The sequence below is a fragment of the Xenopus laevis genome, chromosome 1L (genome assembly GCF_017654675.1).
Source record: "Xenopus laevis strain J_2021 chromosome 1L, Xenopus_laevis_v10.1, whole genome shotgun sequence".
NCBI lineage: Eukaryota > Metazoa > Chordata > Amphibia > Anura > Pipidae > Xenopus > Xenopus laevis.
Genome location: NC_054371.1, coordinates 9,548,611 through 9,692,789, shown reverse-complemented (window position 1 = coordinate 9,692,789; position 144,179 = coordinate 9,548,611). Strand labels below are relative to the sequence as shown.

The window sequence follows — 144,179 nt, the reverse complement described above, 5'->3', positions numbered from 1 at the left end:
TTTGTGCCCTGGGTACCCCTGGAAACTATAGCAGGGTGACTGTTACCCCAATGTTTCTATATATCTGTAACCTTGTTATGAGCTAAGGGGACCCAGTCTGAAGGTCAGTTAGGGGGAGATTTGGGGTGAGTGCTTATTTGTACCCTGGGTACCCCTGGAACTATAGCAGGGTGACACCCCAATGTTTCTATATATCTGTAACCTTGTTATGAGCTAAGGGGGCCCAGTCTGAAGGTCAGTTAGATGGAGATTTGGGGTGAGTGATTATTTGTGCCCTGGGTACCCCTGGAACTATAGCAGGGTGACTGTTACCCCAATGTTTCTATATATCTGTAACCTTGTTATGAGCTAAGGGGACCCAGTCTGAAGGTCAGTTAGGGGGAGATTTGGGGTGAGTGCTTATTTGTACCCTGGGTACCCCTGGAACTATAGCAGGGTGACACCCCAATGTTTCTATATATCTGTAACCTTGTTATGAGCTAAGGGGGCCCAGTCTGAAGGTCAGTTAGATGGAGATTTGGGGTGAGTGATTATTTGTGCCCTGGGTACCCCTGGAACTATAGCAGGGTGACTGTTACCCCAATGTTTCTATATATCTGTAACCTTGTTATGAGCTAAGGGGCCCAGTCTGAAGGTCAGTTAGGGGGAGATTTGGGGTGAGTGCTTATTTGTGCCCTGGGTACCCCTGGAATTATAACTATTGTAATTTATATTGTTCTGCATGTTGGGAGCTCCTGAAGTTAACAAGGCTGACAATCACTGTGCTAATTGTAATATCAGTAGTAACATTTTAATTGATTGAGACCTGGGGTTTCAGTGTTAATTGTTTGGGACTTTAGAATAAACTAGTTGAGAATCCCTGGTATAAAGATCTTGTAGCTCAGGGGTGCCAATACTTATACTAATGTGAGGTCTACTTATAGTGATGTTGTCCCAATATGATTTACATCTATAAAAGCATTGTTAGAATTCTGTTCCTGGAAAATATTACTTAAATACTGTTGAACGGTAAAATGTATATTGTTATATTTAACAAACAACTATTTCTTATGTGACCTTAACACAATAAATATCTGAATGAAAAACATAAAACAGGAGGGTGATATAGACAAGCTGTTTGTTAAGTGTCTTGGGATCTACTGATCACCAGATAAAGGTCTAATGGTAGATCCCAATCTTTTGGGCACCCCTGTAATGTAGCCCAAAAGCATGAGCAATGTTTCCATAGAAATAAATGAGGCGAGAGTAGATAATACTGAATAACAGCAATACAGTCGTGATGGGCAAAAATCAGCCGCAACAAATAAAATTTGTTGTGCGTCAAAATAGTCATATGCATAAAATTGTTGCACGTCAAAATTATTGAGACGCCCATTGACTTCAATGAGTTTCGCTAATTTTTCTAGCGATGGGTGAATCTGTCCCGTTTCACTTCCCCAACAATTTGCAAAACGTCAGTAAATACATGAAATGCATTGGAGTCTATGGGCATTTTTTTCCGCCAAAATGTTGTGAAGAATTAAAAAGACATTTAGAGAAATGGGACAAATGTTAGTACTTTATTACATGTTTATATGGATGCCTATATATTATTATTATATATATATTAACAGTATAAATTACAATAGTTATAGTTCCAGGGGTACCCAGGGTACAAATAATCACTCACCCCAAATCTCCCCCTAACTGACCTTCAGGCTGGGCCCCCTTAGCTCATAACAAGGTTACAGATATATAGAAACATTGGGGTGTCACCCTGCTATAGTTCCAGGGGTACCCAGGGTACAAATAAACACTCACCCCAAATCTCCCCCTAACTGACCTTCAGACTGGGCCCCCTTAGCTCATAACAAGGTTACAGATATATAGAAACATTGGGGTAACAGTCACCCTGTTATAGTTCCAGGGGTACCCAGGGTACAAATAAGCACTCACCCCAAATCTCCCCCCTAACTGACCTTCAGACTGGGCCCCCTTAGCTCATAACAAGGTTACAGATATATAGAAACATTGGGGGTAACAGTCACCCTGCTATAGTTCCAGGGGTACCCAGGGTACAAATAATCACTCACCCCAAATCTCCCCCTAACTGGCCTTCAGAAAGCAAATGCATAGAAATAAAATACAACAATTAGAAGAGCAGATTTCTCAGGACACTCAGACATTAATGTAACAAATTCAAGGTGGTGCCCCACTGCATCTCATTGATCCCCCAATATCTTTTAAAGGCAGATTTTCTGCTAATCTTCTGGAGCATTAAGGATACAGAATAAAGCAAAATAACTTACCTTTTTCCTGACACTTTGCTCCAGCAGCTCTAGTGATGTGCAGTTGTTCTTTGCAGAACCGACCCAGTCATACCTAATCCGTCCCACAAAACCCACGGCAGGAAATACGTTTAGGTTTTTCTTACACTTGCTTTGCACGAAATCATATATCTGTAACCTTGTTATGAGCTAAGGGAGCCCAGTCTGAAGGTCAGTTAGGGGGAGATTTGGGGTCAGTGATTATTTGTACCCTGGGTACCCCTGGAACTATAGCAGGGTGACTGTTACCCCAATGTTTCTATATATCTGTAACCTTGTTATGAGCTAAGGGAGCCCAGTCTGAAGGTCAGTTAGGGGGAGATTTGGGGTCAGTGATTATTTGTACCCTGGGTACCCCTGGAACTATAGCAGGGTGACTGTTACCCCAATGTTTCTATATATCTGTAACCTTGTTATGAGCTAAGGGGGCCCAGTCTGAAGGTCAGTTAGGGGGAGATTTGGGGTGAGTGCTTATTTGTACCCTGGGTACCCCTAGAACTATAGCAGGGTGACACCCCAATGTTTCTATATATCTGTAACCTTGTTATGAGCTAAGGGAGCCCAGTCTGAAGGTCAGTTAGGGGGAGATTTGGGGTGAGTGCTTATTTGTACCCTGGGTACCCCTGGAACTATAGCAGGGTGACTGTTACCCCAATGTTTCTATATATCTGTAACCTTGTTATGAGCTAAGGGGGCCCAGCCTGAAGGTCAGTTAGGGGGAGATTTGGGGTGAGTGATTATTTGTACCCTGGGTACCCCTGGAACTATAGCAGGGTGACACCCCAATGTTTCTATATATCTGTAACCTTGTTATGAGCTAAGGGGGCCCAGTCTGAAGGTCAGTTAGGGGGAGATTTGGGGTGAGTGTTTATTTGTACCCTGGGTACCCCTGGAACTATAGCAGGGTGACACCCCAATGTTTCTATATATCTGTAACCTTGTTATGAGCTAAGGGGGCCCAGTCTGAAGGCCAGTTAGGGGGAGATTTGGGGTGAGTGTTTATTTGTACCCTGGGTACCCCTGGAACTATAGCAGGGTGACACACCAATGTTTCTATATATCTGTAACCTTGTTATGAGCTAAGGGGGCCCAGCCTGAAGGTCAGTTAGGGGGAGATTTGGGGTGAGTGATTATTTGTACCCTGGGTACCCCTGGAACTATAGCAGGGTGACACCCCAATGTTTCTATATATCTGTAACCTTGTTATGAGCTAAGGGGGCCCAGTCTGAAGGCCAGTTAGGGGGAGATTTGGGGTGAGTGTTTATTTGTACCCTGGGTACCCCTGGAACTATAGCAGGGTGACACCCCAATGTTTCTATATATCTGTAACCTTGTTATGAGCTAAGGGGGCCCAGTCTGAAGGTCAGTTAGGGGGAGATTTGGGGTGAGGGCTTATTTGTACCCTGGGTACAACTGGAACTATAGCAGGGTGACACCCCAATGTTTCTATATATCTGTAACCTTGTTATGAGCTAAGGGGGCCCAGTCTGAAGGTCAGTTAGGGGGAGATTTGGGGTGAGTGCTTATTTGTACCCTGGGTACCCCTGGAACTATAACAGGGTGACACCCCAATGTTTCTATATATCTGTAACCTTGTTATGAGCTAAGGGGGCCCAGTCTGAGGGCCAGTTAGGGGGAGATTTGGGGTGAGTGCTTATTTGTACCCTGGGTACCCCTGGAACTATAGCAGGGTGACTGTTACCCCAATGTTTCTATATATCTGTAACCTTGTTATGAGCTAAGGGGGCCCAGTCTGAAGGTCAGTTAGGGGGAGATTTGGGGTGAGTGCTTATTTGTACCCTGGGTACCCCTGGAACTATAGCAGGGTGACACCCCAATGTTTCTATATATCTGTAACCTTGTTATGAGCTAAGGGGGCCCAGTCTGAAGGTCAGTTAGGGGGAGATTTGGGGTGAGTGCTTATTTGTACCCTGGGTACCCCTGGAACTATAACAGGGTGACACCCCAATGTTTCTATATATCTGTAACCTTGTTATGAGCTAAGGGGGCCCAGTCTGAGGGCCAGTTAGGGGGAGATTTGGGGTGAGTGCTTATTTGTACCCTGGGTACCCCTGGAACTATAGCAGGGTGACTGTTACCCCAATGTTTCTATATATCTGTAACCTTGTTATGAGCTAAGGGGGCCCAGTCTGAAGGCCTCTTAGGGGGAGATTTGGGGTGAGTGCTTATTTGTGCCCTGGGTACCCCTGGAACTATAGCAGGGGGACACCCCAATGTTTCTATATATCTGTAACCTTGTTATGAGCTAAGGGGTCCCAGTCTGAAGGTCAGTTAGGGGGAGATTTGGGGTGAGTGATTATTTGTACCCTGGGTACCCCTGGAACTATAGCAGGGTGACACCCCAATGTTTCTATATATCTGTAACCTTGTTATAAGCTAAGGGGGCCCAGTCTGAGGGCCAGTTAGGGAGAGATTTGGGGTGAGTGTTTATTTGTACCCTGGGTACCCCTGGAACTATAGCAGGGTGACTGTTACCCCAATGTTTCTCTATATCTGTAACCTTGTTATGAGCTAAGGGGGCCCAGTCTGAAGGTCAGTTAGGGGGAGATTTGGGGTGAGTGATTATTTGTGCCCTGGGTACCCCTGGAACTATAGCAGGGTGACTGTTACCCCAATGTTTCTATATATCTGTAACCTTGTTATGAGCTAAGGGGGCCCAGTCTGTGGGCCAGTTAGGGGGAGATTTGGGGTGAGTGCTTATTTGTGCCCTGGGTACCCCTGGAACTATAGCAGGGTGACACCCCAATGTTTCTATATATCTGTAGCCTTGTTATGAGCTAAGGGGGCCCAGTCTGAGGGCCAGTTAGGGGGAGATTTGGGGTGAGTGCATATTTGTACCCTGGGTACCCCTGGAACTATAGCAGGGTGACTGTTACCCCAATGTTTCTATATATCTGTAACCTTGTTATGAGCTAAGGGGGCCCAGCCTGAAGGTCAGTTAGGGAGAGATTTGGGGTGAGTGTTTATTTGTACCCTGGGTTCCTCTTGAACTATAGCAGGGTGACACCCCAATGTTTCTATATATCTGTAACCTTGTTTTGAGCTAAGGGGGCCCAGTCTGAAGGTCAGTTAGGGGGAGATTTGGGTTGAGTGCTTATTTGTACCCTGGGTACCCCTGGAACTATACCAGGGTGACACCCCAATGTTTCTATATATCTGTAACCTTGTTATGAGCTAAGGGGGCCCAGTCTGAAGGTCAGTTAGGGGGAGATTTGGGGTGAGTGCTTATTTGTACCCTGGGTACCCCTGGAACTATACCAGGGTGACACCCCAATGTTTCTATATATCTGTAACCTTGTTATGAGCTAAGGGGGCCCAGTCTGAAGGTCAGTTAGGGGGAGATTTGGGGTGAGAGCTTATTTGTACCCTGGGTACCCCTGGAACTATAGCAGGGTGACTGTTACCCCAATGTTTCTATATATCTGTAACCTTGTTATGAGCTAAGGGGGCCCAGTCTGAAGGTCAGTTAGGGGGAGATTTGGGGTGAGTGATTATTTGTACCCTGGGTACCCCTGGAACTATAGCAGGGTGACAGCCCAATGTTTCTATATATCTGTAACCTTGTTATGAGCTAAGGGGGCCCAGTCTGAAGGTCAGTTAGGGGGAGATTTGAGGTGAGTGCTTATTTGTACCCTGGGTACCCCTGGAACTATAGCAGGGTGACTGTTACCCCAATGTTTCTATATATCTGTAACCTTGTTGTGGACATGGCGGACCTAAGTCTTTTTTTACCTCCACTGATTCTACACACAATCTTCCCATTACTGACAATAGGAATCTGTTTTTGGGCAAATTTCACAAGAAACCATAGTCATACGGAAACTTTAATCATATGTCCTTTAATTGTAATGTGTTGTTCTATATCTACATCTAGTAATTTTTACCCTTTTCTCACTAAACACAAGGTTTCTGTGCAGCTATGGGATGGGGGGACAGAGTGCAGCAGACACTGGTGGAAGAAGGAGGTTCTGTTCTCCTGGGAGAAAGAAGTGACTTCGATAAGGAAAGGATGATAACTGATCTGTCCTTTGGAGATCAATGGTTGGCTTCGTATCATGATGGACTTGACTTTGCTGATCAATACAAGGGTCGCCTCATCTTCTATCCTAAGAATGGCAGCTTCTTGCTGAGGGACCTGACTCAAGGTGACAGTGGAAATTACACTTACTCCGTCCATCAGGCCATAAATGGGAAGAGAAATAAGACTCAGGTCCACATTCATTTGACTGTAAGAGGTGAGTCACTTTTATTATATAATGGACCTAAATACTAAATATCAGTGCTGCTCAAAGTTCTCCATGTGGTGGGCTGATTCTTTATTACTACATTTCGGGGGCTGGGATCTGTGGGGCATCTACAGTTAATACATTCCAAAAAAGTTCATTGAGTATCTTATGTGTAGGGCTGGTGCACCAATGTGGAGGTATAGGAGCTCTCTGACAGTGAAGATCTGTCCTTCTCAGGTTGTATCCTAGGGTTTTATGGAACCTTGAGTGTGGCCTCCACTTGTTACATCACTGAACAAGCACAATACTAAATTGTATGACTTACCATATTATAATGCTGATTGCCAATATAAGTATGTATATATATCGAATATACAGCATTTAAAATAAAAACACCAAGACGGTTCTTCTTGTTGAACATCATACCACCATCTTCTGCTCCTCTGGGTGTCCCCTTTGGTTTCAGTTTTTTTGAATGTATTAATGATTGGTTCTGATTCGACTAATTGCCTGAACGCTGGTGAATGCCACTTATAAATAAATCTGTTTTATAGAACAAAAGGCAGTGATGGTGGATCCAAGAGGAGTGTCTCCTGGCCATCGAGACACCACATCAGACACTAAGTCCCTGTCAGACAATGCTGGTAAGTTGGACTTAAATAGCAAATAAAATCATGCTATAATGTTGTGTAACACAGAAGTGGGCAGGGTAGGGGCTAAACTTCAGTGTTTTGAGCAGCTGAAAACCATTCTGCTCTATTAGGCGTTAAAGCTCAACAGCAGAGCTTGAACACCCCTCTGGATCTTTAATCCAGATACAAATTTCAAGGCGAGGGGGATTAACGGGAACAACAAACTTTTTTATATCACCATGGAAAAGAAGCTTGGTAAATCTGGAAGCCTCAGTAATAAACGGCAGAGTGTTATGCTGCACTCAGATTATGAATACTAGCAGCTGTGTCTGTGTGACTATCTAACCAACTAACTTATGTAATCATAAATTTGGAAACCCTATGCCTTGAAAGTGGTAGAGACATTTCTTTTAGTACAATTGATGGCACGTTGTTTCCTCCAGGAGGTATAAAAAGTAGGGGTCATGTTCGTTTCCTTGGACTTTCCTTATGGAGGAACGTGGATGATACCAGGATACTTAGTAGGGAAGACCATAGTGCTGAGAGAGCTCTAGTGTATGACAGTACTTCAGTAGAAAAGAGAACCCATAAATGAGTACTTGTTCTTAGGTTTACAAGCAGCAAAATATAGTGAGAGGTAATCAGTATATGAGGCTAAAGCTCCACCAAGGAGTGCAGAAAGATAATAGGCTTGGTGCATTCCATCAATATAATTACTTATGTCTATAGGACATTGGACAATGACTTGATGTTCACCTCGGAGGGCCTTGTAGGTTGTGGCTGAAGTCTTAGTGTGACTTCCACCTCTCCCACTCCTTAAAGGGATACTGTCATGGGAAAATTTTTTTTTTCAAAATGAATCAGTTAATAGTGTTGCTCCAGCAGAATTCTGCACTGAAATCCATTTCTAAAGAGCAAACAGATTTTTTTATATTCAATTTTGAAATCTGACATGGGGCTAGACATTTTGTCAATTTCCCAGCTGCCCCCAGTCATTTGTTAATGAAATATTATTTGCTTCCAAAAAGGAGTCCTTCAGACCCAATAAAGCAAAATGTGGATTTAATACAATATCTGACTTAATAGACTTTTTAATAAAGAAGGTAACATATTCCCAAAACTGTTTAATAAATGGGCACGACCATATATAATGAAAAAAATCCACATTTTGCTCTCTACACTTAGGACAATAGGAGACCTTTTGAGAGTCAATAGAGTTCTGGAATAGTATTCCATATCCAAGATGAGTAAGCCGATAATGTTGATCTCTCCATCCCTCAGAGTTTACATATTTCCTAAAATTTTGGAATTTTCAGATGTTGTATTAGTTTCCAGAAAGGAAGTCCATTTGGCTGATGAATTGATATATGGATCATTGACCCTGGAAAGTTTACTAAGTAAATGCGATGATATCAAAGGAATACTATTAAGATACTATCAGATAATTGCAATGTTGAATCGTAGAACTGATTATATCTCAATTGTGGGGTCCTCACTCCTGGATGAAGATATGAAAATATTACTGCAGCTACATATCCCTCACTGTCTTTTCTTTCTATTTCAGGGACTCTGGCCATGATGGTTTGGGTTCTTCTAGGAGACGTTCTTATCTCACTGGGATAAATATCTAACATTTAAATGCTCAATGTAAGTGGATCTGAGGACAACTGATTACAGTTACTAACCAAAATCCTACACAGCCTAAAGCTGCCTGATCAGGGCCGCCATCAGGGGGGGGACAGGGGGGACTGTTGTCCCGGGCCCAGATGTTTTGGGGAGTCAAAGGGGGCCCGGCCGTGCTGCACTTACTTGCACTTACTTGCACAGCCGGGCCCCTGCATCCGAGCTCCGATGACTTCTTCTTGTGTTCTGATTCGCCAGTGAAATGTAAGTCCCGGTAAAGCCACATGCGGATTGGTTGGGAGAAGTTTGAACCTCCCCTCTACTTTATCCAATCACCATGCGCCTTTACCGGGACTTACATTTCACTGGCGAATCAGAGCGCAAGAAACTGAAGATACCGGCATCTGAACTCCTTGGCTCAGGTACGTGCAGTTTTTTTTTCTTTTAACTTGTGGGAGCCCTGACCAATTGTTTTTTTAAATGTGTGGGGGCCCTTTGCTAGTTTTTTTTTTAAAGATGTGTGGGGGCCCTGGCTAATAGTTTTTTTAAAAAAAAATGTGTGGAGGCCCTGGCTAATTGTCTTTTTTGTAAATGTGTGGGGTCCCTTTGCTATTTTTTTTTTAAGATGTGTGGGGGCCCTGGCTAATCGTTTTTTTCAAAAAAAAATGTGTGGGGGCCCTGGCTAATTGTTTTTTATTTTTTAAAGATGCGTGGGGGCCCTGGCTAATTGTTTTTTTTAAAAAAATGTGTGGGGGCCCTGGCTAATTTTTTTTTTTTTAATGTGTGGGGGCCCTGGCTAATTGTTTTTTTTTTTTTAAATGTGTGGGGGCCCTTTGCTATTTTTTTTAAGATGCGTGGGGGCCCTGGCTAATAGTTTTTTTAAAAAAAAAATGTGTGGGGGCCCTGGCTAATTGATTTTTATTTTTTAAAGATGCGTAGGGGCCCTGGCTAATTGTTTTTTTTTTTTTAAATGTGTGGGGCCCTGGCCACCAATGTTTTTTTTCTTTAACCACTACCTGACCACCAAAACTTGTTGGAGGGGTCTGGGCACCAAAGTTATTTTTTTAACTTGTAGGGGGGCACTTCATGTTTTAATGCCTGTGTCTTGTGTGGCCTTCATACTGAGGGAGGGGTGGCGAGGGGGGCCCAGAAAATTTTGTTGTGCGGGCCCCGTGATTTCTGATGGCAGCCCTGTGCCTGATGTTTAACTTTTGCTGCATTTTATGTATGGATCTTGTTCTACCAGCCCAGAGGTTCAGCAGCCCCATAACAGTAATGATCTTGTTCCGCCATCTTTTGTGTGTCAGCGACACTGCACATGCTCTGTGTGCTCTGGGCCGCTGTTCAAACTACAAAAAATGGCAAAAACATAGGCAATACCTTCACTGAATTCTATAGTCGTTTCTATCATATAAAAAAGGACTCTGCCAGAAGATTAATAGACCTGACATAAATAACAGGGTCCGGTCACATTATAAGAAAATTGGTGGCCAGGGCCCCTTAAACGTCCATACCTTCCCGAAGTCAGCAGCTCTCAGAAAGATGGGGCCCCGGCTAATCAAGTAAGTGTGGAGTGACAGGGCCCCCCTTACCCTCGGGCCCCCTACAACTCTCCCCCCTGTCCCCCCCTGATGGCTGCCCTGGCTTGGCCACTGCAAGACTGAAGAAGTGGGTGTTTGGTGGACATTTGTAAAGAATAGACAATAATGTTTAATTACAAGTGCAAGTGCTATAATGGATGCACAATTATGTTTGTACTGAAGCCATTCACTCACACTATGCCCACTCTGATAATACTAGCCACGACTTGTGCCCAATCAAAGCCCACCCATGAAGCAGTGCATGTTCTGGTGCAATGCGCATAACTGTGGTGGGTACAACGAGGTGCACAACTGCAATGACACTAGAATTGGGGCTGATTTGCATCTGAAAACCGAACTTTGTTCACTGCGCTGCAGTCGCACACGAGGCTTAATGGGGGTTATTTACAAACACCGGGCAAATTTACACCTGGGCAATAACCCATGGCAACCAATCAGATCATTGTTTTAAGTGTTCAACCTGCAGCTGGCTGAAAAAAGGCTAATCACTGATTGGTTGCTATGGGTTACTGCTCAGGGGCAAATTTGTCCAGTTTTTATAAATGACCCCCGTTATATATTTCTGGAAACAGGGCGCACTACAGATGGGGTTACGGACAGAAATGAATCAAGTTTCTTCCTTCTATTTTCTCTTCCAGTCTTAGATCTCTTGACATTTGAATTTAGGTGTCTACTTTGGCCAGTTTTCCTAGTTGTACTCCTGTATAAAAACACAAATAGTTTATATCGCAACAAAACAAAATGATGCTCTCAAATAATTGTCTTTGTGGGAATAAAGTTATTTACATTCTTCCTTTATGTTTATGTGCTTTATGTTGGGCCGGCAAACAGGCCTGTTGGCAAACGATGACTTGGCCAGACTTACCTCTGGAAAGTGTAACCTCAATCTGAACATACAACATATTTATTCTCACCTGGTTGGTTTGTAAAGAGTTAATAATGTTATTTTGTATTGTCTAGTTGTTATAACAAGTTCAGATCAGTAGGTGGCAGTTAGTAGGGATACAGTATCAGGGGGAAGGATTAGGTAGGTCCTTGAGCTGCATAACGTCTTTCTTGCCCCTTCATTTCGCTAGTGCCCAGTCGATTGCTCTCCCTTATGCTCCCTTCTATTTACTGCTCCCTCTTGTATCATTGTAAGTGTAGGGGACTGGTAAATTAGTCTCCCATTATTATTTGGTCTTCTAGTGTTATAGACTCCTAAACTGGGTCCTAAAATACAGTTAGGAGGGGACCTGTTTCCTGCGCCTGCTTTGAGTTAAGTCCCCCTGTAGTTCAACCAGTGTCCAGTAGATCTAATGTATATAAGGGGTGATATGATGACTATGTATAAATATATAAGGGGATCATATAATAATCTCTCTAATGATTTATTTACCAGTAGGTCTTTCCAGCTGACACAAGGTCACCCATTCCGATTAGAAGAAAAGAGGTTCCGCCTAAATATTGGGAAGGAGTTTGTTACAGGGAGAGCTGTGAAGATGTGGAATTGTCTCCCTGAATCGGTGGTAGAGGCTGATACATTAGATAGGTACAAGGAAGGGTCGGATGCTTTATTCACCAGTAGCTCCTCCCAGCAGACAGGAGGGAGCCAATGAGATTAGAGGAGGGAAAGGGGTGTTACAGGGAGAGCTGGGAAGTGAATCAGGGGTACAGGCTGATACATTAGATAGGTATAAGAAGGGGTTGGATGGTGTTTAGCAAGTGAGGGAATACAGGGATATGGGAGATAGCTCATAGTACAAGTTGATCCAGGGACTAGTCCCATTGCCATTTTGGAGTCTGGAAGGAATTTTTCCCCCTCTAAGGCAAATTGGAGAGGCTTCAGATGGGTTTTTTGCCTTCCTCTGGATCAAATGACGGATAGGTAGTTAATAGAAAAAAAAAAAAAAAGGTTGAACTCGATGGACATGTGTCTTTTTTCAACCTTACTTACTATGTTACTATGTATATACAGTATGGGCAGCCATGTGCTCAGGGTTCATTTTGTGTTTGCTCTGGCCTGAGCAGACAGGCAGGTTAAAGTGGAACCTAGACAGGTCAGGTCTAGTCAGGATAGGCTACTCACCTTAAGAGGTCACTCTAGGAATGACAGTCAGGCTATTTAGCTGAGCAGCCTGAGTGGGATTAAGATCCCGGGTACTAATTGCCCAGAGTAGGGACTAAGTGTACAGACCTAGTGATATAGAAATTCCCCTTAGGTTCCCCTTAGGGGAAAGGCTGAAAGCTGGGTGTACCTTCATTGCTACTGTGTATGTTCTCTTCCCTGCAGGGACTGATACTGATCATTAGTGCTGTGAGTATATGTCTATCCACTGTCGCTGTGAGTATATCCAGCCTATCCACTGTCGCTCTATGTTCCTTCTTGATCTTTATGTAAACTCCTTTGTGGATTATTCTGTTCAATAAACACATTCTCTGGTTAAGTTACAAGAACCACTGGCACCCAATTATTGTGCACTGCTCATATTTACAGTTGTACTATACTCTGCTTCCACACTGTTGAGAGAGCTCAACCCCTGAGAATCAAGGTCTCATCCAGAGCAAAGTATTGGGGTAAAGCTCATAGTTACATAGTTACATAGTTACATAGTTAAATCAGGTTGAAAAAAGACAAAGTCCATCAAGTTCAACCCCTCCAAATGAAAACCCAGCCCCATACACACACCCCTCCCTACTGTCACATACATTATATATACCCATATCTATACTAACTATAGAGTTTAGTATCACAATAGCCTTTGTATTATGTCTGTCCAAGAAATCATCCAAGTCCCTCTTATAGTCATTAACTGAATCAGCATCACAACATCACCCGGCAGTGCATTCCCCAACCTCACTGTCCTCACTTTGATGAACCCCCTACTCTGTTCCTTTAAATGAAACTTCTTTTCCTCTAGTCTGAAGGGGAGGCCTCTGGTACGTGATTCTCTTTATGGGTAAAAAGGTCCCCTGCTATTTGTCTATAATGTCCTCTAATGTACTTGTAAAGTGTAACATGTCCTCCAACCTTGACAGTCTCCCCTCATAATTTAACTCTTCCCTCCCTCTAACCAGTTTAGTTGCACTTAGTCTCTGCACTTTTAGCCAGTTCTCTATCCAGGTACAAATACTATGTTCCAGGCCAACATTCCTTCATTTAACCAGTAACCTTTTGTGTGGCACTGTATCAAATGCTTTAGCAAAGTCTAAGTAAATCACATCCACTGCCATCCCAGAATCAAGGTCTCTACTTACATTCTCATAAAAAGAAATTAAGTTAGTCTGGCAAGATCTATTACACATAAAACCATGCTGGCACAAACTCATAGTATTATGATTTGCTATGAAGTCCAGTATCTTATCCTGTATTAACCCTTCGAAAAGCTTTCCTACCACTGACGTCAGACTAACTGGCCTATAGTTTTGAGGCTGAGAACGGGATCCTTTTTTGAATAGAGGCACCACATTAGCAATTCGCCAGTCTCTCGGCACTATGCCTGATCTCAATGAATCCTGAAAAATTAAGTAAAGAGGTTTGCCAATCACAGAGCTAAGGTTGCTAAGTACCCTGGGATGAATACCATCTGGCCCTGGACCTTTGTTAATCTTAACATGTTCTAGTCTCTTTTGAAGTTCCTCATGTGTGAACCATGCATCATTAGTTGTATTACTAGAATTGGGACTGTTAAGAAGGAAACCTTCAATAACTGGTTCCTCATTTGTGTAGACAGACGAAAAATATGAGTTCAGAATCTGCGCTTTTATTTTGTTTTCATCAACCAGCTGACACCCCACTGATACTAAAGGTCCCACCCCTTCCTGCTTAATATTTCTACTATTAAATTTTTTTTATTTTAACTGCGTGCTGCAATATCCTTTTCTATATCAATTTTAGCTTGCCTTATAGCTTCTTTGCATGATTTATTGGCCTCCTTGTACCTTATAAATGATTCGGCTGTCCCAGCTAACTTGAAAGCCTTAAAAGCAGGTCTTTTCTTACCAACGTCAACACCATCACTTCTATTGAACCAAAAAGGTTTTGCTTTGCAACGACATTCCTTGCTTACAAGTGGAATATAATGACAAGTATATTTATTAATCAGAATTTTATAGACTTCCCATTTTTGTTCTGTGTTTACACAGTGTTACGTAAGCCTCCTGTTTGCTTTGATAAACACTGTCATTTCCCCATAAAACCAGATTTTACTTTTGCTTGTGTGTCGCCAGTGCAAAGTACAAAGGGCTGCTGTACACACATCACTGCTGTACAGGAGAGTGAAGCAGAAACAGTGATTAGTATGGGGCTGAATATACAGACATGTGGGTCTCACAGAGGCAGAATAAGGGAGACAATTATCATTAGCTTCTTCCATAAATGTGTCTTGGGTCTCCTCAGTACCTAACCTAGCTGGGCCTGGGGTCTCATTAGCTTCGACCTTAGCTGCGCTTTAGGACCCCATTGACTGCTCAATATTAGCTCACTTGTCATATTCCCAAAAACGTTATCTGCTTTAATAAGATGGTTCTCTGCTGTTTTGTTTCTGCAGATAAAGAACTGGGGGTAAGTTTTCCCTGGGACTCTGCACTCCTACAATTAGCCCCATAATCCCATGTTTCATTGTAAAGGTTCTGAAATTAGGGAGTCAAAATAGGAATGAATGCACCCATAGAAGGGCCGTTGGTAGGTAGGAAATGTGTGAAATAATTTGCATAGTAGAGTTTTTATGATGTTTATTAAAAAGTTTTACAAAATAGGATAACATGGTGATTGGTGACAATAAAAAAAGATGGACATGGTAGAGTAAGATTCCAACAGCAGGACAAGATGGAGAGAAAGATACAGAATGTGGGACAAGACTGAGATATTAGGGTGAAATGGAGAAAGAGTGACATAATGGAGAGAGTAGGGCAAGATGGAGACAGTAGGGCAAGATGGAGACAGTAGGACAAGATGGAGACAGTAGCGCAAGATGGAGACAGTAGGGCAAGATGGAGACATTAGGGCAAGATGGAGACAGTAGGACAAGATAGAGACAGTAGGACAAGATGGAGACATTAGTGCAAGATGGAGACAGTAGGAAAAGATGGAGACACTAGGGCAAGATGGAGACAGTAGGGCAAGATACAGAATTTGAGACAAGACAGAGATATCAGGGTCAAATGGAGAAAGTAGGACATAATAGAGAGAGTAAGATAAGATGGAGTAAGGAAGGCAAGAGGAGACGGTAGGAAAATATGGAGACAGAAGGACAAGATGGAGACATTAGAGCAAGATGGAGACAGTAAGACAAGATGGAGCCAGTAGGGCAAGATGGAGACAGTTGGTCAAGATGGCGACAGTAGGGTAAGATGGAGACAGTAGGGCAAGATGGAGACAGTAAGACAAGATGGAGACAATAGGGCAAGATGGAGACAGTGGGACAAGATGGAGACTGTAGGAAAATATAGAGACAGAAGGATAGGATAGAGACAACAGGGCAATATTGTAAAAGTAGGGCAAGATGGCTACACCAATAGCCAGCTATAGGTTACACATCCACCCCAGTGCAATTAATTAAGGGAACAGTAACACCATAAAATGAACGTGTTTCAAAGTAGTTAAAATATAATGTACTGTTGCCCTGCTCTGGTGCAACTGGTGTGTTTGCATCAGAAACTCTGCTATGGTTTATAAAAACAAGCTTCTGTGTAGCCATGGGGGCAGCCGTTCAAGCACAGGATACACAGTAGATAACAGATACGTACTACTATAGTTTATATAAACAAGCTGCTGTGTAGTCATGGGGGCAGCCATTCAAGCACAGGATACACAGTAGATAACAGATAAGTACTACTATAGTTTATATAAACAAGCTGCTGTGTAGTCATGGGGGCAGCCATTCAAGCACAGGATACACAGTAGATAACAGATAAGTACTACTATAGTTTATATAAACAAGCTGCTGTGTAGTCATGGGGGCAGCCATTCAAGCACAGGATACACAGTAGATAACAGATAAGTACTACTATAGTTTATATAAACAAGCTGCTGTGTAGTCATGGGGGCAGCCATTCAAGCACAGGATACACAGTAGATAACAGATAAGTACTACTATAGTTTATATAAACAAGCTTCTGTGTAGCCATAGGGACAGCCATTCAAGCACAGGATACACAGTAGATAACAGATAAGTACTACTATAGTTTATATAAACAAGCTGCTGTGTAGCCATGGGGGCAGCCATTCAAGCACAGGATACATAGTAGATAACAGATAAGTACTACTATAGTTTATATAAACAAGCTGCTGTGTAGTCATGGGGGCAGCCATTCAAGCACAGGATACACAGTAGATAACAGATAAGTACTACTATAGTTTATATAAACAAGCTGCTGTGTAGTCATGGGGGCAGCCATTCAAGCACAGGATACACAGTAGATAACAGATAAGTACTACTATAGTTTATATAAACAAGCTTCTGTGTAGCCATAGGGACAGCCATTCAAGCACAGGATACACAGTAGATAACAGATAAGTACTACTATAGTTTATATAAACAAGCTGCTGTGTAGACATGGGGGCAGCCATTCAAGCACAGGATACACAGTAGATAACAGATAAGTACTACTATAGTTTATATAAACAAGCTGCTGTGTAGCCATGGGGACAGCCATTCAAGCACAGGATACACAGTAGATAACAGATAAGTACTACTATAGTTTATATAAACAAGCTGCTGTGTAGCCATGGGGGCAGTCATTCAAGCACAGGATACACAGTAGATAACAGATAAGTACTACTATAGTTTATATAAACAAGCTGCTGTGTAGCCATGGGGGCAGCCATTCAAGCACAGGATACACAGTAGATAACAGATAAGTACTACTATAGTTTATATAAACAAGCTGCTGTGTAGCCATGGGGACAGCCATTCAAGCACAGGATACACAGTAGATAACAGATAAGTACTACTATAGTTTATATAAACAAACTGCTGTGTAGCCATGGGGGCAGCCATTCAAGCACAGGATACACAGTAGATAACAGATAAGTACTACTATAGTTTATATAAACAAGCTGCTGTGTAGCCATGGGGGCAGCCATTCAAGCACAGGATACACAGTAGATAACAGATAAGTACTACTATAGTTTATATAAACAAGCTGCTGTGTAGCCATGGGGGCAGCCATTCAAGCACAGGATACACAGTAGATAACAGATAAGTACTACTATAGTTTATATAAACAAGCTGCTGTGTAGCCATGGTGGCAATAGCTTTATGTTCATGGATCCGCACACACAAATTTTTTTGCAGTGGGGAAAGCACCCCTTCTTTTTATTTGTTTACACCACCAACAATATCATACCAACGTTTCAGGGGGTAGAACCTCCTTGTTTTATGTTACTGTTCCTTTAAAGAAAAACTATATCCCAAGCAGGTCTGGACTGAGAATTTAAACAGGCCCTGGCATTTCAGGTACACAGAGGCCTGATCCCAAGAATGAATACTTAAGCAGCAAATAGTTTATGTCACATGAAGTGGCCTATTAAAGAATCTTTCCAAACCAGAATACATATATCAGTAAATATTGCCCTTTTACATCTCTTACCATGAGCCGCCATTTTTTGATATTCCCCATGCTGCCCCAGAGATCACCTGACCACAAATACTGGAGCTCTAACAGGAAGTAGTATGCGCGTGAAACAGAAAACTATCCCCGTTCATTGGCTCATGTGACCTAACATGTTTGTGTGCACTGTGAATCGTAGGAACCCAGGGGCGGCCCTTGGTATATAAAATGGCAATTTTCTATTTAGGATTATCCACATTCTGCTAGGAAAGTATATCTTTATGAAAATAATTTAATTAGATGAAGAAGGGTTTTACATATGGGCTATTTTATGCAATATATTTTTATAGAGACTTACATTGTTTGGGGGTATCGTTTTCCCATAATGCAAATTCCATAGCAAACAAACATTAGCCTTTTAGTATAATTTTCTAATATCTTAACAAACAGACTCATCCTGTATCCCAGGGCTATGCCTTTAAAGTAAATATATCTGTATGGCTCTCACCTTCCTCATTTCTGTAGCCCCGGGTTCTCTTGTTGTAGTTTTATGAGGTTGCGAAGCAAAAGCAAAGGCTGTAAGTGTTGAAGGGAATGGGGTGCAGAGAGACACACAGGGAATGGGGTGCAGAGAGACGCACAGGGAATGGGGTGCAGACAGACACACAGGGAATGGGGTACAGAGAGACACACAGGGAATGGGGTGCAGAGAGACACACAGGGAATGGGGTGCAGAGAGACGCACAGGGAATGGGGTGCAGACAGACACACAGGGAATGGGGTACAGAGAGACACACAGGGAATGGGGTGCAGAGAGACACACAGGGAATGGGGTGCAGAGAGACGCACAGGGAATGGGGTGCAGACAGACACACAGGGAATGAGGTGCAGAGAGACACACAGGGAATGGGGTACAGAAAGACGCACAGGGAATGGGGTGCAGAGAGACACACAGGGAATGGGGTACAGAGAGACACACAGGGAATGGGGTACAGAGAGACACACAGGGAATGGGGTGCAGAGAGACACACAGGGAATGGGGTGCAGACAGACACACAGGGAATGAGGTGCAGAGAGACACACAGGGAATGGGGTACAGAAAGACGCACAGGGAATGGGGTGCAGAGAGACACACAGAGAATGGGGTGCAGATAGACACACAGGGAATGGGGTGCAGAGAGACACAGAGAATGGGGTGCAGACAGACACACAGGGAATGGGGTACAGAGAGACACATAGAATGGGGTGCAGAGAGACACACAGAGAATGGGGTGCAGACAGACACACAGGGAATGGGGTGCAGACAGACACATAGGGAATGGGGTGCAGACAGACACACAGGGAATGAGGTGCAGAGAGACACACAGGGAATGGGGTACAGACAGACACACAGGGAATGGGGTACAGACAGACACACAGGGAATGGGGTGCAGACAGACACACAGGGAATGGGGTACAGACAGACACACAGGGAATGGGGTGCAGAGAGACACACAGGGAATGGGGTGCAGAGAGACACACAGGGAATGGGGTGCAGAGAGACACACAGGGAATGGGGTGCAGAGAGACACACAGGGAATGGGGTGCAGAGAGACACACAGGGAATGGGGTGCAGAGAGACACACAGGGAATGGGGTGCAGAGAGACACACAGGGAATGGGGTGCAGAGAGACACACAGGGAATGGGGTACAGACAGACACACAGAGAATGGGGTGCAGATAAACACACAGGGAATGGGGTGCAGACAGACACACAGGGAATGGGGTGCAGACAGACACACAGGGAATGGGGTGCAGACAGACACACAGGGAATGGGGTGCAGAGAGACGCACAGGGAATGGGGTGCAGACAGACACACAGGGAATGGGGTGCAGACAGACACACAGGGAATGGGGTACAGAAAGACGCACAGGGAATGGGGTGCAGAGAGACACACAGGGAATGGGGTGCAGACAGACACACAGGGAATGAGGTGCAGAGAGACACACAGGGAATGGGGTGCAGAGAGACACACAGGGAATGGGGTGCAGACAGACACACAGGGAATGAGGTGCAGAGAGACACACAGGGAATGGGGTGCAGACAGACACACAGGGAATGAGGTGCAGAGAGACACACAGGGAATGGGGTGCAGAGAGACACACAGGGAATGGGGTACAGAAAGACGCACAGGGAATGGGGTGCAGAGAGACACACAGGGAATGGGGTAAATCCACTCATGTGGCAATATCACGTCATTCCCAGTTCCTCATATAAAGGGTAAGTGTATAAGTATCAGGTAAGTTGTGTCTGTGCCACACAATTCAGGCTTCCAGCAAACTGTCCCCAGTGTTTCCCGGGTGCTCCCCCCCCAGTCCCCATTTGCTCCAGGTTGATGACTTTGTGATTCATTTATTGTTTTTATCAAAATAAAAGGGTTTTAGTTAAGCATTAAATGAATAATATCTCCATTGTGATTGGCTGAGGGATTGATTAAGGGTAACAGCCGCCCATGTTACAGGAGTCCGATGGCAATTTCTCAGATTCTGATCCTGTAGCAGAAAACTGATTGATAATAACAGTCTCTCCGCTCAAGGGCCCGAGTCTTGCTCCCCTATTCCAGGGGTCAGTTAGTGGCACATTCCAAGGCCGTCCCGAATCCTGGCAGTGACTACAATGGGAAAATGGGATTGAGACAAACAGAACTGGTCCAACAAAAATGGGGCAAACCAAAACGAATGGATGGCACTTCTGGACAAGCAGAAAGCTGTACAATGCCTAATGTGATTCGAGAATGTATCCCTATGATTAAGGCTAATGCTAATAAAGCCTTGTCCAGAAGTGCCATCCATTCGTTTTCCCAATGTTACAGTAACGGACACTGAGGACTGAGCACCTGCTCGGGGGAATAGCGATGAGTTGGAACAGTCTCTCTCTTTTGGTTTATTCACTGAGAGCAACAGAAATAGTCTGGCAGGTGTCACCTGGGAAAGCTCCCCCCAAACATTATTAAAATCCCAATGTTAAAATATAATTGGGCCCCTAGTAACCAGACTGCTGACATTACAAACTGGAGAGCTGCTGAATATAAATCTAAATAACTCACAAATAATAAAAATGAAAACCAATTGCAAATTGTCTCAGAATATCCCTCTCTACATCAGGAGTCCCCAACCTTTGTTACCCGTGAGCAACACAAGCACGAAAAATGTTCCTGGGGTGACAAATAATGGCTGTGATTGGCTATTGGTAGCCCCTATGTGAATTGTCAGCCTACAGGAGACTCTGTTTGACAGTAAATCTGTTTATTATACAACCAAAACTTGCCTCCAAGCCTGGAATCCAAAAATAAGCACCTGCTTTGAGACCACTGAGAGCAACATCCAAGGGGTTGGAGAGCAACATGTTACTCACGAGCTACTGGTTGGGGATCACTGATCTATATCATAGTAACAGTTAATTTATAGGGAACTACCCCTTTAAGGTATGGGGACCATAATTATCTATATCTGTTTATGTATTCACCAGTAACAATCTCACTACTTATTCAGTCACCACTACATCTGTTTTTAAATAATGTTTCTATACAGTCTATAAAATTGTGATATAAAAATATAATAAACACATATCACACATCAGATCTGCATTGGGATTCAGGAAATGGTGGTGGATATTTTTCACATATTTAATCAATTTGCTGTTCTTAACACATCAGTTAATAGTGCTGCTCCAGCAGAATTCTGCACTGAAATCCATTTCTCAAAAGAGCAAACAGATTTTTTTTATATTCAATTTTGAAATCTGACATGGGGCTAGACATATTGTCAGTTTCCCAGCTGCCCCCAGTCATGTGACTTGTGCCTGCACTTTAGGATGGAACTGCTTTCTGGCAGGCTGTTGTTTCTCCTACTCAATGTAACTAAATGTGTCTCAGTGGGACCTGGATTGTACTATTGAGTGTTGTTCTTAGACCTACCAGGCAGCTGTTATCTTGTGTTAGGGAGCTGTTATCTGGTTACCTTCCCATTGTTCTTTTGTTTGGCTGCTGGGGGGGGAGGGTGATATCACTCCAACTTGCAGTACAGCAGTAAAGAGTGACTGAAGTTTATCAGAGCACAAGTCACATGACTGGGGGCAGCTGGGAAACTGACAATACGCTAGACCCATGTCAGATTTCAAAATTGAATATAAAAAAATCTGTTTGCTCTTTTGAAAAATGGATTTTAGTACATAATACTACTGGAGCAGCACTATTAACTGATGGGTTTTTAAAAAAACGTGTTTTCCCATGACAGTATCCCTTTAATAAAATATTTCTTTAAATGAACCAAATGAAAGTATATAATATATGGGAGCCATTAAACATAAATTTTATGAGTTTTTTTCAGTTACATATAAAGAAATGAAGCAATATACTTGCTGCTAAATATCATATTTTAAATACAGGGAAATAATATTATAATATAATAAGATTAATAATAACACACCCCTTTTTCAGTAAATACCTCCCATCTCTTAACGAGGTTTGTTATACAGCTTCAGTTTGGGTGCGTTTTTGCAGTAGTGAGGGGGTTTATTTACGGAAACTTTTACAAATTTTTTTAAAAACAAACTTAACCAAACTCCCATTTATGAAGTAACACATATATCAAAAAATCAGCTTGAAAAGGTTGGTGTGAAAAATGGACTATTATTTTGAATCATGCAAGTGTCGCTCTGAAAACTTAACTTTATCGAATTTTCGCCGCAACAACAAATTTATCGAATTATTGAACGAAAACCAGCGCAAGTCACGATGTCCGAAGAAGCATCTTCAGGGACATCTGCCATTGAATTCTACATGACCTCGTCAGGTTTGACATGGAGTATTTTCGGATTTGGATTTTTAGCAGCTTTGGGGTTTTTTTTCCTCCAAAATTTGAGTTTTCCCCTTTAAAAACTCGACCAGAAAAATTTGAGGTTTAATAAATAGGCCCCTAAGTGTAAGTGTGGGCCATCAAAGAAAATGTAATCCCAAGCAATCTTTTCAATTCAGACTAACTTTTAGGGGCAGATTTACTAAGCTCAAGTGAATTTTCGAAGTTAAAAAAGTTTGAATTTTCGAAGCAATTTTTTGAATACTTCGACCATCGAATAGGATACTACGACTTTGAATTTACTTGTTCGAATATTCTTCCATTCGATAATCGAAGTACTGTCTTTTAAAAAAAACCTTCGACTTCATACTTCGCCAAATTAAAGCTACCAAACTGCAATGTTAGCCTATGGGGACCTTCCACAGCACTTTTCTAAGGTTTTTTTGATTGAATAGAAATCCTTCGATCAATCGCTAAAAATCATTCAAATAATTCGATTAGAACTATTTAATCTTTTGATCGAACGATTTCTATTTGATCGTTCGTTCGATCGATCGAATACGCTAAAAATCCTTCAACTTCGATATTCGAAGTCAAAGGATTTCAATTCGAGGGTCGAATTTCAAAGTTTTTTTAACTTCGAAATTCGACCCTTAGTAAATCTGCCCCTTAAATCTGCTTTTTCCTACAATTCAATCCCTTCACAGCAAGTTGAGTTTTACTCAACTGTGCTTGTGATCAAATGAAGATAACTCAAATTAAAATTTTCTGCAGCTAAGTCAAATAGTAGTTTCAATATTAAATCAATTTTCAAATTGAAAATCAATAATAGAATGTGATTTTAGTGTGACTGAGTTTTTTTGTGCAATTTAATGCAATCAAGTTTTTCTGATTCTGTTGTTCTCTTTTGTAAATATGTACGTAATCGAGAAAAAACTGTTATTGAGTCAGATTTTCATAAAAAAATCACTCAATTAAACTCAATAGCACTTATCATATTTATGAAACCTTCAGAGATAGTTAAAAATCTGTGATAGTTCAATGAAAAACATGATTACAAATTACAAATTACAAAAAAAACCTCAAAAAGCAATTAACGGTTTTGAAAGCATACAAAACACTTCCATAGGTAAAAAACAAGCTTCCATAGGAGGTCTGCAGGAGTTGAGTGAGATTTTTATTTTTAATTTTTTTTACATTTGCAATGACTTTGGAAAGTATTGGCAAAAAATGATTGTGTTATTTTTGCTAAACATTTCACAAATATGGATAAAAATCAAAATTGGTGTATTAAATAAATAAAGCCTTCTAACTACACCACTGAGTTTATGCCTACACCTTTAATTTGGAGTAGCTGCGGAATTACATTGGTATTACAGGGTGGGGGCTCAAAGATAAAACCTCTAGTTACTGTTATTGCTACTTTTTATTACTCCTCTTTCTATTCAGGCCTCTCCTATTCATATTCCAGTCTCTTATTCAAATCAATGCATGGTTGCTAGGGGAATTTGGACCCTAGCAACCAGATGGCTGAAAGTGCAAACTGGAGACCTGCTGAATAAAAAGCTAAATAACTCAAAAACCACAAATAATAAAAAATGAAAACCAATTGCAAATTGTCTCACAATATCCTTCTCTACATCATACTAAAATTAAACTCAAAGGTGAACAACCCCTTTAAAAAACATTGCCTGCAGCAATGGTGTCTGTGGAACCCGATTCCGGAAAAGCCTGTGCTATAAAATGGATGACTCACGTGATGGGATCATGACTAATTGCAATTTTTTCAGATTTTTTTAATGAAAAAAGTCCAACCAAACTAGAATCCATGATTGGATCTTATTTAAAAAAAGCATGAGAAAATTGAGCGAAAATCTGAATCTTTGGTTTTTTTTTGGCTTTTTCCCAAAAACCTCAAATTTTTCTGATTTTTGCCTGAAAAGTCCGAAATTCCAGAGCAGACCACAGAAATTTTCAAATAGGATAGGGATCTCTCCCATTGACAATACAACCTCGGTCGTTCTGAGATGCCAGATTTTCAGATTCAGACTTTTTCCATCCTCGGGGTATAATGCATGTCACAAAAAAATTAAAGTTTATGTTTTCCACTAAAAATTCAGATTTTATATTAAAAAAAACAACGTGGATTTTTTCGCATTCTGTGGATGGAATGTTGTATAATGAATATGTTCCCCAGAGTAACTATTGTGGCAGATCCAGTTAAGGATCAAGCACAATAGTATATCCTATAGCAATGTGTTTCACTAAACATTTATGGGGACAATGATCACCCATATTTTCACTTAAGGTACCCATCCAGACTGACCCCATTTCAGGATGACCATTGCAAAAGTTCCCATCCAATTTCCAAGACCATGGTCTCCAGTGTATACGGCTTATATAAAAACCCTGCATGATTGCTTCATTGATACGTCTAATATGTTGTTCTTTCATTATCCATCCAGTTAGTTACAAGGGGGTCCCTAAAAGCTATACCAGAGGTTGTATAGCTTCTAGGGACCCCCCTATATAATATAATCCATAATATAACCCATAGACATGTGTTTCACTAAACATTTATAAAATATGGCAAGGGATCATGGTCACCCTAGTCATTCTTTATACTATTATATATTATTCTGCTGCCCCAGCCTAGTAAACACTAATATAAAAAAGTGTAAATATAAAAAAACATCCAAAACATAAATATCCAGTAGAAAGTAAATATAGATAAGACACGGGCCACTGTATTGGAATGCACATATTGGATCAGGAAATGACTCATCACAAACGACATAAAAGTATTTCTGACACGCGCATTGAGACACACGTTGAGGCAGTCACCTGAACGGTCACCGGCTTCCCTGGCAAAGCCCTGCAGGACTATGAAGACCTTCTACTTCTTCCTACTGCTGCTCCTGCTAACAAGTAAGTGATAGTGAGGGAGGTTGTACATGTGTGAGTTTTATTAACACTTGAGTCGGGATGGGGAGCAGTCACTTTCCTCACTCGGGGCAGCCATTTACTGGCAATGGCTCTGTCCACCTGCATTTTTTTTTAAAAATGAGGACCAAAGCTCTGCCTAAATTGTAAGCAATTATTTATGCAGAATCAAAGATATATATTTAGTCTTTAATTGCCCCATGGGTAGTTCAAGATAAGATCTGATTTGGGGCCGGGGAACAGCAGGCAGTAAGGAATGTGTCAAGTGCAGAGATAAAGTGCCATGTGCTGAGAAACACGAGGTGCTGAGAATGAGGCCCTGTGCCACACAGCTTGCAATCTAAGTGAAATAAATTACATACATAAGGGATATATTTATAATGGTGTGTGTTTTGGCCTTAATTTGTATAATATCATTGCATGCTCAGTGGAACAGGAATTTCTGGGTTGAGTCAGCAAGAAAAGCTCGGCCTTTCAGATCCATAATGACGCCCAATTATCTGGAGGGAGTGATTACAGACTGTAGGGGGAGTATTGCTCTCATGGTGTTTGTGAGCCGAGGAGATTTGTTCTTTTCTTGTCCAAGTGCTTCCTCTCACTTTGCTTTATTTCAGGCTTTTGGTGTTTTTTTCCTTCTGTTCTTCCATCCAGTGATTAACTCAGTTGACTATCGCTTAAACTAATATAAAAAGTCAGAGTTTTCACCCTGAGCCCCATTTTTCCATATCCCCCCCTGTAATCCTTCAGTACAGTCCGTATGGATTTACCCCCCCCCACCTCCCTCCAAAAACCTGAGAAATGTTCCAAGGTAAGTGCCATGAAATGGCCCCAATATTCACTGATCTATGAACAAACTCATGTCTTCAGTGAATTCTCTGATAGATCCTCAGTTCTCCTGTGTTGGCCAATAAAATCCATTCAGCTCAGCTTAGTGGGGGGCAGAATTCCAGCTTCTTCTCTGTAGTTCCTTCTCACGGGGCCCCTGATGTGGCTCCTGTCTGTCCAAACACAAACTGTCCAATGTGCTTCTAAATCGCTCCCATGCTGTCTGACCATTGCTGAGACAGAAAAGCAGGAGGTCCTTTGCTTCACAAAATTCCCAGGATTCCCAGAAATTTCATTAGCCATAAGACTGAGAAAATGAGCCGAAATGACCTACCTTTTAGCTTGAGTTTCTGTACAAATCCTCCTTGTTGCTCACAACATTGCGCTTTGTATTACTCTGTGGGACACTTCCTTGTAACTTGTTCTGTTTTTCTAAGGTGTGGCCTGAATTGCCTGATAAACGCTATCTACAATGGTTTTCCTATCAGTGACTGACAGTTACAAACACTCACACCAACTGCCAAGCAATTTTCAGACACTTTGTGCTTTTTCAATCTAAGTTATAAAGGTCCGTCTCTCCTGATCACACCAATACCATAAATCAGGGCTGTCCAACTGGCGGCCCGCGGGCCGACCCCCCTCATGTGGCCCTCGACATCAAAGTCTGCCTGCTGTGTCTCTTTACCATATGTAACATTTAAAAGGTATCACTACAGAGATTAACTGGCCCCTGCATTGTCTAAACCTCAAATTCAGACTAATCCCCCGAATTGTTCACACTTGTGACACCTCTATTGTTTATATCCTAAAGCCCCTGTACTGTTCTACCTGAGACCCCTCTATTGTTTATACCCTAAAGCCCCTGTACTGTTCTACCTGAGACCCCTCTATTGTTTATATCCTAAAACCCCTGTACTGTTCTACCTGAGACCCCTCTATTGTTTATATCCTAAAGCCCCTGTACTGTTCTACCTGAGACCCCTCTATTGTTTATATCCTAAAGCCCCTGTACTGTTCTACCTGAGACCCCTCTATTGTTTATACCCTAAAGCCCCTGTACTGTTCTACCTGAGACACCTCTATTGTTTATATCCTAAAGCCCCTGTACTGTTCTACCTGAGACCCCTCTATTGTTTATATCCTAAAGCCCCTGTACTGTTCTACCTGAGACCCCTCTATTGTTTATATCCTAAAGCCCCTGTACTGTTCTACCTGAGACCCCTCTATTGTTTATACCCTAAAGCCCCTGTACTGTTCTACCTGAGACCCCTCTATTGTTTATATCCTAAAGCCCCTGTACTGTTCTACCTGAGACACCTCTATTGTTTATATCCTAAAGCCCCTGTACTGTTCTACCTGAGACCCCTCTATTGTTTATATCCTAAAGCCCCTGTACTGTTCTACCTGAGACCCCTCTATTGTTTATACCCTAAAGCCCCTGTACTGTTCTACCTGAGACCCCTCTATTGTTTATATCCTAAAGCCCCTGTACTGTTCTACCTGAGACACCTCTATTGTTTATATCCTAAAGCCCCTGTACTGTTCTACCTGAGACCCCTCTATTGTTTCTATCCTAAAGCCCCTGTACTGTTCTACCTGAGACCCCTCTATTGTTTCTATCCTAAAGCCCCTGTACTGTTCTACCTGAGACCCCTCTATTGTTTATATCCTAAAGCCCCTGTACTGTTCTACCTGAGACCCCTCTATTGTTTATATCCTAAAGCCCCTGTACTGTTCTACCTGAGACCCCTCTATTGTTTATACCCTAAAGCCCCTGTACTGTTCTACCTGAGACCCCTCTATTGTTTATATCCTAAAGCCCCTGTACTGTTCTACCTGAGACCCCTCTATTGTTTATACCCTAAAGCCCCTGTACTGTTCTACCTGAGACCCCTCTATTGTTTATATCCTAAAGCCCCTGTACTGTTCTACCTGAGACACCTCTATTGTTTCTATCCTAAAGCCCCTGTACTGTTCTACCTGAGACCCCTCTATTGTTTCTATCCTAAAGCCCCTGTACTGTTCTACCTGAGACCCCTCTATTGTTTATACCCTAAAGCCCCTGTACTGTTCTACCTGAGACCCCTCTATTGTTTCTATCCTAAAGCCCCTGTACTGTTCTACCTGAGACCCCTCTATTGTTTATATCCTAAAGCCCCTGTACTGTTCTACCTGAGACCCCTCTATTGTTTATACCCTAAAGCCCCTGTACTGTTCTACCTGAGACCCCTCTATTGTTTATATCCTAAAGCCCCTGTACTGTTCTACCTGAGACCCCTCTATTGTTTATATCCTAAAGCCCCTGTACTGTTCTACCTGAGACCCCTCTATTGTTTATATCCTAAAGCCCCTGTACTGTTCTACCTGAGACCCCTCTATTGTTTCTATCCTAAAGCCCCTGTACTGTTCTACCTGAGACCCCTCTATTGTTTATATCCTAAAGCCCCTGTACTGTTCTACCTGAGACCCCTCTATTGTTTATACCCTAAAGCCCCTGTACTGTTCTACCTGAGACCCCTCTATTGTTTATATCCTAAAGCCCCTGTACTGTTCTACCTGAGACCCCTCTATTGTTTATACCCTAAAGCCCCTGTACTGTTCTACCTGAGACCCCTCTATTGTTTATATCCTAAAGCCCCTGTACTGTTCTACCTGAGACCCCTCTATTGTTTATATCCTAAAGCCCCTGTACTGTTCTACCTGAGACCCAGACTGAAACTGCCACATTGTTCTCCTGTTCACACTTTATACAAAATGCTAATGGGGCCCCAGCCCTGTGTCACTGTATGTAGTACATATTAGAGCTTTCCCTGTCTCCTGCTCTGTCTTCCCTCCCTGTGTGTCTCATACTTTGTATTTGTTCTGGGGGTTTGTTAGCAATTCAAAATTATTGTTAGTGGCCCCTAAGGTGTTTAATCATATGCTGGGGTTCTGTATTATACACAGGGGAGGAGGCATATGGATTTATGTCTTATATGACTTCGCTTTTTTCCCATATGAGTGACATCCCTGCCAGGACAGACACAAGGTAGTTTGGCCCCTAGACAAGAGCTTCACTCAGTGCCCCCCTGTCCTGCATTACCATTTCCCTCCTTACCATGATGGTTGTTAAATAAAGAGAGCAAGAAGGTGTACAACACTTTTTTATTTATATTACTGCCCCCTGTACCTGTACCAGCAAGCTCAGCAGCCCTCCATCATACAGCCCTCCAGCAGCCATCATATTGCCCCCAATCTTTACCTGTGTCAGCAGCAGCCAAAAATAAATCTGATCCCATCATATTGCCCCCAAGTATTTATGTACCTGTGCCAGCGCCCAGCAGCAACAGCAAATATATGGCCCCAAATCTGTACGTGGCTGTGCCAGCAGGAAGCTTCACACTTTACAGTAATAGAAAGAAAGTCTTGAGTTCAGTGTAACTGTGCAAGTCTGAGAGCAGTGAGAGTCACACCAAGCAGCCCCCCAGCTCTCTGCCTCTCTCTGTCACCCAACACATCAGTGATGTCATTGACGCGTGTATTCACGTCGCGCTGCGCCGCACAGAAGGAGATGTTACTTGCCGGCAAGAGGGAGAAGGGGAAGGAGATGGATTCCACCCAACTGGGTGACCATGATTACTGAAACTAATTATTAAATAAACGCTTGAAAAAAGTGCGCCCATCAATGATGGCGCCCTAGGCCCTAGACAGCCGAAAAAGTTTTTTTGCCGCACACCACTTACTTTCTTGCTGGGTGCATCCGTATCCCTGGCTGCTTCCACGCCAATTGTTACAGCAAATGTATATCCAAAGTGGGAAAGAGCACACCAGAATATGCAGGCAATGCCTTAGGTCATTTGCAGATTTATTGAGTGCACAAGCTTTCGGGGACACAACCCCTTCCTCAGGTGCAATACAGAAACAATGAACATAGTGCAATTTAAACATTCAACCCCCAGACGGAAACAAGCAATTAATCCATCATGTGACTTATTAACCCTTTCAGTATTTATCCAAAACAAAAAGTCCCAAGAGATAGTGGTCAATCTGTGTGTAAATTATACGGATCAAATATCACAGTCTGCTTTCTTATCTGAAAAAGTATAACGTTACAAAACATATTAAAAACAATGTTACAAAAGTCATATACAATATATATAAAAAGATCTATAAAAAGCATCTAAGGCCAAAACTTTCATTAAGTCCCCTAGGGGAAAGCGAATCTATTTTGTTAATCCAAAAGGCCTCCCTCTGAAGTAGTTGTTTGTTAACATTGCCCCCTCTTGGCAACTTGATCTGTTCTAATATAGTCCATCTTATTTGGGCAACAGTATGCTTAGCATAATAAAAATGTTTGGCCACGGATAACTCTGTTGTAAATTTACTTGAGTCTCCATTTTTTGATTTTTCTTTTTCGGGATTATAATTTCTTATATTGCTTTTGTGCTCATTCAGGCGAGTTTTTATACACCTTGACGTTTGCCCGACATAGGGAAGCCCACATGGGCATTTAATTAGGTATATTACATTAGAACTATTACAAGTGAAGTGGCCTTTAATCTTAATCGGGGTTCCTTTGGTGGGATGTGCTATACTATCACCCTTCATAATGCCCGTGCAATGTGCACATTTAATGCACTCAAAGGTGCCCATTCTCAAGGGTGCTAGCAGGCCAGTTGTTTTTGGTTTTTCTAAAATTTTTTTGGAGACAGTTTGGCCTATTGATTTCCCTCGCCTGTAGGAAAATTGTGGCGTATCTCTAAAGATTTTCCCTACTTCTTTGTCATTCCTCAAGATTTTCCAATTTTTTAGTATACTTCTCTTCACGTATGGGGTTAGAGTACCAAAACTCGTCACAAATGTCACTCTATTATTTGTGGTTTTTTTTGTTTGTTTTCCTTTTCTGGTAAGTAGATCTTCACGTTTGATTTTTTTAATTTCCTGACTGATTGTTTGTATGTTACCTCCACTATAGCCCCGTTGTACAAACTTTCTAACCATTTTTTCCGATTCCAGATCGTACAGCTTATCATTAGAGGTAATTCTTCTAACCCTCTTAAATTGACCATAGGGTAAACTTTTGAATACCCCTGGGGGGTGGCAACTGCTAGGCAGTAAAGTGGTATTACAATCAGTTGGTTTGTAATGCATAGTGGTGGTTAAACTGTTATCCACAATTGAAACATTGACATCTAAGAAGGCTAGCGTTTGTTCTGAATATTCAGATGTAAACTTAATTGTCTGATGTGCCTTGTTTAATTCTTTTGTCATTGTTTCAAATTGTTCCACATTACCATCCCACACTAAAAAGATGTCATCCACATAGCGCCAATAGTGCAGAATACGTTCTTTCCACTTTGGATTATTTAATATATGTTTAGTTTCAAATTCGTACATGAACGTATTCGTATATATAGGCGCCATGTTAGCCCCCATTGCACAGCCCATTCCTTGGACAAAGAATTGTTCTAGGAAAACAAAATAGTTTCGTGTTAAAACTAAATCCAAAGCATCACATGCAAAATTGATTTCATATGTCTTTAGGGGCAAAAGTGACAGAAATTTTCGTATGCATTCGATGCCTTCTGTGTGTGGGATGGTTGAGTAAAGGTCACATACATCCAGTGAACACAACAAGACCTTTCTGTTAGGTAATTGTATCTGTAATAATTTATTCAGAAAGTCGGTTGTGTCCAACAAACACGTATGTAACAATTCAAACAATGGCTGACAGATTACATCAAGATATATTGCCAGAGGCTGTAGTACAGAACCGCATCCAGACACAATCGGTCTGCCAGGTGGTTTAGAAGTGGATTTGTGGATTTTTGGGAGAAAGTATATATAAGGAACTTGTGGCCATTGTACGGTTAAAGTGGTAAATATATCTTGAGTAATGATGCCGTCCCTGAGTGCTCCTTCAAGGAAAAAATCTATTTCCCGTTTGTAGGTTTCCGTAGGATTAAAAGTAAGTTTTTTATATCGAGATACATCATTCAGCTGACGAAAGGCTTCAGTAATGTACGCGTGCCGGTCGAGGACAACCACCGCACCACCTTTATCGGCAGCATGAATGATGATATCGGTATATGCATTCAAATCTCTCAATGCTTGTCTTTCCTCTTTAGTTAGATTAGAATTGGACCCAACCCAAGCCCTAGACAGCCGCCTACTCTGCCAACCCCTAGTTCCGGCCCTGATCCCTGCAGTGAGCACCAAGCATTTGGTTTTTTGGTGTGCTATTAATGTGGACATGGTCTTGCGGTAACATGGGTGTGGTTTAAAGTGGGTGTGGTCTAAAAACAGGGAGTGGCTAACACTGGCTTCCGTTATCGGCCCTCCACCATGTAGATTGGAAAAATTCCGGCCCTCGGTACCATAGAAGTTGGACAGCACTGCCATAAATGTATATTTTTTATGGAGACTCCTAACTTGTGCGGCAGAACAAGGGCACCTTTTCAAAGAACCACACCAGAAATCAGCATATTGTAAATTGGAAGATAAAAAGGCCCCACAAAGTAAGGTGACCCAAGAAGACCATATGTTTTTGTAAAATACACATTTGTGACATTTAAATTAAGTAAATAAGCCATTCTGCTTCAGACTACTAAAATGAAGTACGTTTATAAAATATTTGCTTTGTTCACAAAATTCCCAAACATGAGCCCCGCCCTAAGCAGTAAGTCGATCCCAGAAAACCCACAACACAACAATGCTAAATTGGCTTAAAGGACCACGAAATTAAAAAAACGATCACTTAGGCTGCAAAACACGACTTTGTTTCTCGAAAGCAAGACAATTATTTTTATTTAGTTTCTACCTATTTCGTTTGCAATGGCATTTAGAGACAGTTCAACAACATCAATGAGCCTGACAGATAAAAGATGGCTGCTGTTTGCTTTTAAATAGGTGACCAGTAAATACTTCCTGCTGATTGGTTGCTATGCGTTACTGCTCCTGGGTAACCTTAGTGCCTTTTATTGCATAACCCCATTATGTTGCAACCCCAATAGTGTGTCATGGCACTTATACTAACATTACATCTTCAGCCCTTAATTTGGGTTCACCCTGTAGTTCTGAACGTTGAGCTTGGAAACCCTGGAGGAAACCCTTTTTCCTAATTCAGTTTCAGATTTTTCCATTGATTAGAACTGAGTTTTCACTTGATAAACCTTCAGATTGAGGCTTGAGGTGAGGCTTTTCTCATTGAATTGAATATGGCCTTTCATTCATTTGTGCAGTTCAGACTTTCATACTGCCCCTAACTATACTGAATCCCACCTAAAACTGACCTGATCTGATTTCACTTAAACCTGCTATAACTACTGATTCTCATTCTATGGACTCTACAGACTCAGCAAACTTGGGGTAATCTTTGGTTCTTCTGTCTCCTTCATAATTAAATAGGACTGTATTTATATTTATATAATACACAAAAGCCATGAATATCTTGTAAATTATATCCTTATAAACGGTGAGTTCTGATGTCATCAGTTATAAACGGTGAGTTCTGATGTCATTTCTGTCACATGACTCACTGAAATTTGTGTATTATAATAAATAAAGTACCCCCAGTTGTAAAATATGAGGATATTAGAAGTTACCTTGGAGTTCCATGACCTGTATAACTCGGCCTTCGGCCTCGTGTTTTTATATGGTCATGAAACTCCTCGGTAACTTATAATATCCTTATATTTTACAAGAGGGGGTACTTTATTCACTATATAATACACAAAAGCCATGAATATCCTGTAAATTATATCCTTATAAACAGTGAGTTCTGATGTCATTTCTGTCACATGACTCACTGAAATTTGTGTATTATAATAAATAAAGTACCCCCAGTTGTAAAATATGAGGATATTAGAAATTACCTCGGAGTTCCATGACCTGTATGAAAACACTCGGCCTTCAGCCTCGTATATGGTCATGAAACTCCTCGGTAACTTGTAATATCCTTATAATTTACAAGAGGGGGTACTTTATTCACTATATAGTACCCTGTCTTCCACTATGTCATAATGTACAGACTGTACTGGTCCTTCTCATGATGGCTCTGCACCTCCATGCAATCATGGCCAACTCCACTGCAGGGCCAGGCCACCCACTTCCACAGCTCTATCCCACCATTAAACTTTCTCTCTTGCTGCTTTTCCCTGAATTTCTCCAATGAGAATTCTCCATTGATCTCTTCCGAACTAAACTCAAAGCCTGGCTGTTAGATCTCAGGCAGAACAAGTGACCCAGTCTCAGAATTTATGAGGCAGTGCCACACAGTCATAATTCCCTTCTAGTTTGTGTCTCCCACGTAATGATTGCAAGCTCTACAGGCCAGGGACCTCTTTCCTCTTGGTCTAGTATAGTTGGCACTTAATATTCAATTAAATTATATACTCTATATACTCGAGTATAAGCCGTCCCAAGTATAAGCCGAGGTACCTAATTTTACCTCCAAAAACTGGGAAAAAGCTTATTGACTCGAGTATAAGCCTAGGGTGAGAAATGAAGCAGCTTCTGGTAAGTTTCAATCAAAAAATTGAGGGTTTCTGCTCCCATTGGAGGTGCCGGCGTCTCGTTTTTGGATGCCGGCGACCATTCTTGGACGCCGGCAAATATTCTTGGACGCCGGCGACTATTCTTGGATGCCGGCGACTATTCTTGGATGCCGGTGACTATTCTTAGGTGCCGGCGAATATTCTTAGACGCCGGCGACCATTTTTGCGCTTGACCCGAGTATAAGCCGAGGTAGAGTTTTTCAGCATATTTTGGGGGCTGATAAACTCGGCTTATGCTCGAGTATATACGGTACCAATGGTGTAGGTGTGCATTAAGCAATTTAGCTTTATTATCATCTACTGCCTTGACAACCAGTCATAGGTATTATTCCCACAGAGGCCTGCCTGAACCTGCTGGAGGGTGTGGAGGCTAGATATTCATTAACACATTGGCTTTGCTTGGACAGTTATTTTAACCGCTTGAAGTCTGGTTTTAGATCTGAGATGAGGATATGGTGTCCAACCCAGATCTGTATCGATACTATCACTTAAGCTTAGTGAATAAAGCAGTTTGGAGCCTTAAAAATCAGTTGCAGGGCTGTGGGCCTCCAGTTGGACTGCTAGTATTTACCTCAATATGTGTTTAAAGGGAAGGCATACCTATCAGCAGTTATTCTGCATAGTTATATATATATATATGTATATAGATACCTGTGTCTATGTATAGTGATATTGCCTTCTTTTCACTAAACACAAGGTTTCTTTGCAGCTATGGGACGGGGGGACAGAGTGCAGGAGACACTGGTGGAAGAAGGAGGTTCTGTTCTCCTGGGAGAAAGAAGTGACTTTGATAAGGAAAGGATGATAACTGATCTGTCCTTTGGGGATCAATGGTTGGCTTCGTATCATGATGGACTTGACTTTGCTGATCACTACAAGGGTCGCCTCATCTTCTATCCTGAGAATGGCAGCTTCTTGCTGAGGGACCTGACTCAAGGTGACAGTGGAAATTACACTTACTCTGTCCATCAAGCCATAAATGGGAAGAGAAATAAGACTCAGGTCCTCATTCATCTGATTGTAAGAGGTGAGTGATCCCATTGCTGATTACACAATGGACCATATGCTCAGGGCAGGACTAGAATAAAAATATAATTTCGCCCGAGGCCCTCTGGTTGGACAGTCCTGCTGTATAGCAACGTTCTCTCTCTACAGCTTCTACATAATCACAATGGATATATAGAGATATAGATACATAACGCAGGGTTCAACAGACACACAGGAGGGCAGAAGAACTCCATGCAGCCCTTTGATTGGACCCCAGAGCTGACAATCATTACTACTAGCCACTATGCTGCCATTTCCATTGGTGGAATAACAATTACTAAAACAGCCAATAGCATTCATCCCAAACTGATCTTCAGACTGGACAAGCCCCAGTCACCGCCCCAAACTGATTCTTTAGTAACTATAAAGTTACAACAATAGATATTTACAGTGGAAAAAAGCCCAACAGGAATCCTATTGTCATATATAGATCTGCACAATCACTGCATGAACTTAAATGACTTAATTAACTTTATTTCCAATAAAAATATTTGCATTTGCTTTTTAGAAAAAAATTCAGTGACTGTGGAGCCAAGAGGGACCTCTCCCGGCCATGAGGAAACCCTCCAAATCTCTTCATATTCCGCCAGTAAGTTGGATCAGCTGTAAACTCATATGATAATAACCAGATCTACTGATACAGAGAGAACCTGCCCCTAATGTTCTAAGTCACACAGGGTGGTACCTGGTACTTTGACATTTAGGCACCTACAAACTCTCCTGCCTCCCTTTCAGTTAACACGTCTGTACTGAATCCCAATGCTCTACCAAGTTTTATTTAAAATGACCAATTAGTAAATCAGTTTTACCCTCCCCCCCATTCATCCACTTCTCTTTTTATAGAGACCCGTTATACAAACATCTGTGAAAGGGAACTGGTTCTGAATTGCATCATCCACAGTTTCCTGTTCCAAAATGTATTTTTATTAACCATGGTCATGTAGGAGACTCTCCCTGGGTAAGTGAATCCAATTCTTCCCACTTTCTGCTCCTGGGCTGTTCTCTTTCCTATTGTGGGACAAGAATCTCCCCCAGTTCAATTAATTGAATCCCCTACTATCAGTACTAAGGCAGGTTTAAGCTACGTCCGGCCCCTGGGCTGCTCTCTTCCCCATGTTCAGGTAGTAGGGTGAGGTTTAGATTAAACAGATTCTTGCAGTTATCAGTTGCATTGGCCAGGAGAGGCAGTATAAACCAGTCTCTATCCAGTGACTCAAGTTCTATCAGTAGGTCTTAATTTTCTAATAAAAATCATAGAGATCAAGGAAATGGGTCAATCTTCTGAAAGTACTGGGGGAGACTGAATTCACTTACTCAGGGAGAGGTTCCTGTCTGACCATGGGAAAGAGAACAGCCCAGGAGCAGGAAGTACAGAGAATCAGAGCTCTGTATCTGGGTAAGTACTGGGGGAGATTGGATTCACTTACCCAGGGGGAGGTTCCTGTCTGACCATGGGAAAGAGAACAGCCCAGGAGCAGGAAATAGAGAGAATCAGAGCTCTGTACCTGAGGAAGTACTGGGGGAGACTGAATTCACTTACCCAAGGGGAGGGTCTTGTCTGACCATGGGAAAGAGAACATCCCAGGAGCAGGAAGTACAGAGAATCAGAGCTCTGTTCTTGGGTAAGTACTGGGGGAGATTGGATTCACTTACCCAGGGGGAGGTTCCTGTCTGACCATGGGAAAGAGAACAGCCCAGGAGCAGGAAGTACAGAGAATCAGATCTCTGTATCTGGGTAAGTACTGAGGGAGATTGGATTCACTTACCCAGGGGGGGGTTCCTGTCTGCCCATGGGAAAGAGAGCAGCCCAGGAGCAGGAAGTACAGAGAATCAGATCTCTGTTCTTGGGTAAGTACTGGGGGAGATTGGATTCACTTACCCAGGGGGGGGGGTTCCTGTCTGACCATGTTACAGAGAATCAGAGCTCTGTTCTTGGGTAAGTACTGGGGGAGATTGGATTCACTTACCCAGGGGGGGGTTCCTGTCTGACCATGGGAAAGAGAGCAGCCCAGGAGCAGGAAGTACAGAGAATCAGAGCTCTGTTCTTGGGTAAGTACTGAGGGAGATTGGATTCACTTACCCAGGGGGAGGTTTCTGTTTGACCATGGGAAAGAGAGCAGCTCAGCAATGAAACTGTATCACAGCCCTGTACATGGTTAAGTACTGGGGGGAGACTGGATTCACTTTCCTAGATACCAAGTTAGGATAATAGAAATATGTCCATGTTTTATCTGAAGAGCCTCTTCTCTGCTAAAGGGATATGCCCGCGCTTTATAGATTTACTGATAAATAGCTCTCATGCTTTTTGTGTCTGATTGGGGGCAGCTGGGGGGCATGTTATTTATTAAAGGTCCCGGGACCACTGACCCCCCTCAGGCTGATAAATCCAAATGCTCATTATATCTCCCTGAATCCCAGGCCAATCCCTGTGAACCTGTGCTCTGACTCCAATGTAATGAAACTTTCCCTTCTTATATTCCAGGGGACATTATGTGGCAGTTGTCTGTCTGTCTTGCTGTTCTGTCACTTGTACAGCCGCTCCTGTGTCTCAGCAGTGCCCTCTGGAGATGCTGTCAAGGGGGTAAGTGTGGCTCTGGGTGCAAAGCCAAATATGTGGGTGCTGTGGCTCAGGGGGGTGTCTCACTAGGCAGTTGCTTTGTATTTAGTGATTTACTGCAGATTTGGGAGGCTGGCCGACCACTAAAGGAAATAGAATATTTAATACATTGCATATTGCTGCATGAGTGAGGATAGAAGAGCAGCTTGTGAAGTGGAATAAGAATCATAAAGAGACCCATGAAAAGTAGAGTGTTTTGATCAGTAGCAAACCCATTATGAGTTGTTAATTGGTTACCTAGGAGCAATTAGTGTCCGTCTCACCCAATCATTTAGTTCAGGATCTATTCAACTTAATATAAACATAATGGATCTAATTTATTGGGGCACTCATGAGACCTTTGATTTCATTCTAAGTCAGGTCATTTACCAGGGCCAATAAGTGATTGAGCACCTGACAACAAACAAGCCAATAACTCTCAACTTGGCCAGCGGTGATACCATTGGGCAGTCCAAGTCACCCCATTTCTGGCAGTAGACTAATCAAAGCTGATCACTCATTGGTTGCTATGAGTTACTGATCTGGTGCAATTAGGCCTAGATTCCTCCATTGCCTGTGGTCTCTTTTCTCTAATGGGACACTCCCTCCACTGCCCAATAAATGACTTTGTTGCAGAATAAACACACAGAGTCCAGAGGTGCATCTCCTTCAATGTTTAGGGGTGCTGAAAAGCCTCATACAGACACCAGACTATGTCCCCATGTCACACATAATTTAACTGCAATGGGGAACTTTTTTATTCAAACCACCAGGGCACCATCAGTGTTATTGGGGCAGTCCCAACCGTTGAAGGCCCCCTACCTCGACTTATACAGTTGTGCTGAGTACCAAGTCAGAACTATCCTCATATTAAACCTCTGCCCTGTTTTCTAACCTTGTTTTATCATCCACAGGCCAGACAAAGTTTCTTAATGGCGTTTCATTCTCAAGCATCTCAAAAACTTCTTTAGATTTATCAGCCACTTTCGGGTCCTCTCCATCTTCTACCAGTCAAAACACAGGTTAGACCTTCTCCCTGTAGAACCTGCTACATTCTCAGAGCTCCCAATAGTTCATAATAATATTAAATTATAGGCTACTGGTTAGAGTGATAGGGGGCTGATTTAGCTTTTGTCCTGGCACTGAAAAAAGTACCTTTACCTGTTGGCTATAGTTACCCTTTAATAAAAGCCTAAAGCTCTTGCACCAGAAATGTGCTGTGTCCTCTGTACAATAACTGACTATACGGCCTCTCCTTCTCTAGCAGGTGGAGGGACCCCATTATGTTGCACTCAGTGTATGAAGATCAGCGGCTGCGTGTCTTTGGGGTGTGTGTGGCTCAGCTTCTTATTCTTCTGCCTCTATACTTGTAAGTAATGAATTGTCCCAAAGCCAGATATGTAATTAGTAACATTTATTCTATTCCGTGCTGTTAGTTATCATTAGTCTTTATGTGTGTGCTGCTAATACCAGAACTTTATAAGAATGTGGTTGTGATAAAAGTCAGGTCCCAGAGGTCCAGGCAATTGCCATTGTCACAGCAAACACTTGTTGCTCCACCTTCTCTTGGGCCATGGAGACAGTTGGTTCCTAAACTTGGGGCTTAGGACAGTGGCTGGGGGGGGCTCACTCTCCCCAAACAACAGTCCTGACCAAAGGATGGACCTTACAGGGCAACTTCAACTAAGTAAGTCTGGCCACCATTGCTCTAGAACTGGCCATACATGGAGCAACATTAGCTATGAACATGGGCAACCTAGTCAGGAGGTAACAGGGCCAAAATGATGACCTTCATCTGTCTGGGATAAGTCTGATATCTATTGAGAAGGTTTAAAAACCCAACGGGGTGAGAACTGCACTGAGCCAACTGTTTAGGAGTCCAACTGTCAGATTAGGCAGATCTGACCAACTAATGGATCAGACACCTGCCTGTTTGGTGACCTCTCCAGTGAGCAGTTCATTTGGGCAAAATGTTGCACTTGTTGGTTGTATCTGTTTCCAGTCTGTCTGTCTCAGGGAATCTGCACCATTGACTCGCCTCTCTTTTTTTCCTTTCAGGGGATCTCAGGGCAATGGTTTGGGTTCTTCTCACAGTTGCCATTATCCTTACTTCGATAAACATCGCCCCTCTAGTTAAATGCTTCGGAATTCCCGGTGAGTGGATATTAACCCAACTATAACTCTTAGCTGTAAGCCTAAACCTCTCTACGCTTTAAACTTTAAAGGGCAACTAATGGCATTTTTGCAAATACATATGAAATATTGTTGCGGTGCATGTTTATACATTATTTCGTAAGTCTCTCTTGCATTAGGCTGGCAGCTATTTCCATTAATACCTTCAGTTGGGCCCACTAATAAGGCAAATGCAATGGAGCAGCTAATTAGCTAAATATGCTGTTTTTAGATTTGGCCACTAGAGGTCTCACTGTTTAAGCCAGTGTAACATTTAGTAACATATATCTGTATATAAACTGTGTCCTTATAGAAAACATCCTGTTTTATAGTCTCTACACGTAACAATATCTTTACCCAGCTACAGAGCTCTGATCTTGTGTACTTCTTGCTCCTGGGCTGCTCTCTTTCCTATGGTCAGGGAAGAAGAGTTTAATGTACGGAGCAGACAGACGGTCTGATGAAAAGATGTTGTATACTAGATTGATATGAAAAGAGGAGCTCAGTGGTTAATATGAGAGTCTTCATATAGGAATAAGGATTATTATGGTCTGTTCTGTTCTGCAGATGAATCAGGAGTTTCTCTGTTTCCCTATGGAAGTTTGTGGCACAGCAGCGGGGAGGGATCCTGTACCATTAGGTTCCTCGGGTTCCTCAGCCTGGCGCTGGTTCTGGTATTCGCACTTGGCCTTTTCCTTGGTGGCTGTAAGTATATGGAACAGTCGGGATTACACAGCATGCTGGGACTTGTAGTTCTACATTAAGACTATGTAACAATATAATTTGTACGAGTAGCACTAAATTAAACTTGGCCCTGCAAAGCCATCATTGCCCTGACAGTTGCCCCACAGTTCATATCTCTGAACCCTGGTTCCCAAAGTACCGGGGGGGGGGAATAAATGCAGGGATTCAGGAATGGCGAGGCAGCTTTGCTATTGGTCATTATTTGTCTTCCTATTCTGCCTCTTTGTAGCGCTGGGGTTAAATCCAGAGGAGGAACCATTTTATGGTGGAACCAGACCGAAGTGACCCTTATCCCCCTATCTCTGTCTCTCACAGGAGGAAGAAAGAGCCGAAGAGACAGATTGAATCTGATTCATTATTTCCTGTTTTGTAAAGAACTGCTGAAAATAATGATCCCATCCTTGTGTCTGACTGTGGAAGCAAAGCCACCACAAATATATATATATCTGTATTTATAGTATTTACTGTGAATAGCACACACATTTCTGTAGGACCCTTGTCTCCATGAAAACACTCCCCCATGTTCTCTGTGCTTCCTGCTCCTGGGCTGCTCTCTTTCCCATGGTCAACCCAAGAGGAGAGAATCAGAGTGCAGGGGAGAACAAATCCAGCTAGCTAGGGTGCAGTTAATAGGCTTTATTTTATGTGAACTTACCCTTACCTTTTCTGTTCTTCCATTCTATCCTCTGCCTTCCTCTAAGGTAGTCAAATAAATTATTTAGTTTATTATATAATTTTCTACCAGTGGAAGGAAAGGACTTCAGTATTAGGAATAATATTATTATAATGGGGCAGATAATATTACTGACATGGTGCAGCACAGCCAATACCACAGTGTTTAATTCATTTATTTACCATTTCACTCCTTTTATGTGAGCTGGTGAAGTTTTCGGCGAAACGCCCCAAATTCGCCCATCACTAGCAACAAGCTCCGCCCTATTTTGTATCTGACATACCTCCCAACATTTTGGAAATAGAGAACAAAAAGATTTGGCAGGTGAAAATTTTTTGACCACGTCCTGTTTTTGTGGCCACACCTCCTAATTACCATGTTCATGTTGCAAAATGTGGCAGTTTATGAAAGTTTGAACAAATTTCTGTGGTTTTTATGTGTTATTAAAGTTTTGCTAATGAAGTTCTCCCAAGAGACCTGTTTATCTTAAATTGTTACAATTGTTTCTTTGCTTATCTTAAATTGTTACAATTGTTTCTTTGCTTATCTTAAATTGTTACAATTGTTTCTGTGCTTATCTTAAATTGTTACAAGTGTATCTGAGTGCACCTGTTCAGTGCAGGGGATCAAAGAGAAATTTCGGGACATTTCAGTAACAGTCATAATCGGGACTGCCCCATGAAAAACAGGACATTTGGTGACAATGCAACACACAAAGCTCAAAGTGTTAAAGAAAAAAAAAGCTGCAATGAACAATACGTTACTGTATTAGTGAGCGGCAGTTACTACACCCATAACCAGTCTCCTGGCAGCACTCGGTATTTACACACAGTATTTACCTGCTCAGATTTCTAATACAAATCTCTGGGCTGTGCCACTCTGTGCCATGATTTACTGCACCCTCAGCCCAAGTGTCAGCTCCATTTCTGCACCTGTATATGGGGCTTATTATTTATGGGGCACAATAAGATCTTGCACAGTCCTTACTATGAGCTTGCACATCCGCAGTGAAAACAATTGCATTGCTGTGGGCTGTAAAGCACAACATTTAACGCAGTAGAACTGTGGGTGTAGAGTCCATGTGTGTCCAGCGTGAGGTGCTGCAGCGTAACGTGGGTGTTGGTTTACTGAGTGAGTGTGATGGCTGCTTGGAATTCAGTACAGTCTGCAGTGTATAGCAGCCAGTGTAGGCTTGTGTAACAAGATACAATATGTAGTAAGTATGTGAAGCTTGCGTCATGCCTGGGGCACAATGAGTGTGAAAGTGAAAGGCACAAGATGTGAATGAGTAACACTCATGTGCTGTGTCATTGATTCCCCGAATATTTCTCTCCCATTCATGGGGGAATTCCATCACGTCATCACAATTTATTGCTCAGCAAAACAGAAACAATTAACCAAAAGCAACAATGTGACATTCCCTATTTATTTCCCTCAAGTCTTTTCCTTGTGGCAATGTTGTACCCCCACCCCAGGCCCCACGGTATGACAACGACATATTTCCCTCGATATTAAGGACCGTGGCACCACAGGCTGGGTTGCTACTGTACCTTTAATTCCTATAATAAGACTTATTAGCACTGATATTAGATGCCTTATGGCTACACATAAATCAGCGTGTTCAGTATATTCAATGTGTAAATTCAATGTGTATATTTAATGATATTTAGCCTTTTAATAGGAATGATGTACAACTCTATGCATGGTATAACTGTAAATGTAAATTAAAGAGTTATAAAAAAGAAAACACGTGTCGTGTCATGTGTATTAGTTTAGCAACAACGTGTATTTGCTTTCCTACATTGCCAGAAGCGTCTACGCTAACTTCAACACTGGACCTCTGTATTAACTCCAGCCCTGAGCCCCAGCTTTATATCCAGCCCTCAGCCCCTGCACTAACTCCAGCACTGGGCCCCTGCATTAATTTCAGCACTGGCCCCTTGCACTAACTCCAGCTCTGGGCCCCTGCTTTATATCCAGCTCTGAGCCCCTGCACTAACTCCAGCACTGGGCCCCTGCTTTATATCCAGCCCATGACCACTGCACTAACTCCAGCATTACCCCCCTGCACTAGCCCAGGGATCCTAACTAACTCCAGCCCTGGGCCCCTGCACTAACTCCAGCATTACCCCCCTGCACTAGCCCAGGGATCCTAACTAACTCCAGCACTGGGCCCCTGCACTAACTCCAGCCCTGCGCCCCTGCACTAACTCCAGCACTGGGCCCCTACATTAATTTCAGCACTGGCCCCTTGCACTAACTCCAGGTCTGGGCCCCTGCTTTATATCCAGCCCATGACCACTGCACTAAGTCCATCATTGGCCCCCTGCACTAGCCCAGGGATCCTAACTAACTCCAGCACTGGGTCCCTGCACTAACTCCAGCACTGGCCCCTGCACTAACTACAGCTCTGGGCCTCTGCTTTATATCCAGCCCATGACCACTGCACTAACTCCAGCATTGGCCCCCTGCACTAGCCCAGGGATCCTAACTAACTCCAGCACTGGCCCCTTGCACTAACTCCAGCACTGGCCCCTGCACTAACTACAGCACTGGCCCCTGCACTAACTCCAGCCTTGAGCTCCTGCACTAACTCCAGCCCTGAGCCCCTGCTTTATATCCAGCCCAAATCCCTGGCACTAACTCCAGCCCTGAACCCCTGCTTTATATCCAGCCCAAATCCCTGGCACTAACTCCAGCCCTGAGCCCCTGCTTTATATCCAGCCCTGAGCCCCTGCACTAATTTCAGCACTGGCACATTGCACTAACTCCAGCTCTGGGCCCCTGCTTTATATCCAGCCCATGACCACTGCACTAACTCCAGCATTGGCCCCCTGCACTAGCCCAGGGATCCTAACTAACTCCAGCACTGGGTCCCTGCACTAACTCCAGCACTGGGCCCCTGCACTAACTCCAGCCCTGGCCCCTGCACTAACTCCAGCACTGGCTCCTTGCACTAACTCCAGCCCTGGCCCCTGCATTAACTACAGCACTGGCCCCTGCACTAACTCCAGCCCTGGGCCCCCGCACTAGCCCAAAAATCCTAAACTATCTCCAGCCCTGGCCCCTGCAGTACCTCCAGCTTTGAACTCCACACTACCTCCAGCCTTGGGCCCTGCATCAGAATTAATTAATAATCAGCTATGTAGCATGAACCTCTAGATGTGTCTTCACTGTCTGCTATTTCCAGTGACCCCTAAACTCAGCTTTTCAGCAGCAGCTCAGAACACACTGAGCATGTGCAGTGCCACTGACACACAAAAGATGCCTAACAAGATTAGAAGATGGGGGCCACTATGGTCAGTTTTGTAGGCCTGGATCATTATCATTATAGGGCTAATGAGCCTCTGGGCTGGTGCAGTAAGTTCAGTATATAAAATACAGCATTTCTATCCATAATATCATTAGGCTTTAATTCTCCTTTAAAGAGGCAGTATACCCCCTTCCTCAACATGAGTGCAAAGAATGAAAGAATATTGATTTAATCATGAAAAATATGTGTTTTTTATTATTTCTTGAGTTAAACAGGTCAAACAACCTGTGCACTGAGATAATTACATTCCTAGTGCAAATAATACCCCCTCTATAATGGACTCCTGCTAACAAAACAGACACAACAAAGGGGGCAAGGCGTGTTCTGTATCAGTCCCTGCCCCAGTGGAGCTTACAGTCTAAACTCCCTGTCACAGTCACAGGTCAGTTCTATCAGGAGCCAATTACCTGTTTGATTATGAAGAGTGGGAGGAAAGTAGAGAACACGGAGGAAACAAACTGTATTTACTGTATATATTGTCAGTCTCTCAAGTAACTGACAGCAACACATTCTATTCTTTGAATCAACATCAAGAGAGAAAGGAATTTCCCTGTTCAGCAGCAGCTCCTCACTCGTTGGCATTATCAGAAAACATGTGACAGAGCCAAGAATGAATAAAATCAGTGACGGGGACTTATCTCAGTCTTTTTGGGGCTGTCGGAGGCAGAAGACACATGTGGCTCCTCTGATCCTGACCCAGAGCTGCTGAACATGAGCCGGGCCCTCCTGCTGCTCCTCTGCTCCCTGCTCTATGGTAAGGAATAGGCAACCGTCTCCTAGTTCTTCTGCTGTATCTGCACAAAACTCATTCTCCCACACACAGACCAGGAGCTCAAGGAATATTGTTGCTCCATGGGAATAATAATGTTAATAATAATATCTCATTTGTGTTTGTTCTGTGTGGAGTCTGGTGTTATGTAATGCAGTTCCTCTCACTGTATATAATGTACTTGGGGTGCCACTGTCTCTCACTGTATATAATGTATTTGGGGTGCCACTGTCTCTCACTGTATATAATGTACTTGGGGTGCCACTGTCTCTCACTGTATATAATGTACTTGGGGTGCCACTGTCTCTCACTGTATATAATGTACTTGGGGTGCCACTGTCTCTCACTGTATATAATGTACTTGGGGTGCCACTGTCTCTCACTGTATATAATGTACTTGGGGTGCCACTGTCTCTCACTGTATATAATGTACTTGTGGTGCCACTGCCTCTCACTGTATATAATGTACTTGGGGTGCCACTGTCTCTCACTGTATATAATGTACTTGGGGTACCACTGTCTCTCACTGTATATAATGTACTTGGGGTGCCAGATGCAGCATTCCCTTACATAGGTGTGTCGAGTCACATGTTCCCTATAGTTGACACATCAGATTTTCCCATTGAATTTAAGCCCATGTAACTACATCTGACTTGTAGGATCTGATCAGTTGATTGGACACAATCCTACAGAATCTCCTGCAGTTTAACACTAAATGATCACTTCTCATTTAGTGTTAAACTGCAGGAGATTCTGTAGGATGGTGTCCAATCAACGGATCAGATCCTACAAGTCAGTTGATTTACAGGGTCAAAATGTTGTTTACATATTTATTTATATTATGGGGTTGTATAGAAATACCTTAGTAATACATTAACAACATTAATCCCTGTAAAAGGAAGTCTCATGAGCATCCCAGACTAAGGAATTCCCAGCTCATATTATAACTCATATCTAGTGACATGACCTGACCAGCAAGCTGGTTTATTTTAGAGAGAATTGGTCTCCACCCTCCCCCTTCTCTCTCTTCCTTGTTGCTTTTATTTCTATTTGCTCTGTTATGAGATGGAGACAAAATGGTGATAGTAGAGTGAGATAGAGACAGTAACACAAGATGGTGATAGTAGAGTGAGATGGAGACAGTAGCACAATGATGGAGACAGTAGGGCAAGATGGCGACAGTTCGGTGATATGGTTAAAGTAGGATGAAACAGAGACAGTAGGGAAAGATGTAAACAGTAGGGTGAGATGGAGACAACATAGATGTAGACAGTAGGACAAGATGGAGACTTTGAGGTGAGGTGGAGGCAGTAGGAAAAGAAGGAGGCAGTAGTGCAAGATAGACAAGACAAGATGGAGACACTAGGACATAAAGGAGACCGTAGAATGAGATGGAGACAGTGGGGCAAGTTGGATACAGCAGGATAGGAAGGAGACAGTAGGTAAAGATGGAGACAGTAGGGTAAGATGGAGAATGTAGGGTGAGATGAGATCTGACCAGCAAGCTGGTTTATTTTAGAGAAAATTGTTCTCCACCCTCCCACTTCTCTCTCTTCCTTGTTGCTTTTATTTCTGTTATTTGTTCTGTTACATATGAAATGGAGACAGTAACACATGAGAAACAGAGACAGTAGGGAAAGATGGAGACAGTAGAGTATGATGAAGACTGTAGGATGAGATGGAGACAACATAGATGGAGACAGTAGGACATAAAAGAGACAGTAGGACAAGAAGGAGACAGTGGGACAAGATGGAGAAAATAGGATAAGAAGGAGACAGGAGGGTGAGATGGAGACAGTAGGGTGAGATGGATACAATATAGATGAGACAGTAGGACAAGATGGAGACTGTAGGGTGAGATGGAGACTGTAGGGTGAAATGGAGACAGTAGGGTAAGATGGAGACAACAGGATATGAAGGAGACAGTAGAGCAAGATAGAGACAGTAGGACAAGATGGAGACAGAAAGAAAAGATGGAGACAGTAGGACATAAAGGAGAGAGTAGGGCAAGATAGAGACTGTAGGGCAACATGGAGACTGTAGGGTGAGATGGAGACTGTAGGGTGAGATGGAGACAGTAGGGTGAGATGGAGACAATATAGATGGAGACAGTTGGACGAGATTGAGACAGTAGGACGAGATGGAGACTGTAGGGTGAGATGAAGACTGTAGGGTGAGATGGAGACAGTAGGCTGAGATGGAGACAAGAGGACACAAAGGAGGCAGTAGGGCAAGATAGAGGCAGTGGGGCAAGATGGAGACAGTAAGATAGGAAGGAGACAGTAGGACACAAAGTAGATAGTAAGGCAAGATACAGACTGTAGGGCAAGATAAAGACAGTAGGACAAGATGGAGAAAGTAGGACATAAAGAAGACAGTAGGACAAGAAGGAGACAGTTGGGCAAGATGGCGACAGTAAGATAGGAAGGAGACAGTAGGACACAAAGGAGACAGTAGGGCAAGATAGAGACAGTAGGGCAAGATGGAGACAGTAGGACAAAAATAAGACAGGGCAAGATAGAGACTGTAGGGCAAGATAGAGACAGTAGGGCAAGATCGAGACAGTAGGACATAAAGACAGTAGGGCAAGAAGGAAACAGTCAGACAAGATGAAGACAGTAGGACAAGATGGGACAGTAGGACAAGAAGGAGACAGTAGGGCAAGATGGAGACAGTAGGATAAGAAGGAGACAGTAGGACAAGAAGGAGACAGTAGGACAAGAAGGAGACAGTAGGGCAAGATGGAGACAATAGGACAAGATAGAGACAGTAAGACAAGATGGAGACAGCAGGGCAAGATTGAGACAGTTAGACAAGATGGAGACAGAAGAGTAAAACAGATACAGTAGTGAAGGTGACAACAACAAAATTTTGGGCCTGCTGCCCTTCAGCTGTTGATAAAGAAAAACTCCCAGCACCCAGAGACAGAAAAAGGCTGATGTTTTAGACAGTGACCATTAATAAAGACATCCCTGACCAGTGGGCAGGACACACTAAAACATATCACACTAAGCGAGAGACGCCATTTTTATAATGTTCCTGCTTTATTCCATTGTCTCATGTTCTGTTTATACCACAAACTCCCGTTCAGTTTCACGTGGAACATCAGACAACGACTGTGATGCCTGTTCCCCCTCACTGCAGAGATGTGTGTGGGTCACAAGCTCTAGTACAGGATTCTCAGAATTATTACTCGTCTCCTTTGTGGAACGAGTGGAGGTGTCTTCTGCTTCTATAAATAAATATGTATCTATATTTATAACCCTCATTATACCAGTGCATTGTTATCTCAGTTACTGACAGTTGCACTTGGTTGCAGGGGTGTCACCTGCACGATCCACTCATTATATCTGCTGACCCCCAGCCCCATAGATTGTTACATGGCCCGGGTCTTTGGACACATACTAAACAGACCCTTGACAAACTGAGCAATAGTATTTTTTGCTTTATTCTGACTTCGAGGATCCCTGAAACTGCAGAATCAAGCTCACCGGAACAGCAACTTTTTGCCTGGGGTGCAAAAATGAGTAATAATGCTGCCTCACGCACCAGCAGAGTTTTCCAGCAGAGTTTAGTTGGCATAGTGACTGAGACATGTTCCTTATCAACCGGCAGGGGTGTGCCTCTTAAATCAACAATGTCACTAATATAGAACATTTTTATGTATATCTATTGAAAGATCGGGAGTCCATATAGCTATTCAGCATGGCCAAAGGGACCGGCCCCAGTTCCAAGGCAGTCAAAATCCAAAAAGTTTATATCAAAAAATATATATGTCCCAAGGCCTCTTAGATTAAAAATAAGAATAATTTATTGAAATTCACACCTATGACTAAGCGCCGGAGGGTGCGAAACGCGTAAGGTGGGATATGTGGGGTGGTATGTACTGAATACTTTTTAAATGTGAATTTAAATAAATTATTCTTATTTTTACTCTAAGAGGCCTTGGGACATATATCTTTTTTGATATAAACTTTCAGGTTTATGTATGCCTGAAAACAATGTGCACAATAAAATAATGTAAAAAAAAGTTACCGGGGAAAGTATTTTTGAGTGCCCATGGGATTGTCTCTAATTACTTTCTGGTAATTGAACAGCAGTAGTGCCTTGCTTTATGGCAGTGATTGTTAGTGTCTTTTCAGGATCAAATATCTCACAAGACAGGCTTGAGTCATTTCCCTATTATATCACAGGTTTCTTTGATCTGCCATTGAACTGTGCAGGTATGTGGGTAAATTAGCGATATTCTGACCCAAAACCCATTCCTCATGACAGGTATGGGGAAACCCCAATGTCCAGAAAGCAAAAAAATATTTTTTAAAAAAAGATGTCCTTTTTTCTGTACTAATAAAAGAGAACCTTGTACTTGATCCCAACTAAGCTGGTGGCAAAACAATCTTATTGGGGTTTATACAACACTCACATACAAGGTATGGAGATGGGAAATTATAAAAACCCTTCTCTGGAAACCCCCATGTATTCTGTATAACTGGTCCCATACCTGTACTAATACTCATAGATCTCTCAGCAAGTTTTAATTCTCTTGACCTTCATTACACTGCCCTGTTTTGGTTCTCTTCTTACCTCTCAAGTCAACCTTTCAGTGTCTCCTTCATGTTTTCCATTGTGTCTCTATGTTGGGGTTCCTCAAGGCTCTGTCCTAGGCCCCTCTGTCTTTCTACTTCCTCACTAGTTCAACTACTCAATACATGTGGTTTCCATTAACATCTCCCTCTCCACTCCCAGTCTCAATGATGATCTCTTAACCCACATCTCTCCTGCTTGCCGTCCATATCTACTTGGACTTTGACACAATGGTTGGCACACCCATGAATTCTGTGAAGTCTCTTTCTTACAAGCCACTATTTGCTAGCTCCATATATACAAAATGCATTTTGCTTAAATATAAACTGTTTTTTACCTCTATGAAAGTGCAAACCCTGAGAAAACAACTAATAAAGCTGCTTAGGAAACAAGAAAATCTCACATCATATGTTTTTTAGGTAAATCTCCGGTGGGGACTTTCCCATGTCACAATGTATAGTGACTCTAGGTGAGGCTATTATTAGAGGCACAAAATTCCATCACCCCCCTTTCAGGGTGATAATATCAAACTCCATTCCTTTGCCAGCTGACCATGTCCCCATGTCCAATGCAATGGAGTTACCCTTGATTCTGCCCTGCCCTTTAATCCTTATCCAATATTCTTATATCACTTTCACCTGAGGAAAACTTCTAAAGTACAATTGTTCATTACCCAAGATGCCAGCTAATGACCCTGGCATTTAAGCATTTTATTACTCTGAATGTATCTCCAGATAATCTCCAAACCAGAATGATCTTCCAGTTGCCACCCTCTCTGGATCTCCCTGCCAAGTTCCATGCAACTGTCACTCAGAGAGAAGCTTCCCCCCTAGCCTGGCATTCCTCCAATATACACTACAGTATATGCCACATCTCTCTTTTAGTTGACTCCTCATCTTGCCCAATACCCTGGGGCACAGTCACAGTTTTTGCAGATCACATGGGAGAAACTTGCTTTTATTGTTCTGATAACAGGCCTCCTGCTGTCAATGCATTTTCTAAATCTATTGCCTCTTTGCAGGTATTGGATCCCACATGAACATCCAGGAGATAGTGGCTTATGAAGGAAGTTTGATTCTCTTGGGAGGAAGACCTGACTTCAATGAGCAAATGGTGGTTGATCTATACAAAGACCTTACATGGTTGGGCACGTACCATCACGGATTTCAATGTGCCAGTCAGTATGAGGAACGTCTAGAGTTCCACCAAGAGAATGGCAGCTTCTCATTGAGGGACCTTGGGGAGAACGACCACGGCACATACACTTATGATGTGCTTCAAATTATAGATGGGAAGAACAATAAAACCCAGGTTAAGATTCATGTGACTGTGACAGGTGAGTTATCCCACCTGTGAGGGCTGGTCATCTTAAATACTGTTCTGCATTTACTTCTACGGAGCAACACTGGGGATGTGCAACACCTTGTAGGATGCCATTGTAATAGGTCATTTTATAAGTTGATGAACTTACTGCACTCACTAAGCTGAAATAATTTCTTGATGTAGTTTGTTGGTGCCTCTGAAAGCCACTTGCTGAAAGCTGCAAGTTAGTCTTGTTTATTTAACATAACCTTAACCAGTCTAAAGTCTGCCCTGATATAGAGACTTGAATTATACTCATGAGACAGTAGTACCAGACCCAATACTGAACCATGGACCTCATGGGAGGGGGGGCTATCTTACATCCTTATCAGTTATTATGGATCATTAGTGATCACAAATGAGGGTTTTTGCAAATAGAATATGCCAAAGTAGATCCAAAGAGTTGGATTGTGGGTCTTCAGAGCTCAACCTGTCCTCTTGTGCATCCTCTTTGCTTTGGTACCTTACTATTTGCATGTTATGCTTTAGAGAAAAAGGCAGTGACTGTGGAGCCAAGTGGGATATCTCCAATTAACCAGAGATCTGTAACCAGCACCGACAGTACCAGTACCAACAGCACTAGGACAAGCACAACATTTATTTCAGAATTTACTGGTAAGTTCTGATCCAGCGGGCAGGAGTGCCAATGAGAACATCTTTAGTGTCATACAGGGCTACTATCTTGCTACTCAGAGGTTTCCAACACAGTTGGGGAGTTGTTATTGGTTCCATGTCCCTCTAGGAATGGTTCTGATGGTCTTAACTGGCTGCGGTCAAAGTAACCTGTAAAAACAAATATATTTGTTTCTGGAGGGATTAAGACAGTTTTAACATAGCTTGCTACACAGTGTCTTAAAGTGATAAATAAAGAAGATCAATATCCAGGGTAGGTACTAGAGGGTGAGTGCTACTGTAATTATCAGGAGAACAGAGAAAGGAAAGAAAGAAAGAAAGAAAGAAAGAAAGAAAGAAAGAAAGAAAGAAAGAAAGAAAGAAAGAAAGAAAGAAAGAAAAAGAAATATAATGTAATATTCTGGAGGGTTTATATCCCCTTGATTACCTCGTTCTTCTGTTAGAACCTTGCAAACTGGGAACCCTGTGAATTTTGGTGCATCCCATGATGACTGAGTGGGGAAACTCCCCATTTTGATTTATTTATTCCTGAAAAGAAAGTGAAACAGGGTGATAATGGGGAGAAGGTAAAAACTGGGAAGCACCTAGTGAAACCCCTGTGTTGCTTGCAGATACTCAATACACATATACTCTGCCGCACAATACTGGGAGAAAAGGTTCTAGGTCCAGTACAAGCAAAGCCGCAGACCTAGATGATTGTGCAAAGAGAGGAGGATAAGAGTTGAAACTGCCATTGATATAGGAGATGCCACTGAGTATTTTATTTAGTAACTAGAGCAGCTATGTTATTATGTTACTCCATTACTCTGTTACTATGTGGCTCTGGGGCATCAGTGGGACCGGTGACAAGAGAGATGAGTCTCAGTGTGACCTGCTTTTCTTTTCTTTCCCCCAGTGAATGTGATGGGGCAGGTATGTGTCTGGCTGTGCTGTGTGGCGCTCCTCCATCCACTGCTAATTCTCATCTGCACCCTCATTAGATGCCACCCAAGGGGTGAGTTCATTCCACTACATACCCTGCCCTCTCTTCCCTCGCCATTTTGCCTTTCAACATTCACATCTTATGGGAAAATACTCATTTATCTTGCACTGTCCCTTATATTATTAATGATAGGGCTATAGAAGGAAATCATCATTTACTAATTTGTTAGTAACTGGCCCCAAATCCTGCCTTTTTAATTTCATTTCCCATCACAATTGTTACAATGATATCAGGAGACATAAATGGAGGTAAACTCAACAAGAGACCACCAGATAGTATCATACATGTTAAAGGCATATGCGTTCAGCACAATTCTGGTAAAACATCCCCTTTTTTAGATGAAGGAACTAGAAAATGAACATGGGGATAGAGGGGTAAGAAGTATCTAACCATAGATGTGACATGCCTTCGTTCACTTTATTCAGGAGAGCTTCCCATGGGTTCCAGGCTGGGGTAACCCCAAGTATTCTGTCTATCATTGTATGGACTCTACACCTCAATTGTCCAACCTTAGGGCAACTCCAGCAGATGTAGTCCTAGTACCTGGTAGGAGGACACTGGGTTCCTATAGCAACTTAAAACAGGTGTATGGGCTAAATAAGGCCTTTTTTTTCCTTATAGTATTACCACATACTGTATGAATCGGAATAAGTATAAGTGGATGGATAGTTTCTTGGAGAGAACCTTAAGGGATTTACATTGGGAATGCTCCTCTGTTCTACCAAATCACGAATTCCCAGGCCCCCTTCCATCTTACGGCAGATAGATATTTTATGTGCTGCCTTGGGGATTTGCTGTCCCATATGAACTGGAAACAGATTTTTGTCACTGATTGAAATGTAGTTTTTTAACATTAAAGTGCTTATGAGGGTAAATGTTGATACCCCTTGGACCTGTGGTTTGGTGGCTCCTATTGGGAAGCATCACAGGCAGTTTCAGGGATTTCTCTGCAGCCCAGAACATGCCTTGTGTAGCATTAGCCTTAGGGCTCAGGTTTCTAGAGCCATTTCTGTCCCTCTACAGAACTATGGAATGAAAGGTTTTCTCGTACCAATAACAGGGGCAATTACAAATGAATCCCCTTGGTTTTGGGAATGAGATGTTGGACAGACAGACAGAGGCTTGGATACTATTAGAGTGTACAAATGTATATGTAAAAGTAAAATCTATTGTTGTTATGTTATTGATTCTTCAAGTAAGAGAAACAAGCTGGTCTAGAAATGTATAAACTTCCCTAAGAAATAAGTAATTTGTCCTGTAATCCACAGGGAGGAGGCTCCCGAAGTTCTGCAATGAGTTGATGGAAACCATGGGCTCTTTGTCCCTATCCTGTGTCTTTTTCAGCTCAGTCTTCTGGCTTTTCTATGATAATGGTAAGAAATTGTAGCTAAAAAACTCACTGTATTGCTGCATTACTCAACTGTTATATGTAAATAATTATGTCTGCTGAACTGGCACACAACTCTTATAAGAATACTTTGCAGAGTTGGGGTTTGTACCTTTTAAAGCAGAAATTCCCAAACTGTGGGGGTGCTCGCCCCAAGGTCTGCTTCAAGAATGTTAAAGGACCCAGCCTGAAGGCCAGTTAGGGGGAGATTTGGGGTGAATGCTTATTTGTGTCCTGGGTACCCCTGGAACTATAGCAGGGTGACACCCCAATGTTTCTATATATCTGTAACCTTGTTATGAGCTAAGGGGGCCCAGTCTGAAGGTCAGTTAGGGGGAGATTTGGGGTGAGTGCTTATTTGTACCCTGGGTACCCCTGGAACTATAGCAGGGTGACACCCCAATGTTTCTATATATCTGTAACCTTGTTATGAGCTAAGGGGGCCCAGTCTGAAGGTCAGTTAGGGGGAGATTTGGGGTGAGTGCTTATTTGTACCCTGGGTACCCCTGGAACTATAGCAGGGTGACACCCCAATGTTTCTATATATCTGTAACCTTGTTATGAGCTAAGGGGGCCCAGTCTGAAGGTCAGTTAGGGGGAGATTTGGGGTGAGTGTTTATTTGTGTCCTGGGTACCCCTGGAACTATAGCAGGGTGACACCCCAATGTTTCTATATATCTGTAACCTTGTTATGAGCTAAGGGGGCCCAGTCTGAAGGTCAGTTAGGGGGAGATTTGGGGTGAGTGCTTATTTGTACCCTGGGTACCCCTGGAACTATAGCAGGGTGACACCCCAATGTTTCTATATATCTGTAACCTTGTTATGAGCTAAGGGGGCCCAGTCTGAAGGTCAGTTAGGGGGAGATTTGGGGTGAGTGCTTATTTGTACCCTGGGTACCCCTGGAACTATAGCAGGGTGACACCCCAATGTTTCTATATATCTGTAACCTTGTTATGAGCTAAGGGGGCCCAGTCTGAAGGTCAGTTAGGGGGAGATTTGGGGTGAGTGTTTATTTGTGTCCTGGGTACCCCTGGAACTATAGCAGGGTGACACCCCAATGTTTCTATATATCTGTAACCTTGTTATGAGCTAAGGGGGCCCAGTCTGAAGGTCAGTTAGGGGGAGATTTGGGGTGAGTGCTTATTTGTACCCTGGGTACCCCTGGAACTATAGCAGGGTGACCCCAATGTTTCTATATATCTGTAACCTTGTTATGAGCTAAGGGGACCCAGTCTGAAGGTCAGTTAGGGGAGATTTGGGGTGAGTGCTTATTTGTATCCTGGGTACCCCTGCAACTATAGCAGGGTGACACCCCAATGTTTCTATATATCTGTAACCTTGTTATGAGCTAAGGGGGCCCAGTCTGAAGGTCAGTTAGGGGGAGATTTGGGGTGAGTGCTTATTTGTACCCTGGGTACCCCTGGAACTATAGCAGGGTGACCCCAATGTTTCTATATATCTGTAACCTTGTTATGAGCTAAGGGGACCCAGTCTGAAGGTCAGTTAGGGGAGATTTGGGGTGAGTGCTTATTTGTATCCTGGGTACCCCTGCAACTATAGCAGGGTGACTGTTACCCCAATGTTTCTATATATCTGTAACCCAGTTATGAGCTAAGGGGGCCCAGTCTGAAGGTCAGTTAGGGGGAAATTTGGGGTGAGTGCTTATTTGTGCCCTGGGTACCCCTGGAACTAAAACAGGGTGACATATGTAGTAAAAGCTCAATATTACGTCCCCTGATTATGAATGAAGTATTCTGTCATTTACCATTTTTGTGGTCCTACCAATACACAATACAGAATGAATTTCCCTAATTTTACATTTTCCAGGACTATACATTATTTTTTTGGTCCCCTGAAAAAAGCTAAAATGGGGTTGTACTGTATGTGTAACCTTGTTATGAGCTGGGGGGCCCGGCCTTTATAAATGTAAGCTAAGGGAGTAATGCATGGAATTGGCCTAGATTCTCTACTAAATACTCCTGGTGTAGCTGAAGGTTACGTAGGTGAGATTTTGGATGAACACTTACAACTAGCCTTGCTATACAGCTGGAAGAATAAATATAATTACGTGTCCTTGAGTCCCATTTGGATTTGGAGGAAGATGATGCTGATAGAGATGAGTTTTCTCTTGTGTCTCTCAGGGGCTGGAGGGACTATGACTTGGTGCCTTAGTGTCATCTCCATAATCCTCATTGCTGTGAATGCATCTCCGGTGGTGAAGTGGTGCACGACTCCATGTAAGTGATGTAAGAAGTATTCATGTGTTTCACACAAATGTGGCCTCTTGTTTATCCCCCCTAATCTCAGACACGTTTGCATGTCATTACCATTATAACATTGAGTATAAAGATGTTGTACATTGTCGGACATCAATATCCCTCTCACTAATTGTCTCTGTTCTACAGATGGACCTGAAAGTTCTACGTTACCCTTCTGCAATGTGATTGATACCAACACAAAGAGTCCACTCACCCCTCGGCTCTGCGGATATTTCAGTCTCCTGCTGGTGGCGCTGTTCTCCCTCTCCACTATTCTTGGCTTTTACCTGACATGTAGGTACCGGAAACCCAATCTATTTATGGGCCATCACAACTAATGTGGGCCCTGGAAACACCCCTACAAATAATGGAATGAAGACCCCTCTGTTTTAGTTTTATATTGCATTATTCTTCTTCTTATTGCTTAAAGAAGAATGCCACCCAAGCTTTATTTCATAATGAAAAATCTATTTAAAATTCATAAAAACATTTGTAATAGCGATTATCAGTGAATATGTAATTAATATCATTTAGGAATTTCCTTCAAGCTACAGCTTCCTACAAGAAGCAGCTTTTGGGGCGTAGTTCCCCTTTATACATATTTAGAGTGTCACTTTCCAAGATATGAAAGGAGTTTGGGTTAAACAACAAAAAACCATGAAAAGCAAAAGAGGAAAAAGAAATGGTCAAATCCAATGCATTAGATAGATTTAAGAAAGGGTCGGATGCTTCTTAATTCAGCAATTAATCTGATTTGATCAAGCGGATTTAGTGCAGTGTAGGAGGCAGGTAAGGATTATTTGGAGGCAATAAATTAATAATCAATTAATAATTACTGGATGTCTTTCTCTGGTAAAGGAAGAAGATGGGGATCAGCGTATGGAGAGAGGGGACAAAACAACGGACAGCAAGTGCAAATGAAATGTAGAAAACAGACGATTGACATGAAATCTCCAGTGGGCTCTGAGATGCCTTTTGTTTTTTAATATGTTTGGCAGAGTGTGCCCCCTGCTGGTGAGGGGCTGCAGTGTTGGCTCTTCCCAAGGACAGTCTGGGAGAAAAGATTATTATTCCACTGATTATGTGCAGGGAAACTAGAAGAACCTGCAGTTCCAAACCTCCCACCATTGTACAACAGAGACGCCAAGCGTTGGGAGGGACAGACGGCCAGAGACAGACGTGTGACGACTGATATAAAACGACATGAAACAGAACAAGGCAAAGTCCGTTACGAATGAATTGATAGAGTCATGAGCGAATCACAGAGACGGGAACCATCATTTTATTACACTGCGTCTTATGTATAATATAATGTATGTTAATTCATACATCCCAACATTTTGGAAATAAATAGAGGGACAAAAAAACAAGTATGATGTCATGTATGCAAAAGTGGTCATTATCCTCCCGTTTAAAAGGATTCTGTGGAGGGGAGACTGTTAGCCTATGAGTAAGTGCCCACCTTTGGCACGAAACGCGTCAGGCTTAAGTATGTCCCAATAAATATTTTCTACTTTTTACATATCATCTGGGCTCCTCTTTCAAGTGACAGTAAGTCTATCCTGCTTTTGTTTTTGTTTGAGCTGAAGATACAAGGCTGTTAACCCCTTAAGCAAACAGTCACCAATATCCGATCACAATGGTTCCATTGAACTATTCAGGTAGGTGTTGGCTGAAACTCACAGAGGTGTGAAAGTGAGATCTGGTCACAATGGTCCTATAATGGCTGTATCACATCTTCACAGGTTCAGATAACACACTACCTAATAATTCAATGGAACTGCCAGTGACCATTATGGTTTGTGCCAATAACCCCATTCGATGATTCCTTCTAAAAGCATTTATCCAGGGTGAGTTCAGATGAGATTTAAATTGCAGGTGGAGGATTAGAGACTGTTTTGCCTCTTGGCCCTGATCCCCAGAACAAACACCATCCTGGGTAAAGCTCAGTCTCTCCTACTCCCTAACTGTGTTTGGCACATCCGAAATCTCATGATAACATCACTAGAGTCACCAGGTAGGGATTTTTTTTAGAGTCACCAGGTAACAGCACCCACTGCCCCTCCCCCAGACAAACGCAAATAAATACATTAGTGAGACAGAGGATTTTTTTCAACGTTTCTTTTTTTTTACTTTTCCAGAGACTAAACACCGCCCCTTCTATCCTATAGCATAAGATGTAATTATTATAGAATGGGCCGTCATTCAAAGGTACCTTTATTCATATACTGGAAAAAAACCCCACTTTTTTCTGATTTCTATTATTTGATTATTTTTTTTATGTTTAATTACATTCCTCCCTGCTGCCTTGTTGTCATTCACGAGGTGATTGTCACATGTATTGTGGCTTTTATATTTCTCATTAATTCTTATTTATAACTACCGTATATACTCGCGTATAAGCCGGCCGCTACCCACGTGGCGGCCATGGGCGCCGCCATTTTGGGAGCGAACGCCGGCAGGGAAGGACGCGCCGCCCGGAGCTCCTGGACCTGCTCCGGGCGGCGATCGTGACAGTCAGTCACAGACAGTCCTGCTGGGGCCGGGTCACAGGGGGTCGCACTGCTGGGCTGGAAGTCAAAGCTCTGCGGGACAAGACAGAGCTCCCTCTGTCTCTGCAGGGCTCGCAGGGTGCTGGGTGTAAAGGGGAACATTTCTCCAGCCATTTTATGAGGGATTTTGATGTTTTCACCCCGTCGGATCAGCAGTGGCATCACTATGCGTCTGTGCTAGAGAACTGTGTCCTATTTATAACCTGGCCCACACTGATCCTTCTCAGGGTAAGCATATTTTTGCAGTGTCATGTTTCTGCTGATGGAATTATGGGGAGGCTCTTTTAAATAGTTTTAGATAGATTTCTATGCCATAAAACATGATTACACATTTACACATTCACATTTTGAAATCTGACATGGGGCCCCTAGGCTTATACACGAGTCAATACATTTTTCCAGTTTTCTTAGGTAAATTAGGTACCTTGGCTTATACACGGGTCGGCTTATACACGAGTATATACGGTACTATATTATGCTTGTTGTACAAGTCAAAACAAAAATCAAGCATTTTTAAAGAATTAAATCTTTAACATAAGGGCAGAGACACACATGGAGATTCGGGGTGATTTAGTCGCCCAGCAACAAATCGCCTCTTCTTCGGGCGACTAATCTCCCCGGACTGCCTTCCCGTTGGCTAGAATCTAAATCACCAGCGGGATGGCACTCACAGCGTCACCCGAAGTTGCCTTACGAGGAAACTTTGGGCAACTTCGGAAAACAAAACGCTCTGAGTGCTCCCTTTAGGGCAGAGACACATGTGGAGATTCGTGGAGATTAGTCGCCCGGAAACAAATCGGCTCTTCTTCGGGCGACTAATCTCCCCGGACTGCCTTCCCGCCGGCTAGAATCTAAATCGCCAACGGGATGGCACCCGAAATTGCATCAGGAGGAAACTTTGGGCGACTAATCTCCCCAAACTGCCGCCCCGCCAGTTTGAATCTAAATCGCTGTTGGAAGGCAGTTTGGGGACATTAGTCTCCTGAAGAAGAGGCGATTTGTCCCCGAATCTCTACATGTGTCTCTGCCTTAAAGGTACATTGTAAGCTCTGGGGGTGCAGGGACTCCCTGTGTCTTAGAGAAAATGATGGACAGTGACTGGCGTCATATAATATGTGCTGACTCCATAACTATTTTTGTAGTTGATTTTGAACTATTTAGAAGTGATGCTCTGCTGGCCTCTAGTGGTTGTAATTAGAATGAGTCCTGGACTATCCTAATGGTAGTAGCCTGTAGCTTTACTGCCTGTAAAGAGTCTAGAAACAATAACTAGTAATAAACAATAACAGCTGTAACATACGTTTCTGATTAAAACTAAGAATAACCAAACAAGGAAACATCTTTAACCCTTTTTTTCCCCACTAGTGTGTGAACAAGAGTGAGCTCAGTCTGCCCCAGAGACCAATATCCCGCTACTAGTGATGGGCGACTTTGTCCCGTTTCGCTGTGAAATTTGTGAATTTCCAGGGAAATTCACTAAAAATTCGCCAAATGCGACAATTTCGATGATGGCGACATTTGACATGCATTAAAGTCAATGGGCGTCCGTTTAACTGTCGCCAGCGTTGGAACTGTTAATAAATTTGCCCATTACTACCGGCTCAAAAATTCAAAAATATATTCCCAGTCAATTCTCAAAGTTAAAAAATCACTTTTTATTTATGATAAATATTAAAAAGTAGGCATACAGACCAATTGATGCTCCGCCTTACGCGTTTCGCACCCACAGGCACTTATTCATAAATGCCTATGCCTTATTCATAAATGCCTATGAATAAGTGCCTGTGGGTGCGAAACGCGTAAGGCGGAGCATCAATTGGTCTGTATGCCTACTTTTTAATACCTATGATAAATAAAAAGTGATTTTTTAACTTTGAGAATTGACTGGGAATATATTTTTGAATTTTTGATTTGAGTGCCCTTTGGAGTTGGGGGCTATATTCCAGCATTTTTGGACCTTTTTGACAGGCCTTTATAGACTGCAGCAGTTGAGTAGTAAGTTTTTTGGACATTACTACCGGCTACCTGTAATCCCTCCAACTAATAACCTAATAAATCTTAATAATGATTACCTATAAATGACCGAAAATCAACAGCAAAATAACAAAAATAACCAAGAACCCCAAATTGAAGCTAAACTAATAATACTGTATTGCCTTAAACCTAAAAAATTCTCTTTTAAAATTAAATGATTTTCTCTTTATAGTTATTTTAACTATAAAATAATCACAACTAAATCAGCAACAAACAGCCGTGACCCAAACCATTCACCTGTAATAGAAACTTGCACTAATAGTGACAAACTCCTTCAATGCCCTGTAACTACCCAAACAGAACTTCATACAAATAATCACAACTTATTGAAACTTATTAATAGCTAATAATACTGATTAGTGTTGATAATCAAAAACTTCCAGTATCCACTGCAATAACAGTAAAACAAAACTGCTTTAATATTTAACCTTTAAACAATAACCTTTAATATTTAAATGATTATTATTAAATAAAGGTAAAATCCCAAACCGCCTGCTAAATAAAAGATGGAGCATTGTTATACTCTCCTCATCCTCGGCTACCAAAACATAACAAACGACACACTGATCTAATGGATATTCCCCCTGGGAATAGGGTTTATTCGGATTTAAAGTTGTTATTTATGACCTGACACATTTCTTGATTGAGAGGTAAGTCCTCTGTGGGCAGTTGCTGTTGGGCCCATAAGTAGATACTGTAGGTGACGCCCTTAGTGCCAGCCATCCTCTGAGAGCCTGTTTGCCACCCAAAAAATGTGAATTATCAGACAATAAGGAGCAGAAATCTCTGGGTGTCACACAGCAATTTAACTGCACCTCTACATGTGAAAGTGCCATCAGTCAGTCACCCATAGTTTCTATCCGAAGTCAGACATCCGACTCCCACTGAAATCTATAACAGAAACAAAGTGGCATCCAGGCACTCCGTACACTCCACAACGGCTGTCAAAATTAGTATAAAGTCTGTTTTTATTGTAGAGTAAATCAGGGATGGGCCACGCCGGCCACCCTCCACGTGTGTGTGTCTAACCAAAGTGAAGGGAAGAAGGGGAGGGTTGAGCGATGGAGGGGAGGATGGGGAGAGCAACAGAGGGAAGAACAATGGAGAAGAGAGCGATGGAGGGGTGAGCGATGGAGGGGAGAGTGATGGAAGGGAGGGTGGGGAGAGCGATGGAGGGGAGAGTGATGGAGGGGAGAGCGATGGAGGGGAGAGTGATGGAGGGGAGGGTGGGGAGAGCGACAGAGAGGAGAACGATGGAGGGGAGGGAGGGCAGAACGATGGAGGGGTGAGCAATGGAGGGGAGGGTGGGGAGAATGATAGAGGGGAGAGTGATGGAGGTGAGAGTGATGAAGGGAGGGTGGGGAGAGCGATAGAGAGGAGAGCGATGGAGGGGAGGGTGGGAGGCGACTGAAGGGAGAGCAATGGAGGGGAGGACAGGGAGGGGTGAACGACAGAGGGGAGGGTGGGAGGCAATGGAGGGGACGGTGACAGGAGGTAGGGGAGAACGACAGAGGGGTGGGTGGCAGAGGGAAGGAAAGGGAGTAAGACTGAGGGGTGTGAACACGGACTAGTGGTAGACAGAAGACAATTTTAGAGGTAGCTGCCCAGTGCCCCCTTATCATTGTGCCTTAGGCAGCTGACTCTTCTGCCTACCCCTAGTTCTGGCCCTGGATCAAATTAAAAGGTCAATCTGTCCATTGGCCCTATGCGTTTCATGCCTTCCAGATACTTTGACTGGCACCTCCCTGCTTGATGGTATTTCATGGGAAAGGGTCTCCTGACAGTAAAATGAAGGCAGTGCACTTCTGGGGATCAGAAAATAATCGCTTGTCTCCAGGTCAATAGTAAAATCATACACTTTATTTCGACATAGTATTAATCAAATAAACATAGCACCTGAGGTCTGACACTTTTCGTGATACAACATTTCCTCAGAGACCTCACTTCCTGTCATGACACAATAGGTTTAAATCCCCCCCCAGCACACCTGGTTTAACATTTCATAATTAATACTATGTATAAATTTCATTTAATTCCACATTTCATACCTTGAATACATAAGGGGTTTCTGTGACATCCAGTTCACTTACTAGTTTATTCTCTTATAGCACCATGTAAGCAGAACTTATTGGAATAGGCATTAGAGCTATATTAGAGCTATATTAGAGCTATATTAGTAACATAGTAAGTTTGGTTGAAAAAAGACACATGTTCATCAAGTTCAACATTAAGTCTATATATAACCTGCCTAACTGCTAGTGGATCCAGAAGAAGGCAAAAAACTCCAATTTGCCTCAGAGGGGGGAAAAATTCCTTCCTGACTCCAAAATGACAATGGGACCAGTCCCTGGATCAACTTGTACTATGAGCTCTCTCCCATATCCCTGTATTCCCTCACTTGCTAAACACCATCCAACCCCTTCTTATACCTATCTAATGTATCAGCCTGTACCACTGATTCACTTCCCAGCTCTCCCTGTAACACCCCTTTCCCTCCTCTAATCTCATTGGCTCCCTCCTGTCTGCTGGGAGGAGCTACTGGTGAATAAAGCATCTGACCCTTCCTTGTACCTATCTAATGTATCAGCCTGTACCCCTGATTCACTTCCCAGCTCTCCCTGTAACACCCCTTTCCCTCCTCTAATCTCATTGGCTCCCTCCTGTCTGCTGGGAGGAGCTACTGGTGAATAAAGCATCCGACCCTTCCTTGTACCTATCTAATGTATCAGCCTGTACCACTGATTCAGGGAGACAATTCCACATCTTCACAGCTCTCACTGTAACAAACCCCTTCCCAATATTTAGGCGGAACCTCTTTTCTTCTAATCGGAATGGGTGACCTTGTGTCAGCTGCAAAGACCTACTGGTAAATAAATCATTAGAGAGATTATTATATATATATATATATATATACAGTGTAGAAGGCTTTGACACACACTTCAGGAGTTAGGGACCTGGGTGCAATCCAGAAATAGAATATCCACGACAAAAAAGCTGAAGCACACTAGGATTTTCTTCAAGAAATATAAAAGTATTTATTCCATCAACGTTTCGGCCCTCGAGTGGAGCCTTTATCAAGATAGAGATTACACCAAAGTGAAAACAATTTAAAGACTCACCCAGCTCACTCCCACCTCCCAGTGACGCCCCCTTTTTTTTCCAGGTGTGAGGGATAATTAGAGAATTCATTAATGTGACTGGTTTTTCCAACAGGTACATTCTGTAGAAACAAATACATATAAAGCACAGAATGTGAAATACAGTGTATAACGTGCTATACATTAGTAATAAATATTAAACATCAAAATAGAATTTTTATATAAAAACACTTAAAAATCCACCAAAGGATTACCAGTATCAAAACCTAAAAACAAACTGTTTGCAGAGATCGCTAGAACCTACTTGTCAATCATTTTACAGAATCTACCACTTTTATCTTTTGTCCAAAAAAGGAGAAAAAGAGCAATATTCATTGAGACCGCGAGGGGCTACGGTGTCCAAAGTTTTAATCCAATAAACTTCTTTTTGCAAAAGTAACCGGTCCCAATCACCCCCCCTATTGGGTTCAGGTACCAAATCAATCCCCATGAATCTCAAAGTGGGTAACCCATGTCCCTTTGCTAAATCCGATTTTCCCGATTCAAGGGCCCGTTTAATTGAGGATCTATGATTGCCCATTCTCTCCCGTAGATTGTTTTGAGTTTTCCCAACATATGTTAACCCACACGGACAAATTATAATATAGATGACATGTGTTGTCGTGCAGGTAATACGATGTTTGATGGGTATTTCTTTCCCAGAATGGGGGTGTCTAAAAGAATTACCTGTCGTCATCTGTCTACAAGTAATACACCCCGCACATTTAAAACACCCTTTCTTAAGTTTACTTGTGATGGCACTGCATGTATCATAACATTGAACAGGATCTGTTTTCATCAGTAAACTTCTTAGGTTAGGACCCCTTTTGAATCCCCATAGTGGTTTTTCCTTCACTTTATGGGCCAAACTTTTATCACTTAATATGATGGGCCAGTGATTGTCTACAATATTTCTAATTGCTGGGGAACCTGTGGTATAAGTAGATGTTACAATAAAGCGATTTCCTTCATTAGGTGTCTTCTTTCCCTGTCTCTCCCTCTCTTGTGCTATGTGTGCTCGTGCCTTAATCAAGGCAGCCGATAAAGTATTCTGGTCATAACCCCTTTGTATAAACCGGTCAAAAGTTTCTTGTAATTGTATCTCACAAATATCTTGTTCCGAATTGTTCCGCATAGTGCGTAAAAACTGAGAGAAGGGAACTGCATTTTTGGAACTTGGGGGATGAAAACTTGTGGCGTACAATAAAGTGTTCCTATCTGTGGGTTTGCGATATAATTTGTAACCCAAGCTATTATCCCTTCTAAAAATTTCCACATCTAAGAATTGAATTTGTTGCGGATGTATTGTAGCAGTGAACCTAACTGGACTATCCAACTTGTTAAGGCCATCAACCATCGCATTCAATGCTGATTCGCTGCCTATCCATACAATTAAAATATCGTCAATGTAACGTAAATACAGTAACAGGGAATCACCATATAAAGGTACAATATTATGTTGTTCGTACATGGCCATATAACAGTTGGCATAGGCCGGAGCCATCGAGGCACCCATCGATGTGCCTGTCTTTTGAAGAAAAAAATGTTTTTCGAACCGAAAGTAGTTGCATTTCAATGTTAACTCCAATAATTGACAAATAAATTCAATTGGAGGACCAGCGTACACAGCAGAATTTTGTAGTGCCCACTTAACTGATTTAATCCCTTCAGAATGAGGGATAATAGTATATAAACTGCTTACATCGAGGGAAGCTAATAGTATGGGTTCGTTAGGTAATTTTAAATCTGAAACGATTTCCAAAAGTTGTTGAGTATCTTTTAAATAGTAGGGAAGAGCTTGTACAGTACTTTGTAGACAGTCATCTAAAAATAGGCCAATGGGATGTAACAAACTCCCACGTGAGGACACTATGGGCCTACCAGGAGGATTTTTCACATCTTTATGTACCTTAGGAAGACAATAAAGTACTGGACAAATAGGGTGTTCCTGAGTAAGGAAAATTCTTTCTCCCTCAGTGATCCACTTTTGGGTTACAGCATGTTTTAACACTAGTTCTATGTCATCCTTAAATTTAAATACAGGATTAAAGGTTAACTTTTGATAAACTGCAACATTGTTAAGCTGATTACATACCTCATCACGATAGTCTTTATAATTCATTATAACGATACCCCCTCCTTTGTCTGCTGGTCGTATTACAATGGATTTATCGTTATTCAAAGACTTAAGAGCTCCTCTTTCATCAGCAGACAAATTAGGGTGTACCTTAAATGAAGATTCAGACAAGTTAGAAATTTCGTGAGAAACAGTCTGCAAAAACACCTTAATGTTAGTATTGCTAGAACTAGGGTCAAAGTCACTTTTCGTCTTCCATTTCAATTGAGTGTCATCTTGTTTTTTGTCCCCGTAATGTTCTAGCAAACGTAGCTTTCTGCCCATCTTGTAACAATCCGCTTCACAATTAAATTTATTAAATGGTACTGTGGGGATAAAAGATGTACCTTTGCAAAGTAGTGATGACTCAGCTTGTGTCAGCGTGTGTTGTGACAAGTTATATATTGGAGTCAATGAGGGTATCTGGGAGGACGTCCTCCTCTGCTTCTTCCCCCTCCGGATGCGCCTCGGCCTGCTCTGCCTGCGCTCCTGGTACTCACTGGGGAAAATTCCTCTCTCGGTCCTCGGTCTGTGGGTAGGGTGTCCAGCTGAAAATGGATCGCTTTCTGGCTAGAAGAGGATGCGGCTATGGCAGCGTGCTGTGTTGAAGGAACGTCGCGTCCTGATGACGTAGTATCGTCTTCACCGGCTGATTCGCCAGAGCTGTCCACTGTACTGAGAGTACGGATGCGCTGTTTCCGCCATCTTGGTTGTCCTCTCCGCCATCCACCAGTTCCTCCTCCGCCTGCAAGCCACCTGTAAACGCGGTGTTGTTGGTAGTCTTCATCCACCTTGCGCAATTTCTCTCTTTTAAAGCGGAGTAAGTCATTTTTAAATGTGTCCACATTGTTTTTCAATTTAGTGTGGAATTCTGCAAATGTTGCCTCATGTATGGCAGTCTGGTGTGTATTTTCTAGTGTGGCAATTTCTTTTCGCACTTTACTTAATTCACTGCTAACTTCTTCAATGACCAAAACCATGAGGTCAAGGGAACAGCGATTTAACACTCCAACCCACTTCCTGCATAGGTCGGGATTGTGTCTTCCAATAGTTGGAGAATTTTTAATGCGAAATCCACGTGGTATTCTCTTGGATCTAAAGTAGTCTGACAGAAATAGGCCATGCAAATCTAGATCCACTTCACGTTTTTTAAGATGAAAGAGTTTGTTATATATATCTTTGGGGCAATCAATGCCGGGTTCTTCAGTATGTGTATTATGCCACAATACCTTTTCAATTTCAGATTCCGTGATATATATATATACACACACACACACATATGACTACGCATTAAGAGAAACAGAGAATGCAGGACATTACACAGAACTCAGATCAGATGAGATGCTTGTGACCACAGCCCAGTTGTACTGACACGAGTATGTATCTTATAACATTTCCTGCCCAGACTCAGAAGCTGAACGGCCTGTGATAAGACTGGGCCCCCCAGAGCCATGTGTGTGCCCCCTGCCTTCCTTCTGCTCTTGCCTCTACTCATTGTACCAGGTGAGGAATCAGAATTCTAATGTTTATCCTCTATCACCGGGGTCCTCCAGTCACTGCTCAGTGACAAACATAAGAGCTGAAGCCTCGGGAAATAAAGGGAAAGTGCTGCTTATAGAACTTGTGTTTTACAGATTTATCTGCTTATAGAACTTGTATCTTACAGGTTTATCTGCTTATAGAACTTGTATCTTACAGGTTTATCTGCTTATAGAACTTCTATCTTACAGATTTATCTGCTTATAGAACTTGTATCTTTCAGGTTTATCTGCTTATAGAACTTGTATCTTACAGGCTTTAATTGCTCAGTAATAGAGAGCAGTATGCTTATTTGTACCATTTTTTCAAATTAAATTTACAATTAAATTAAATTAAAAATGAATTATTTCCATGTATATCCTTCACATACAAGCTTGATTTATAGACTGTCCAACAGCCTCAGGTCAATGGCAGTAACTAATGTATTAAATTGTAAGAGGTGCTGGTGAGGCTCAGTAGGGGCTGATAAGAAATGTATCAACTAATGTATTGGAAATGCCTAGTAAGGCAGAGATCTGTCTCACTGAGCTGCTATTGGGAAGCTTAAGAGGAGAAACAAAACTCATGTTTAGGTTGTAGAAAGAGAGAAACAACAGAAACAAAAGGTGATTATGTGGGTTGTATGGTGTGTGAGATGAAGGTGAAATGTCCGATGAAGTTACTGGTGTCAGGAAATCAGTGACTCAATGTGGCGTCTTCTCTTTATTCTGGGGGAAGTGGTGAGATGAAAGAGAATAGGAAGGGATACATGTTGTTGGTTGGAATAAAAACATAAATCACCCAAATACATGTTTAGTGCAGCTGCCACAATCCAGGGAACCCAGGAAACGGGATTTTCCTGTATTATAAATGAAAAACATTCTATATGGGTCAGACAACTAGTACCTGAGGCTGTGATAAGTTCATTACTTTAATTGGCTCAACTGAAGCATTTATTACTCGTCCCCAAAGCCTTTCTCATTAAAGTGATTGGGATAGAATCCACAGTGTGTGCACCAGATGCATCAGAAACAGCTGCTCCATCTGCAGGACAGCTCATATAGAAAGTCATGTCTGCATGGAATATAAATGTAACAGTGTATCAGAGCAGTGAAACTTTTATAATGTGGTTCTGTTTGGATTTACCTTAATTCCATCTCCCAGAAACCCCCAGTGACTTCTAATATCCTTATCATTTACAGTAGGGTTAGGGTTAGGGTAATACATGAAAGTGTCTAGAAAGTAAGACATCTGGCACAGTGGTCTGACACACAGAAGGTGAAACGAAACAGAAAACAAAGTCACAACAAGTCATTATTTGTGGTTCCTTGTGAAGATGAAATGCACTATAAAGGTTACTAGTGAAGTCAGGAAACCAGGGAGTTGATGAGGCGTCTATTCAGAAGTCTTCATTCTGGGGAAATTTGTTGAGGGACATGTGCTGCTGGTTCAAATAAAAACCAGAAATGACAAATACATCTTTAGTACGGATCAAGAATAGAGTTATATATGCAAAGCAAAATATAGAAATATCTAAAGATACAAAAATGCAAGAGTTTAATATGTTACTATCAAGATGGCATTTTACCCCGATTATGCTTTATAATATGTATGGTTTGTCTGATGTATGTGGAGATGTATGTAAAGAACATACACCCATTTATGGTTTGATAATTAGGTGAAATAATTAGGCCATTCTGGAGGTATGTCCTGAACGTTCTCAAAAAAATGGGAATATATACAGTATGCCATGTATAGATGCAGTTCAAATTCTACGCCTATATGATCCAGTTAATAAAAGAATTATTACAGACACAGTAATTGAATTGATGATAGCTGTGACAAGAAATATGATACCACGTAATTGGAAAACAAAACAACCAAGTAATAAAGGAATGCGGATTAAGGAAATAGAAGAAATAAGAGGTATAGAAGAATTAATAGCAAACAACAGGGGTATAATAATTAAACACCATAAATTATGAGAACGACGGGTTGATTTGTTAACGGACCAGTAACATACCAGTAGTATACGGTAAAAAAACACAAAGACAAATTAAACTTTGAAAAAAAAATACACGTTTAGTAGGAAAAATAAAACACACACAGAGCAGCTGTCACAATATAGGGAATCCTGCAGAACTGAGGAAATCTGGATTTGTCTGTATTATCAGGGCAGAACATTCCACACGGATCAATGGAACCTTCTGTGCTTATCAATACAGATTAGAAACATACTCAGAACGTCAGAAAAGTGATAACAAATACGCTTTATAAATATAATAACTTTGTAAATATAATAAATTAAAAATTCATTCTTGTTTCTGTAATAATCAAGTTACTCTTGGGTATTGTCCTCTCTTCAGTCTGTGCATTGTCTCGTATGGCAGTAGGTTTCCTATAGAAAGAATGTGTATGTTGCAACTTACTGGAATAACATGGGTTCTGTTTGGATGTTTCTTAGGTTCAGCTCTCGCTCTGAGCACCCTCAGCATTTCTGCTCGTCAGCCTCATGTGAGTGGAACCCCCAACAGCTCCGTCCTCCTCTCTACGTCGTACAGTACCCTCCCACACACCGACTGGCTTCAACTCAAATGGGAGAGCCTGACTCCAAAAACTGACCTCATCAAATGCACAATCCGCACAATGGAGTTGGAAAATGTCTATATCAACACATACCCGGTAGGGGGCCGTGAGGGGCGGATGGAGATTGTGCCAGACAATGGCTCCTTGATTATCCATAGACTGAAGATGAGTGACATGGGTTCCTATCAGGTGACAATACGGGATTCCAGCGCTTCTGCCTCAGCCATCATTAGTGTCACCGTGCAGGATATTGGTACGTGGAACCCCCCTCTGTAACCTATTGGCTAACATGGAGAAACTGTGGTGTGTTTTGAATATACTGTACAACCTATCACTTATCCACATGTCAGTGGACAATTTAACAGAACGTTATTCATGGGAGGAAGGTGTCCCCATTCCATCCCCTTTAGTGTCATTCAGTTGTGCAAATTGGGAAAGGGTAAAGGGCGCAACGGAGGCCGGGGCAAGTGGTAAAGGCAGAGCGGTGTTGTGCCCAAGCACTGGACCCTGAATCCAAGAGCTTTGACAACGAGCTCTAATGAGTGTTCTTTTGCACCCCTCATGTGTCTGGGACCATAGTAAATGTCCCCTTCCACCCTTCTCTATATTCCTTATCCAACACATTATTTCAATACTAATTTTTTAACTGTCAGGGGCAGATTTATTAAGGGGTGAATAGTAAATTTGAATTCTAATTTTCGATTTTTTTTTCAGTGTCAAAATTCTCACATTCAAATTTTAATGCCCCATTTCGAATGTAAATTCGAATGTGAGATTTATCACACCTCGATCCATGGAAACAGTTCTAATTCGATTATTCGCCACCTAAAACCTGACGCGTTCTTTTGCAAGCCGATGGCAGAGGTCCGTTGAAACCATTTGAATAAGTTAATTGCCTTCCTGAGATTCAAATTCGATTCAAATTCCAAATCTAATTTTCAGGTCGGGACTATTTGATCGAATATTAGACGTTCAAATTTTTTTCATAAATAACCTCCCAATCTAGTTGTGAGTATATTTGAATTTATTAGAGTAAAGAAAAAAAAATCACATAAATTCGAAATTCGACCTTTAATAAATCTGCCCACCAATGTTTACAAATCCTTTTATCTCAAATTCCCTTTTGTTAACTGAACACCTTGCCACATTCTATTAAATCTGAGGTTCTGCCTGTGCTTTCTGTTCATGGGCACACACTTTTCTGTTCTAGAATCAACTGTATCACAAGGTTTAATGAATGAATATTATCTATTATATATTATCTGTCTGGTTCTGCAGATGCTCCAGTGGATGAGGAGGGTGAGGCCAATGTGTCTTCACACTGTTTCTGCCTGAATATCAGTAACATCGACCTGCCTGCTTCTATCTCAATAGTCCTTGGGAGCCATTTACTCTCCATCTTCATCACCGTCTTCATCGTTTTTGGTCAACTGAAAAAAAAAAAATGCTGGAGTTCTTAGCTGGGGAAATCAGACAACTTTTTTTACCTTATGAGTGAAATGGAGACTTTTGCTTTTAAAAATGTATTTCTTTATCAGGTAGTATAAGGGCAGAGACACACACGAAGATTCAGGAAGATTTAGTCGCCCGATGATAAATCTGCTCTTCTTTGGGTGACTAATCTCCCCGAACTGCCTTCCCACTGGCTAGAATCTAAATCGTCGGCAGGTTGGCACTTGAATCGCTTCATTTTCTGAAGTCCCTCGAAGTTGCCTCACGAGGAGACTTCGGAAAGCTGAAGTGATCCGACTGCCATCCGGCCGGCAATTTACAGTACATTCTAGCGGGTGGGAAAGCGGTTCGGCAGTTAGATTAGTTGCCCGAAGAAGAAGCGATTTGTCGATGGGCGACTAATCTCCTGAAGTAGCAGCGCGTGCTCTGGCCCTAAACAATGTACAGTATGTACTATAAACAATGGATGTATTTGTTTATCTGGCAACTATTCAAATAAACTAGTTTTGGCTAAAAAGCCTTCTACTCTGACGCCTGATTATCTTAATTTAATTATGAAAACCATTATATTCTATGCAGCTTATGTGCTATGGAAACGTGTGCCCTATAGGACTATTTCAGTTTGAACTGCTGTCCCCTTGGCTACACATTCGTTAGATAGACTGCAGTAACCCTAAGCATAAAGGCTTTTTGCCCATGAACTGCACCCAAGCAGCCAACCCTGTCCCTAGACATGAACCAATAAGGGTTTAGCCCAAATGCAATTCACCCAAAGGTGAAGTAAAAATCAGGGGTGTAACTATGGAGGAGGCAGATCGAGTAGCCATGGGGTGGGCCCCAGTCCTGCTTTCTTTATACAGGGGGCCTGGGAGGTTTAGGGAGGTTGGTGGGTGACCTGTGAGACACACTAAATTGTGGGTAACCTGTGCAGTGGGTATGAGGGGGCTTGAGTCTATATAGTAATTCCACTGATAAAAATGTATTTATATCATCAATATCACAAACAATGTGGGGGTTGCTTTATCAATACGGAACATAATACTGTGTCTGAGGGGCATAAATATTATCCTCTCCCCGGATCTGTTTCTTCTGAAACTGGATTTCTGTAACATGGGGAGAATAGGGTTGCCACCTTTTATAAAAAAATTTTACCGGCTGCTGGGGGCGGGGCCTTAAATGGGCGGGGTGTGAAGTCAAAAGGGGCGGGGCGTGACATCAAAGGGGGCAGGGCCACGCGACGGAGACCCGCGGACGCTAGAAGAGGCAAAAAAAAAGGTAAGTTGCAGGGGATTGGGGGCAGGCCGAGGGCTCCTTTTGATCGTATTACAAATTTACCGGCAGCTACATTATAAAATAGCGGCCGGGTGGCAACCCTAGGGGAGAAACAAAACAAACAGTAGTTCCATAGAAAATCCCCTAACATGACTCTAAACAGCACCCAGAATAAAATAACTTTCTCCCTGTGATAAACTACTTGTCTATCAGTGGGAGAAATGATACTGCTGTGTTAGTTCAGGTGAAACAGTCAGACAAACTTTATTACAACATGGCAGGTAACACAACCCTGCTCCACACTCGCTCTCAGCTTAGACAGGAACAGGAAATGAATCATAAGGCAATGGCAAAACAGCAGGAATGCCCTTAACCAAAATGTCCACTAAAGCTGGTTACTACACTCCCTCCATTTAGTTCCTTTGATAGAAGCAGTAGAGCTGCAGCTTTTTCAGCTACTTCCTTGTCTAGTGTGAAGCTCCAACCCCCCTGAAGGCTCCTTTTCTCTCTGCCTGTGGAGACCTGAAAGAGGTGTACTCACTGCCTCTGATCCAATGGCATGGCAGCACGGATCTCTTTGAGGTCTTCATAGTCGGAGAGAGAAGGAGTGTGTCGGGGGCGGAGTTTCAGAGATCAGGTGTTGCTGTCAAATGATACAGGTGAAAGGAAAGAAACAGGTGTTAATAAATACCTGGCCTAGAGCAGCTCATATGTGACTTGTACACAGACACAGAGTAAGAATATGGAAGGGGAATTCCAGGAGGAAAATCACTGCACAGACTGGGCCGGTGCAGTCTCAGTCCACATGGGGTGGAGCCAGAAGTCTCAGTCATACGTAGGAGCCGGTTTATACTGGTCTTTAACAACAGTTTTTGCACAAAGAGAGACGTGCCTACAGCTGCAGTTCTACTGGGAACCTTCTGCTTTTATACACGATTATGGCTCTGAGGAGTTGCTGGCTGTTTGGGATCTTGTTGCTTTATTTAAGATCAGTAAAAGGTAAGTTAGAGATTAGGAAGGAATTTAATGGGGGAGAAATAGGGTTGCCACCCGACCGGTATTTTACTGGCCTAGCCGGTAAAACACCTGCCAGGACCGGGGCCGGTAATACGGTAATATGGAGGAGCTCCCCCTATCTAGATGACATGGTACGGCCCTAGTGTTGGAAAAGCTAAATGTCCCCATCATTAGCAAAACTGCAATAACACCAGATAAAAATAATAAAACCGAGAAATAAACAAGCCAGACAGAAGGTAATTATGATAATAATCACTGATACAGATCCAAGGAGTGTCCACAAAATAACAAAGTTAAGTATCAAAATGTAAAGAAGGGACTTAACCTCCAAGGCTCTATCAATGAATAAAGAATGTCATATCCAAACAATTAAAAAGGCAATATTTATTCACAACCATGCCCCAAATTGATTAAAAACAAATATAAAAACAAGGTGCAGCATATGGGAGGAGGGATCCCTCTTTTTAAATCATTTGACCCCACCAGCCGCTTTATATAAAGCGGGTTGGAAGAACAAATGATATGTATAATAGCTATAGCTGTGGAACAGACTCCTGGGTCTGTGGAGTTACTTTTGAGTAATTAGGCACACATCAATGCCACTAGTTATGTCCAGTAATTGGTTGTCACACAGCTAATTGGGTAATGTGCTAGAAGGTAAGTGATATTGAATGCAGCAGAGCGTGGAACATGGGCACTGCCCAAAGTATAGTAATGTTGCAGGGTTGTCCCAAAGCTATAAACACTAAATCTCTCTCAATCTCTGTCAATTTCCCAGCTGCCCCTGGTCATGTGACTTGTGCTCTGATAAACTTCAATCACTCTTTACTCCTGTACTGCAAGTTGGAGTGATATCCCCCCCTCCCTTTTCCCCCCCAGCAGCCAAACAACAGAACAATGGGAAGGTAACCAGATAGCAGCTCCCTAACACAAGATAACAGCTGCCTGGTAGATCTAAGAACAACACTCAATAGTAAAATCCATGTCTCACTGAGACACATTCAGTTTCATTGAGAAGGAAAAACAGCAGCCTGCCAGAAAGCATTTCTCTCCTGAAGTGCAGGCACAAGTCACATGACCAGGGGCAGCTGGGAAATTGACAAAATGTCTAGCCCCATGTCAGATTTCAAAATTGAATATAAAAAAATCTGTTTGCTCTTTTGAGAAATGGATTTCAGTGCAGAATTCTGCTATTACCTGATTCATTTTGAAAATTTTTTTTTTCCCATGACAGTATCCCTTTAAGCTGCCGAAATTATACATTTCCCAATACAAAAGACATGTGAATGTTAACCGATGGGAGGTTAAAGGGTTTGTTCACCTTTGAGATAACCTTTAATATGATATAGAGAGGGATATTCTGAGACAATTTGCAATTGGTTTTTATTTTTATTATTTGTGTTTTTTGACTTATTTAGCTTTTTATTCAGCAGCTCTCCAGTTTGCAATTTCCGCAATCTGGTCCCAAATACCTTAGCAACCATGTATTTATTTGAAAAAGAGACTGGAATATGGATGGGAGGCCTAAATAGAAACATAATAATAAGAGAACCACTAGCAATAATTGTGTAGCCTTACATAGCATTTGCTTTTTAGATGGGGTCAGTGACCCCCATTTGAGAGCTTGAAATAGTCAGAAGATGAAGGCAAAGCATTTAAAAACTATAAAAAATAAATAATGAAGACCAATTACAAAGTTGCTTAGAATTGGCCAATCTATGTAGCAAGTGATAAGTGCCGGGTCAAGTCGGCCTGCGCCCTAGTAAACCTGGCCGACTACATCTGCTCACCCATGCGCAGATGAACGCAAGCGCCGAGGAAGGGCTTGGAGAAGGAACAGCTGCCACAGCTTTTTGTCTCCAACAGTCCAAACTAGGGGAAGGCGTCTAAGCACGTACCTCTTCTGCCTACCCCTAGTTCCAGCCCTGTGAGTGATATTCTGAGACAATTTGCAATGGATTTTTATTTTTTATTATTTGTGTTTTTTTTCCAGTTATTTAGGTTTTTATTCAGCAGCTCTCCATTTTGTCATTTCAGCAATCTGGTTGCTAGGGACCAAGTTACCTTAGCAACCATGCATTGATTTGAATAAGAGACTGAAATATGAATAGGAGAGGCCTGAATAGAAAGAGGAGCAATACATAGTAGCAATAACAATACATTTGTAGCCTTACAAAGCATCTGTTTTTAGACGGGGTCAGTGACTCCATTTGAAAGCTGGAAAAAGTCAGAAGAAGAAGGCAAATAATTAAAAAACTATAAAAAATGAAAAAATGAAGGCCAGTTGATAAGTTGCTTATAATCAAACATTCTATAACATACTTAAAGTTAAATTACAGGTGAAACCATCCCTTTAATTTGCTAAAACTTGTTGTTCTCGCCTTTTTAATTAATTGGTATTGTTGTAGTAAATTTTCATTTTTGTCAGAAATGCACCAAATTTTAACTTTCACCCTTTTGTAACTACTGTGTGCCCCCTTGGCTCAGCAATACAGGGGCAGGTAGGATGCTACTGATCAAAACAAGAAGTGAATAAACTGATGGAGACAAATATTTGTGTGTTTCAGGTGAAGAAAAAGACATTTTTATGAACGGGACTATTAATCGTAATATCACACTGCCATCTGCCCCATTTGAGTCTATGGGTGAATGGTTCTTCTATGGACAAGTCAAGGACTTGAAAACAGAAAACAAAAAGTCCTTGTTTTACACTGATAATAAGTTTCCTGACAAGTTGCATAATGCAACCAACACTAGAGTGCGCCCAGGGGCCAATGGGTCCCTTGTTATTAAATATCTGTGCAAGGAGGATGAAGGTTTGTACCTATTTGAGTATGACGACAGCAAGAGATACATCCACCTCTCACTGTTTGGTAAGTACAACCTTCCTATTCACTGGCTGAACAGTCACTAATTGCCTAATTGGGTTAGAAATGGAACTAAATGCCAATAAGCACAAACTGTGTATGCAAAACAAATATTGTTTGTTATTTATATGCTTAAAGAACCACTCAGTGACTTCTAATATCCTTATCATTTACAGTAGGGGGTACATTATCCCTTATAATACATGAGTGATACTCAGAGTTCCCTGTATAACTCAGCCTGCAGCCTTGTGTCTTTATATAGTCACAGAACAACCCCTCAGTGACTTCTAATATCCTTATCATTTACAGTAGGGGGTACATTATCCCTTATAATACATGAGTGATACTCAGAGTTCCCTGTATAACTCAGCCTGCAGCCTTGTGCCTTTATATAGTCACAGAACAACCCCTCAGTGACTTCTAATATCCTTATCATTTACAGTAGGGGGTACATTATCCCTTATAATACATGAGTGATACTCAGAGTTCCCTGTATAACTCAGCCTGCAGCCTTGTGCCTTTATATGGTCACAGAACAACCCCTCAGTGACTTCTAATATCCTTATCATTTACAGTAGGGGGTACATTATCCCTTATAATACATGAGTGATACTCAGAGTTCCCTGTATAACTCAGCCTGCAGCCTTGTGTCTTTATATGGTCACAGAACAACCCCTCAGTGACTTCTAATATCCTTATCATTTACAGTAGGGGGTACATTATCCCTTATAATACATGAGTGATATTCAGAGTTCCCTGTATAACTCAGCCTGCAGCCTTGTGCCTTTATATGGTCACAGAACAACCCCTCAGTGACTTCTAATATCCTTATCATTTACAGTAGGGGGTACATTATCCCTTATAATACATGAGTGATACTCAGAGTTCCCTGTATAACTCAGCCTGCAGCCTTGTGTCTTTATATGGTCACAGAACAACCCCTCAGTGACTTCTAATATCCTTATCATTTACAGTAGGGGGTACATTATCCCTTATAATACATGAGTGATATTCAGAGTTCCCTGTATAACTCAGCCTGCAGCCTTGTGCCTTTATATGGTCACAGAACAACCCCTCAGTGACTTCTAATATCCTTATCATTTACAGTAGATATTAGTATACAGTATATACAGTATATGTATGTGGGTGTATAAAAAGGACAAGTATAGGGGTGTGTATATATCTGCACTGGGGAGTTATTTGAAAAGGTTGAACGTAATGGAATTTTGTCTTTTTTCAATCCAAATAATCTATGTGACTATGTAAGTATCTAACAGTGTTTAATTATGTTTCAGATGAGGAACAAAAGAACATTACTGGGAACAGTACGGATCTCGGAATAAGCCCCATTACCACAAGCAGTGCCGCAGGTACAGTGAATATAATACAGTCTCACATTAGCAAAGGATACACTGGATCATCAGTAACAATAAACAACAGGAAAACAAATCTCCTTTTTCTTCAACACTTCTCAGTTAGTGAAGTCACACTAATAGGCGAACCCAGCAATGGCTTGAAGTGCCTCCATTTTACTTAAACACCTGCCCTGAGACAAGACCCCACCTGCCCGCAACCCACCAATAAAGTAAAGAGCTGGCGCAAACCCCAATATAGGTTTATGGGCAACCCATGCACAGCTATTCCCAATTCCCCTGCATGGGGACAAATATAAAGTAAAAAGCACAATCAGGTGCAGTTCAACATGGATAATAAAAGAAGCCAACGGGCAGCAAGAGCCACTGACGGGGTGAAATGTGACCCACAGGTTTTCCTACAAAACATTAAGACAGTTCCACTTACAAGAGAGACATGACACTTCTAACTTCTATTCCGTTCACTGCGTTCCTTTTAGTCAATGGGAGTGTAGTCTCATGGAATAATGGAACAGACAAATGGCTGCAGGTTTATTTAGGGAGAAAGATGTCGGATTTACTCACCATAAGACTTTTTCTCATTTTCAGGTAATCAATATAAATGGAAAATCTGGATTATGATTGCCGTGTGTTGTGCAGGTTGCTGTTTAGTGTTTGGTAAGTGACACTCCTTCCCCAAAACTACACCCAAAAATAAACTGAATACTGTGGTTATAGCACTTATACAGTAAATAGGACTTAGGTAGAATGTTTAATGGAGAAGGCCCTGGAGTACTGAGGATATTAATGTAGCCATGCCAGTCAGCAGTACCAAGTGCAGCTTTATTGTCTGTATAAAAAGGCAATAGATTTACAGGAGGATCAGTGCTTTTTTTTTCAACCTGAACTAAGTCTCCATACCCATGTACTTATGTACTTATGTACTTATGTACTTATGTACTTATGTAGCCATGCAGAGGAGAAACATGTGCCAACACAGTCCAGTATGCCTAGATAACAGGCTATCAAGGATAAAATATAACCATTTATCATCATCATCATCATCATCATCATTTATTTATATTATAAATAAATATTATATTGTTTACTGCTTTGCCTACAGCCATTAAAGGGGTTGTTCACCTTTAAATTAACTGTTAGCAGGATGTAGAGAGGGATATTCTGAGACAATTTGCAATTGGTTTTCATTTTTTTATTATTTGTGGTTTTTGAGTTATTTATTCAGCAGCTCTGCAGTTTGCAATGTCAGCAATCTGGTTGCTAGGGTACAAATTACCCTAGCAACCATGCATTGATTGAATAAGAGACTGGAATATGAATAGGATAGGAGCTGCATAGAAAGACGAGGAATAAAATGTAGCAATATATATAAATGTGTAGCCTTACAGAGCATTTGTTTTTAGATGGGGTCAGTGACCCCTGTTTGCGTGTTGGAAAGAGTCATAATAAGTAAAATAAATCAAAAACTATAAAAAAATAAAGGCCAATGGAATAGTTGCTTATAATTAGCCATCCTATAACAAACTAAAAGTTAACTTAAAGGTGAACCACCCCTTCAAAACACTCTAACTAAGCATAGTCTAGGCAAAATGTCACAGTATTAACTACTAGTATTACCCATAAAGAAGACAGAACTACAGTAATTCTTTAATAGAGTAGGCACAGTGTAGTGTATATAGTGAATAAAGTACCCCCTATTGTAAAATATAAGGATATTACTTCTAATATCCTCATATTTTCCAACAAGGGGTACTTTAATTATTATAATACACAAGTTTTAGTGAGTCATGTGACAGAAATTACATCACTACTCACCGTTTATAACTGATTACTCTAGTCACTGTTTATACGGATATAATTTACAAGATATTCATGGCTGTTGTGTATTATAGGTGTATAATGGTGTATGAATATCCTATAGATTATATCCTTATAAACAGTGCTTAGTGATGTCATTGGTTATAATCGGAGCTTAGTGATGTCATTTCTGCCACCTCGGCGTTCCATGACCTGTATAAAAACACTCAGCCTTCAGCCTCCTGCTTTTATATAGTCATGAAACTCCAGCAGGTAGTTTCTATTTGTCACATGTTTCAAAGAACGGCTCTGATTGGCTGCTGTGGTTTATTAAACCTGGACAAATATTGCAATTTTTATTCCATCTCCTTATAGAGGCTCATTTGCTAACACAAGCACACACTTTGGTGCAGATCTGTAAGCCAGTTTATAAACCAGTCCAATAAAATAAAGGGTTTGTGGAGATGAAGAATAGTAAATAATACACAAAAGCCATGAATATCTTGTAAATTATATCCTTATAAACGGTGAGTTCTGATGTCATCAGTTATAAACGGTGAGTTCTGATGTCATTTCTGTCACATGACTCACCGAAACTTGTGTATTATAATAAATAAAGTACCCCCAGTTGCAAAATATGAGGATATTAGAAGTTACCTCGGAGTTCCATGACCTGTATAACTCGGCCTTCAGCCTCGTATTTTTATATGGTCATGAAACTCCTTGGTAACTTATAATATCCTTATATTTTACAAGAGGGGGTACTTTATTCACTATATAATGTCCCTGGTGTGATAATTCTGCTTATTAAATATCCAACATGGAACATACATCGGGGAACCTTCCCCCCTCCTCCGATAACCTCCAACTGCAACATCTACAATTTGCCCCAATGGTACTTTTTTCTGAACATATAGACATGGTTTATTACCTGGTTGGATTCCTTTAACATTATTTATGAAATACCAGCAGGTTTATTTTGGCTGAAGAAAAGAAGAAACTTAAAGAAGGCAGAGAATAAAGAACAAGAAGAAAGAGAACAAAACAAAAGGAATCTGGATATTGAAACTGGAAATAACAACGGACCTGCGGGAAAGAAAGACATTGCTACTTTAGATGCCTGCAAGATGGAGACAGATTTGATAAAGAACATTAATATTATTAAAAGAGATGATAGAGATGATAAGGACGAGGAAGATATGGCAGAGGTTCCTCTTCTGGAAGGACAGAATCAAAAAGATCCTGATTTAAAGGACAGCACAACGGAGGCTGAAGACACAGAACTGAATATTGACCAAGAAAGTCTGGCCCTGGGCTGCAGTGATACAGACCAAACCAATGTAGATCCTATGATATATGATAATAGAGAATATAGCCCTGATATAAATAATGGGGATAAAGATGATATAAACCATAGCCCTAATATCACAGATAACTGTAATATATCTGAGGATCCAGGTATATTAGATACAACTGGAGAAAATCAAACTAAACACATAATATGTAATGGTGAGGGCACTAAAATAAATGCTATTAAATTTAATATAAAAGAAGAGACAATAGAATTAATGGCCAGCTACCCAGCAGAAAATGAGGGTAACTCTGGCATTAATATTCCTAATAGAAATCTTAGTTCTTTTTAAACCAAGTCCAGTGATGATGATTCGGGACCTCAGGAAGGTGCTGTTTCACCATTTACAAAAACTTGAATTCAGGATAAAATATTTTTTTTTACATTTACCAAAGCATGTGCTGAGTTTTTAAATCAAGCACAATTGCCCTATACTTACCATCTGCAGGGCGGATTTGTGCCTGACCATGACCCTGACTAATCTTGAGAAAGGGGCATTAGACTCATAGCACCAATGGCATTTATCATCCACACAGCTACATAATAACATAGTGATTTAGCTTGAACAAAGACACATGTCCATCAAGTTCAACCTTAAGTCTATATATAACCTGCCTAACTGCCAGTTGATCCAGAGGAAGGCAAAAAACCCATTTGAAGCCTCTCCAATTTGCCTCAGAGGGAGAAAAATTCCTTCCTGACGCAATGGACGCAATGCAATGGGACCAGTCCCTGGATCGATTTGGATCAGTTCTATAAGCAGCAATGCCATTGGTCATAGGGTCCTATATAATCATAAACATTTCTTTGAAAATGATTTGCTTTATCTCTGTAATAATAATAATCAGATAATACTTAATAATTAATTGTAAACTTAATGATCATATATCTGCATGTGTTATATGGCTTGGATGTTTTTTTAAAAAAAATTTTTTTGATGTTTTCTGAGATATATTTTTATAGAGATGACTCCTGCCATGATGATGTTGTTTAATTTTCTTTCGTTAGATATAAATCAGAATGGAAAATAATGAGCCTGATTTATGTATGATGTGATTATATAAGACTGAAATAAAACATGTTCATACGTTAATGTGAAGTGATTGGTAATGGAATACGTGCAGGGAACAGATTAATCAGTGTATTTACAAATGATGCTCTCTGGTGTCCACACATGGGTGGGTAGAAGAGGGGTATCCCTTGCCGCCTCAGCACTGGCACTAGCTTTAGCCATAGGTGTACAGCTGTGGGCTTTGGAATTTTATTTGCTACATATTGCTGCAAATTCACTAAAGGTCGAATTTTCAGCAGCGAACGATCTGCCACACTTTGCGCCACTTTGCCAGGTGTAGATTCGCTACCACTACCAGCGGCGATTCTGACTAAGGAGCCGTCTGAGGCGGCTCCTGCAATGCCGCCCCCCCTCACCAACTTACGTGTCGGGAGGGGAGGCAGAAACACTATTGCGGAGAGCGCAATTTGGCTCTTAAAGGTGCAGGAGCGGCTTTTTGCCGCCCCTGGAATCCTTTCAGGCGCTGCCGTCTGAGGCGAGCGGCTCAGCTCGCCTCATTGGCGGCGCGCCCCTGACCACTACACTAATTCACTAAAATGCAAAGTTGGGTCTCTGCAGCCGAACGCTGGCGTAGTTTCACTGTTTCACTGTTTACACGTGACATGCCCTTCAAATGGTTACAAAAAAGTTAACACAAAATCTTTAATAGTTAGAACTTCCCACTTTAAAAAAGGATAAAAAAACAGCCAGGGTTTTTTAGAACTTTTATGAGTTTACATCATACAGGATGTGATGTCACTGACATAAGATTGAGGAGGATGTAGCTTCATCTTATCAGTTCGCCAGGTCTAAGCTGACAAAGGAAACTCTGGCGAAAGAGGTAACGTTCTGTAAAATACGCTGTTTAGTTAATTTGTGGAGTAACGATTGTTCGCCTGAGAGAAAATTCACCTGGCGATAGAGTGTGAAACTTTGCTAGTGAGAGTCTCTTTCGCTAGTGAATTGTCCTCTACTCCTGTTAGTAAATTGCCGATGTCCCTGCGGATGTGATTTCTGGCAAATTTTCACTCACAGCCAGGGCAGCCATCAGGGGGGGACTGGGGGGAGAATTGTAGGGGGCCCCGAGGGTAAGGGGGGCCCCGGCCACGCCACACTTACTTGATTAGCCGGGCCCCCCATCTTTCTGAGAGCTGCTGACTTCGGGAAGGCATGGACGTTTAAGAGGCCATGGCCACCAATTTTCTTATAATGTGTGTGGGGGGGGGGGCCTGGCCACCAATTTTGCCCACCAATTTTTTTTTCTCATATGGGGTCCTGGCCACCAATATTTTTTTAATGGGGGGTCCTAACCACAAATGTTTTTTTATGGGGGGCCCTGACCACCAATATTTTGTATGGGGCCCTGCAATTTCTGATGGCGGTCCTGCTCACAGCGCCCACTTCGCCCTTTCAGAAATCTGCCCAATAGACTCCTTCAGAGTCCAGGAGCAGGCATGTGTGCCCAGAAGTGATGTCTTACCTTGGATTTATAGCTGAGCACCCTGCTCTAAAATAGCAATGGAGTCTGAATTACTGTCACGGCCGGCACCCGATACCAGAACAAATGCCAAGCACCCTGGTCTCGGCTCGGCTTCACCAGTAGTGTGACCACCGTTGTGCTTCGGGAGGAGCCCTCAGCTTACTTGGGTGCCACCTGGACTTAACGAGGGGTGCAAGGTGAGATGTTCTGGCTGGCGAAGGGGAACGGCTGTTTAGCAGAGTCTTTAGGCCGAAGGTCACGGTACAAAAGATCAAGGCAAGCGGATGGTCAGACAGGCTGGGTCGAGGCAGGCGGATAACAGAATCGTCAAACAGGCAAAAAGGGTCAAAACCGGGTGATCAATCGAGGGGTTAAACTGAAGAGTAGTCGTAAGCAGGAAGGGTCAGGATCCAGAAATCAGAATAGTCAAAATAGCCAGGCAGGGGTCAAAACAGGAATCAGACAGGTTCAGAAGGAATCAGACAAATAGCACAAGGCTCAGGAGCACCAGGAATACAATCCTATCACGGGCAATGCATAAAGTAAAACTGTACCTTTAAATACATTTGAATTTCGCGCCATTGCGCGCTGACGTAATCACGCCAGCGTGCATCCGCCTATAAAATGCGGAAGTGCGCGCCACGCGCACACTAGGAAGCCGGCACACAGAGGGAAGAGGAGCGGCGTGGTGGGCGTCCCCGTCGATGGCGCGGCGGGCGTCCCCGCCGCACCACTAGACTACCAGGGTCAGGTAATTTTATTACAATTACAAAGGAGCATGGAGTCACAAACACATTATAACTGTAAAGGGGAGCTTACTCCATTCATTACAACCACCACTAGTACCCCATATGAAATGATTTGCACCTGAATATTTGGGTCATATTGTGAGTGTAACTTGGATTGTTTATTGCGTTGTTTCATAAAATTTGTAGAATTGGTTGCATTTTGCTCTTATAATATTATGCCTGTTGGTAGATCTCCTGACCTGTAACTTCGAAGCACCGTATTTCTATTGGCTGAATGCCCAAGTCATTTCTAGAGGTATACATTTAAAATATACATCAGGGTTGTCCATCATGTAGCCCCTCAGAAGAAGGTTATTTATGCAGGGGCGCTCCACCAATGCAGCGAGTTGAGACACTCGCCTCAGGCGGCAGCGCCCCCCTGGTTACCAGGGGCGGCAAAAATGCCGCTCCTGGTAACTAAGAGCTGAATTTCCGGTTTTCAACCCGAAAATTCGGCTCTTCTAGTGCAGAGAGTGCAATTGCGATTTTTAGTTCGAAGACGAAGGTTGTAGTTGAAGGTTGAAGTAGCCCATTCGATGGTCGAAGTAGCCAAATTCGACCATTCGAAATTCAAACTTTTTTTCCTCTATTCCTTCACTCAAACTAAGTAAATGGGCCCCTAAATGTGTATACTTGTATGATGGTGCTATTAGGGAGTAGATACAAAGTCAATTCAGGGGATACAGGTATATATGACACTGGCCTAGCCACTCGCCAGTAGTAAATCCAAGTAAAGAAGAATGCCAATACCGGTACTTGCAGCAAACGGGGTGATCCCAAATTTATTCAATGGTGCTACACATAACACATTTGATCGTTTGAAAAGTGTTGTGTAGCAGCATTGAATAAATTTGGAATCACCCCGTTTGCTGCAAGTACAGGTATTGGCATTCTTCTTTACTTGGCTATTAGGGAGAAGGCCAATAGATGGCAATACTCCATTGTTTTCTTTCTAACCTATATACCTGGCCACATTGGCGCTAGTAAACTTGTTGGTAGGGTTTAAATGCTGATTGTTCTTATCACTGATGTATTCACCTGAGGAAGTCTGTTGAGCAGCTGAAACATGTTGTGTATGACACTCTTGCAATTTATACACAATGATGCTTTGATTTGCACTGTGCTCTCCGGGTTCAATGTTGTCCTATTTGGAAATCTACTACAGCATGCACAGGGCCGTTACCTGTTGAGAGGCACTACGCACTAAAGAAAAGGACCACTTTTATAGCTTATTGACTCAAATACACGTATAGTAGGAAAAATAAAACACACACAGAGCAGCTGTCACAATATAGGGAATTCTGCAGAACTGAGGAAATCTTGAAAAGTGAAAGTGATAACAAATAAGCTTCACCTCATGTATATAAAAAAACTTTCTAAATATAATAAATTAAAAATTATTCTTGTTTCTGTAATAATCAAGTTACTCTTCGGTATTGTCCTCTCTTCAGTCTGTGCATTGTCTTGTATGGCAGTAGGGTTCCCATAGAAAGAGTGTGTTCTGTATGGAATAGAAATGTTGCAACTTACTGGAATAACATGGGTTCTGTTTGGATGTTTCTTAGGTTCAGCTCTCGCTCTGAGCACCCTCAGCATTTCTGCTCGTCAGCCTCATGTGAGTGGAACCCCCAACAGCTCCGTCCTCCTCTCTACGTCGTACAGTACCCTCCCACACACCGACTGGCTTCAACTCAAATGGGAGAGCCTGACTCCAAAAACTGACCTCATCAAATGCACAATCCGCACAATGGAGTTGGAAAATGTCCATATCAACACATACCCGGTAGGGGGCCGTGAGGGGCGGATGGAGATTGTGTCAGACAATGGCTCCTTGATTATCCATAGGCTGAAGATGAGTGACATGGGTTCCTATCAGGTGACAATACGGGATTCCAGAGCTTCTGCCTCAGCCATCATTAGTGTCACCGTGCAGGATATTGGTACGTGGAACCTCCCTCTGTAACCTATTGGCTAACATGGAGAAACTGTGGTGTGTTTTGAATATACTGTACAACCTATCACTTATCCACATGTCAGTGGACAATTTAACAGAACGTTATTCATGGGAGGAAGGTGTCCCCATTCCCTCCCCTTTAGTGTCATTCAGTTGTGCAAATTGGGAGAAGTTACTGAGGCCGGGGGAAGAGCGGTATTGTGCCCAAGCACTAGACCCTGAATCCAAGTGCTTTGACAACAAGCTCTAATGAGTGTTCTTTTGCACCCCTCGTGTGTCTGGGACCATAGTAAATGTCCCCTTCCACCCTGCTCTATATTCCTTTTCCAAAACATTATTTCATACTCATTTTTTAACTCTCAGGGGCAGATTTATTATGGGGCGAATATTAAATTTGAATTCTAATTTTAGATTTTTGTTTTTCAGTGTCAAAATTCTCACATTCAAATTTTAATCCCCCAATTCGAATATAAATTCGAATGTGAGATTTATCACACCTCGACCAAGGAAACAGTTCTAATTCGATTATTCGCCACCTAAAACCTGACGCGTTCTTTTGCAAGCCAATGGCAGAGGTCCGTCGAAACCATTTGAATATGTTAATTGCCTTCTTGAGATTCACGTTTTTTTCGGAGGGAAGACTCGATTCGAATTCGATTCAAATTCCAAATCAAATTTTCAGGTCGGGACTATTCGATCGAATATTAGACGTTCAAATTTTTTCATAAATAACCTCCCAATCTAGTTGTGAGTATATTTGAATTTATTAGAGTAAAAAAAAATCACATAAATTCGAAATTTGACCTTTAATAAATCTGCCCACCAATGTTTAGACTTTAGAAATCCTTTTATCTCAAATTCCCTTTTGTCAACTGAACACCTTGCCACATTCTATTAAATCTGAGGTTCTGCCTGTGCTTTCTGTTCATGGGCACACACTTTTCTGTTCTAGAATCAACTGTATCACAAGGTTTAATAAGTGAATATTATCTATTATATATTACCAGTAAACCCCCGATTCTCTAAAGAATCGTTAATGAAAGAATGGTAACAACAGTGAGGCAGCAAAATGCGATGGGTGCTGATTCACTCGGCATCCCCAGGCAGCAACTGGCGACGCTAATTTGTGGGGATGTAGAGTGAATCTGTGCCTATTGCTTGTTATTACCTATCTGCTATTAGAATTCTTAAATTTTGAGTTTATTGGTAGTAAAGTGTTACTGAAAAATTTCTTTATAAACAACATTTTTTGTGAAAATGTTCTCCTGTCCTTGAATGAGTTCTCCCTGGTGAGCTGTACTTAAAATCTTGACTTTAACATCAGATGAATGCTGCACTCTTGAAAATGCAACATAAAGTTGACCATGACCAAACACAGGCTCAGATAGGTAAATGCCGACTTTATCCAATGTTTGTCCTTGTGATTTGTTGATTGTCATGGCAAATGCAGCCTTAATGGGGAATTGTCGTCGTTTAAGTTTAAAAGGTAATTCCTGGTCAGAACTGGTAAGGTCAATTCTGGGAATCAAAACAGTATCACCGCTATGGGATCCTGTAAGCACTTCTGCCTTGATAACATTTTGTCTCATGCTCTTCACAACCAACCGTGTACCGTTACATAAACCTTGCTTAGTGTTAGGGTAGGGGCACACGGCGCGATTTCGCCGCGATTCTGCGCTGGGCGAGTTGTCGCTGCGTTTTTTAAGCCGAAATAGCTTTGCTAACTTTGGCGCTGGCGTCAATGCAAATCGCGGCGAAATCGCTGCGCTAATTCACACGCGGCGATTCTTTTTCTACTGTCGCCCGGAAACGCTCAGCGAGGCAACTTCGGACGACAATAGAAAACGAATCGCCGCGTGTGAATTAGCGCAGCGATTTTGCCGCGATTTGCATTGACGCCAGCGCCAAAGTTAGCAAAGCTATTTCGGCTTAAAAAACGCAGCGACAACTCGCTTAGCGCAGAATCGCGGCGAAATCGCGCCGTGTGCCCCTACCCTTAAGGTTTCTTAACAGCATGACTATTGTTCCTACTTTGAGTATAAGATTGTGTTGTGGTAATCCAGCATTGTTGATAGTGTTTAAATATTCTAATGGGAAGTTAAGTTTCTCACTTTCGTCTTCAGAATCAATACAGTCAGTACTCAGAAAGACACAGCTTTGTCCAGGAAGTAATGCAATCACTTGGTTGTTTATCATGTCAACATCAATATTTTTTGGAGATAATATAGCCCGTTTTGCTAAAAATGGCCACCCACGCAGGTACGCAACCGGTTCCCCTCCTAGAGTGACGCTAGCGCCGCCATTAGACAAACTTGCAAAGGAGTAGCAAGATGGCCGACGCTTATACAGACTTTAGTGGGCGGATGACAAACTCGCAGAGGAGTAGCAAGATGGCCGACGCTTATACAGACTTTAGTGGGCGGATTTGGCAGTGGGCGGATGACAAAGTCGCAGAGGAGTAGCAAGATGGCCGACGCTTATACAGACTTTCGTGCAGGTACGCAACCGGTTCCCCTCCTAGAGTGACGCTAGCGCCGCCATTAGACAAACTTGCAAAGGAGTAGCAAGATGGCCGATGCTTATACAGACTTTAGTGGGCGGATGACAAACTCGCAGAGGAGTAGCAAGATGGCCGACGCTTATACAGACTTTAGTGGGCGGATTTGGCAGTGGGCGGATGACAAAGTCGCAGAGGAGTAGCAAGATGGCCGACGCTTATACAGACTTTCGTGCAGGTACGCAACCGGTTCCCCTAGTGTGACGGTGAGCGCATCTGCCTCCCTAGATCCTAACCTTCCAGCGGTCGCCGCCTGAGTGAGCAGGAAAGAAGAGGCGGCGGGAGGCAGAAGGAGACGGTGAGCGCATCTGCCTCCCTAGATCCTAACCTTCCAGCGCATCTGCCTCCCCGATCCTAACCTGTTCTGATCCTAACCTTCCAGCACATCTGCTAATCGAAGGCCGCATCTATGTCTTTCGGCTGAAGTTGCGCGCGCATCTCATAGATCCTAACCGAAGTTGCGTGCGCATCTGCCTCCCCTCCACTCGGGACATAGATAGGCCTTCGGTTAGTATATAGGATCTGTCTGGTTCTGCAGATGCTCCAGTGGATGAGGAGGATGAGGGTGAAGCTGATGTGTCTTCACACTGTTTCTGCCTGAATATCAGTAACATCGACCTGCCTGCTTCTATCTCAATAGTCCTTGGGAGCCATTTACTCTCCAACTTTGTCACCGTCTTCATCGTTTTTGGGCAACTGAAAATAAAAAAAATGCTGGAGTTCTTAGCTAGGGGAAATCAAAGACCTTTGTGCTACCTTATGAGAGAAACTGAGACTTTTGCTTTTAAAGGATGTATTTGTTCATTAGGTAGTATAAGGGCAGAGACACACACGAAGATCCAGGAAGATTTAGTCGTCTGGCGATAAACTCTTCTTTGGGCGACTGATCTCCCCGAACTGCCTTCCTGCCGGCCAGAATCGAAATCGCCGGCAGAATGGCACTTGGAGTGCTTCGTTTTCCGAAGTTGCCTTACAAGGAAACTTCGGTTGACTTCGGGAAAGCTGAATTGATCCAACTGCCATCCCGCTGGCAATTTACAGTACATCTTAACCAGTGGGAAGGCAGTTTGGGAAGATTGCTTTCTTTATACAGGGGGCCTGGGAGGTTTAGGGAAGTTGGTGGGTGACCTGTGAGACACACTAAATTGTGGGTAACCTGTGCAGTGGGTATAAGGGGGCTTGAGTCTATATAGTAATTCCACTGATAAAAATGTATTTATATCATCAATATCACAAACAATGTGGGGGTTGCTTTATCAATACTGAACATAATACGTGTCTGAGGGGCATAAATATTATCCTTCCCCGGATCTGTTTCTTCTGAAACTGGATTCCGGTGACATGGGGAGAAACAAAACAAACAGTAGTTTCATAGAAAATCCCCTAACATGACTCTAAACAGCACCCAGAATAAAATAACTTTCTCCCTATGATAAACTACTTGTCTATCAGTGGGAGAAATGATACTGCTGTGTTAGTTCAGGTGAAACAGTCAGACAAACACAGGGACTTGTGCTACATTTATTACAACATGGCAGGTAACACAACCCTGCTCCACACTCGCTCTCAGCTTAGACAGGAACAGGAAATGAATCATAAGGCAATGCCAAAACAGCAGGAATGCCCTTAACCAAAATGTCCACTAAAGCTGGTTACTACACTCCCTCCATTTAGTTCCTTTGATAGAAGCAGCAGAACTGCAGCTTTTTCAGCTACTTCCTTGTCCAGTGTGTAGAGCCAACCCCCCTGAACGCTCCTTTTCTCTCTGCCTGTGGAGACCTGATAGAGGTGTACTCACTGCCTCTGATCCAATGGCATGGCAGCAGGTTTGAGGTCTTCATAGTCCGAGAGAGAAGGAGTGTGTCGGGGGCGGAGTTTCAGAGATCAGGTGTTGCTGTCAAATGATACAGGTGAAAGGAAAGAAACAGGTGTTAATAAATACCTGGCCTAGAGCAGCTCATATGTGACTTGTACACAGACACAGAGTAAGAATATGGAAGGGGAATTCCAGGAGGAAAATCACTGCACAGACTGGGCTGGTGCAGTCTCAGACCACATGGGGTGGAGCCGGAAGTCTCAGTCAGACGTAGGAGCCGGTTTATACTGGTCTTTGGCGCCATTTTCTGAACAAAGAGAGACGTGCCTACAGCTGCAGTTCTACTGGGAACCTTCTGCTTTTATACACGATTATGGCTCTGAGGTGTTGCTGGCTGTTTGGGATCTTGTTGCTTTATTTAAGATCAGTAAAAGGTAAGTTAGAGATTAGGAAGGAATTTAATGGGGGAGAAGAAGCAGCTGGAAAGTATGTTGGAGCTAGGGTTGCCACCTGGTCGGTATTTTTACCTGTCTCTTTTTCTTCATAATGTTACAAAGAACTATCCAGATGTAAGCTCTGTGGGGCAGAGATATTCTTCCCCTTGTGTCTCTTAATATGTGTCACTTAATCATTGTTACTGTGTGTTTCTGTTACTGTGTATATTTCTCTTATTGAAATGTTTGTTCCTCTGTTTGGAATATTGTATATATATTGTATGCAAGCAGAGTATGATGCACACACTAATGCCATATAAATAAAGATTGCATGCACACACACACACATTTGGTAGGGATGATGCCCACTGAGGTACATACAGAAGGTGAATCTGGGAGTAGTAATAATCTGTGTGTAGGCTCAAAAAGCCAGATTTGAATCAGTGAGGGTGGTGTTGGTGTAAGTTAGGGAGCACTGGCAGTCACAGGGTGCAGAGAGAGTTGGGAGAGACATGACTGCCTTGCACCCGCTGGGGTTTCACTCTATTATGGCTCGAGGTGCAGATCGCAGGCATGCAGCAAATGTAAGTGATTTTCTCAATGAGCACTAATGGGTGTGATTTTTATTAATAAATGAGGCCTCTCGATGTGTTGAATTCTTGTTTATTAATAAGACCAGAGGACCATGTAGTGGCCAGTACTACATACACGCGATTACACGATTATATGGTTCATTTATTAACATACCACCCACTGGGGAACCCTGGAGTTACCTCCATCCTCCTCGACTTGGCGCTAGTTACAGGAATCCCACAACCAGTCGCATCAATAGCTGCAGCACATGCTGAATCAAATGCATTTTGGAATGGGCACTTTGGAAGAGAAGCAGCCCCTGCTGTAAAAATGCTGGACGCAAAGTGGCATTAAACTACTAAGTGCCATTGTGTCCCAGAATTCAGTGCAATCACTTAGGCCAGTGATCCCCAACCAGTAGCTCGTGAGTAACATGTTGCTCTCCAACCCCTTGGATGTTGCTCTTAGTGGCCTCAAAGCAGGTGCTTTTTTTTCAATTCCAGGCTCGGAGGCAAGTTTTAGTTGTATAAAACCAGATGTACTGCCAAACAGAGTCACTTGTAGGCTGCCAGTCCACATAGGGGCTACCAATAGCCAATCACAGCCCTTATTTGGCACCACCTAGGAACTTTTTTCATGCTTGTGTTGCTCCCCACCTCTTTTTACATCTGAATGTTGCTCACGGGTAAAAAAGGTTGGGGATCCCTGACTGCGCATCCAATTCTTTGGGTGCAATTTAAATGGGTGAATGAACTCATCACATTCGGGGCAGGGCAGGGTGCACAGTTCAGAAAATGGGCAAAATTCCTGATCTTATTTGCACTTTGCACACTGTCCTATGGTAAGTTCCACAAGTGTCTGCATGCCAAACCTGAGCAGTGAAACCTGCGTCCCCCATGGTGAATAAAGCACTGGCAGCACTCGACAGCAATGTATTCATGAGGGGTGAGCAGGGTCCCCCCATACAATATATTCTTACCCTCAGTGGTTATAGAATCAGGAGGAGTTTATTATTAATTAGGCGACAAATTGTCTAATCCCCCTTTTCCCTTAATTGGAATCTGCCCAATATAATAATGGCTACCAGTGTCCTGTCAGGAACAATCAGCCTAGTTCTCCCCAGTGTCTCACACACCACTAGAATGTATTTACTGAATATGTCTGCTCATCCTCTGCTAGTAGCACTGGAACATCTGACCGAGAAACCAGTGAGAGAAAGTCTATGTTTATATAGGCCAGGGAATCACTGACTGGACAAAGGGAGATTAAACTTCAGCCTGGGAGGCCAGTGCTGCAGGGTCTGGATACAAGAGACTGCCACAAGCAAGATGGCTGCTCACACCTCCCATGTACAACTCTCTAGAAACTACTAAGCCTGTCAGAGAAACACACCTAAGGCTAAGGCCACACTAGGCGATAGCGCCGCGATTTGACTCGCGGCGACTTTTCGCCGCGACTTTTAAGCCGCAATCGCTGGGGAAACTTTTGCGCTGGCGTCTATGGGGAATCGCGAAAAATCGCCAGCGTAAAAACACACGCGGCGATCTTTTTTCTACTGTCGCTCGAAATTGCCGATTTCGAGCGACAATAGAAAAAAGATCGCCGCGTGTGTTTTTACGCTGGCGATTTTTCGCGATTCCCCATAGACGCCAGCGCAAAAGTTTCCCCAGCGATTGCGGCTTAAAAGTCGCGGCGAAAAGTCGCCGCGAGTCAAATCGCGGCGCTATCGCCTAGTGTGGCCTTAGCCTAAAAAGAATGTAAACCAGAGAATCCCTGAAGCTCAAGTTTCTATTCAGCCGAGCCCTTTGCTGCCTCAGGAAACAAAATCCCTTCTGATAAACCTGAAACAAAACAGGCGGAAGTAAAAGACTCCTCAGTGGATCAGGGAGTTGAGGGCGGGACATTCTGTAGGGAGGAGCTCCCCCTATCTGACATGGTTCAGCCCTAGTGTTGGAAAAGCTAAATGTCCCCTCAGAGTGGAGTTTCCTCACAGGAGCTTAAAGCCGATTGGTAGAAGGAGAGTGAGTGCTGGTGTCTGTCAGAGCTGCATCAATATTTATCCCTCCCCTTCATTTCTCTGCCTGACACTCCCCACTCTGCTGCTGATTTCACTTCCACATTAAATCTCCAGTCACACTCGTTCCTCACACAAGAATAGGGCTGTGTATGTGGAGCCCTCCCTTCCCTGTACAAATGACGTGAGATTGAGGCTGTTTTTGTGTCACAGGCTGAAGTGACGTGTGAGCTGCAGCAGCTAAATATCACTGTATCACATGCTTTAGTGACAGCACTAAATTTCCCAGCATTCCCTGTGGAGCCATGATTATATATATATATATATATATATATATATATATATATATATATATATATATATATATATATGATATCATTTGCCTGCAGGGTCACTTATAGTCCCTTTATACACTATAATTCCCCACACAACGTCCATTCAGAAACTACACACACATTCCCTTCTTAAACACACTCATTCCTGTATATTGTGCTTTATTATTATTATTATTATTATTATTAATAACATGTATTTGTAGAGCTCTAACAAACATTGCTCTTTATTGAAGAGTGTCCCTGTTATTATTGTGCTGCAGGATTTCTTTCTCCTTTTACTTTCAACTTATATCAACTGGCTGAATCACAGGGAGGGGCTGCATTGCTTCATACACCGGAAATACCACAAAATACCGGGTTTTATAACTAATCTGCTGCTGGACTTTCCATATAAACCAATCACCACATCACAAATCCACGGGCCGGTGCAGAGGCAGCATCAGAGGGCACAGCACACCTGCCACTACAAATGTTTATGTTAATGTTATAATAGGAAAAAACATAAACATAAATGATGGCTGGAAGCAACTCTAGCAGAGGCCTGTCATAACTGTCTGCCTGAGGGCCCCAATGTGGCTGCATTTCCTGACACTCAGGTTAAGGGGTAGATTGGGGGAGGAGGGGGAAGTATACGTGTCTAGGTGATATTTAATAATCACCCCTGTAGCATTAGCTATAACCTCATTTACTGCTTTATGATCTGCGACAAAATTAAGTTTCTCAACAGCAACCAGGCGCTCAATGAGCATGTGCAGTGCCACTGGCACCTGTAACAAGATTCAAGATGGGGAGCAGCTGTGCTTCTGGATCATTACTGATGCTGAGACTGGAGTGAATAGAGTGTGGCATTTCTAGTTGTATTTGTCTTAAGGTGGCCATACAAGGGCAGATTGAAGCTACTGATGTCGGTCCTGATACGGCAGCTTATCCTCCTGTGTTTGGGGGCTTCCAATGGGTCTCCCCGATCGATATCTGACCAAAAATCGGCCTGTTACCAATCAGGCAGTTTTGATTTTTCCCGCGTTCAAGGACCTCATCGGCTAGTTGATGTGGTCCTACGACCCGTTGGCACCAATTTCCTTTGTATAATCTGATTTATATGATATGATTTATACGATGAGCGGATCTTATTGTGTATGGCCATCTTAGGGGTCTAGAAGTTCATTTTACAACAGGAGGTATATGATTCTATAAGGGACCAGGTAGCACTGATAAAAAACGGGTGAAAGCCCTGTTTATACCAGTACAAAATGATTGTGTGTTTCAGGTGAAGTCATGTACGTGAGTGGGATACTGAATCAGTCTGTAACGATGGTCCCTGGCCCATTCGATGGTATGGTCGACTGGTACTTCAATGGGCAATGGCAGGATGCAGACAATAGAACAGCGGTATTATCCTCGAATGGGGGGGACTTACTGGATCGTGTGCATGACGGATACAGCGATCGAGTTCAGCCTTCATATAATGGATCTCTTACTATTCCTAACTTGAGGAGAGAGGACAATGGCTGGTACAAGTCTGAGACTGGCACAAACAAAACTTTCAAAAACATTCTTTTCTACCTCAATGTTTATGGTAAGTATTTGCAAAGGGATATTGCACGGTTTCTGTTCTTGTATTCAGCACGGGCAGTTTTTAATAAATATTGTGCATCTTTGTAGAATGACATATTATACAATTGTGCTACATTTAACCTTCTCAAGCTTTGTTATTTCAATCCTAGACATGAGTCCACGGTTAGGGGAAGATTTAGGGTAATGACCCACAGGACAATAGGAAGTAAAGGACCCCCAACCTGTCTGATCACAAGATAACCAGGGTACAGGCGCTGGGGATATTGGCACCCGCTATTAATCTACTCCAGCTAAAGAGAGAGTTTCACACTGAATATATGTTTCTCCTTCCATTTTTATACCAAGGATGACCTATAACACCCCAGGGCCAATAGGAACACACCCCTCCCTTGGGTCATAGTTAACACTTTACACAGTAGGGGAACTTAACTCTTTCACAGACAGTAGTCCATTCTTAAATTGTAACAGCTGTGTATTTAAATAGAATAATGCTACAATACAGACCAGCACTTACCCAGTAAGGACTTGGGAGTGGAGATATACCTTGCTCGTTCCTGTTTTATGCAGTACTCTTATGGGATCCGTTATCAAGAAAGTCATTATCTAGAAAGCTCCAAATTACGGAAAGTCCATCTCTCATAAAGTCCATTTTATCCAAATAATCCATATTTTTAAAAATTATTTCCTTTTTCTGTGTAATAATAAAACAGTAGCTTGTACTTGATCCCAATTAAGATATAATTAATCCTTATTGGGAGCAAAACCAGCCTGTTGGGTTTATTTAATGTTTACATGATTTTCTGGTAGACTTCAGCTATGAAAATCCAAATGATGGAAAGATCTGTTATCCGGAAAACCCCAGGTCCCAAGCATTCCGATAGCTTTACCCCCCCCACCCCAGTCGTTATTAACTTGCAGAAAAATTTGCATGTTTTCTTGTTGACTGCAGGTCAGGATTACAGGGTGACTATAACATGCTTTGATTTGGGGCAACCAGCAAGTTATGGCAACATGAGCTTAAATGGCTCTTGTAAATCACATTTAGGGCTCTTACACACGGCCATTCCGACCTGTGCTCCCCTGCGTTCCATTTTTTGGCGTTCAGCCGCAAGGGAGCTCAGGAATAGACGCAAGTCATTATTTGAAATGGGGCTGTACTCACTCAGGCGCGTGTAGGCGCCGAACGCAGGTTCAGACGCAACATGCTGCATTTTTCCTGCGTTCGGCGCCTACACGCGCCTGAGTGAGTACAGCCCCATTTCAAATAATGACTTGCGTCTATTCCTGCGTCTATTCCTACGCCAAAAAACGGAACGCAGGGGAGCGCAGGTCGGAACGGCCGTGTGTAAGAGCCCTTAATGAGGGCATGTGTTCCACAATAACATCTATAAAGATGATTCTTACTACACTGCCTTTAAAAATAATCTCTCTTTCCTCCTCACAGGTTACTCATTATCTCTTTTGTTTTGAATCACTAACAGCTCTAATTGAATTCAAGCCTCACAGCTCTTTATTAATTGTTTCCTCTGCAAAGTGAACAGAGCTGTCTGTATGGCAGTTTCAATAAATAAAGTGATTTTTTGGTGTTATTGTAATGTAATCCCCCCCTTCTGAGATGTGGCTCTTAAATGACCTGGCGACTGATATGTTACCCCTGTATTACAGATAAAGTAGAAGAGAATGTTAATAAAGAAGCCAAGGGAATGGTCAGCTTCTCAATGCCCTGCATAGTCAGTGGGAGACTGTTGTACCACGGGGCAGATATGCACAATAACAACCCCAAGGAAGTGTTACACTGTGATAATAAGTCATCCCCAGGTCATGTGACTGATATGTACCAAACCCGCCTGGTGCCATCTTGTAATGGATCCTCAGACCTGACAGATCTCCGAGAGGAAGATGGTGGGCTTTACACCTGGGAATGTGAAGGGACCAATGTCTATGATATTCACCTCACTGTGAGGGGTAAGTCATCACTCCACTTAGTGTAACGCAGGGGAATTACAATATACTTTATTCCATAATACCAGTGCAAAGAGACACAGTCTGGCTTATATTGACTGTATTTTATTCCTGTGAACAAGTAAATAAAATATTTAATGTTTAGGGCTTTCAATTTCATATTGCCCCTATGTTTCTTGTTTCCCCAAACTCCTATGTCCTTTCTCTTTAGTCCACCCATATCTGTCAAGTCCTGCACATGGGAATGAGCTTTGGTCCCTTCACACAAAGATATAGTTCTTTACAATCTGTGCCTGGGCTCTGTTCTCCATGTTTCTCAGCCTGGCATCTAGGCCATTGAATTTTGCCTGGCACTAAAGATAACAGCAGACAATATCAATCAGGTATTTTTGTTTTTCAGGTGCAGCTAAAAAACAGAGAACACGGACATGGTTAATTGTTTCACCACTTGCTATGCTCTTTATTGGTGGTAAGTAGCTTTTATCAGAGACACTGTTGAGTCATACAGATAAAAAATTATTGTCATATAAAACAACATGGAGGGTGGGTTATTAATGATGGGCCCCATTCATATTGTCTGGTTATTCTTTTGCCAGATGAAGGGATAAATGTCCTCCCCTGAGTTCCAATAGACTGGCATGATATCTCTATATGCTCGGGGCAGTGGTACCCTTGGTGCTGTGATTGCCTTAGTGAGATTACAGAAATAAAACCTGCATGGGGCCCATCATTAATAACCCACCCTCCATTTCTCAGTGTTGTTATTGAGTGACAGGTAGAGCACTACCCAAAGCCACATGATTTATTAGTATTTCTCAGATTTTCTAAGGGTTCATTTTATGAAGTGGGTCACAATATAATACATGTATCCCAAAAGAGTTAATTTCATCTTTAACCATGAGGATCCAATGGATTCCTTGGAAATCAGTTGAGAAATTGGAATGATCTGGAATATCCCACATAATCATTTGGTGATGGAAGCTGCACCTCAACAGATAAAGGGTCATAGATCTGCTGTAGCCCCTTCCCTAAATGAGATAAAATTGTGGGGTGCAGTGGAGTTTCCCTATATTCCTTGTGCGTGTTGTTGTCAATGACACCCTAAAGACCCACAAAGTTGACCACATAGGACCATCCTATATCTTCAAGGGGTAGTTCACCTTAAAGCTAACGTTTATTATGTTATTGATGTCTCATTACTATTAGCTTTTCAACTGGTTATCTTTTATTGTTGCTAAAATATAACTGGAGAGCAGCTGAACAAAATAAATAAATAAAACATTCAAAATCCACCAAAAATGAAGACTAATTGTCACTGTCTGCATCACACTAGATGCTAATTCAGTGATTATTTCATTAAAAGTAACACCTGCTCTTGTGATAGGTTTTCTATGGTGCTGGAAGAGAAAGTCAAAGGGCTCTGTGTGTAGAAGGAAACAAGGAAGGAGCTTGGAGACGTATGTAGAAGTGAGACAGAATGAAGACAATCAGACCTTGGAAGCAAGTGGAAAACATTCTCATCCAAATGGAAACACAAAGAAAAACTTAAATGAAGAACTGATTGTGGATGATACCAAAAGAATGGAGGAGGCACCTGAGCCCCCAGTAAATAACAAAAACCCAGAAGCTGGAACAAATGGAGCAGGGGGAAACAATACAGAGGAAAATTGCTCCCCCAGTGACACCAAAATATCTGGGATAGGGGAAGAAGCTGCAATGACTCCAAGGAATGTTGTAGAGTTTGGAAAAACAAATAAGAATGTAATGGACTGTGAGACAATGGAACCCGACATTATTACAGAACATCCAAAGAAAAAGACTTGGAAACCAATCAGCACTTCTACGTCAGATATTATTAGAAATAACACAATTAATAAGGATAAAAGGGAAATGGATCCAGGGGGGAAACACATTGAACCTATTAATGGTATAATTAATGGACATTTAAGTAAACGTGAATTACCTTCAATCAATGACAGTGGAATCGAAGTTGATTATAATGAGACAGATATAAGTGAAGTAGAGGGAAAATATAGAAATAAGTTATCTCATTTGGATAAAAGTAAACTCGAGAAACAGCCAGTTATTACTTGTAGCACAGAGCAGACAGATAAAAGGGATATAATAACTGAAAGTGGTACCTTCACTGATATAGACAGTGACCCAGTGATATATAAGGGAGGAGAGGGACAGGGGCATGGAGATAAAGCAACTCTAGATCCTGATAATCACTTCAATGATTGCTATAATGTCTATGATAGTGGCAAATTACCTTTTCCAAACAGTATAATAGAGGGGTACAACCATGATGGGGATATTGGTAAAACAGCCATAGATCCTGGCCTATTCACTAGTGATATGGGAAGCCAAGAGACAGCTATGGGCAAATATGGACCTATGAATGGTTGGTGTAAAATTGATATTGATAATAATAATGAAGATTAAGGGAGTTGCAAAACCAGATTGAGTTCAATGGTTATGAATATGTCCGGGGGATATCTTTCTTTCTGGATAGTTATGCGTCAGGGCCAATGCAACTGAGATGGCAAAACATAATTACAGTCTCAGGTCATGTGCTATTGTCAGTCAGGCTTTCCTGGAGGCAAAATCTAATTAAACATATTGTGATACTGACTGTGTGTGTGTGTGTGTGCTTTCATCAAGTCTCTCTCTGATGTCCCTTGTCTAGGAAGAGCAACCCTTTTTTATCAGTTCTTTTCTTATAAGTTGGATCATCCATTCCTTTGATTAGTTATCATGGTCCATAATGTTGGTGTTTTAATACTTGTTGCTGTCCTTTTGGTGCCATGTTTTCTCCCATTGCTATAAAACCAATTACACTGTGTCAATAAGAATTCTGGTCACTGCTACTGCAGCTCAAGCAAATGTATAAATCTGAAGACCCCTTTTAGTCTTTGATCAGGTTATCTTCTTTAGCAGAAACTGGTGTGTTCCATAATGACTTGCCAGATATAATGTTTGGTGCTATGGGTGCAAGGGATTCCTTGTACATTATACTTGTCTTTCACAAGGCATTAAGTCCAGAGCTCCTACTGTGGCCACATGTTATTCCCTTTCCCACACTGAAGAGCAGGAATATGGAAGTCATTAAAAAACAAACAAACAACAAAAAAACACTTTTTATAGTGCAGGCAGGCAGGGGTGCATTAATGCACAGTCAGTGAATGACTCTCTGTGTTTATTTGCTCCTGGTCATGGTCACTGGTTCACTTGGAGAAGCACCAGAGGCAGATCAATTATTACTTATGTTTTCTTTAATTTTCTTTTTTATACATATATATATCTATCCACGCTGTGTGTTTCCAGTAAACACGGAGAACACAGATCAATGGACAAAACCAGACATCTTCTTTGCAGCACTGTGGTACTATTAGGCTGACACTGCATTTTCTGCAAGTTAAAAAGGTAATAGGTCTCAGTGTTTAACATAAACCCCAATTAACCCTACACAAATGTAGGGGATCAGACAAATCCTTCTCCTTTTTTTCTGTCTGTGACATTATCCAAACCAGTTACAGACTGGAGAGCCATCCGATTGGCTGGGCATCCCAGTGCATCCTTGGGATAGAGGGAGAGCCTGATTTTGGAGCCTTTTGTACAGGGTCTACAACGGAGATAACAGGGGTTGTATGCTGAAACATCCAGCCAAAACAAGTTCTTGTGAGACTGTCCAGGCTGTTGCATCTGTAGAAGTACAGAGAGAGCCCATCCTGTTCCCTGCCAAGCTGCTAGAGACTCAGAAGGAGAAAGGTGCCACTGGTGAGTTTGATCCTGCTGCAGAGCTGCCTGTAATCTCCAGTGTGACTGCCTCTGAGAGCACCCCAGTGAGTGAGCCAGCCAAGGGAGGATACTGGCACGGATACAAGTGTGGGGCCCCAATTTGAGGACAGGTCTTGTGTATTTAGCTGCTAAGTGGGAGCGGCTGCTAAGTTCCAAAGGGAGAGGTACTTTTGGGAAAGGTAGCGCTTCCTGGGGTATTAGAGCTCTGGGGAAGGGACATTTCAATTGAACTGAAATGTGTGGTTATTAACCCCTTCCAGAGGATTGGGAATTTGATAATAAAAAGGACTGTGTTGGAGAAACAGTCGGGTACCTAATAGTGAGTAAGGTAGGTCCCACATGTTCCCATTGCAGCAGTTTATTGTGTATTAGATTGCCCAAGTTCTTTCACTACTGTTTTATATTAAGTTTATATCTGTTTCATTTGCAAACTGTGTGTTTTATTTGTCCTGATGGAAATTCCCTGAGGTGTGCTCCTCAGTGTTCCTTAGGTGGAGGCACTGCATTTTAATTCCCAGTTCCCAGTACTTTTCATACTCAAAAGGGACTCAGGGCCCCTGGATTGCCAAGGGTTAATTGCAATTTAAAGACACAGTAAACAAATTAGGGTTACCCAAATATGTCCCCTGATCAGGACAGGCAGTGTTGTGTTCCCCATTGAAATCAAAAGGAGTTGCCATGGAGCTTATTCGGCCGTCTAAAAAGCTACTGTGCCATCAGCCTCACAGAATGTAACACGTTAGTCATCTAAATCAGCGCTGCAGTTTACCGTTAACAAACCATCAAATCAGCAGATAGAGCTAAGATTTATTCACAGACACGGAAGTCATTCGCATACAATCATAGCTGACATGTATATGTGTGCAACACACTTTCATCACGAGCAGCTGTTGCTGGGCCGTCTCCCTGCAGGGAAAATTAATTGTGGGATTCTTGTACACTGCTTATTTTTCATTCACTTTCTAAGCACAATAGAGGGTAAGCCACTGATTATATTTGTTTGTTGCTCTAAGGGGCTTCTGTATTGTGACACGGGTACATTCAGATTTTTTGCACAGCTCTTAAAGGGGAACTTATTTTCGTATATACATAATTTGTATTGACTTACTACACTACACTACATGGTTTTTACCAAATGTGCACTTCCTTGTAGTTCTACGAGTTTTATGTCAGATGGAGGTTAATAAAGCTGGTTTATATATGTACAGGCTGTGCACAGGGAAGGCAAGTATGTAAAGGTAAAGGACGTGGCATCATCAATCACAGGGTATATAAGTTACTATAAAAAAGTAATAAGGAAAATGCAACATTCAAGGGTAAAAAACATAAGGGAAAAAACATGGGACACATCCCATTTTGCTAAGACGAAATACAAGTTGCTAAATAATTGAATATTTCATAGAACGAGGCGTAACTATAGAGGAAACAGAGGGGGGGGGGGCACAGGAGGTATAGGGGCCCCGTGAGGTCCTAAATACTGAGCAATTTCAACATATATATTGGTCAAAAAAGGACAACTTTTGGTTATTTTGTTGCTGGGGGGCCCCAGGCTTGGACTGACAATCTGTGGGTTCAGGCAAATGCCAGAGGAGCTGCTGTAAGATGCCATAGACACTCACTATTTATTTGGCTGGGGGAGGACTATTTGGGCCTCTGTGTACTTGGAAGGCCAGGGTCTATTTTGACTCCCTGGCGCCGTTGCACCCTTTGCACCCCCGGTAGTTCCCCCACTGCTCTGAAGCCTGATTATCTTAATTTAATTATGAAAACCATTATATTCTATGCAGCTTATGTGCTATGGAAACGTGTGCCCTATAGGACTATTTCAGTTTGAACTGCTGTCCCCTTGGCTACACATTCGTTAGATAGACTGCAGTAACCCTAAGCATAAACGCTTTTTGCCCATGAACTGCACCCAAGCAGCCAACCCTGTCCCTAGACATGAACCAATAAGGGTTTAGCCCAAATGCAATTCACCCAAAGGTGAAGTAAAAATCAGGGGTGTAACTATAGAGGAGGCAGATCGAGTAGCCATGGGGTGGGCCCCAGTCCTGCTTTCTTTATACAGGGGGCCTGGGAGGTTTAGGGAGGTTGGTGGGTGACCTGTGAGACACACTAAATTGTGGGTAACCTGTGCAGTGGGTATGAGGGGGCTTGAGTCTATATAGTAATTCCACTGATAAAAATGTATTTATATCATCAATATCACAAACAATGTGGGGGTTGCTTTATCAATACGGAACATAATACTGTGTCTGAGGGGCATAAATATTATCCTCTCCCCGGATCTGTTTCTTCTGAAACTGGATTTCGGTAACATGGGGAGAAACAAAACAAACAGTAGTTCCATAGAAAATCCCCTAACATGACTCTAAACAGCACCCAGAATAAAATAACTTTCTCCCTGTGATAAACTACTTGTCTATCAGTGGGAGAAATGATACTGCTGTGTTAGTTCAGGTGAAACAGTCAGACAAACTTTATTACAACATGGCAGGTAACACAACCCTGCTCCACACTCGCTCTCAGCTTAGACAGGAACAGGAAATGAATCATAAGGCAATGGCAAAACAGCAGGAATGCCCTTAACCAAAATGTCCACTAAAGCTGGTTACTACACTCCCTCCATTTAGTTCCTTTGATTGAAGCAGAACTGCAGCTTTTTCAGCTACTTCCTTGTCTAGTGTGAAGCTCCAACCCCCCTGAAGGCTCCTTTTCTCTCTGCCTGTGGAGACCTGAAAGAGGTGTACTCACTGCCTGTGATCCAATGGCATGGCAGCACGTATCTCTTTGAGGTCTTCATAGTCGGAGAGAGAAGGAGTGTGTCGGGGCGGAGTTTCAGAGATCAGGTGTTGCTGTCAAATGATACAGGTGAAAGGAAAGAAATACCTGGCCTAGAGCAGCCCATATGTGACTTGTACACAAGACTTGTAAGAATATGGAAGGGGAATTCCAGGAGGAAAATCAGACTGGGCCGGTGCAGTCTCAGTCCACATGGGGTGGAGCCAGAAGTCTCAGTCAGACGTAGGAGCCGGTTTATACTGGTCTTTGGCGCCATTTTTTGAACAAAGAGAGACGTGCCTACAGCTGCAGTTCTACTGGGAATCTTCTGCTTTTATACACAATCATGGCTCTGAGGTGTTGCTGGCTGTTTGGGATCTTGTTGCTTTATTTAAGATCAGTAAAAGGTAAGTTAGAGATTAGGAAGGAATTTAATGGGGGAGAAGAAGCAGCTGGAAAGTATGTTGGAGCTAGGGTTGCCACCTGGTCAGTATTTTACCGGCCTGGCCGGTAAAATTGATGGCTGGTCCCAATGTTGTTGGAGCCTGACTACTGACATAAATGGACTCATATGCTCCACTCAAGTCTCACCTCATGGACATTCTCAGGCTGCTGTCTCTTACTATTACTGTAGGTTATTGTGTTCATTGTGTGTTCAGCAATTACAAAAGGTACTTTGTTTCTCACATTCCTGTTCCCAACTGTCATCTTTTCTCCTTGCTGCTAATATCTCTCAAGATCCTTCTCCCTGCCATATATTTGTATCCCCCTTTCTTGAAATCTTTTCACAGCTCTACTCAATGTAACGTGATCCAGATTCCTGCTCTTGTCTGACAGATTCATCATCTATAGTGTATAGTCTCTTTGCCCTCACCGAGCCTTTCATGGGCTGATTAATGCTGCAGATATTGGTCCTTTAGACTGATTCACCAGCTTATCTACCTGTACATAAGGGTTTGACACGGTCTCCTTGGTCAATATCAGGCCATAAATTGTCCAGATATTGATTGGGCAGGTTTGAACACTATTGAGGACCACATCGGCTAGTTGATACAGTCCTACAATCTGTCAATGCCCATTGCCATTGTTATAATCTGATCGTTTGGCTTTAGGATTAACCCAATATCACCCTGCTGTTGGTGAGTATATCTGAGAAAGATCCGCTCTTTTGGTGACCTCGCCAAATGATTGGATCTTATAGTGCATGGCCACCTTTAAGGTGGCCATACATGAAGAGATCCGCTCATTTGGCGATGTCGCCAAATGAGCGGATCTCCCTCCGATATGCCCACCTTGAGGTGGGCAGTATCGGGCTGATCCAATCGTGGGCCCTAGGGCCCAATGATCTGATCCTAACGATGCCTAACGGGCGGTCGGATCGCGGGACCGCATCAACGAATAGATGCAGCCGCGATCCGACAGGATATTTGGTCCCATCCGATCCAGATCTGGCCGACTTTCGGCCAGATCTCGATCGGCGAAGCCCGTCGGGGGGCCCCATACACGGGCCAATAAGCTGCCATCTGTCGGCAGCTTTTATAGGCCTGTGTATGGCCACCTTTAGTCTTCTACCAACCTGCAATCTGCTTTTTTTTGGGGGGGGGGGGTAATGCTTGACTCTAATTAACACCACTGCAAAAACCTGTTGCTTTTTCTTCATATTGTTACAAAGAACTATCCAGATGTAAGCTCTGTGGGGCAGAGATATTCTTCCCCTTGTGTCTCTTAATCATTGTTACTGTGTGTTTCTGTTACTGTGTATATTTCTCTTATTGAAATGTTTGTTCCTCTGTTTGGAATATTGTATATATATTGTATGCAAGCAGAGTATGATGCACACACTAATGCCCTATAGATAAAGATTGCATGCACATACACATTTATGTCCCAGAATTCAGTGCAATCACTTCTGCTATATCTGCACATCCAATTCTTTGGGTGCAATTTAAATGGGTGAATTAACTCATCAAACTTGGGGCAGGGCAGGGTGCACAGTTCAGAAAATGGGCAGAATTCCTGATCTTATTTGCACTTTGCACACTGTCCTATGGTAAGTTCCACAAGTGTCTGCATGCCAAACCTGAGCAGTGAAACCTGCGTCCCCCATGGTGAATAAAGCACTGGCAGCACTCGACAGCAATGTATTCATGAGGGGTGAGCAGGGTCCCCCCATACAATATATTCTTACCGTCAGTGGTTATAGAATCAGGAGGAGTTTATTATTAATTAGGCGACAAATTGTCTAATCCCCCTTTTCCCTTAATTGGAATCTGCCCAATATAATAATGGCTACCAGTGTCCTGTCAGGAATGATCAGCCTTCTCCCCAGTGTCTCACACACCACTAGAATGTAGTTATTGAATATGTCTGCTCATCCTCTGCTAGTAGCACTGGAACATCTGACCGAGAAACCAGTGAGAGAAAGTCTATGTTTATATAGGCCAGGGAATCACTGACTGGACAAAGGGAGATTAAACTTCAGCCTGGGAGGCCAGTGCTGCAGGGACTGGATACAAGAGACTGCCACAAGCAAGATGGCTGCTCACACCTCCCATGTACAACTCTCTAGAAACTACTAAGCCTGTCAGAGTAACACACCTAAAGGCTACAAAGAATGTAAACCAGAGAATCCCTGAAGCCCAAGTTTCTATTCAGCCGAGCCCTTTGCTGCCTCAGGAAACAAAACAGGCGGAAGTAAAAGACTCCTCAGTGGATCAGGGAGTTGAGGGCGGGACATTCTGGAGGGAGGAGCTCCCCCTATCTAGCTGACATGGTTCGGCCCTAGTGTTGGAAAAGCTAAATGTCCCCTCAGAGTGGAGTTTCCTTACAGAAGCTTAAAGCCAGTGGGTAGAAGGAGAGTGAGTGCTGGTGTCTGTCAGAGCTGCATCAATATTTATCCCTCCCCTTCATTTCTCTGCCTGACACTCCCCACTCTGCTGCTGATTTCACTTCCACATTAAATCTCCAGTCACACTCGTTCCTCACACAAGAATAGGGCTGTGTATGTGGAGCCCTCCCTTCCCTGTACAAATGACGTGAGATTGAGGCTGTTTTTGTGTCACAGGCTGAAGTGACGTGTGAGCTGCAGCAGCTAAATATCACTGTATCACATGCTTTAGTGACAGCACTACATTGAAAAATCCAGCCCCTCCCAGCCCAATTATATTGGCTGACAGAACCACCAACAACACACACGTCAGCATTGTACTTTCTGTCATCCCTGCAGCAGCAGCATGGCTACCTGTCACCCAGTGGCGTAACTAGACCCCTAAGGGCCCTGGTACAGAAATTTACAACTGGGCCCCCCTTCCTCCTCACAAATTGAGCTGGAACACAGAATTACTGACCTAAACACGTGTGTATATATATATATATATATAATCCAATAGAATACCGGCACTCTTGAAAAAAGTTCAGAAAATTGCCTGGGTGCAGATTCAGTAAATATTCATACAAACATCAAATGGAGTCCGCACTCTCAGGATTTACAATAAACTTTTTTTATTTAATAAAAGCTACAAGCAGACGTTTTCGGCCTCTCCGAGGCCTTTCTCAATGATTTGAGGCCAATGCTTTGAGAAAGGCCTCGGAGAGGTCAAAACGTCAGCTTGTAGCTTTTAGACTCCTGTGCTTATAGAAATTAGCTGCTGTATCGAATTATATATGCACCTTGCCTGGGTTGAATAGGTATATGACATTAAGGTTGGGACTAGAATTCTCATAAGTAGCAAGGTTTGGCATAGGTATCGTGCTTAATATAATATATATATATATATATATATATATATATATATATATATATATATATATATATATATATATATATATATATATATATATATATATATATATATATATATATATATATATATATATATATATATATGGACAAACAATATATGGACAAACAATCCCTGTGTTGTTTAAAGGGTAAGGCATTTTTTAGTAGCAGTAGCACAAAATGTCTCTGTCTTAAATATATGGATAATGGGTTGAGTGCAGAGGATCTTTTATTTGACTATATGTATTTTGTGGTCACAGCCTCATTGCACCCCCGCCTAATGGTTTTAAAAAATAGTGGTGAGCACAACTTTCCCTTGTTTGTTATAGTTTATACAGGAGCAGTGACCAGCTCCATGTTGTAGCTCCCACCCTTCCCAGCTATAGTCAGGTGATCCCACTGGTGTCTAATAAAAGGGCAGCCAAGTTTGGGAGTTTTACTTTGAAAGCAGCAAGTAAGTTGCAGGTAAAACTTAGTCCCTGTGTAAAATGTATAATGAAGCAACAGAATTCTTAATGAATCAGATGAAAATTAAGCGTAGGACTGGCCAGATATGGGATGACTTTGACGTAGTTGTTCAGCTTAAATATATTGCAATATATGGACAAACAATCCCTGTGTTGTTTAAAGGGTAAGGCATTTTTCAGTAGTTGACTATATATATATATATATATATATATATATATATATATATATATATATATATATTTTTCCCTCTTTTTCTCTTCTTTCTCTTTGATATGGAATTTTTTGCAGATGACAATAAATGGCCCATATTGGCCAAATCAGTATTTTCGGGATCCACCACCTCAACTGGTAAGAGATCCCTTACCGTGTCTCATCTAATGGTTAAAAGTAAAAACCTGCTGCAGCAGCGGCGGTTACATATATTTTGGAATATTATATGCTTGGAGGAATATATGACCAGGGGCATTATCCCAAGGGGTCTGCATATACAGCTATTTCCCTCTTTTGAGGATACACCCCAAACATTTAAAACACAGTGGGAAGAGGTATTAAGCGAATGTTCTCATAAACGTATGTCCCTCTTAAAGCAATATAACATCGAAGAATTAGTCAATCAAAGCACAACAGAAACAATTGCGCGATCAATTGACGGAATATGAGTCTCGTGACGAATTTAGAAACTTAGATAACAATTTGAAAATATTCATGGATAATCTCAATACTGAGATTATGCAGGTGAAAAAACGTAAATTTGAAAGGGACATTCTTAATTATGAGAACGAACACATTTACCAATGGAACAAGAAAAGATGTAATTTCTATAATACACAAGATCGAAATGGGAGCACTAAGGGCTTTCAGGGGAGGCACCAGAATAGAAACACTAAGGTGAATTCAGATTGTGAAACACATTCAGAGAGCAAATGAGTGGGTCGGACACATTTTTATTTGCACGTAAGCACATGGATCGCAAAAAGCGTAAATTTAATACAGTATTCCACAAGGAACAGGTCACTTCACAAGTTGTTCAGGAGAAGAGTGTTAAAGCTCCATTCCTGTTCAGTCTTTCCCAAGATGCACAATCACCAGTAGGCATGAGTTTTTACAGTCACTCAACCTGTGAATATCAAAGGAAATGCAGTTTCACCAGCACCTCATGACGATTTACAAATAATAAATCTTTCAAGAACTAATTTCACACCGATAGTCACTGGTCTACTTCAAAAGGGACTCACTTTTGTACCCTCTAAGTCACTTGATCACTTTTCTTTAATTAAGGACGTTCACTTATTTGCACGAAAATTGCTCTTAAAGTTACAATGGACAAAAAACACACACAAAATTTTGGATTTTAGTCAGTTTAATGTGAATGATTTCAAAACGCTTAAAATTTTACTGGAATTGTGGGATGATCCTAGAATGGAGGAGGAGCAGATGATGCTACAAGACATTCAGGATCTATGGTCAGAAAATTCATCTGATAACACTAAATTGCCCTCGTGTAAGAAGAAACCCTGTCGTTATCCTAATGTCATGGAAAATAGTGCTATAGAAACCTTCGTACGAAGGGTCACGGAGGATATATTACATTTGACTAAAAATATAAAAAAACCAAACCTTACAGGGGAGGAGGTTCGGGCTCTTAAGGAGTTAAAGGGTAACTCTAACATTGTGATAAAGCCCTCAGATAAGGGTTCCAATATTGTAATTATGGATTCCTCCCAATACATCATGATGTGTACCAAAATTCTGAATAACAAACAATGGTACAAACCTATTCTTTTACCGCACATACAAAATCATAGAGATAAACTATTTGACATGATTGATCAGGCCTATCGAGATGGCATAATTGACCAGAGTACGCTTGAATATCTTAAAGTCATACATCCTAGCACTCCTACATTTTATGCCCTTCTGAAGGTCCACAAATCTCTCAGTGAACCGCCGGGAAGACCCATTGTGTCTGGCTGTGGTTCACTTACGGAACCAATTAGCCAATTAGGGTATATTGATATGGTGTTACAACCCTTGGTGTCACAACAAGACTCCTTTATACTAGATACCTCTCATTTATTGAGGGAAATTAATGGGTTAATTTTGGACCCGGACTGCATTCTGGTAGGATTGGATGTAGAGGCACTGTACATGAGTATACCGCACTCCCTGGGCCTACAGGCCATACAATCGGTCTTTGAACGCATACATAAACCAATCACCGAGCAATATGTTTATTTTGCAAGCATTAAATTTTGTATTACACCACAATGTCTTCCTCTTCAACGGCACGTATTATCTACAATGCCAAGGCGTGGCTATGGGTGCCAAATGTGCCCCCAGCTACGCAAATATATATTTGGGAGAATGGGAACATCATGTCTTCTTGGCTGAGGAGTATGAAATGTACCTGTGCCATGTGCTACGTTGGCACAGGTACATTGATGATATTATGCTAATATGGCAGGGCCCCCGAATATACTACTACAGGAATTTGTGGCGAAACTTAATGTTAAAAAATTTAACTTTAACTTTAAACTATCATAGTACTAGACTGGAATTTTTGGACACAGAGATAAAAGTAGTAAACAAGCATGGTCAGGTGTCTACTAATCTTTATTGCAAAAAAACAGCTGCAAATAGTCTCCTCCATGCAGATGCATTTAGGGCATTCCCAAGGGACAATATATAATATATATATATATATATATATATACAATCTGGTTTTAAGCCACAACACTCCACGGAAACTGCCCTGACTCGACTAACTAAGACCTTTTAACCGCTAAAGCCAACAATCATTTCTCACTACTAATACTGCTTGATCTCTCAGCCGCATTTGACACTGTAGATCACCCTCTCCTCCTCCAGTCCCTCCAGTCACTTGGCCTTCATGACACAGCCCTGTCCTGGTTCTTTTCTTACATCACCAATCGTTCCTTCAGTGTCTCCTACAATGGAGTGTCATCTTCTCCCCTACCTCTTTCTGTTGGAGTTCCTCAAGGCTCTGGGGACCATTACTATTCTCCCTCTATACTTCCTCCCTTGGCAAATGAATAAATTCGTATGGTTTCCACTACCACCTCTATGCTGACGATACTCAGATCTATCTCTCATCTCCTGATCTCAACCCAGAACTCCTAACTCGTGTCTCCTCCTACCTGTCCGCTATCTCTACCTGGATGTCGCAACGCTACCTTAAATTAAACCTCTCTAAAACTAAATGGTTCTCTTTCCTCCAACTAACACCAGTAGCATCCCCGAAGTATCCATCATAGTTAACAATTCCACTATCACCCCCTCTCCGCAGGCCCGGTGCCTTGGGGTTATCCTAGATTCTACCTTGTCATTCACTCCTCATATCCAGTCACTTATTAAATCATGTCACTTCCACCTAAGGAACATATCCAAAATACCATCATTTATCACCCAAGACGCTGCCAAAATTCTTATTCACTCTCTCATCATATCGCGTCTAGACTACTGTAACTCTCTTTTAATTGACCTTCCCCTCCAGAGACTGTCAGCTCTCCAGTCCATAATGAACACTGCTGCGAGGCTCATACACCTCAGCAACCGCTCCTCCTCTGCCTCGCCATTCTGTCAATCCCTGCACTGGCTTCCATTACCTTTCAGAATCAAATTCAAATTAATGACACTGACTTTCAAAGCACTTCATAAGTCTGCCCCACCATACATCTCTGAACTCATCTCTATATACTCACCCACTCGCTTACTACGCTCCTCTACTGACCTACTACTCAACTCTTCTCTCATTACCTCCTCACATGCTCGCATTCAAGACTTTGCAAGGGCTGCACCCCTCCTCTGGAACGCTCTCCCACGGTCTGTCCGACTTTCTCCCAACCTTTCTGCTTTCAAAAAATCTCTGAAAACGCACTTCTTTCGAGAAGCCTCCCCTCACTCTGCTTAACTACCAAACGCAACACCACATACAGTACCACATTTCTCACCCACTTAATTCGATCTAGCCCACTCCCACACCTTGTGTATTACTCCCTTCCCTTTAGACTGTATGCCTATGCATAGGGCCTTCCTCACCTTTTTGTACCTGTATTGATTGTGATGTTTGTTACTACATATATTCTATATATGTAATTCATGTGATGTAGTTGTATAATCACAGTTACTTTACAGTGCTACGCAATATGTTGGCGCTATATAAATACATGTTAAGAATAATAATAATATAAGATTGAGGAGAATTTGTTCGACAGATGAGGATTTTAAACGAGAGGCCTACCTACTATATCAGAGATTTAAGCTAAGGGGTTATAAAACACGGTGCCTCCGTAGAGCATTTCAATATGCTTTGTCCCTGAATAGGGAAGACTTACTTTATAAATCCCAGAAACACAGTACCCAGTTCCCCTCACCAAAGGCGCAGGAAGAAACGAGACTAGTATTGCCTTTCAATACTAATGATAAGGAGATTCGCTCCCTAGTCTATAAACATTGGAACATACTATCAAAGGATCCCATTGTAGGCCAATTGGTGCCTTCCCGTCCCCTGTTTGGCTACAGGAGGAACATCAGTATTGGTGATTCACTTACTCACAGTCATTTCCAACAACAATCCAGAGTGACATGCTGTAAAACACTGGGCAGTTACAAGTGTGGTGCTTGTGAACAGTGCCAATATATTAAAGTGTCTACAAATTTTGGGAATAGAAATGTCAGTTACGATATGTACCATTATATCTGTTGCACCACCACACATGTAATTTACCTATTCACTTGCCACTGTGGCAGTAAATATGTTGGCAAAACGAAAAGACCCTTTAGAAGGCGTATATATGAGCATATGCGTGATATAAGAAACTGCAATTTGTTATCAGCTATTGCTAAACATATTTTATGTATACATAATGGACATTATGCAGGTTCTTATTTCCAAGGCATTGATCGCCTTCATGGGGACATAAGGGGTGGCGATCTGGACAACAAATTACTACAATTAGAAACGACCTGGATCTTTAGACTTAATACCTACAAATCTGATAAATTCATTAAATGTTGTTTATCGGCACACCCATTACCTCCATCTCATTACACCAGCATATTGACCAGATGGCTGGAATTACAAACTGTGGAGCTGCTGAATAAAAAGCTAAATAACTCAAAAACCCACAAATAATAAAAAATGAAAACTAATTGGAAATTGTCTCAGGGGTATTTATTTATTGCCACAACTGTTTTCGCTGTTATCACATATCATATCCTCCCTACTCTCACAGTAACATGTGTCCCAGGCAGCTACAGGCAGCAGTGCTGTAAGTGAATAGCTGGACTGATCCTGTTCTGTGTGTGAGTGATGTTAGTGACCCATGGGTAGTATATGGCATTACATACAGACTGATACGTGTGTGACCTCCTTGTGTTAATTCACTATCTGTCAGGGAGGCCATTAAACTAAATGGTAATTAAGTCAGCAGATTGCTCTCAGCCCAGATATGCCCTGACTTCACTACCATACACCTGACCCCGAGACTGTGTGTGTGTGGGGGGGGGGTAAGTGAGGACCAGAATGTTTGTGAGGTCTTTCATATATTTCCTTGTCGCCTGCCCCATTCTGTCTTCTGCAAGCAACTTGCCAAGTCTTTCCCCATAACTGATCCCTTCCATTCCCTTTATCAGCTTAGTCGCTCTTCTCTGTACTTTCTCTAGTTCATTACTGTCCCCCTTATATATTTATATATAGTGATCATATCCCCCTTATATATTTATATATAGTGATCATATCCCCCTTATATATTTATATATAGTGATCATATCCCCCTTATATATTTATATATAGTGATCATATCCCCTTATATATTTATATATAGTGATCATATCCTCTTATATATTTATATATAGTGATCATATACTATATTTATATATAGTGATCATATACTATATTTATATATAGTGATCATATACTATATTATATATAGTGATCATATCCCCTTATATATTTATATATTTATATATAGTGATCATACCCCCTTATATATTTATATATAGTGACCATATCCCCCTTATATATTTATATACAGTGATCATATCCCCCTTATATATTTATATATAGTGATCATATCCCCCTTATATATTTATATACAGGGATCATATCCCCTTATATATTTATATACAGTGATCATATCCCCCTTATATATTTATATATAGTGATCATATCCCCTTATATATTTATATATAGTGATCATATCCCCCTTATATATTTATATATAGTGATCATATCCCCTTATATATTTATATATAGTGATCATATCCCCCTTATATATTTATATATAGTTGATCATATCCCCCTTATATATTCATATATAGTGATCATATCCCCTTATATATTTAATATACAGTGATCAAAACCCCCTTATATATTTATATATAGTGATCATATCCCCTTATATATTTATATTAGTGATCATATCCCCTTATATATTTATATATAGTGATCATATCCCCCTTATATATTTATATACAATGATCATATCCCCCTTATATATTTATATATAGTGATCATATCCCCTTATATATTTATATATAGTGATCATATCCCCTTATATATTTATATATAGTGATCATATCCCCCTTATATATTTATATATAGTGATCATATCCCCTTATATATATATATATAGTGATCATATCCCCCTTATATATTTATATATAGTGATCATATCCCCCTTATATATTTATATATAGTGATCATATCCCCTTATATATTTATATATAGTGATCATATCCCCCTTATATATTTATATTTATGATCATATCCCCTTATATATTTATATACAGTGATCATATCCCCTTATATATTTATATATAGTGATAATATCCCCCTTATATATTTATATACAGTGATCATATCCCCCTTATATATTTATATATAGTGATCATATCCCCCTTATATATTTATATATAGTGATCATATCCCCTTATATATTTATATATAGTGATCATATCCCCCTTATATATTTATATATAGTGATCATATCCCCCTTATATATTTATATATAATGATCATATCCCCCTTATATATTTATATATAGTGATCATATCCCCCTTATATATTTATATATAGTGATCATATCCCCCTTAACTGTCTCTTCTCCAGTGTAACTAATCCCAACTTGGCCAGTCTTTCCCTATAACTGATCCCTTTCACTCCTTTTATCAGCTTAGTCGGTCATTACAGTTTCTCATAGTTTTGTGTCATCTGCAAACACTGATACATTCCTAAATCATGAAATAAATGAAATAAAAGTGGACTTGATACAGAGCCCTGTAGGACCCCAATAAGAACCTGACTCCAAGTACATGCTCCATTGTACAAACAATATTACTTATACCAACAGAACTTGGTACCATACCAAATAAAAGTGAGAATAAAAAAATCATAGAAAATGTCTTAAAAACTGAACTGAGTTCTCTCAGTACTAAGAAATCTAAGGTGTATTCCATTCGGCCCAGGTCCTTTGTTCACATTGCTGACAGTAAGAGAATCAAGAAACAGCTGACCTGGGACTGACCACCAAGCCTCCGGTGCAGCTCTGCATTTGGCCAGGAGAATTCTTCAATCTTCAACAGTTGGATTGTTGGTTGGAAGGGGTTTGTAGGGGGTTGTGCAGAGGGTGACAAAATAAACTTACCATAGGTGGTTTTGGTTGTAATAACATTTACTAACAGGCAGAAAAAAATATGGATCAGGCTTGGATGAATATCCTAATGCAATCGTACATGTCCTCTCAGTACATTACAATAACATTTAAATTTATGTTTCTCTGTTTCAGGTGAAGGTAGAGAAAGGTACGTGACTGGGATTGTGAATCAGTCTATAACATTGGCCCCCGTCCCATTCAAATCAATGGCCGACTGGTACTTCAACGGGCAGCATAGAGATGCAGATAATGGCACGCTGGTGTTATCCTCAGATGGGCAACATCAGGACTATGTACATGGTGACTACCAGGACCAAGTGCAACCGGGATATAACGCCTCTCTGTATCTCAGGGTTGTGAAGAAGAAGAATGAGGGCTGGTATAAACTTGTGTATGATGGAGACAACCTTTATACCTACCTGACTGTGCTTGGTGAGTCACACCATTGAGCTGTACCATTCCCTACATAGAAATACTGCATTTCCTTGTATTCTTTTTTTTTGTCCCCCCTTCATTTTTCCTTTTTACAGGGGGTCTTAAGCACTGGGCAAATTTGCACGTTGACTGTTACCCATGGCAACCAATCAGATGTTTGCTTTTATAATTATTCCGGCAGCTGAAAAAATTAATTGATGAGTTGCTGATTGGGTACTGCTTTCCATCCAGGGCCGATCGTGCGCATTTCGCCGCCTGAGGCTGGCTTCGTTTTGCCGCCCCCCCCTTCCCCACGGTACTCACTTTTCCTGACCGAGACGGGGTAGGGGGGGGGGTCCACGTCGCTAATGCAGAGCGCGCAGTTGCGCGCTCTGCACTAGAAGAGCCGGAAATTCGTCTCTTAGTTACCAGGAGCGGCATTTTTGCCGCCCCTGGTAACAAGGGGGGCGCTGCCGCCTGAGGCGAGTGCCTCAACTCGCCTCATTGGCGGAGCACCCCTGTTTCCATCTTCTCTCAAGGGTAGAGTGCTGCTTTTTAGTTTATTTTTAATTTAACGTATTAAAGGAGAAGGAAAGCTACCGAACCAGTTTTTTGCCAATAGATCAGCCACAACAGTGCAAGATAGAATTTTTAGAATGCTTTACCATACCTGAGTAAACAGCTCTAGACAATGTCTCTGTTTGTTTATGATAGCAGCTGCCATATTAGCTTGGTGTGACATCACTTCCTGTTTGAGTCTCTCCCTACTCACTCATAGCTCTGAGCTCAGATTATATAAGGGAGGGAGGGGGAGAGAGGAGCAAACTGAGCATGCTTAAGCCCAAGCCCTGGAGGTTTAAGATGAAAACAGTCTGATACAGAAGCCCATGAGTACACAATAGAAGGAAAGAAATGTGGTGTTTCTTTTGACAGAGGACTCAGAGCAGCATTACTTTGAGGGTTTACTGGTCTATTTATATAGACCTTTCTGATAAAGCTTAATTAGTTTTAGCCTTTCCTTCTCCTTTAAGCACAAAAACACAGGAGATAAAAAAAGTCAAAGGAAAGAAAGCGAGGAAGAGGTTCAGACCCTAAATTTCCCCAATTAGAAAGAAATTACAGTCAGCCAATGTCCACATCTAACCCAGAGGCCGAAATGTCATCATGTTTCTTTGGGCAGCTTCTCACAAAATAGGCCGGCTTCTGATTCTGGAGGGAGTCATTTACCAATTCCAGAATTGTAGGGAGGCAGGGTTGAGGGATTTCTAATGCACTGATATGGGATTTTTTGCTGCAATAACAAATAACAGTAACTATAAGTAGCACAATCTAGAGTAAGGCCCAGGTTGTAGGGTGCCTATGAGTTCTAGTATTACAGAAGTCAGGGGAGTAAACGATGGGGTAAGCCAGCTTTTCCTCTTAGAATCTCAAGACACCCCAGAATCTTACCAGACAAACATGGACATGAAAAATGGAGACTATATCATCCCTACATTTAGGACATCAGAAGGGTAGAGCACTACTATATGTGACTCCATCACTTCAGCTGGACCCTCTCAGAAATATTAGAGGAAGGTTCTCCAGGCTGAACAATAGATCTCACACATACACTCTCACACAGAATCATAAACAATACATTCATTGGAGATCCAAATAAAGGATATGAGACCCTTCCCTTGAACAACAGTGATAGGAGGTAACCAGACTAAGGGTTTCTGCCCGCAGGCATACCAGGGCCTCACAGTGAGTACTAAGGCAGTTTATCTCTGTCCCTTTCCTACATGAGTCCCTGTAGTCTGGTCATAATGAGAACTATAAAATCCTTGGTGGAGCACCAAGCTGCTCTACTAGCTAGACATGTCTAACACTGCTAAATTATTCTATCACATAGGCTATCATCCACTTCATCTGATTCACTGGGTCCCTTATGCCTGAGTTGGTTACCTTAGGGCTGACACTTCAAAATACTGAGGCTTTTCTCCCTAGCAGTCTCAGAATTTCCTTTAAACTGTGTAACTTGTAATGCAAAGTGGGTGCTCACTAACCCACAGTTCATCAGAAATGGCAAAACAGGCACATTGGTGCATGAACTTAATGAAGAATTATTTTGTACAGTGCACTCACCTTTGCAAACAGGCCCTCAGCTGCATTTCACTGTGTATATCATATTAACGGTGAGTTTTTTGTAAATCAAAGTTTTATTATAGAATGCAAATATAAAATATCTGTTGAACAACAGCTCATATTTGTATCAAATGTGCCCATGAAATTAATCTTTGGTTCCCTTTCTCTTCCTTTCAGGTTCCTTTCCATTTTCCTTTCCTTTTCTCCACCCCTTTCTTTCCTTTTTCAATAAACTGGTGCTTTGAGGTAAATTTCTGTTTTGCAGGTTTTCTCTTGAATAATATCTGGCATCTATGTTACTCCTGTATTACAGATAAAGGAGAAGAGTACATTACTGCAGAAGCCAAGGGATTGGTCAGCTTCTCAATGCCCTGCAGATTCAGTGGGAGACTGTTGTACCACGGGGCAGATATGCACAATAACAACCCCAAGGAAGTGTTACGCTGTGATAATAAGTCATCCCCAGGTCATGTGACTGATATGTACCAAACCCGCCTGGTGCCATCTTGTAATGGATCCTCAGACCTGACAGATCTCCGAGAGGAAGATGGTGGGCTTTACACCTGGGAATGTGAAGGGACCACTGTCTGTGATATTCACCTCACTGTAAAGGGAAGTCATCACTCCACCCCATGTAATGCAGGGAAATTACCTAAACATTGTAAATTGCAAACTAAAATATTTTTTTACTCTAAAGGTGGCCATAGACTTAAAGATCCGCTCGTTTGGCGACATCGCCAAACGAGCGGATCTTTCCCCGATATGCCACTAAACTGCGTGGCTATATCTGGTAATTCGAGCGTTCGGCCGTGCGGCCGAACGATCGAATTACGATGCGCCAAGCGGCTCCGACGGGTCGGTCGGGTAAAAATCCAACCTTCCCGATCGATATCGTGGCCAGATATCGATCGGGAAGACCCGTCGGAAGCCCCCATACATGGGCAGATAAGCTGTCAAATCGGTCCAAACGACCGATATCGGCAGCTTTATCTGCCCGTGTATGGCCACCTTAAGTCCCCCAAATTCTTCCTATAGTCATGTGATTAAAGGTGGCCATAGACTCCAAGATCCGCTTGTTTGGCGACATCGCCAAACGAGCGGATCTTTCCCCGATATGCCACTAACGGCATGGCTATATTGGGGGTAATTCGAACGTTCGGCCGTATAGCCGAACGATCGAATTACGATGCGCTAAGCGGCTCCGACGGGTCGGTCGGGTAAAAATCCAACCTTCCCGATCGATATCGTGGCCAGATATCGATCGGGAAGACCCTTCGGAAGCCCCCATACACGGGCAGATAAGCTGTCAAATCAGTCCAAACGACCGATATCAGCAGCTTTATCTGCCCGTGTATGGCCACCTTAAGTTTATTACCATTGCCCCTTATGTGTACCCACAAGTCAAGTCCTGGACATGGGACCGTCACATCAAGATTTAATTCTTTGCCCTTTGGCTGAACAATATCAATCTAGCATTTTTATTTTTACAGGTGCGGAGATTAATTGGAGAACATGGGTATTGATTGGGATCATCGCTTTGCTCTGTATTGGGGGTAAGTGACTTTCAGTAATACCTGTGTCAGATAAAGGGATACCTCTCAATAGGCTGATCCAGTATTGCACTATAATAAGGGCACTGTGTTTTTTCTTACTGGTATATAACCTGGGCATCATCACTCATCATCCAACCTGCAGCTGTTTGGATATTACACTAAATTATATTCTCTGTTGGTTTCTAAAGCATTTACGGAATAGTGATCATAACATTCTGTTGCAGAAACAACTCTATAAGGGAGTAACTAAAACACTAAAATTTGGATGTGCAAACTTTGACAGTGTAAGGGCATCTCTGCAACATATTAACCGGGAAATGCTTTTCACAAAGTTCAACACAGAAGAAAAATGGGATGCCTTTAAAATGCTGCTTAATAAATAGATGAATAAATAATATAATAATAATACATAATGTTCTGACTCAGCCTGTCCTGTGACTACCTGCTAATCTCCATTCCTGTTGAGCTTACGGTTCCCTTGCTTGCCCAGAACTCTCTCCTTGGTCCTCTTACACTAAGACATGGTGGCATCCGAGAAGCGGAGGGTTCCTCCCAAAGTGAAAGGCGGTTGTTAAAGGCTGAACAGTGAGCCATGACTAGGTTTGGGATACCTAATGTCAGTAATGGAACTAGGTAGGGGCGGGCCCTGGTGCGGCTGCAGCGCGCGTGATCTGGTGGGGGGCCCTGCGGGGGTGTGGGCCCTGGCCCGGTTGCACCCCCCGCTCCCCCGGTAGTTACGCCCCTGCCTAATGTCACATATACATTTCAGTATAGTCCTCTTGTAAGCAAGGAATGTCGTTGCAAAGCAAAACATTTGGGGTTCAATAAAAGTGTAGGTGTTGAGGTGGGTAAGAGAAGTCGTACCTTTAAGGCTTTCAAGTTTGCTGGGATAGCTGAAGCTTTGCCAGGTATAAGGAGGCCAATAAATCATGCAAAAAAGCTATCACATAAGCTAACATTTATATGGAAAAGAGTATTGCAGCAAGGAATAAAATTAACTCCAAATTATTTTTTAAATATGTAAATAGTAGTGATGGGCAAATTTCTCCCATTTCACAGAATTTGTGAAAAATTTGTGAAACTCAAAAATTGCCACCCACGTCAATTTTTAGGCCGGCGTTAAAGTCAATGGGCATCCGAATAGTGTTGACGCATGGCGATTTTGACGCAAGGGACTTTTCGGTGGCGAAACACAGAAATTCGCCTGTAATTTGCTCCAGGCGAATTTATTCACCCATCACTAGTGAATAGTAAAAAAATTAAGTAGGAAGGGGTGGGACCATTGTTGTCAGAGGGGGGCCAGTTGATTGATGAGAACAGAGTAAAAGCAGAGATTCTGAATTGTTATTTTTCATCTGGCTGCTCAAATGAGGAACCAAGTAGTCAAGGTTTCCTTATTAACAGTCCCAATTCTATTAATTCAACAAATGATGCAAAGTTCAAGCAAGGGGAAATTGAAAAGAGACTACAACATGTAAAGATAAACAAAGTTCTGGAACCAGATGGTATTCATCCCAGGGTACTAAACAAGCTTAGCTCTGTGATTGCCAAAACTCTTTACTAAATTTATCAGGAATTATTGAGGTCTGGCATGGTGCAGAGAGACTGGGGAATGGCCAATGAGATGCCACTTTTCAAAAAAGATCCCGCTCTCAGCCTCAGTCAGTTAGTCTGACATCACTGGTATTAAGGGATAAAATAGCTGACTTCATTGAAATCATAATACTATGAGTTTGTGCCAGCATGGTTATCTGCATAAATGTTGCCAAACAAATTAAATTGCCTTTTATGAGGAGGTGAGCAGGAACCTCGACTCTGCAATGGCAGTGGATGTGATTTACCTGGAGTTTGCTAAAGCTTTTGATACTATACTGCACAGAAGTATAATGGTTAAATTAAAGTGGACCTGTCACTCAGGCACAAAAATCTGTATACTAAAAGTCCTTTTCAAATTAAACATAAAAAACTATTTCTGTTTTTTATTAAAGGGGACATATAGCATACATTTTCACAATGCATCAAACCATGTAAAATGATGTAAAATAGAAGAAATAGTTTTTATTTTAATACCTTTTGGATCAAAAAACATCTGTATTAGCCTGAAAACTGTTATCAGCCCTCCCCCTTTGCAACTTCCTGTTTCAGACTCTTCAGTATCTGAGTTGCAGCCAACGGCTCTTTCTGTAGAAGCTATAGAGCTGCAGCCAATGAGGGAGGAGTGGGCGTGTCTGTGATGTCTCTCTCAGTCCTTCCCTGCAGACTTCTGTTAACCCTTACTGCTGGTTTTCCCTGAACTGCTCCTTTCTCTCCCTCTCTGCCCTATTTATTTAACCCCCTCTCTGCCCTGTTCGTTTTCCTCCCCCTCCCTTCACTGCTTGTTCCTTTCTCTTGCCCTGCAATAATTGTGGAAAAGAAAGAAAATAAAATTTCTGTATAAATAATACGTAATCTGCTGCTAAATGTATTTTATTCTTTTCTGGGGACAATGTGTATGAGCAGTTAGTGTAAGTACCATAGTCATTTTCTACCCAGTATTATGTTGTATACAAACAGCAATCAACATCTTTTGGGTTTTCCTTTGTAACTCCCTGCATCTGTTATTATATGTTATACAATTCCATCAGCTGCATTTATTCCCTTGCAACCCCCTGCACCTCATCATAAATTGTTCCATAACAGCTGCATTTTATCTTGCAACGCCCTGCACCTGATCATAAATTATCCCTGTATTTATTCCCTTGCAACTCCCTGCATCTCCCTATAAATTGTTCCATAACAGCTGCATTTCCCCTTGCAACTCCCTGCACCTGATCATAAATTATCCCAGAACAGCTGCATTCCTCCTTGCAACTCCCTGCACCTCCCTATAAATTGTTCCACAACAGCTGCATTTCCCTTGCAACTCCCTGCACCTGATCAGAATTAAATTAAGGTCTAAGAAATAACTTAGAAAATGTAAATTATAGCTAATTATAGAAAGGGATAAATCAAAAACAACAATTGGGAATAGGCAGTGCTACCTGTGTTTAACTCTCTACAGCCATTTTCAGGGGTGCCGGGAGTTGTAGCTGAAGGCTCATACATCTGAAACAATCTATTGCAGCCCCTTTCTGAAAAAGTTGCAAATTTGTGGGTTGCAACTTGCAATTGCGTTTGCCACCTGGCATTAGGGTTGCCATCTGGCAAGTATTTCATCGACCTAGTCAGTTCAATACCAGCCAAGGCTGATGCCCATATTATAACTTTAGCAGCAATGTTTTTGCTGGTAAATTGTCTGTTGCTCCACCCCCCGGCTCTGCTCCAGGTCAGACTTGTGCTCACTGTCCCCCCCCTCGGCGGAGCTCAATTTCTGCTGGATTGGGCCTGATCCCCCTGTAGTGCCCCTTATATATCATAACACTGCAAGTGGCAAGTCCACAAATGCCCAGGCCTAGGGTGGCAGAAATTCAGGGGCAACATGCCAAACAGTGGCCTGGTTATGAGCACTGGACATGCTCGGAACATTTGCAATTCTTCCACATACCAGTCGCCCAGAGTGCAGGAAGAAGGGGGAACTGCCAAGAAGAGGGGGCGGGACGAGAAAGGGAAGGAAGCAGAAGGATAGGGGGTGGGGCAACAAACAGAGCCGGCCTAGGGATGCCTGGTAAGTAAATACAAGCCTGTCTGTCATTACCATTAATCAGATTTCATTAGATTCGAATGCCAAATTATGAATCCCCTTTCTGTTTTGTTTTTATTGACTTGGTCCAAATACCCAACTTTGTTCATTGTGCAGTTCTTACAATTAAAGGATAAGTAAACATTTAAAATAAGTGAATGTCTTTTTTTCTAAGAGTGCTAGTCTAAGAACTTTTGCAATGTACATTCATTATTTGTTTTTTTTTATCTTTCCAAGATATTAAGGGATACATGTACGGTTAAAAGACCAGTAACATCAAATTTTTTGAAAAAATAATTTGTTTGTATAGATCGAAAAAAAAACACATCAACACAAATTAGACTTTATAAATGCAAAGCCTTTAACTTATCGAATCTCCGCTTGCGCTCCTCTTCAGAAAGCGATCGGGCGATCCATTGCGCGGCGCTCAATTTCACCTCCCTGCCTTCCTTATAGGAGATAGCCAGGGAGGAGAAATCTAGCGACGCAAGATGGATCGTCGTCCTGTCGTCTTTTCTGAAGAGGAGCACAAGTGGGGTTTCTGTAAGTTTTTTCTTAATAAAGACTTTGCGATTTTAATGTTTCATTTGTGGGTTTTTTTTCGATCTATACAAACAAATTTTTTTCAAAAAAAATTTGATGTTACTGGTGCTTTAATATGAATGAATTTTGTTCCAACAGCGCCACCTGCTGGTCAGTTTCCCACCAGTCTGACCAGCAAGTAGTCAAGGAAGTTATCAGGAGAAAGAAAGAGGCTGATGTTCTTCTGCTTAGGAAAGATGTGAGAAAGGTTTATAATTTTATTCCTAAGCAGAAGAACATCAGCCTCTTTCTTTCTCCTGACAACTTCCTTGACTACTTGCTGGTCAGACTGGTGGAAAACTGACCAGCAGGTGGCGCTGTTGTATTAAAATTAATTCATAGTAACAGTACATGTATCTCTCATTATATTGGAATTAATAATAAATAATGAATATAAATTGTAAAATGTCTTAGAATAGCCCCCTCATCAATTTTACATTCACTTATTTTAAAGGTTTACTTATCATTTCACACCTGCTCTTGTTATAGGATTACTGTTCACTGTTTTGTGGAAGAGAAAGCCAAAGGGAGCCCCATGCAGAAGGAAACAAAGAACAGACTCGGAGACGTATGTAGAAGTGAGACAGAATGAAGACAATTTGAACTTGGAATTAAGTGGAAAACTTTCTCAGCCAAATGGAAACACAACATTCTCAGAGGAGAACTCGAGCAAGGAACTGATTGTGGATGATACTAAAAGAATGGAGACAGCTGAGGTCCTACAGGATAACATCACAGAAGCTGAAACAAATGGAGTTGGGGGAGACAACAATATTATAAAACATCTAAAGGAAGAGACTTGGGAACCAGTGACACCCAGTGTTTGTGCAGGAGAAACTTATAACTTGTCATGTAATACAGATAATGGGCCTATAGGGGGCGGTAAATCAGATATTATTAGAAATAACACAATTAATAAGGATAAAAGGGAAATGGATCCAGGAGGGGAACATGTTGAACTTAGAAATGTTATAAATAATATGTATTTGAGTGACACTAAATCAAATTCATTTAATGGCATAGTAGAGGTGTATAAGTATATAAGTGATGCAGCCCAGAACTATATAAATAAGATATATCATATGGATATAAATGATATGGATAAAAGGGATAGAGTAACTGTAGGTGGTACCTGCACTATAAACATGGAGACTGATATAGACAGTGACCCAGTGGTATATAAGGGAGGAGAGGGACAGGGACACGGAGATAAACCTGCTCTAGATCCTGATATAGACACCAATGTACTGAGTAATGTCAATGATAATAATTTAAATCCGCCTTTTCAAAGCAGTAGAATAGATATGTACAACCCTGATGGGGATATTGGGAAAATAATGGTAGATCCTGGCCCATTCACTAAGGATTTTGGCTACCAACAACCATCTACAGGTGGGAATAGTCCACTGCATATTAATATTGATAATGATGATTAACCAGGTTCAGGGTAATTGCTGTGAATGTCGGGCTGGATATGTTTCTTGATTGCTATTATGAATGGCCAATGCACCCAAGGGAGCAGGTCATGTCCATGTCAGACTTTCCTAAGGGAAAAATGGAACGACTCTGACTTTGTGTCTGTTTGTGACTCTTCACCAACGTCCCTCTCAGCTGTCCTTTGTCTAGGAAGATCAACCCCAGTTAATTGTGTCTTTACTTATAATTTACATCATAATTGATTCACTTCATTGTTATCATTATTTGCATTCCGTAGAAGCTCTAACACGTGTTAGTGTTCTTTGCTGCATGTATTCTCTTATTGTCATTGCCATAGACTGAGTGCACCTTCTAATCATCTCTTTATGACTTTCTAAACTTTTTCAATTCAATTTATTCAGTATTTGCTCTCATGCTTTTCGCTAAACTCTTTTTTTTCCTGCAAATGTTTTTAAATGAGTTAAATTGCCTGGACATATAAACAAAACACAATAAACTGTTCCTGTCAACACACAGGTCACTGTTTCAATAAGTTTCTCTTTATGATCTTTTCACGACTGAGATCTGATCTTCATGTTGGTCCTAAAAACCCTGAGCAGCTGATTCCCCTTATCTGCTGTATCTGTTTTATTCACAAGATGGTGCCAGTGCTCCATTATTTCCTTGTCATTCTCCATGGAATCTATAGCAGCACTTTCCACTAACATTAACATAAACTCAGAAACATAGTCAAACTAACTCCCATCCATGAATTTGATTCATTTACTAATAATTAAATTCAAAAAAATCAGATCAAAGAAAAATTCGAAAAAAATCTAGATTTTTAAGAATATTTTGAATGTTTTGAGTTTATAGGCTTAAATGCCTTGCTTTTTTAGACTTTATAAGTTTAAATCCCTTGGATTCCTAAAATTTATCGAGATTTATCAAGAAAACAAAACTCAACCTTTAATAGATAGACCCCTATATGTTTAAGGTGGCCATAGACGCAAAGATCCGCTCGTTTGGCAACATTGCCAAATGAATGTATCTTTCCCCAATATGCCATTAACGAGCATGGCTATATCGGGGTAATCTGATTGTTCGCCTGTATGGCCGAACAATCCGATTACGATGTGCCATGGGCTCCGGCGGGATCGGTCGGGTCAAAATCAAACCTGACCAAACGATCAAACGACAGATCTCCGCTGGACGAAAGATGTCGGCACACGCCACACACGATCCGAAAATCGTAAGAATCCTTGATTCGTACGATAGGATCTGTGAAGGTGTTTTCTACACTTAATTGTCACTTTAGGAAAATTACAGACTTACCCAGACCTAGTGTGATGTGATCATGTGCTCATTGTGAGTTTTATTATCTCCAACAGCACCCATTAGGCACCCAGTCACTGAGCTATTTTATTACGATATTTGAACATCTTACCTATGCAGTGTGTGGGTTCGTTATGTACCTGAGAAAACAAAGGACATCTGGGGACCTATTTATCAAAGGTCGGATTTTAGTGGATTTAGAGCAGGGGTGCCCAGGACGTTGATCGTGGTCTACCAGTAGATCCCCGTCATGTTCTTGGTGCACTGGCTGGGCTGACAGCAGAGGGGAAGAGAAAGCGGAGCTGACAGCAGAGGTGCGTCACCGCGGTTACGAGTAGTGCTGATGCCTCAATCTCGCGTGCTGAGATTTGTGACTTTGGACTTGGCTGTTAGACTGGAGGTAAGGAGTTGAATAATAATGCTTGTAAGTAGCACTCCAGGACTGTGGGTTGTGCGAGGAAAAACGGAACAGGCTCACGGATAGCGGGACCGTGGGACAATTGCTGGAACCATGGCAGAGAGCTGGGAATGCGAGAAGAAAGAGGGAGCTGAGGAGGGCACCCCACTCACTTTTGCTGAGCTCCTGTATCTCACGGCACTCACAGCAGCAACTGCCTCACCTTTACATTCCCTTCTGCAAATGGACTTTCTGGGGAGTGAGTGAGTGACTGAGTGAGTAAATGAGTGAATGAATGAGTGAATGAATGAGTTAATGAATGAGTTAATGAGTGAGTAAATTAATGAGTGAATGAATGAGAGCGGGGCTGACAGCAGAGGGGAAGGGAGGAAGGGCGGGCTCACAGCAACAAGCATGGGCACGGGAGGGAGGTTGGGCTAACAGCAGCAAGCACGGTCATGGAAGGGAGGGCAGGCTGCAAGCACGGACATAGAGGGGAAGGGAGGGCTGAGAGCAGGAGGCACGGTGGGGAAGGGAGTGTGTTGAAACTTTTATGACCTGCCAAATTTTGTAAAATGAACATGGTAATTAGGGGGTGTGGCCACAAAAATGGGCATGGTCAAAAAATGTCACTGCCGGGTTAGGTTATCAAGGTAGATCTCCTGATGGGGGCCAGGTATCGGAAGTAGATCCCAGTGTAACAAAATCTGGGCATTGTGATTGTTAGTAAATGACCCTCTTAATATCTGTATAAAATATTTTATACTAAGAGTTTAGGACCGGGGTTTTGAAAAATAACACTTTGAAAGTTAGGAGTGAATACCTAAACATAACTAAACATGAAATATGCACGGACTTCATTTTCTTTATACCACGAGGGCAATTTTATAGTAAAAACAAGTTTCACCTTATCTGTGGCCCCAGGGTCAGTTTTCTTTCTTATTTATAACAATTTGAAAGATTATCTCTGTAAGATGCTGATATTCACTCCATGTTTTTTTTGGTAACTAATATTTGATAATGTTTTTATGTGCAAATAAAGATGTAAAAAAGAAGAAGAAAGGTAACAATAGTTAGCCATGGAACATAAAGAAACAGCAGTTACAGGTAGAAGATAAGGAAAAACAACAAACTGGTTCTCTAATGGGTTTGGCACTGGTGGAGGTGATCAACTTTCTAACAGGGCAGTGAAAGATGTTGGGTTGGGTGGTTCTGCTCAATATATACAATGCCTGGCAAGGCTAGCACTGTGGGTTCAGCCCTGTAGAGGGAAAAGATCGTGGAGAAAGGAGTATCAACTTAAGTTGGCCATACACATGAACATCCATTCATTCAGCAAGATTGTCAAATGATATTTCACTGATATGCTTACCTTGAAGTGGGAATTATCAGGCTGATTTAATTGCCACTATGCAGGCAGTCGGATTGAGGGTGGCATCAACATGCAGATGTGGACCTCGATCCAAAAGGAATATCAAGCCTGCCTGATCAACGTCTAGCTGATTTTCAGTTAGATATCAGCAGAATAGACCCATCTGAGGGCCCCGTATACAGGCCAATAATCTGCTGACTCAGTCCATTGGCAGCTTTTATTTGCCTGTGGCTACTTTAATGTAGTCACACAGTTATGTAGTTAAGTTGGGTTGAAAAAAGGACCAATTTTGTGTATCGGAGTCAAAGAAAAAACATAATGTTGCCTAATTTTATAATTACTTTCTAAATAAATGCTCCCTATTTGTCAACTGGTAAAGCTGAATATACAGTGAGTGTCTGCAAGTAGGTCTGTTTGTTGGTGGTAGAGATGAAACTGAAAGGGACAGTTGGGAGCCTGGTTCAACTAGACGTCATAGTTCAATAGTTACATAGTGACATAGTTAAATCGGTCAGCACATTGTTACAATCCAGTATATGAGTAGCCAAGGAAGAATGGACAGCAAGGTGTGACAGGCTGATAAGTAGCCGATGGAGAATGGGCAGCTGGTGTCCCATAAAGGAGATTTTAAGACAATACAGAAGGTGAAATAATCCCCAAATTCTGTTTGACAGTAGAGGAAGCTTTCTGGGGCCTCCCGGGGTCCTGACTGATGCACAGCTTCAATGTAGGTCTTTGAAACTGGTCATCTCACCCAACATATCTTTTCTATCCTAGTAACTCCTGGTCAAGTCCCTAGTTAGAACTGTAGGCAAGGGATGGAGAGAAAATCTTGTATCAGTCTATCAAGTAAGGGATGTTGGGAAATCATTCAGAATAACATGGTTTCCTTTCAGTCTGTGGAATCAAGTGCTGGCATCATAATCTTTCAATACCAAAATGTCTATTTTTATAGTTCCTGGGTACGTTTTCTGTGTGATTCTGATCTGATCTTGACCTTGCCTGTCCCTGAACTTGTCGAGTTCGCTGCCTGTCCTGACCCTTGCCCGTGTACAGTATTGACGACTCTCTAGGATCCTGCCTTGTACTGCGATAGTGTGTATGACTCAGCCTGTGACCTCGACCACTCTCTCGTCTCCTGAACCTGTACTGCTGCTCCCGTTTGGTTCTTGCTTTGCCTGCCCATGACCACACTTGGTTCTCTGTTTCAGTACTACATTCAGTTCCATTGCTTTCCCAGAACTCTCCCTGGTCCTCTCACAATAAGACCTGGTGGCACCGAGTAGCGGAGGGCTCTGTCCGAAGCGAAAGGTGATTGTTATAGGCAGAATTGAGCTGCCACTGGGACCTTGGGGATTGTTCTGGGTTTGGGATACCAATCATAATAGTACATTGGGCCAGACATGGATGCTGAAGGTGCAACTGCTTCCTCTGCTACTACAGAAGCGATTCCGGTGAGTTTGCTTCAGCGTCTCAGAGAGCAAGAGTCCAAGCAGGACCAGATACTCCAGTGCCTACAGAGACTGTCAGCAATACTGGACACCATTCCGAAGCAACCTTATGTTGCCATGTCCGCTTCAGCCTCATCAGGCAGACTCCAATCCATCCCTCCGGTTAACACTATGGTGGAGCCTAAACTTCCATTCCTAGAGAGGTTCAGCGGAGATTGTAGCGTCTCCTGCTGTGGGCATTTACCCTATCCCCTAGTGATCCAGCCCATCTCTCTTTGGAAGCCTTCTTCAAAACAATGGCCATAATCCCAACAACGTGCGCCTGGCAAGGCAAGGGGTGGGTTGAGGATTATTGTACAGAGTTCCGCTGTTGGGCTGTAGAGACTGGCTGGAATGATACTGCCTTAATGAGTCAATTCATGTTGGATTTGGCCGTGGCTATAAATGATAGCCTTGTTAATTTCCCTATGCAGTCTTCTCTCTATTTCATAATGCATTAGGCCATCCATATTGATAGGAGGCATAGGGAGAGAAATCAATAGGTTTTGGCTATGGCAGGGGTATCCAAAAGGTAGATCAGAATCTACTAGTAGACCTTTAGTTGGTGATCAGTAGATCTCATGACACTTCTAACAAACAGCATGACTAAATTACTCTTCTGTTTTAATCTTTTCATTCAGTTATTTATTCTAAGGTTACATAAAAAGTTTTTAAATATAGTAATATAAATTCTCTTATAAATCAATATAATATTTAAGTAATATTTCCCATGGAACAGAATGCTAACAGTGATATAATATGGAAGTAGATCATAATGGGACAACATCACTAAAAGTAGACTCTGCATTAGTAAAGTATGGCCACTCCTGGGCTATGGCAACCTCAGGGGGGGGTTCCACTAGGGAAAAATAAAACAATGCACTCCTGCACCAGGGACATGTGGGACCTACCTATCTCACTATTTGGTACCTGGCTGTTTCTCCAACACAGTCCTTTATATTATCAAAGTCCCAATCCTCTGGAAGGGTTTTAATAACCACACAGTTCAGTTCAACTGAAATGTCCCTTCCCCAGAGCTCTTATACCCCAGGTAGTGCTACCTTTCCCAAAAGTACCTCTCCCTTTGGAACTTAGCAACCGCTCCCACGTAACAGGTAAATGCACAAAACCTGTCCTCAAATTGGGGCCCCATGTTTGTATCCTTGCCAGTATCCTCCCTTGGGTGGCTCACCCACCAGGTTTATCCTGCTGCCGAGCTGCCTGTAATCTCCTACCCACACTGGAGATTACAGGCAGCTCAGCAGCAGGATAAATCTCACCAGTGGCACATTTCTCCTCCTGAGTCTCTAGCAGCTTGGCAGGAAACAGGATGGGCTCTCTCTGTACTTCTACAGATGCAGCAGCCTGGACAGTCTCACAAGAACTGGCTGTGGCTGGATGTTGCAGCATACAACCCCTCTTAAGCTCTGTTGGAGACCCTGTACAAATGGCTCAAAAGTCAGGCACTCCCTCTGTCAGGTCCCAGCAGGTCAGGTTCGGGTTGAACCAACGTCTCCTCTGGCCAACGTCTCCACGCCAGCGCCTGTTACTAGCGCAGGCGCATGTTCTAATGCGTGCGCGCGTTTTAGCGTGGGCGCGCGTTCTCATGTGCGCTCGCGTTCTTGCGCAGACGGGCGTTCTGACGCAGGCACGTGTTCTGACGCAAACGTGCACCCTGGGGTTAAAAGGTCACTCAGGCCTAGGCTCAATGCGAGGTGATCGTCTCTACTGACACTAAGCGTATTTACTACTGATGATTATTCTGATTACGACTACAGCTTGTTCCTGACTATTCTTCTGATTATCCCTGGATTCCTGTGTTTGTTATTCCTGATCTCGACCTTGGCTTCCCTGACTACTCTGCTGGATTTTCCTCAATTGGCACCTGCTTCCTGATCGTTCTCTGTGTATGACCCGGCCTGTCCCTGACTTCGTCTCTTCAACTGCAGATAAGTGCTGAGTCCTTATTACGAACTGTTATTCTGCGGGCTCACCTGGCACTCCTGCTATTCCTTATCTGGGACCGTCCTGTACCAACTTCCAGGGTGCAGCTCAGTGGGAAGCGGGGGAGGCTCATACCTTCAGACTCGCCTTGACACCTGACACCCTCTCTCCCAAGGATGCACTGGGGTGCTAAAGCCAACTGGATTGCTCTCCAGCCTATAACTGGGCTGGATGATGTCACAGACAGAAAAACAGGGGAAGGATTTCTCTGATCCCCTACGTGATCATAAAAATTTGTTGTATATTGAATCAGCAAAGCACCTAAACTCCAGGCAAGCTAGGTGGGCAATGTTCTTTACCAGTTTCAGTTTCATTATAATGTATAGACCGGGGGAAAAGAATGTTAAAGCAGATGCCCTCTCTAAAAATTTTGTCTCCAGTCCAAGGGAAGAGTCTGAACCTGAAACTATTGTTTGTGAACAGTCACTCCCCATTCCTGAAAAGCCATGGACCCACATATCCATGGATTTCATTGTTGAATTACCTCTCTCTAGAGCAGTGGTCCCCAACCAGTAGCTCGTGAGCAACATGTTGCTCTCCAACCCCTTGGATGTTGCTCCCAGTGGCCTCAAAGCAGGTGTTTATTTTTGAATTCCAGACTTGGAGGCAAGTTTTAGTTGAATAAAAACCAGGTGCACTGTCAAACAAAGACTCAATGTAGGTTGACAATCCACATAAGGGCTACTAAATGGCCAATCACAGCACCTATTTGGCACCCCAAGAACATTTTTCATGCTAGTGTTGCTCCCCACCACCTTTTACTTCTGAATGTTGCTCATGGGTTCAAAAGGTTGGGGATCCCTGCTCTAGAGGAAACACTGTCATCTGGGTGGTAGTGGATTGTTTAAGTAAAACTTCTCATTTCATTCCCCTTCTCTCCCTCCCCTCCCAAATCTCTTGCTAAACTTTTCCTATCCATTATATTTAAGTTTCATGGGGCCCCATTGAACATTGTTTCTGATAAGGGGGTTCAGTTTTGGTTAAAGTTTTGGCTGGTACTGATTTATCGTTCTTGTCTGATTATCATCCACAGACCAATGGCAAGACAAAAAAACAACAAATCAGTCTTTAGAACAATATCTCAGGTGTTATGTTTCTAGTAATCAGTCACTCTGGGCAGATTTTCTTCCATTGGCTGAGTTTGCATTCAATAACGCCACTCACTCGTCCAGTGGAGAATCTTTTTTTACTGTTTTTGGTTATAATCGCAGAGTCTTTTCTTTCTCAGGTTATTCTTCTGAGGTTCCTACTGTGAATTATTTAGTTAATCGCCTCTTTAAGATTTGGCGAAGGGTTCAACATTCATTGTCGTCTGCAGTAGCTGCTCAAAAGAGGACTTCTGACAGACATTGTAAGGAATCTCCTGAGTAGCAGGTTGGTAATAAAGTTTGGCTTTCTTCCAAGAATATTTCTTTGAAAGACCCTTCTGCCAAGTTAGGGCCTAGGTTTATTGGTCTGTTTTCTGTGTCTGAGGTCATCAACCCTAGTACTGTCTGACTAGAACTTCCTCTTGAGTTTAAAATTTCTAACTCTTTTCATGTATTTCTGAAGTATATAGCACTTTCCCCAAAGAATGCCCTGGGCTGTGCCACTTAATCATGGAGTCTGGCTGCTTCTCATTCACTTCATGATACCAACCTGCCAGTAGGACTCATATAAGTACAGTAACTTCCCTCTGGACATGGCCATATGTCAGTTATATCAGTCCTTGTAAAGTTTATGTAAAGATCCCTCAATGATTCACAAGGACACAGGGCCCTTTGAGACCTATTTGCTACATTTCTGTCCTGGAATGACATTTTCACACAAAAAAACATATATGGGTGAGATAATATCTTTGGCAACCCTTCAAATCAATATTTTTATGTAATGTTGGAAGCATGTTGGGAGCATCCCAACTTTTGGTAGAATATTTTTTTTCCTGCACAGCATATATCTAAATAGATATGACTTTCCTAGTGAGAATAGTGCCGGTCTACACACACCATGTGCCTGATACCTTATAGTCACTTACTGTAGGTTGAATTATCAGGCTAGCTGCTTATTTATATGAATCTTTTTAAAAGAATTTTAAAGATAGAGTTGACGTGCCTGGTAGGAATTTTATTACTTAACCCTGACAAATGAAAAAGTTGGCAGTATTCGGAAAACAAAAGAGGTGACTATACCTCTGACATAGGGGGTTATTTACTAAACTCTGAATGCAAAAATCACGAAAAAAATCACGAAATTTTAGGAATTTATTAAACTCCAAGGATGGAAAAGTCTGAATCAGAAAATCCGGCATCTCAGACCTGCCTAGGTTGCATAGAAGTCAATGGGAGAAGTCCTAATGATTTTTTAATGTGCACTGGGTTTCGTGCAATACCCTGAAGTTTTCTGGCAAAAATCTGAGTTTTCTGGTGACAAAATCTTGAAAACCGGATGAAAAATCGTGAAAATAGGATTTTTCCCACAAAGCTAATTTTCTGAAAAATTTAATAATAAATAAGCGTAAAAAAACCCAAGCAGATTTGATCGGAGTTTGTAGCAGAAAATATTAAGATAAATTTGGACTTTGATAATATGAAATAACCCCCATAGTGTGTGCCCAATATCCTCTTATCTATATTCTATAATTTTTTTAGATCTGTTTGTAGATACTCAATTAACCACAGAATATTGCCTCACAGATCCTTTATTATGAACTATGAGAAAACGCACTTTCCTCTTTGCCATTGATGAGATCAACAAGAACCCTGATCTGTTACCCAACATCACTCTGGGATATCATGTATATGATTCTTGCTTGGATTCACGCATTGCTATAGGGAGTGTCCTGCAGATATTATCTGGGCCTGGGAATGTGGTTCCTAATTATTCCTGTAGGGACCAAGGGGAAATCGCTGGATTTATTGGAGACCAGTCTTCAGTTCCATCTCTGCCTATAGCACAACTGCTGGGGTTATATGGATATGCACAGGTACATCTACTTGTTAACCATATTTAAGTTAAAAAGCAGTAAAATAATTGTCTTTCCTGTTAAAAATAAAACATAATAAAACAAATATATCTTTATAATTTAATTAAAAGTATCCGTAAATGTTAATAAATGTTGCATGAAGATGTTGGAAAAACATGTTTTGTTGGAAAAATATTGCATTTCCTTTCCAGTGTCTTAGATGTATTGTTGTTCTAGGGCAAAGGTCTTCATACTTTTTGTATAACTGTCAGTAGGGAATGTGTCGGTTCATACCTTTATATTATATCTGCATTATATTATATTTGATATATATTTATAATATAGTGAATGTTGTTTGCTAAATAACACAAGGCATGTGCTATACAACTGTACAAATAAGTTGTGCAATTGTATTGTAAATAGCCAACTTGCTTTTCATGGGAGTTGCATGCTCTTTGTTATGCGTAAACAAAGGTGGATATCCGGGGGCAAAGGTGGATAAGAGAGCCCAGATGTCTGGCCTTAGTGGACAGTCAGGTCTTGGGGGAGCAGTGATCAACATCTTATGCTGTCTCCCTGTATGTGTGTTTGATTCATCGTAAACCTACATTTACCATATATGCAGTAATGTCTTTGACACAGCAATAAATATTGTTTATTTTTATAAAAATACTATGAGCCTGAAGATTCTTCATCATGCCCTAGACAAGCAAGTGAGTCGACCTTTGTATTAGTAGTATATTGGACTGCTAAATCTGTAAGCAGTAACCAAGTCTATTCCAACAATGTCCACAACCAGTATAGTCATCATATTTGAGAATTTGGGCTTATCAACACTAATGTCCATAGACATATTAGACTGACTGGGAATAAGAAGGGATTGCAGAGGACCATAAGCTAGAAGCAGAATGAAACAAGCTGTGTGAAATCCTGAATCAGAGAAGGTCACGAAAAATGGCTGGAAACATTGTCAGGGGTTTGTTTGATGCTAGAGCTTGAAATGTAATTTTTTTCCTGGACATCTGGGAGGGTTGGATCTGAAGAATGCCAAAGAAGCAATAAGAGAAAAATGTATCTGAATAAAACAATAACCTTAGTGTTCGTTGGGGTCAGGATGTGAACAAACCCAAAGATTAAACCTACAGAATAAAAAGAGCTTAGCGGACTTGGTGAGGGTTAAATATCTTGGTAGAAGTGATGTATTCCCAATATGTTTATGATCAAAGGAAATGGTAAGAAGTTCAGAGTATCCCTCCAAAAGATTATATTATTCCTCCAAGATGAGTTTGGTATCCAGTAGTTCACAATTGCCAATGTCATAATTGTTGTCACAGAAGAAAAGGTTTGAAAGAAAAAAGCACAAGAATGCAATAGACCTTGGAACTATATGGTGGGACATGATAGCCCCCAGGTCAACATCTGAGACATCCACTTCTAAGATAAAAAGGCGTGGGTGGGATGAACCACATTGGGATAAACACAACTGGAGCAGGACAGAAGCATTTTTTCCTTATAAAAAAAATAACTTGAGCCATTGACCACAGAATCTTCGTTCCTTTTCTGGTAAGGGTAGTGATGGAAACATCAATTTGAAAAAACTTTAACTGGATCCATTTCAAATCCAGAGGAAGACAGTGGCGGAACTACCGGTGGAGCAGGGGGTGCGAGCGGGCCAGGGCCCGCACCCCCTCAGGACCCGCACCCCCTCAGGGCCCCCCGGCAGCCTGCGCCACTGAAATGTGGGCCAAAAATACACGTACGGAGGGGGGCGGGGGGGCGGGGGGCCGGCTATGCGTCACGCACCAGGGCCCGCCCCCCTCTAGTTACATTACTGGAGGAAGATATTTGGGCCTCAAGAAAGGAGATCATAAAAAGTATAAAGCTTTCTCAATCTTGGTGTAGAGATGACTTTTTTTAATTGCAAATGGACCTGCTAAATCTAAGAGACAAGTTCATCATCAGAAGAGAATGTCATCTAGATATACTGCAACACAAGTTAGAAGAAGGTAACAAAAATGTTCTTTATATAGTCCCAAAAAACAGCAGTAGTAGTACATAAATCGAAAGGCAAGACTAAGTACTTCAGAGTCTAATTTGGAGATAAGTTTGGCCCTTTTAAACCTAAGCAAATTGGTTCTTGATGATGACCTTGTTTAAACCATAATAATTAATGAATGACCATCCCTCTTCTGGACAAAGAAGAACCCAACCACAGCTAGTGAATTGGTTTTACAAATAAATTGTCCCAGTAAATGTTCTTATAACAGGGAGAAACAGAAACAGACTACATCCTACCTTGAGAAGGAACAGTTACAATGATAAAGATCAATGGAAATAGTGAAGGGTCTGTGAGGTGGGAACTACAGCACTTTTCTTTTCAAAAACATCATTAGTCCTTGTAACAAAAGAAGTTTGAAAACGGGTGTAACAGAGCACCTTCATTCCCAAATTAGTGTTGGGAAATAGAGAGCAGATACGGCCTCAAGTTAAATATTGCTCAGTTCACATTGTGCTGACCATGTAGGCACAAACCTTACTAGTGCAATATTACACATTCACTTTATGGTACTTGCCACCTGTTCAAGGTTTAAACTGGCGAAGTATTGAAGTCAAAGTTTTTTTTAAAGAGACGGTACTTCGATTATCGAATAGTCGAATAGTCGAACAATTTTACTTCGAATCGAAGGTTGAAGTCGAAGTCGTAGTAGCCTATTCGATGGTCGAAGTATCCAAAAATTACTTCGAATTTCGAATTTTTTAACTTTGAAAATTCCCTCGATTTCACTTCAACCCTTGATAAATCTGCCCCTTACTGTACCTGCAATAATAAAAGTGTCAGTCCTGACTGTCAGGAATGGTTCATTAAGGAGGAACTTCTGGTGAATATTATCTGACCCTACAATTTCTTTTTAATGTGGACATTAAGCTGGCATTTATACCATTAACTCTTATTTATTGGTTATTTATCAAAATCCAAATTTTTCTGATTATTTTATTTAAAAAAGTCAGACCAAACTAGAATCCACAATATTTTTTACCGGATTGGGCAAAAATCCAAATTGTAAGAGTTTTTGGGATTATTGTTAAAAAACCCCCAAAATATTTGGATTTTTGGCTACTTCCAGTGCAGACCACATAAACTTCCATATAGTATAGGGACCTCTCCCACTGACTTATATGCAACCTCCGCAAGTCTGAGATGGCAGATTTTTGGATCCCCTTATTTATCAAAAGATTTTCCCGAAAATTTCCTGTTCGGAAAAAACAAAAAAAACCCAAAAACTGGATCGTACAAATTTTTCCAGTTTTCTGAAACCACAAAATCTTTGGATTATTCCACGAAACATCGCAGATCGAGCTATCTTCGGGACATCTTCCATTGACATATATGCAACCTCGGCAGGTCTGAGATGACAGATTTTCAGATTCTGACTTTTTCCATCCTCGGGATATAATAAATCCTGAAAAATTTTAGTTTTTTTCACTAAAAATTCAGCTTTTATAGTAAAAAGAATGTTTTTTTTTGGCATTTAATTAATTATTAACTTATCCCAGTGAAGGCTATCAAATGCCTTCTCTGCGTCCAGGCTCAGCAGTAGCATAGAGTCCTTTCTCTTATTAGCTATATCTACTAAATCTATAATCCTCTTTCTGTTATCTCCTGCCTTCCTGCCCATTATAAACCCTACTTGATCCATTTGAATTAGTTTAGGGAGTAATCTATTTAGCCTTAAACTGGCCACAGACGCAAAGATCCGATCGTACAAATCAACGAACGATTGGACTTTCCCATCTCCCGACCTGCCACTAACAATTCCGATCAAATAAAGTAATAAAAGAACAGATCAGCAATGTTCTGCCCCTGACAGCAATCGTACGAAATCTATGTCCAACCAAAGCTGGTGACAGTCTCCCACTGAAAATCGTACGATCGGCAATACACGCAGAGATATTATCTGCAGCCAACAGAAATCTTTTAACCTGTCCCATCGACCAAACGACCGATCTCCGCCGGACGAAAAATGTTGGGACTCTCCACACACTGTCCGAAAATCGTACGAATCCTCAATTTGTACGATCAGATCTTTGCATCTATGGCCAGCTTTAGAGACAGAATCTTTATTAGGATTTTATAGTCCTTTATAGATGTTATAGTTTTAAGCAGAGAGATTGAGCGGTAATTGCTACATCTGGTTAAATCCTTACCTTTCTTTGGTATGAGTGTAATATATGATTCTTTAAATGTGGTGGGGATCAGTTTCCCTTTCAGAAAACCATTGAACATGCATATCATATGTGGGGATAGAATTTGTTTATAGGCCTTATAATAGCTATATGGAAGACTGTCAGGTCCTGGAGTTTTTGAGGTAGGCATTGTGTAACAAAACCTCCCTGTCCTGGTGGTCTAGCGGGGCGGCGGGAACGCCCGCCACGTGGTCCTCTTCCGTGCGATGTCGCCAAACAAGCGGATCTCTCCCCGATATGCCCACCTTGAGGTCCTAACGAATAGTAATGGGCGGTCGGATCGCGGGACCGCATCAACGAATATAAATGTCCTATCCGATCGAGATCTGGCCATCTTTCGGCCAGATCTCGATCGGTGAAGCCCGTCGGGGGGCCCCATACACGGTCTGTCGGCAGCTTTTATCGGCCCGTGTATGGCCACCTTAAGTGTGGCACCTTTACTGATTTGACTGGATGATATTCTAATTTACACCTCAAGTTTTAAGTAGGGTAAGGCAAAATCAGCTGTATGCTAAACTCGAAAAATGTATATTTGAAGTACCTTCTGTACACTTTCTAGGGTACATTCTGTCCAAGGAGGGGTTGGATCGAGCCAAGGTCCAGGCCATTCTATATTGGGCACAACCTCTGTCGCTTCATGCTATACAGAGGTTTTTGTGGTTTGTCAATTACTATCGGCAATTTATCACTATCACTGCCCTTACTAAAAAGGGGTTTGACCCTAGTATCTGGCCAGACGGAGCGATTAAGTCTTTTGAATTGTTAAAAAAAAAGCCTTTATCATGGCTCCAGTACTCCAACATCCAGATTCCACCCTTCCTTTTCTTAGTGGAAATGGATGCTTCCGAGATTGGTGCACGGACAGTGTTGTCTCAACGACACCCTTTTACCAATGTTATCATGTGTTTTTCTTTTCTAAAAAATTCTCTCCTGCGGAGATGACATTGGTAACAGGGAATTATTGGCCATTAAATGGGCATTTGAAGAAGGAGACATCTTCTAGAGGGTGCTAAACATGTGGTTACAGTCTTTACTGATCATAAAAATTTGATGTATATTGAATCAGCAAAGCACCTAAACTCCAGGCAAGCTAGGTGGGCATTGTTCTTTACCCATTTCAGTTTCATTATAATGTATAGACCGGGGGAAAAGAATGTTAAAGCAGATGCCCTCTCTAGAAGTTTTGTCTCCAGTCCAAGGGAAGAGCCTGAACCTGAAACTATTGTGTCGAAGGAAGTGATTGTGACAGAATTAAGTCCAGATCTGTGTTCCTCTTTATCTAGAGCCCAGGTCAACTCTCCCCCTGATGTGCCTCCATGCAAACTTTATGTTCCAGAAAGTCTCAGTGAAGCAGGAGACTCGTGATTCTAAGGTAGCTGGACATCGGGTCACAGTAAACCTGTTCCCTTCACTCACTTTGGTGGCCAACCCTGAGACACGATTTTGGTAATTGTATCGATTTGTGTCCAGTTTGTCAATGTTCTAAACCTTCCAGGTCTTTGCAGCAGGGGCTGCTACAGTCACTTTCCATTCCTGAAAAGCCATGGACCCACATACGTATCCATGGATTTCATTGTTGAATTACCTCTCTCTAGAGGAAACACTGTCATCCGGGTGGTAGTGGATAGTTTTAGTAAAACATCCCATTTTATTCCCCTTACTTCTCTCCCCTCTGCATTTATTGTTCCATTTTCTGTGTCTGAGGTCATCAACTCTAGTACTGTCTGACTAAAACTTCCTCCTAAGCTTAAAATTCTAACTATTTTCATGTTTTTTTGCTAAAGCCTGCCAAAACAGTCTTAGCCTCCTCCTCCAGTTTCTGTCGAGGATCAGCTCGTGTTTTTGGTGCAAAGGTTGGTAGATTCTCGTATCTCCAGGGGAAGGTTACAGTATTTGGCTTATTGGAAGGGTTTGGTACTGAGGAGAGATCTTGAGTTTCAGCCTCGGATGCTGACCATCTAAAGTGGCAGTGTCATGCCAGGTTTCCTGACAAGTGTAGGGGTCCAGGCGGGGGGGGAGGGGGGGTAATGTGAGAAACTTGCCTGGTGGTCTAATGGGTGTGCAATGGGAATGGTTTCCTTCCCTTCCCAGAACTCTCTCCCTGGTCCTCTCACGATAAGACCTGGTGGCACTTGAATAGCGGAGGGCTCCTCCCAAAGTGAAAGTTGATTGTTATAGGCAGAAGACTGAGCCGTGACCGGGACCTTGGGGATTGTTCTGGGGTTGGGATACCAATCGTAACACAAAGATACTCCTCCTATTCTTTTCCATTGATGGCAAGTGCAGCTCTCCATAAATATGTCCTAGCAAAGAACATTCATCATGAGAAATTAATGTTTAACAGTTAAAAATTAAAATAATGTCACTTCCTGTTTCCTGTCTGGCTATGGACAATATGGTACAATACATACATGGTTGTATGGTTAAAAACAAATGGTAATGATCAATCACTGCAGAATTTTAAATACTTTTATTGTATTATTTAATTATAAAAATAATATTTCCATGAAATAATATGTTATATAATAATATTTCTAAGCTTTTTTGTTCCTTCAAAAAAATGTGAACATGTATTTCATTTTTAAATAAAATATAAGAACATTTGAACTTTTCTTCAGTTTGAACATTAATGGCAGAAGTTCACCGGCACTTAAAATTACAACTGTCAATGATCTTAGCTAATTATAATGTTTATTAGTAGCGAGGAATCACACATGGGCTTTACATTTTTCTCTCAACTCAGCTGAATCCAGAAAAAATATCTCCAGGCAGTGACTATTTATAAGAATGTGGATGTTTAAATACACCTCCTCGCCAACAAGCATTAGATGTTATTTATTTGAAGCTGCAGCTACTGTACATAGAGAAAACAGGAGAACATGATAAACTGTACATGGGACTCAGTCAGACATTACTCATCTCATTATATT

At 41.9% G+C, this 144,179-nt stretch overlaps 6 protein-coding genes and 1 long non-coding RNA gene across 12 annotated transcripts; 6 read left to right on the top strand and 1 right to left on the bottom strand.

The window, feature by feature from the left end:
• Window positions 1-25,074: 25,074 nt before the first annotated feature.
• Window positions 25,075-42,662, top strand: LOC121401548. 2 transcript variants are annotated; one of them, XM_041586753.1, is made up of 9 exons: window positions 25,075-25,706; window positions 35,790-36,107; window positions 36,636-36,716; window positions 38,610-38,708; window positions 39,638-39,745; window positions 39,988-40,092; window positions 40,782-40,877; window positions 41,463-41,600; window positions 41,955-42,662. In XM_041586753.1, coding segments are annotated over exons 1-9 (990 nt in total). In that variant the 5' UTR covers window positions 25,075-25,663; the 3' UTR covers window positions 41,957-42,662. The 2 variants fall into 2 exon arrangements, with proteins under 2 accessions (XP_041442687.1, XP_041442679.1); XM_041586745.1 differs by having other exon boundaries at window positions 41,869-41,958.
• A 3,441-nt stretch (window positions 42,663-46,103) lies between these two features.
• Window positions 46,104-59,084, top strand: LOC121401546. Its single transcript, XM_041586738.1, has 8 exons — window positions 46,104-46,379; window positions 52,000-52,314; window positions 52,830-52,955; window positions 53,869-53,967; window positions 55,224-55,328; window positions 57,484-57,579; window positions 57,748-57,894; window positions 58,459-59,084. Coding segments are annotated over exons 1-8 (933 nt in total). The 5' UTR covers window positions 46,104-46,336; the 3' UTR covers window positions 58,461-59,084.
• A 9,676-nt stretch (window positions 59,085-68,760) lies between these two features.
• On the top strand, window positions 68,761-73,122 carry LOC121401544. 2 transcript variants are annotated; one of them, XM_041586729.1, is made up of 3 exons: window positions 68,761-68,942; window positions 71,422-71,796; window positions 72,822-73,122. In XM_041586729.1, exons 1-3 carry the CDS (start codon window positions 68,891-68,893, stop codon window positions 73,001-73,003), a joined length of 609 nt encoding a protein of 202 aa, XP_041442663.1. In that variant the 5' UTR covers window positions 68,761-68,890; the 3' UTR covers window positions 73,004-73,122. The 2 variants fall into 2 exon arrangements, with proteins under 2 accessions (XP_041442663.1, XP_041442660.1); XM_041586726.1 differs by lacking the exon at window positions 68,761-68,942 and having other exon boundaries at window positions 71,186-71,796.
• Window positions 72,773-75,043, bottom strand: LOC121401545. The gene is made up of 2 exons (XR_005966339.1): window positions 74,959-75,043; window positions 72,773-72,973 (listed from the first exon to the last, which is right to left on the bottom strand). It is a non-coding gene; the product is annotated as an uncharacterized LOC121401545 (long non-coding RNA).
• Window positions 75,044-75,148: 105 nt separating this feature from the next.
• On the top strand, window positions 75,149-88,313 carry LOC108697552. Of its 3 annotated transcripts, none has more exons than XM_041586721.1 (5): window positions 75,149-75,266; window positions 77,852-78,157; window positions 79,447-79,521; window positions 80,113-80,181; window positions 87,557-88,313. In XM_041586721.1, exons 1-5 carry the CDS (start codon window positions 75,206-75,208, stop codon window positions 87,952-87,954), a joined length of 909 nt encoding a protein of 302 aa, XP_041442655.1. In that variant the 5' UTR covers window positions 75,149-75,205; the 3' UTR covers window positions 87,955-88,313. The 3 variants fall into 3 exon arrangements, with proteins under 3 accessions (XP_041442655.1, XP_018083193.1, XP_018083183.1); XM_018227704.2 differs by lacking the exon at window positions 87,557-88,313 and adding an exon at window positions 82,294-83,765; XM_018227694.2 differs by lacking the exon at window positions 87,557-88,313 and adding an exon at window positions 82,291-83,765.
• Window positions 88,314-92,141: 3,828 nt separating this feature from the next.
• On the top strand, window positions 92,142-101,845 carry LOC108697566. The gene is made up of 5 exons (XM_018227710.2): window positions 92,142-92,752; window positions 96,942-97,250; window positions 98,915-99,214; window positions 99,612-99,680; window positions 100,596-101,845. The coding sequence occupies exons 1-5, from the start codon at window positions 92,692-92,694 to the stop codon at window positions 101,654-101,656; spliced, it is 1,800 nt and encodes a 599-aa protein (XP_018083199.1). The 5' UTR covers window positions 92,142-92,691; the 3' UTR covers window positions 101,657-101,845.
• Window positions 101,846-105,783: 3,938 nt separating this feature from the next.
• LOC108697567 lies at window positions 105,784-127,999 on the top strand. 2 transcript variants are annotated; one of them, XM_041586694.1, is made up of 5 exons: window positions 105,784-106,200; window positions 117,851-118,150; window positions 120,570-120,890; window positions 121,747-121,809; window positions 126,539-127,999. In XM_041586694.1, the coding sequence occupies exons 1-5, from the start codon at window positions 106,140-106,142 to the stop codon at window positions 127,483-127,485; spliced, it is 1,692 nt and encodes a 563-aa protein (XP_041442628.1). In that variant the 5' UTR covers window positions 105,784-106,139; the 3' UTR covers window positions 127,486-127,999. The 2 variants fall into 2 exon arrangements, with proteins under 2 accessions (XP_041442628.1, XP_018083200.2); XM_018227711.2 differs by having other exon boundaries at window positions 120,570-120,917.
• The last annotated feature ends 16,180 nt before the right edge of the window (window positions 128,000-144,179 follow it).

Excerpts from the sequence above, each read along its gene's own strand:
- LOC108697567 (XM_018227711.2), top strand. The coding sequence starts at position 106,140 with ATGGCTCTGAGGTGTTGCTGGCTGTTTGGGATCTTGTTGCTTTATTTA. Across the intron at positions 106,201-117,850 it reads TTATTTAAGATCAGTAAAAG|GTGAAGGTAGAGAAAGGTAC; the intron begins GTAAGTTAGAGA and ends TCTCTGTTTCAG. Across the intron at positions 121,810-126,538 it reads CGCTTTGCTCTGTATTGGGG|GATTACTGTTCACTGTTTTG; the intron begins GTAAGTGACTTT and ends CTCTTGTTATAG.
- LOC108697552 (XM_018227694.2), top strand. The coding sequence starts at position 75,206 with ATGGCTCTGAGGAGTTGCTGGCTGTTTGGGATCTTGTTGCTTTATTTA. Across the intron at positions 79,522-80,112 it reads TACCACAAGCAGTGCCGCAG|GTAATCAATATAAATGGAAA; the intron begins GTACAGTGAATA and ends TCTCATTTTCAG. Across the intron at positions 80,182-82,290 it reads AGGTTGCTGTTTAGTGTTTG|CAGGTTTATTTTGGCTGAAG; the intron begins GTAAGTGACACT and ends ATGAAATACCAG.
- LOC121401544 (XM_041586726.1), top strand. The coding sequence starts at position 71,367 with ATGTGTATGTTGCAACTTACTGGAATAACATGGGTTCTGTTTGGATGT. Across the intron at positions 71,797-72,821 it reads TGTCACCGTGCAGGATATTG|ATGCTCCAGTGGATGAGGAG; the intron begins GTACGTGGAACC and ends CTGGTTCTGCAG.
- LOC121401548 (XM_041586745.1), top strand. The coding sequence starts at position 25,664 with ATGAAGACCTTCTACTTCTTCCTACTGCTGCTCCTGCTAACAA. Across the intron at positions 36,108-36,635 it reads CATTCATCTGATTGTAAGAG|AAAAAAATTCAGTGACTGTG; the intron begins GTGAGTGATCCC and ends TTTGCTTTTTAG. Across the intron at positions 40,878-41,462 it reads TAAATGCTTCGGAATTCCCG|ATGAATCAGGAGTTTCTCTG; the intron begins GTGAGTGGATAT and ends TCTGTTCTGCAG.
- LOC108697566 (XM_018227710.2), top strand. The coding sequence starts at position 92,692 with ATGGCTCTGAGGTGTTGCTGGCTGTTTGGGATCTTGTTGCTTTATTTA. Across the intron at positions 92,753-96,941 it reads TTATTTAAGATCAGTAAAAG|GTGAAGTCATGTACGTGAGT; the intron begins GTAAGTTAGAGA and ends TGTGTGTTTCAG. Across the intron at positions 99,215-99,611 it reads TATTCACCTCACTGTGAGGG|GTGCAGCTAAAAAACAGAGA; the intron begins GTAAGTCATCAC and ends TTTGTTTTTCAG.
- LOC121401546 (XM_041586738.1), top strand. The coding sequence starts at position 46,337 with ATGAGCCGGGCCCTCCTGCTGCTCCTCTGCTCCCTGCTCTATG. Across the intron at positions 52,956-53,868 it reads ATTTATTTCAGAATTTACTG|TGAATGTGATGGGGCAGGTA; the intron begins GTAAGTTCTGAT and ends TCTTTCCCCCAG. Across the intron at positions 57,580-57,747 it reads GAAGTGGTGCACGACTCCAT|ATGGACCTGAAAGTTCTACG; the intron begins GTAAGTGATGTA and ends TCTGTTCTACAG.